This window comes from Schistocerca piceifrons, chromosome X (genome assembly GCF_021461385.2).
Source record: "Schistocerca piceifrons isolate TAMUIC-IGC-003096 chromosome X, iqSchPice1.1, whole genome shotgun sequence".
In the NCBI taxonomy this organism is placed as follows: domain Eukaryota; kingdom Metazoa; phylum Arthropoda; class Insecta; order Orthoptera; family Acrididae; genus Schistocerca; species Schistocerca piceifrons.
The window spans coordinates 380,465,608-380,609,786 of record NC_060149.1 but is presented as its reverse complement, the minus strand read 5'-3'; the positions used below and the strand labels follow the sequence as shown (position 1 = coordinate 380,609,786).

Sequence of the window (144,179 nt, the reverse complement as noted above, 5' to 3'; positions counted from 1 at the left end):
AACGGACTTACCTATAGCTAGAGCTAACATGAGTGGTACAGTATGAAATGATAATTAAATGGACACCGTAGCTGCAAACAGGCGTTGATGTACTTCATTGGGCACATGTTGAAAATGTGTGCCCCGACCAGGACTCGAACCCGGGATCACCTGCTTACATGGCAGACACTCTATCCATCTGAGCCACCGCGGGCACAGAGGATAGTGCGTCTGCAAGGACTTATCCCTTGCACGCTCCCCGTGAGATCCACATTACCAACATGTCCACACCACTACACTAAAATGATTGTCTTCCAGACTAGAGACTTAAGGGAACTAATAAGAAACGCCTGCGAATTCTAGAGCACAAATAGACATCCTACGGGCTATGGGGAGCAGGTAGTAACTTTTTTATTTGGGGTAATTGATTACGTATTAACTTAAATTTGTGGAAATTTGGCGTAAAAGTGATCAAAGTGCAGCTTACATTCATCATGACGAATTTAAACTTCTTCGTCAGTACAAAACTCCAAAACGTCTCGATCACGCTAATAAAGAATACATCAGACTCAAAACGCTTCAGTAATTTCTTTTGGAATTTTCAAACAACTGGTTGTGTCACTAAAGAGTAGATTCGACAATCATTCTGCACAATTTCTTAAGTCGTCGGTAATATTTGCTCTTCAACACCGTATAGGCGTCGATTACATTCTCCAAAAGTGTTTCCAATGGAGAGAGACCGATAAGCGATAGAGACATGTTTATTGCAACTTTTGAAGAGACAAAATGCGCAAGAAAAGAACTTGAGGAAAGTTTTGGAGTTTTTGAAAGAACATGAATTGGCAAGAGGATTAATATCGCTCAAAAGTATTTTGTAGTTGCACTAGTAAGTTTGGTAGACATGTTCATCTATACGTGGAATCAAAACAAACCGATTGCTCAAACAGAAGACTGCTGACCTCGCCGCGGTTACATGTATCGATTGCTGAGTGCTGATAAGTTTGGACTTTAACCGTAAACAATGCTTCCAATGGGTTCATAAGTATTTTGTTGAATGGGGGGACTGCAACAAAACTAACTACATAAAGCAAATCTATTCTAAATTTTTATTTACTTACAGTAATGCCTAAAACTAAAAAATATTGAACAGATTGTTGCAGTGGTAACAGCACTGAGTCAAGGCCAAACTCAGTCCTTCATTGTGAAGATGTTTGGCATCTCACAAGAGCTGGTGCATGTCTGGGGGACGATAAAGAACACGACACGAAGTGGTCAGTAGGCATAAGGGCACATGCCTTAGATAAGGTAAAAGGGTGTCATGTTATACATCTAGTGTTGGATTACACACCTGGCCCCTTGCTTCCCCACTCCTACTCACCCGGAGAACTACCGGGAACTGATCAAGGTCAACCAGGTGAACCACGCAGGCGATTGTGCTACTTACATGCCACGACATGTGACATAAAAATGGCGAATTTATCCATATTTTCTGTAGTTTCCCCAGTTTTACATATTTTCACCAATTTTCCTATTTTATAACTGAAGGCGCTCTGAAGCATAAAAGAGGTTGTGTGTATTTGTTTATAACAAATTACGTTATTCTAGAGTGACGTAATTTGTAATAAACGAATGGACACAACCTCTCCCTATACTCCAGGGTGCCTCCAGTTCTAAAATAGGTGAAAAATACGTAAAACTGGGGAAAGTAAGAAATACGTAAAAATGAGAGTACTTACATATCCGTCTGGTACTTCGAAATATTAAACAAACAGATCTCATGTGACGTAATTTGGTATTAACAAACAGACTCGGCCTACCCCTATACCACTTAGCTCCAGGGTGTACCAGTTTTAAAAGATGGGGTTGGGGAGGTGTGCCTCATTATCAGTTGTATCTAATTCTCCACTGTGATTGAGAGCGTCATGACGTCGACGCGACATCGGGAACAATCTCACTTTATTGGGCAAAATACGTAAAATTGTGGAAAACCCAGTAAGAGTACATAAAATTGGGGAAAAGGCCTAAAAATAAGTAAAACTGAGAGTACTCGCACATCAGCCTAGGTAAGCCTCTCCTGGTGCCATGTAATATTGTTATTAACGAAGAGGCCTAGCGTGACGAAATTTGTTATAAACATATACACACAACCTCTCCCTATGCTCCAGAGTGCCTCCAGTTACAAAATAGGAAAATGGGTGAAAAATATGTAAAATTCGAGAAGCTACGAAAAATATGGATAAATACGTAAAATTGAGAGTAGTTATATATTTGTCTGAGTGTGGCCTCTGCTGGTATCACGTAATATTGTTATTAACAAATAGATCTCAAGTGATGTGACTTAACAGAATTATGTCGACGAGACATTAAACTCAATCTTCCTTCCCCACTTAATGGAATTCGTTGCTAACAGGTAGACACAGCCTCATCGTCTCCCTATGCTGCCAAGCTGCAGAGTAACCTATCTCACTCAAGAAGCCCTGTTATAAAAGATGAAGGTGTGGAGGGGGTGCGTGATCCTCATTAGTCCAGAAGGGAGGGGAGGAGGTTGGCGCCATTTTTCTTTGCCATATCCTTGAATATAAGTGCCTGGGTGATTCTCCTGGGTGACCTTGATCAATTTCCTGTAGTTCCCTGGGAGAGAAGGAGTGGGGGAAACAAGGAGCCCAATTGAGAAACCCAACACCGGATGTGTAACATAACACCTTTTTATTTAAGGTATGTGCCCTTATGCTCAGTGTATCCCTACTGTGGTCGGCCCCAGAAAACCACACAAAATAGGATCATTCTAAGTCAATCGATGGCTGATCCCAAAAAATCAGTCCGGGCAATACGTGACGATCTACAGATAAAACACTGGGTGAAGGCCCATGATCTGACAGTTAAATGTCGCTTAGCAGATATAGATCCGAATGGCAGAAGACCTTCTCGAAAATCTGTGATAAGTGCGAAAAATAAGAAGGCCAGAGAACAGTTTTCTAAGAAGTACGAGTCATGGACCACTGAAGACTGGCCAAAAATTCTACGGAATAATGAAATCAAGTTTAATCTTTTCTCCTCAGACAGGATACAGTACCTTAGATGGCCGAAAATCGAGAGGAATGACCCAACATGAAGCACAGAGGATGAAATACTATGGTGTGAGGCTGTTTATCACGAAGTGGTGTACGCCCTCTCATTGAAATTCGTGGGGTAATGGATAGTCCGAAATATGGAGAAATATTAGCAGACCATATGATACCTCACGGAAGATGAAATATGCCTCGTAATTGGCAATTCCAGCATGACATTGGTCCGAAGCACGCTTATGACAGTGTGAATAAAGTTCTGAAGCAGCACAGAGGAAAGATATTCGGGTGATCGAGCCAAATTCCAGACTTAACCACATAAAACATCTAGGGGGGGGGGGGGGGGGGGCGAGCTGGATTGACGTGTTCGCTAACGAAACTGCACCAACAAGAAGGCGTTCTAAAAGAATAGTGTGAGAGGTAGAAGACGATACCTCAGGCGCGATTAAATTACACATTATAAAGGTTTGCTACTTTAGTACCACCATTAAAATTATCCCCTAAAGAATTTTTTTGCGAATTTATTATGTCTACAAAATACTTTTGAGCGATACTGTATGTTGTGGTTTAAAGTGACTGTCAAAAGAACTTTTTTCCCAAGTTTTGGAGATTCTATTTTTCTAACAATGTTAAAGGCACCAACGAGCTCATCGCAGAATTTGGATGGGGTATAAAACGCCCACCCTACAGCCCGGACTTAGCCCCAAGTGACTACCATCTCCTCCTTGACATGAAGAAACACCTGGGTGGAACGCATTTCGGCGACAGAGAACAGCTGGAAGAAGCGGTTCTCAGGTATCTGCGCGGTTAGGCGGCAGATTTTTTGACTCGGGCATTCAAAAGCTCGTACACCGCATGCAAAAATGTATTGACCTCAGTGGCGACTATGTAGAAAAATACACTCCTGGAAATTGAAATAAGAACACCGTGAATTCATTGTCCCAGGAAGGGGAAACTTTATTGACACATTCCTGGGGTCAGATACATCACATGATCACACTGACAGAACCACAGGCACATAGACACAGGCAACAGAGCATGCACAATGTCGGCACTAGTACAGTGTATATCCACCTTTCGCAGCAATGCAGGCTGCTATTCTCCCATGGAGACGATCGTAGAGATGCTGGATGTAGTCCTGTGGAACGGCTTGCCATGCCATTTCCACCTGGCGCCTCAGTTGGACCAGCGTTCGTGCTGGACGTGCAGACCGCGTGAGACGACGCTTCATCCAGTCCCAAACATGCTCAATGGGGGACAGATCCGGAGATCTTGCTGGCCAGGGTAGTTGACTTACACCTTCTAGAGCACGTTGGGTGGCACGGGATACATGCGGACGTGCATTGTCCTGTTGGAACAGCAAGTTCCCTTGCCGGTCTAGGAATGGTAGAACGATGGGTTCGATGACGGTTTGGATGTACCGTGCACTATTCAGTGTCCCCTCGACGATCACCAGTGGTGTACGGCCAGTGTAGGAGATCGCTCTCCACACCATGATGCCGGGTGTTGGCCCTGTGTGCCTCGGTCGTATGCAGTCCTGATTGTGGCGCTCACCTGCACGGCGCCAAACACGCATACGACCATCATTGGCACCAAGGCAGAAGCGACTCTCATCGCTGAAGACGACACGTCTCCATTCGTCCCTCCATTCACGCCTGTCGCGACACCACTGGAGGCGGGCTGCACGATGTTGGGGCGTGAGCGGAAGACGGCCTAACGGTGTGCGGGACCGTAGCCCAGCTTCATGGAGACGGTTGCGAATGGTCCTCGCCGATACCCCAGGAGCAACAGTGTCCCTAATTTGCTGGGAAGTGGCGGTGCGGTCCCCTACGGCACTGCGTAGGATCCTACGGTCTTGGCGTGCATCCGTGCGTCGCTGCGGTCTGGTCCCAGGTCGACGGGCACGTGCACCTTCCGCCGACCACTGGCGACAACATCGATGTACTGTGGAGACCTCACGCCCCACGTGTTGAGCAATTCGGCGGTACGTCCACCCGGCCTCCCGCATGCCCACTATACGCCCTCACTCAAAGTCCGTCAACTGCCCATACGGTTCACGTCCACGCTGTCGCGGCATGCTACCAGTGTTAAAGACTGCGATGGAGCTCCGTATGCCACGGCAAACTGGCTGACACTGACGGCGGCGGTGCACAAATGCTGCGCAGCTAGCGCCATTCGACGGCCAACACCGCGGTTCCTGGTGTGTCCGCTGTGCCGTGCGTGTGATCATTGCTTGTACAGCCCTCTCGCAGTGACCGGAGCAAGTATGGTGGGTCTGACACACCGGTGTCAATGTGTTCTTTTTTCCATTTCCAGGAGTGTAGGTTAAAGACTGAACTTTCCAGAAATGTACTCATTCATGAAATAAACTTGTTTTACACTGCGAAAAAAAATTGGGAACCTTATTTTACGGACACTCCTCGTATATTACAAGGATAAAAAAATATAACATCTTACATTTTAATTTTTACAATTTTTTCCCTAATAAAAATGTTATTTTTTCTATAATTTAGTTGATTCTGCAATAATCAGGGGTAATGTCTGATTATGTGAAGGCGTACTTAAACTTCAAACAGTGTAACAAAGTGCCTTCTGTTAAAAAGAAATTAGTGCGGTCAGTCATTTCGGATAGCACAGTGAATTTGTACAAGAAAAAAGATTTTCTTAATAGTGAAGCCTACTGTATACAACTACTTTTAACTAAAGCCTTTAAAGATCCTTGTAATATCCAAATTGACCACCTGTGGAATAGTATTAATTAATGTCTCTTTAATCGTAAAGAAGAAATCAAGGCCAGACATGAAAGAAAGTTGTTGAAGTTTAGTAACAGGACCACAAGTAAAAATATTAATGTAGCAGTCAATAGTGTCAAACATCAATTTTACGAAAGAATACTGAATAAAACCAATATCACTTTTATGCAGGCTGAGAATGACTTGTTATGTAAAGGCCTTAAATATAATTTGCCTGCTCAACTCGATAAATATCCAGTTATCTGTAATTTTATTGTAGATCTTAAAATCGGAATCCCTGAAATTAGAGAAAACCGAGCAAGTCAAATGTGCCCATGAATGTAATAACATAATAGAAAAAGAAATTAAATTACTTCCTAATGGGCAGTTGGGCGAATATACAGGGTGATTCAAAAAGAATACCACAACTTTAGGAATTTAAAACTCTGCAACGACAAAAGGCAGAGCTAAGCACTATCTGTCGGCGAATTAAGGGAGCTATAAAATTTCATTTAGTCGTACATTTGTTCGCTTGAGGCGCTGTTGACTAGGCGTCAGCGTCAGTTGATGCTAAGATGGCGACCGCTCAACAGAAAGCTTTTTGTGTTATTGAGTACGGCAGAAGTGAATCGACGACAGTTGTTCAGCGTGAATTTCGAACGAAGTATGGTGTTAAACCTCCTGATAGGTGGTGTATTAAACGTTGGTATAAACAGTTTACAGAGAATGGGTGTTTGTGCAAAGGGAAAAGTTCTGGACGGCCGAGAACGAGTGATGAAAATGTAGCACGCATCCAGCAAGCATTTGTTCGCAGCCCAGGAAAATCGACTCGCAGAGCTAGCAGAGAGCTGCAAATTCCACAATCAACTGTATGGAGAGTCCTACGAAAAAGGTTAGTTATGAAACGTCAACTACCCGAGGCGATGGATCGGCCGCCAGGCAGCCCGTGACAGAGCACTTCATCACTGGCCTCCAAGAAGCCCTGATCTTACCCCCTGCGATTTTTTCTTATGGGGGTATGCTAAGGATATGGTGTTTCGATCACCTCTCCCAGCCACCATTGATGATTTGAAACGAGAAATAACAGCAGCTATCCAAACTGTTACGCCTGATATGCTACAGAGAGTGTGGAACGAGTTGGAGTATCGGGTTGATATTGCTCGTGTGTCTGGAGGGGGCCATATTGAACATCTCTGAACTTGTTTTTGATTGGAAAAAAACCTTTTTAAATACTCTTTGTAATGATGTATAACAGAAGGTTATATTATGTTTCTTTCATTAAATACACATTTTTAAAGTTGTGGTATTCTTTTTGAATCACCCTGTATTATAGTAAAAAGCATTAATCGTAAGCTTAGAGAACACGACGCCTTAGTCACTAAGAGTGACAAATGAAACACCGCTGTCGTGGCTTATAAAAATGAATATATAGAAAAGACTAAAGTTTTTTGAGGAAAATGACATCACTGAGGTTACCGTAGATCCAACCGCGGAATTGCAAAATGAAATCCGGCGTACTTTAGCTAGTTCTGTAAGCCTGTTCAATAACTTCGAAAAGAAAAGGCTTATAAATATGAACCCGAAACCACCCGTGCTCAGAAGTCAGTTTAAACTGCACAAACAAAATCACCCGATTCGCCCTGTAGTGAATGGAATAGGTAGTCCACATCACACACTTGCTAGGCGCCTCCATTTTAAAATTAAAGATGCTTTCACATTTGAAAATAATTTTTCTGTTAAAAATAGTAAGGAATTAATTAACAATATTCAAACTGTAAGATGTAAACCTGACACTAGACTGGTTTCCTTTGACATCGTCAGTCTTTATACAAATGTCCCGGTCGATGAAACCATAGCCCTTGTAAAAAAGAATCTTCTAAAACATAAAAAACTAAGTGTAATTCAGATTGCGGAACTGATTGGTTTGCTTAAGGTCGTTTTAAAATACAATTATTTCACGTTCAATGGGAAAATGTATGTGCAACCAGATGGTTTAGCAATGGGTAGCCCCCTCGTCGGTATTTTAGCAGATGTTTTTATCAACGCCCTGGAAATAACGTTCTTCAATTCAAGTTCAGAATTACGCCACAAAACCCGCTATTATGCACGTTATGTTGACGATATTATCATTGCTTTTGATGGTACTGATCATGAGTTACAGCTTCTCTTCAATACTTTCAATGGTTTACATGAAAAGATTTCCTTCACAAAAGAACTTCAGAATGAAAAAGGTGAACTTAACTTCCTCGATTTAACAATTTCTATACAGAATAGTTCCTCCAATTTCAATATCTTCCGTAAGGAAACGTATTCAGATAATGTCATCCCAGCTGACTCAACTCATCCAAAAGCTCATAAACTGGCGTTTTTTCATTCTGCCATTCACCGTATGGTAACTACTCCTTTATCACCTGCCGATCAACAAAAGGAATTGAATGTCATCAAAGCGATTGCGGCTAATAATGGGTACAATCAGAATATGATTGATTACTTGTTCAGTAAGAAAACTTCCCAAAACTGTTCGACTTTGAGCAACAACCTCTCCACTGATAGCAAAGAAGCTAAAAAATTTATTTCCATTCCTTTCTTGGGTAATATATCGTATAGGATTAAACGTCTTCTAAAGACACTGTTATCCTACACAGAGAAGTCAAAGGGCGTAGACTAGATCTGTGGGAAGAGTTACAAATTTTTAAACATCTAGAGCTCAAGGACGGTAATATACTGCACGGCCAGTTGAACCTTGCTTGTAGACAATTTTTCGAAGGCTTTAAACCTGTACTGTTTATGGTATAACATTAATGCTGGTAACCTTAGTGGTCTATTTTCTCAGGAAGCTATGATGCACTTTCAATGCTTTAAGCTCACTACCCTTTATGTAATGTGGTTTTCTCACGATGTATGGCTGCCACTACATGTGATTTTGCCTGGCTCTAAAACGTTGGTTCCCTGCGAATGTGTATTAACTGGACTGTGGACCAGGGTTCGCAATTCTGTCTTAAGAGCTATTATTGTCAATTTTAAAGTTCTAACATATATACCGTTTGTGGACTTCACTAATATAGTAATGTAATTTTTATATTTTGGCTGTATATTCCACTGTGCGTAACTCTCTCGGCGTAAGCGCCACCTGCCTTTTTGATGTATAACTACATTAATTGTATCAAGGCTCCCATACTGTTATAACGGGAGTGTTAAACGCTTTCCTTATTTTTATTGTTACTTTATCTAAGGACGTTATTAATACTGATAATTTACACGGTGCTTTTGTACGCCAATTGGCACATGGTTCGCGCCATGAGCGCCACCTGCCCTGGTCGCAGAGTAACTACGCTGGCCGATTACACTCACAAGGGGAGGCCGCCAATTGTGAAATTCAGATTCGATTCATACTGCGCATAATAAAAGCTCATGGCCAGAGGTGTAATGTGGCAAACCACAAAGATGCACTTCTCAGCCGTTATCGAGAAAATCGACAGTTAAAAGAAACCGTTGCGGTGAAATACTCTCTACCATTCATCATGTTCTACAGCGTCGTGGCGCAGCGGTAAGCGCTCGGGTTCGTAATTTGAAGGTCGCCGGTTCGAATCTCGCGCCATGCAATTTTTTTTATTATTAGTTTTTTGTAATATATATATATATATATAAACTATTAATGACTTGCTTATGCATGTTGGTGAAGGCGGATCCCAGCTAGCACTCAAGCTTATTTCAAGGTGGATATTGAGTTTAGGTTCAGTTGAAAATTCAAGATTGAAAAATCAACCTGTTACACAGCTTATTTCAAGGTGGATATCGAGTTTAGGATCAGTTGAAAATTCAAGATTGAAAAATCAACCTGTTACACAGTTTACATCAATCTGTAAAAATTTAGCTTGAATTAAAATAATTTTCCCAAGCTTGAAATAAACTGTAATTTCTCTGGGAGACTGTACAGCAGATGCGCGCGCAGCATAGCTTCCATAGACGTCCACGGGAAGCGCCACAAGCGTTTATAAGCCTTGCAGTTGCACTGACTGCTAGTTTTACGGTCATTTTATTTTTGTGACGTGCATTAATGATTGTTGACTGTTGTGAAGTTTGTTTTATACTGGAAAATAGTTCGGAAAGTGTGTGGCGTCCCCTGCCTTACTGCTACACCGGGTCTGAAGTAGATATATAGTGTATAACAGGTATGCTGGTGCATTTTTTCTCATATTACAAATGTTAAATATTATTACGTAACGTAAAGAAATATCTTATTCTTTTACATAGAAAAATTGAACCTGGATGAAAGTGAAATGTATTACCAGCTAAGAAAACATATTACAAGTTGTTCAGCAAAAAGAGGTCATTTTAAACTAGCTCTCTAGTAAGTGGCACTAATAAATTAAAACCTAATGTTATTTTACCTTTTTAAAATCTCGCCTTTTTATATATATCGCCCTATCACATTTGTTTACTTGTAAATACTCGCGCGTGTGACACCATGAATGAATAATCGTGAAGTGTGAAAAGTTTCTTTGCCAATACAAATAGTAATGACATGGTGAACGGGAAAAGTGCATCAAGAACCAGTCACTACATAGGTGTCAGTGTTTTTTATTTACGTAGCTTTGACTGGTCTTCAATTGCTCTTAATTTTATTGTTCCCTAGGTGAAATAATACTGCAAGGCCTACTGGTACTTCTTAGTTTTATTGTTATTTGTAATGTGGCTGAAATCTAATAAAAGGCAATATTAAAATAGAACAAGGAGAACATTTTTTGTTCTTTTACATTTCAGTTCCACTGAACTGGTAATTTCTTAAATTCATTTTGACTTCATCTTTTATTTCATTTTGATTCAGTTTTACTCACCAAAATATAATTGTGGATAGAATAAACCGTCTACATTTTCTAAATGGTAGTTTCCTTATAAGCTTACAGTATGAGGTGTATATGATTTCAAGTAATTGTTTCTTTATAATTCAGATTAAATGGCCCTGAAACTGTTAGAAATAGTGATGTGTGGCTTCTTCATGAACTCATCGCAAAATTACCCAAATGTCATCTTTACTTTCAAAATTTGAAACAAAAAGTTATTTCAAATTACTTTAAAAACCCTTTGGAATGAAGTCACCAGAAGCAGCTGCTTACTCAGTGACGTTTATACTATTTAATGATTCTTACTACATCAGTGAGTTTGAAGTTATTGTGCTAATCTGGGGCATAAATTATATTTAGGTTGGTCAGTTTCAACTTTTTACATTTTTTATGTTTAGGTATGGCTAACATTTTCTTTTACCTGTTACAGGATCATTATACCAGCAGAAGTCAGCGATATTTGATCCTGCTCTTGTCTGTGTGCTGGGGCCAGAGGGGCTTCAGAATAATTAAATTTTAAAATAAAACAATTTTAAACACTTTGAAAATAAAAAGTTTTAAACATACATGTCTTGATAATTTTTTTCACACCATTTCCATTCTGATATTTATTTAATTAATTAGGTTCAATAAATTCAGATTAATAATTATATAGCTCAAAACAAGTTGTAAATACCAGGCTGTATTCCACGTGTGTAGATACAGCTGGAGCCAAACTTCATAAGTCAAGCTTGAAATATAGCTTGAACTCTGCCAACTTTGATGTTTGTTTCAAGCTTGAATCCAACTAACAGGCTTGAATATTCCAGCTTTGATCAAGCTTATATACTTGAACTTTACATCTGGAAACAAGTTTGAAACCGGCTTACTGTGCTATCTGGGATCGCTCTCCAATTGTTCCGCCTCCATTTTTCCGTTTGTTTAACAGGGTGTACCAAAGCTCTCCCGTCCGCACTGATTTTCGACGATGTTATAAGTTGCGCTAGGGACCGCATCTAACTTCTTTCGAAGTTAGCAGGCAACTACGCTGTTATGCGGCGGCTCGTTTCGGCCCATTCAACATCTGTCCTTCAAGTGTAACGAGCGAGTAACGGAGTTTATATTTCATACCTGCCACAGCAAGTTTGTGCGTGGGGTCTCTATTCTAATTCGAACGTTTGCCTTACGCTATACGTATTCGTTTCGGAATATAGTTTCTACGTCGTCCGTTAACTATACGTGGTTAACATTATGAAGATAATTAATAACATTTGTGAAATACAACTTTGTTTGCGGAAAACATAATGATGTTCGAAGTCGCCAGTTTTTCCACGACAAACGACTTTCAACTACTTATTATATGCATAATTGTTGCAACTGATTGCCGGGAATTATATATATATATTTGAATTACAAAAAAACAAATACTAAAAAAAAAGGTAGCATGGCGCGAGAATCGATCCGGCGAACTTCGGAATACGAATCCGACCGCTTACCACTGCACCACGACGGTGTAGAAAATTAGTAATCGTAGAGAGTATTTCACCGCAACGGTTTCTTTTAACTGTCGATTTTCTCGACAACGGCTGAGAAGTGCATCTTGGTGCTTTGCCACATTATACCCTTGGCCATGAGCTTTTATTATGCGCAGTATGAATCGAATCTGAATTTCACAATTGGCGGCCTCCCCTTGTCAGTCAGTTGTGAGCTCTGCAAGATCCATGTACTAATTTATATTTACGCGAAAAACCCTATTTCTAGGGCTATATTTTAATTTTGACAAATGGATCTATGCCGAGATTTGTAAAACCGGCGATGGTACATTAGTCCTTACTAATGTAAAATTGTAAGTACCAGTCGTCGTTCTCATATTTCTGGAATGCAAGAGCTCTCTAATTTATGTTAAAATCTATTCTTGACTTAAGTTTCATACCTTTCTAATGTAAGCTATGATGTTCATTGTCCTTAGGCCACCTTCTGAAGAAGACAAATTTAAATTTGTTGAAACCTAGGTAAAGAATTCTTTATCCATTGCAACTGGTCGGCTGTTTATAATTTTATTACGTGGAACCGTTGCTGTTGTACAGTTATGTTTAAAATAATGAAATATTTGTACCTGAATTCTGAACGTTGCCATCTCCCATCAAGTACAACAGCAATGTCCCTGGTTCCACTAACATTTACAGTTTCTTCTACTGTACGTTTCATGGATGCTTTAGACACAACCGTGTGCTGAACCTACTGGGAGGGGGAGGAATGTCCATAAAACCACAAATCGTTTGAGCAGCCTTTTTTCTTTTTCCTGTTGCATGCACTGCATACACTAAAATCAAATTCACATCAAATGAATTATGCAAACTGTTCGAAGACATTTTCGAGGTAGGTTTATTGGAGGATCTACACAGAACAACTAATTTTGATGCTAAGCCTTTCCTGCTACTTTGTTGTTCAGTTATTTCCAGACAACCTGCCGGCAATTAAGACCGAGCGGTTCTAGGCGCTTCAGTCCGGAACCGCGGTGCTGCTACGATCGCAGGTTCGAATCCTGCCTCGGGCATGGATGTGTGTGATGTCCTTAGGTTATTTTGGTTTAATTAGTTCTAAGTCTAGGTGACTGATGACCTCAGATGTTAAGTCCCGCAGTGCTCGGAGACATTTGAACAATTTTTGAACCAGACAGCCTACAGCCCTACACCATCACATTGTTTACATTTCGCCACTTCCTTTATCGAAGAAGATGCACATATCAACAACAACAAATCGACTACAAACAGCGTCATTGTTAACGCAAAAATTTGAATCACCAGGAGGCGTGCCATGTGGGAGTTTCTTCCCTGAAGAACTGATACATAGATTACTTTCAACAGAGTGGCTTGCTTTATTTGTGAACTGGTTACCACGAAATTTCATTTTATTGAATGTCTTGATGCGTGGCATAGTTTATATTTATTGCACACTAAAGGATATGTACTTACACAAATATATGTAGCACTTGGGCAATAAACATTCAGTAGCACGTGAACAAACTGCCTCAGCGAAATAAAATTAAATATTAGCAAAGATAATAATTTATAGACACTAGAAACATGCACTGTTGCCAATACGTATAATCGATGAAAATAGAAAGTTCACAGGTCTTTGAGAAATAATACTGGTTTCTGTAACAGAAATAAAGAGGGTGTGGTGGAATACATGACCGTAACTTTAAAATCTGGTATATATAGCTCATTTTTCATTTGAAACCCTATAATGTGTGTATCAGTGTAATCAGGAAAGTCTATAATAGAATTTAATAACATCATAAAAAATCGATTATTCCACAATTTATAAGTACCCTGTATCCTTAAAAGGGATAAGCCCTGCTTTAAGCACTATGACTCGAATGCGCGATATCACACTGATAGACTGCCATCAATTAAGATGTATTGTATTGGGTGTATAGATGAAAAGATCAATAACAATGTCTGTTCTGCAGCCAAGGAAGATGCTATTAATTTTTAATGACCTATTTCTTTATTTCATGGTTTCTACGACGATGAGCATAGACAGATCATATTTAAAGGTATGGCGTATACGAAAGATGCCAGAATAATGGAGATAATCTCAGCAATCTTTCCATCACTGAGGTCTTTCAAGGACGTGAAGTGCGCTAAAACATGGAAGAGTGCGAAGTGGTTAACATTTTTCTATCAAGGAATTCACTGGGATGATCCTGGCATCACCTGTAAAGATACGGTGATGTCGCTTCGATTACTCTACCATCATCTACGTGAAAGGCCAGGAGAAGATCTCATTGGTGCGTTGAATCTCCAAGTTTGCATCTATTCAAGACCTGGAATTCTATAGGTGTGCTGCTCTCCGCCGACTCAAGAAGTTGAAGATGAGTGAAAATGGCGTTTCTGTGTCTGCTTATGAAAATGAGATATGAATTTGAGAAATAAATGAATTTTTACCCCACAACCTCTGTGTTCTTTTTTCAACCCTGTTCCCGCTTTGACAGTGTGCAGTTTTACTCTGATACGATGTCTGTGGTTTACCTACATATAATTTTAGACATGTTTGCTATATGTCTTTGGAAGTGGACGTGGTCATGTGCCTCCTGCACCTATAACCCAATTTTTGCACGAAACCACTCCATATATTTTTTTTATTCTTGTTCTTAAACTTCACCTCCTTAATAGCACTCATCTTCAGAAAAACTAATGTCATTTGTGACCTGCACAGCCTTTATATACATACATAATGCAATAGGGGATAGGTTCTTTTCGTAAATAACAACAACAACAACAACAAAGACGTATGGTGAGGAATTCTTTCGTTTACTCAGTGCGCACAAATAAGATATAGTTCTTGAGATTACAATATAATTCTTGAGGTACAGTTTGACTGCTGTTCCAATGCAGAGATTTATTGATTCATCCTATAATTTTGACGGTTCTTGCGACATGGGGTCGAGCACTGACCTGCAAAATTACCTTTACGTGTCTACGCTGTATTGTGGCCGTTTGTGTCTCAGTGCTGGGCTCGAACGCATCAATTGCTTTCGATAATGATGTCCTGTGACTGTCTTCATGCGTTTCAGTAGCTACGAAAACGTTCTGTCTTCCAGCACCATGCCGGTCTTCGACTTCAAAATCACCGTTTTTAAGGCGTTGAAAACATTCTCTACACGTTCTTCCACTAATAGTTCCCTCGCCATTGGTCTTACCCAGCATTTTAAGAGCCACAGCCGCAGATTTCTTCACGTTAAAGCAGAAAATTTAAAGTTGCCGCAAATGGCGAGAAATAGGTACGTAAGTTGACGTACTTAATCGAGAATAACCTTACGATGCAATCACAAATCGACTAATATTTTTATGGCACTATGTTACAGATGCCTAAGCTTATTGTATTACACCTATGACCAACCACCCGAACCATACTTGACGTTATTGCCGTCTATTGCAAAACGGCGGAAGCAAAGTTGTAGACATATATTGAGATTCGTTCCAGAACCACGGCCATCAAGAGGAGACATTTCCAGCACATCGCTTGATGTCAGACTGCAGCAGCAATCCTAATGTTTAATTGTAGTTACACTGATAAATATGTGCCTGGTTCCCAATATTCTTGTGCGTCTGGAGATGGCCGTAGAAAGCATAACAGCAAGCAGGCGGATCGGGGTGGAAACAGCATCTCAGCGGACGCCTTTGTTCTGGGTGGTGGTGGTGGTGGTTAGTGTTTAACGTCCCGTCGACAACGAGGTCATTAGAGACGGCTTTGTTCTGGGCTCGGGCTTGCCCATCCTTTATACACCAGTTAAGAGAGTCTGAGAAATTTTCAGCTTATGAAGATCTGGCTCGCGGCTCCTCTTGGATCGGTGAATAGTGAACTAATACTCAGGTTGCGTTATGACGTCTTCGGGACCGCGTGTGTCGCATGTATATATTACGGAAATTTGAGAAGATTAAATATGAGTGTTGGCACTGGGTGTATTGATAGCATTCAGTTCGTCCAGGGCCGGAGAGCCTCTCTCTGGCTGTCATACACTTTACTGGCTGTGGTCATGAGCGTTGTTTACAGTGGCAGTTTCCTCCGTCGGCGTTGCGCTGCGGCACGGTGCGTGTGGGTAACCGGAAGGTGAGTATGTGGGATGTAAGAGTGTTTTCAACAATCTCAGTCATCTAGCCATGAATGGATCGTGTTTCTCAGTATATCACAGTGGTGTTTGTTGTTGTTACTATCCTATCCTTTTCCTCCCTCCTTCTTAGTCGTGGTGTAGCAGAGAGAACCAGTCAACTTAGGAAATCTACAGCGCTTTAAAAAAGAAAATACACTTAGCAGACTGTAGTGGTCAGGAAGTCTATGACTGTGATGATATAAACTGGTGTCGAAATTTGAAATCCCAATTATAATTTCATACATTACCGCCTCTAATCCTGACAACAAATAATAATAGGTCTGGCTTATTTAATGAAATTTCTCGTCGAAAACGTGACACTGGTGGTTATGTACGCAAAAAAACTGTTCACTGCCGATCTTTTCTAATTTGAGTAGTTTTAAACTGTGAGACAGAAATTGTTTAAATGCTATATTAACGATTTAATTAATATTTCCTGTGGCACGTTTTCTGAAGCAACATTTGTGACATCTTGAAGGTGTGATACTCTGAACCAAATTTAAGTACTCCTAAAGCAGTTCGTGAATTGCAGCACAAGAAAAGTGCACAGGAAGGCTGAGGCAGTTTAGAATCCATGGAGAAATCTCTCTCTCTCTGTGTGTGTGTGTGTATGTAATGATTTTTTTTTTAAGTGTATTTCGAGGCAGCCGGCTACTGGGCTACTGGCTTTGTGACATCGTCAATGTGTGTGTGTGTGTGTGTGAGATAGTTACCGCATCCACAATATATCCCCTGCATCACTATCACGTGACCTGGCATTAATTATTTATTGACTTCAGCAGTATTTATGGTCGATTCTCAGTCAGGCATTTCCCTTGGAAGGAAGAGAAAGAGCATTGTGTTTCGACAGGAATTTCAGAGATGCTTTTGTTCGAAGGTTAGTGTAACATCCGGTCTGTCAGTCGCGGGGCGCGAGCCGGCATCTGCGTGTGGCGGCCGCTTCTCAGGCTCTGACCCGTTCAATCCGACTCCACTCAGCGTTTACGGTGGCATTTTCGGTGGTCCAGTAAACAGGGGATGGCGGAGGGTGCGTGCTCCGCACTCAAAAAATTTTTAACTGTTTGATTACGTACAATGGGTATTTCATGACGGTATTCCTTGCGCGATCGGAATGAAAAAAAGTGCCGCAATTGTTTAAATATTCCACACACTGCCATCGATTTCCTTACAAGTTCTTTGAATAAACTTACACTACCTTGCAACCCATTAGTTTTTTAAATAAACAGTATTCCACACATTGCCTAAATTGTTTAAAGTTTAAACAATATTCAATACAATGCAATCTATCAATAAATACAGGGTTATTACAAATGATTGAAGCGATTTCACAGCTCTACAATAACTTTATTATTTGAGATATTTTCACAATGCTTTGCACACACATACAAAAACTCAAAAAGCTTTTTTAGGCATTCACAAATGTTCGATATGTGCCCCTTTAGTGATTCGGCAGACATCAAGCCGATAATCAAGTTACTCCCACACTCGGCGCAGCATGTCACCATCAATGAGTTCGAAAGCATCGTTGATGCGAGCTCGCAGTTCTGGCACGTTTCTTGGTAGAGGAGGTTTAAACACTGAATCTTTCACATAACCCCACAGAAAGAAATCGCATGGGGTTAAGTCGGGAGAGCGTGGAGGCCATGACATGAATTGCTGATCATGATCTCCACCATGACCGATCCATCGGTTTTCCCATCTCCTGTTTAAGAAATGCCGAACATTATGATGGAAGTGCAGTGGAGCACCACCCTGTTGAAAGACGAAGTTGGTGCTGTCAGTCTCCAGTTGTGGCATGAGCCAATTTTACAGCATGTCCAGATACACGTGTCCTGTAACGTTTTTTTTCGCAGAAGAAAAAGGGGCCGTAAACTTTAAACCATGAGATTGCACAAAACACGTTAACTTTTGGTGAATTGCGAATTTGCTGCACAAATGCATGAGGATTCTCTACCGCCCAGATTCGCACATTGTGTCTGTTCACTTCACCATTAAGAAAAAATGTTGCTTCATCACTGAAAACAAGTTTCGCACTGAACGCATCCATGAGATGTTGCAACCGCGCCAAAAATTCAAAGCGTTTGACTTCGTCATCGGGTGTCAGGGCTTGTAGCAATTGTAAACGGTAAGGCTTTTGCTTTAGCCTTTTCCGTAAGATTTTCCAAACCGTCGGCTGTGGTACGTTTAGCTCCCTGCTTGCTTCCGCGGGCTACGCGTGAAACTTGCCCGCACGCGTTCAACCGTTTCTTCGCTCACTGCAGGCCGACCCATTGATTTCCCCTTAAAGAGGCATCCAGAAGCTTTAAACTGCGCATACGATCGCCGAATGGAGTTAGCAGTTGGTGGATCTTTGTTGAACTTCGTCCTGAAGTGTCGTTGCACTGTTATGACTGACTGATGTGAGTGCATTTGAAGCACGACATACGCTTTCTCGGCTCCTGTCGCCATTTTGTCTCACTGCACTAGAGGTGGCAAAAAATAACGTAACTGATAGAAATAACCGGTTACTGTGAAGTAACGGTTACTGCGATAACCGTTCCTCTGATTCTGGCAGTTATTTCAATACCTGTTTAGTGTCAACAGTGCCTCGCGCCATCTGTTGACCGAAGATCGTACTGCGCATTTGGAAGGCGTTCTATAGACCATGGGAATAACTGTGAGACTGCGCGCCATCTGTTGATAAGAACTGTGTACTATTTCGTGGGCCTTCGTTACTTTTAGCATAAACAATTAAATAAAGTTAATGTCCGCGCCTTGGCTGATAGAAGCTGCAGTACAGGCATTAACAAGTACGGTCGTTCCCTTAAGCCACCGCCTTACGTGTTAATTTAGCATGGACGGGTAGTACAAGGAAAGTTACTAAGGAATTCGAGCGACTATGGAAATAACTGTCAGAGCCGGTATTCTCCTCTGGCAGTTATCGTTATTGGCTCGTAGTTCTAGTTCTCTGGTAGTTATCGGGCTACCACCACAGATAACATGGAAGCTGGTAACGGAATAACTGTGTGTCTAGACGTTCCTGACTCGGTGACTCCAGTTAAAGGTCGTAGTTCCAGGTGAGGTGATATTTGCAGAGAGGATAGTAACTGGAGCGAACAAATATTTTCGTACTGCTACGGAAATAGCCGCTGGCCATCGCGAATGACAAATAACATGTCAGAAAGTATAACATAATACAGTGGAATATAATAATTATTATCCTCATCATTTGTCAGGAGATTGTCAAAATACGTGAATATATCACAGTAACTGCTAATATTTACAGAATTGGTACACTGACAGAATAAAACACAGTTACGTACTTTTAATAAATTTATCATACACAGAATACCCGATCTTGACTGTTGCAACCAAGTGCTGTCAAAACTGAAATATAGCAGAATTTTTACCTAAGCTGGTCTATCAGTCTCTGTTACGATATTCATCTACAGAGTAGAAGGAGGGGTCACTGGAAGCGTCTGATTCCACCCGTCTGCTTCGACGTAAAGGTGTTGTGGTGTGTGAATGTCATTACGGCACGGTGTTTATGAGTTGGTTTTTGTGTGTGTGTGTGGGGGGGGGGGGGGGCTGTCGATCTAGGTTGCAGTGCCGGAATTTGCTGGCGGTAATTAATTTTTTTTTTCTAGCTGTGATGTTTTGTGTATTTATGAAGTGTTGAATGTGATTTAATTTATGTAGGGATGATTCATTTGTGGACTTTTGGGATTGTGGTTTTATTTTTCGCACTTGTAGGTGTTGGTTTTTTGGCATCAGTAGCTGTGGTGGACCTATATAGGTCACCGGATAATGACCGATTCCCATTTTCATAATTGTGTGTGTTGATGTTTTAGTATCGTCATCTGAGGTTGACCTATGTAGGTCAAGGGAAATGTCTGATTCCAATTTTCGTACTTTTAGTTGTGGGTATTGGTGTTTTGGTATGGTCACCTATAGTTGACCTATATTGTTCAAGGGAAGTGTCCGATTCCTGCAGATTTTTGTTGGTGTAACAGAATGCTGTATTTTTTTTCTTTTTGTTCTTCATTTTGTGTTTTGAGATCATGGTGTCTTTTTTTTACTAGCTTGTCCTCACCCTAAAACCCCCAACTTCCCGCAGTTGTCCCATTGGTTTGATTGTATTTTTGGTGGGAAATGTTATTGTATTATTTATATGTATGTTCGTGTTTGTTGCCATGTGTATGTAGTGACGTCATAGACACTTAAAATAGACATTTCCGGCATATTGATGATGGGTGGAATCAGACACTTATGTATCAAATAGTCATTCAAACACACTGTAAACCATGCCTTATCTGAAACCAAGTTTTTAATGGTTGCTGACTTGCTGGCAGCTTATTGAAAATGCATGTTCCTGAATATTGGACCCCTTTTGGACCAAGTTAAGTAATTTTAGGTCTTTATATAGATTGCTGCTCCCATTTCTAGTACTGATATTATGTATTAAGCTATTGGTTGGAAATACTTGTAACAAATTTCATTAAGGAATAAATATACTAGGAAGCAGTGGTTAGAATACAAAGTTCCTTGAACAGGTTCCTACATGATGTTCTTGAATTGATACCACAAACGATTTTTATTACACGCTTTTACAAGCGAAAAACTTTTGCTACGTTTGATGAGTTACCACAGAATATGTTCCCTTATGAAATAATAGAATGAAAAAAAGTGGTATGCCCTTCCCAACTGAATTTATTATCGAGTTGTAGTCCCAGAAATGTAACACTGTCAACCTTTTCGATCTGCATGTCTTCATATGTTATAAACATGCTGTCGCTGGAGAAAACGAGCGGTTTGCAAATCTGACATAAAACTTGGATTAGCGAACTCACACTTTCCCCTATAGGACTAGCTTTTACAGCACAGGAGTAAACGAATCTGTCACATTACGTATATTTTTTGTTGTATTACAAGGCTGTACACTTTATTCTATTATGTGAGCAGCACAAGAAATTAAGCTTCGAATTTAACCTACAGCACTCAGTTTACATATTACTTCATACTTAAAAACGCACGTTGTTAATATTTTACTTAAACAGTGCTTTGGCGAAGTTCCGCGTACTTTCTGTCGCACCTGCGAAGATAATATTTCTAATATCGACCGATAACCTACAAACATATAATATGAAACACTAATAATCGTTCTAACATCAACTAAAATGTACCCGGAGTTAATAAGCTGAGGTTCTGACACGATTCATACGACATTCCTGCTATTTCACACTACTCGCAGTTATACTGATAACTAAACTGATGGATTCCAACTATGTCGTTATTTAACTGTCGGAGTTATCGGTATTCGCTAGCGAAAAATAACTTGGCAGTTATTAATAACCGTTAACGATAACGGTTATCAAAGAATAACTGGAACTGTGATAACGGTTACTCCAGAATAACCGTTTGGCCCACCTCTACACTGCACTCTCGAGCGCTCTGGCGGCAGAAACCTGAAGTGCGGCTTCAGCCGAACAAAACTTCATGAGTTTTTCTACGTATCTGTAGTGTGTCGTGACCATATGTCAATGAATGGAGCTACAGTGAATTTATGAAATCGCTTCAATAATTTGTAATAGCCCTGTACTCGCAGAAAGGTGAGGGAGGCAAAGAAAACTGAGGGATATCGATTTAATTAATTGATTAGTTAGTCAATCAAATTGATACGATGGTAGAGGGCTGGAGGGGGCTATTCGAATAACGTGAAGCAGCTCGTGACTACCGAAAGTGACACAACTGAGCTATTTCTCACCAATCGTTTTAATAAATTTAATTAACTAGTCAATTAAATTGATATCAGAAGTGGTGCTCAGATTCCAAGGGGTGGGCGGGGTAGGGGCGACATTGAAACCTCTTGACGAAACAATAAGTTAAGGACCTGCCAACCAAAAGGGTGGATTACCCCAGGGGATCATAATCCCTTAGCAGAACAATAGATTAAAGACCTATCATCCAATGAGAACAATAGGTTTGCCCATGAACTTATACTATCCCCTGATGTAGGCAACCCACGATGTGGCATGACGCCCCTGTTTCCCTGTTACTCTTATATTCTTCCCAGGCGTAAGTATGGGGATAACTATGCTGTCTCGTCATTGCGAGGGGAAGACACCTGTGAGCCACATATGGTTGATGATCCTGAGTAAATGTTGTTTCTAGCTAATGTCCAAGTGGTGGTTCATGTGGCTGTGGATGGAATCTGGGCCTGGGACCGAGTCATGTGAAGGGATAAGAGCCTGCAAGAATTCCCATTCAGTGAAGAGTTCATTAGCCGGCCGATGTGGCCGAGCGGTTCTGGGTGCTTCAGTCTGGAACCGCGCGACCTCTACGGTCGCAGGTTCGAATCCTGCCTCGGGCATGGATGTATGTGATGTCCTTAGGTTAGTTATGTTTAAGTAGTTCTTAGTTCTAGGGGACTGATGACCGCAGATGTTAAGTCTCATAGTGCTCAGAGCCATTTGAACCATTTGAAGAGTTCATTACATGTTTCAGCTTGGCGAGGGTTGAAACAGAGGGTGTTTTGTTCTACTTGTCATTTCTGTCAGAGAAAGGTAGCAGGATAGGAAGAGGACGCCGATGCTGTCGCAAAGTGTGCTGTGAGGTATTCTGCAGCAACTGATGGATCAGTACAGAGAGCACACTGTTGAATAAGATTCTGGACAGTTAATTGTCACTGGCGGCCCAGAAGGCTATGGAGCTTGGATCAAACTTGGTATGAAGAGGCATACATCCCCAGGGACGAAACATAGCGTTTCCAGAATTCCTTTTTACTCTGCTTAGTAAGGTAGAAAGCTAGCATGGAGACACTTAAAAGGGATATGGTTAGTCTGTGAAGGCTGTTGTTTAAATCATTGCAGCGCCTGTCAGCAGTCCTGGGCAGCGACTGCTATGGCCTTGGTCCACTTTGGTACCAGTCGTCAATGAGGGGGACATGTGGATACAGTGACAGTGGCACAAAGAATAGTGTCAGAGATGTCTTGCATGACAACATCAATGCAATCCGAGAGAGAGGTGCAAAGTACACAGGAGACATATATAACAGCCAACTGGCTCTGCAGAATGCCCTACGTAGGGGCCTGTATGCCTGGTGGTGGCATGGGAACGATAGAATCATCAGAAAGTGGTCACTGTCACAAAGATCATCATGGGGTGACCAGTGTAATGAAGCCACGAGAGCAGGGCAGGAGATAATGAGTTCGATGGCAGAAAACGTGCCGTGAGCAGCATTGAAGTATTAAGGAGAACCATAATTTAGGAGACACAAATCAAAGTTTGTAATAAGTTGTTCAATTAGAACACTCCTACCTGTCGAAGTGGCTCTCCCCCACAGGGGAGCATTGAAGTCCCTGAGGAGGCGATACATGGGTGGGAGTTGCTGCAATAAAGTAGGCAGTTCTACATAAGGAAGTGGCCTTCCTGGAGGGAGGCAGACATTGCAAATGATGACTGCTGGGGTTGTTTGCACTCGTACTGCTATTGCTTCCATGTTGGTACACAGGGCGATCCAGTCACTAAAGACATCATTGCAAACCAAAGTGCAGACCCCTCCTGATGCTATCTTGGGGCTGGGTTTAGTTTGGTGATCTGATGCCCTGTTGAACATAGGATTTTTCTCTGCCATTGCACATGTTAATGAAACTGGACTGCACTTTGGTTTCCACACTAAGCTGTAGGCTATGATTCAATTCATACAATGAAGGGTTTCACGTCTGGATGTTTCAGCTGCCGAGAATTCTTCCGGGTTGTATGGCCCTGGTCCATGGAACTCTTCTACCCCTGACATTTCGTCCAAAGCTATGTTGACCAACTTCGGAGGTGCTCCTGGTTGGGCTGAGTCTTGCCGACTGACGAGTCGGACGTCGAAGAAATGCCTAAATACCGTGGAAAGTGGGCGTGGTCTAGATTTTACGTCATATCAGAGATAAACCTTGTCAAGGATAAAATATAACTATCGATCATAGTACGTCAAAGATAAAAACATCTCATCAATTCTGTAGCGCTCAATTTCCAAGTGTGAAACAGGCAAGCACATTCACTCTCAATAAAGACACACATCTAGTAAAGCACTGTCTTATTACAAACACCATTCCAGTTAAGGATATTTTTTTAAGATCTCATTATGTACTGATGTAGTTGTTCAGCATTGAACCCCATCCAATAAAAAAATATACAATCGACTCTCGATAATTTAACATTCCATAATTTGAAACTCTCTTTAATTTGGAATTTTTTCCTGGTCCCTTGAAAAATACTCGACAAACTGAAGGAAATCAATGTGTTTTGGTCTCCTCGGTGATTTGAAGTTGTGTATAATTTGAAGTCATTGCTCCCACACTCTCTATAATTTGAAGTCCCCTACTTCTGTGATTCCCACTGAAGTCCCCCTACACCTGTGATTCCCAGTACAGGCACAGATCACCTGCCGGTTGTTTCTCCGACCTACGTCCTATTCAGTCTGCAGTCTGGTTTAATTCTGTGTTGTAATCAGTCTGTGTTTCTTGAAACTGAAATGCTATGATTTCTAGAAGGTACAAGTGTCTTTCGATTAATGAAAATTGGTTGATACTGAAGCTGTGGAGAATGGCCTTTCGAAAAAAGATGTGGCAAAACAGTTCGCTGTTTTACCATCTACATTCTCGATGTTTTCAAAAATAAAGATCGTGTCACCGGAAGTGTCTCAGGGACAGGAAGAAAAAGGTCACGTCAGGGGCGAATTTCCTCGTCTTGAGGTGTGCTTGCACACGTGGAGAAATCGATGTAGAGGACAAAACATTCCCGTGGATGGTTTCATGTTGAAGGAAAAGTCACGTCTTTTGCTCAATATCGTGGGATTGAAAGATTTGCGGCAACTGAGGGGTGGCTCACAAATTAAAGAAAAACCTCACGCCATCACATTAAACAAGAGTGCCGGCGAATTGTATCGAATAGACTAATGTACATAAACTAGTTTTTAACTGGCTACGATCCATGCAGCATATTAAATACCGACGAACGCGGACCTTTATTTTTATAAATGTCTTCCTAATCGCACCCTAGCATTCAGAAAAAAATGGTTCAAATGGCTCTGAGCACTATGGGATTTAACATCTGAGGTCATCAGTCCCCTAGAATTTAGGAACTACTTAAACCTAACTAACCTACGGACATCACACACATCCATGCCCAAGGCAGGATTTGAACCTGCGACCGTTGCGGTCGCGCTATTCCAGACTGAAGCGCCTACAACAGCTCGACCACACTGGCCGGCCATTCAGAAAGGTGTGACACAGGAAAACTGAGTAAGGGCAGAATAACTCTCATTCTAGCTTGTAACATCGACGGCTCTCAGAAGATGAAATCACTCGTAGTAGGGAGAACTGCAAAACCACGCTTTTACAATGGAATAAAATCGCTTCCCACAACTTAATGCTCAAACAAAAGATCATGTATGTTGACAGAATTGTTTAATGAATGGCTGATGTCGGTTAACAGTGACATGAAGAAGGAAAAACGCAAAACTAGATCACTTAAAACTGATTTTTTTTCACCCAACAAGACATCAAGATCACAATCATTGGACTAAGGGCGTAATACACAACTTTAAAACACTCTACTGCAGAGAGATTATTTCACTTGTGCTGAATAGCAGTCAAAAGCGTAAGATGGCGAATGTAACAGTTGTCACCGCTATTACCATGACTGATACGGCCTGGAAACATGTCAGCCCTACCACTCTTTATAACTGCCTGCTTCAGAAAGTGCGGGTTTGTAAGGCAAAGAGAAAATGTGGCATACCTATCAAAAATGTGAGAATTAAGGAATTCGACCCCCCCCCCCCCCCCCCTCCATCAGACTCGGGGTGGGAACTTCTACCTAACTGTGGTGAGTTAGTCGGCTGCTGTGACCGAGCGGTTCTAGGCGCTTCAGTCCGGAACCGAGTTGCTGCTATGGTCGCAGGTTCGAATCATGCCTCGGGCATGGATGTGTGTGATGTCCGTAGGTAAGTTAGGTTTAAGTAGTTCTAAGTGTAGGGGACTGTTGACCTCAGATGTTATGTCCCATAATGCTCAGAGCCTTTTTTGTGGTGAGTTAACCTTCGAGAATTTCTTTCGTGTTGACGATGACGTCGGTGTCCCTGGTGCTTGGCCGGTCCACGATGAGCACGAGGAAGATCAGGGCATGCCATATTGGCTTCCCGCGCAGATTGCTAGCGAAACGCCGTGACGTCATTATAGTCCGATCAACGAACGATGGCGGTTCGCGCAAGTCGAGGCACGGACGGGGACTGCATTGTTGACGATTTCAAGCGACAGTTGTGGTACGCGCATATGCGTGCTTTCTGCTTGAAGAAAGCGTATGTTCTGCAATTATGTCTCTCACTTGCTTATGTAGTATGTATCACTTAACACATTCAGCGATGACAACTCGCAACAAATGGGATCGAAATTCAGTAAACAACTCGTTACGATCACGTTTAATGCTCGCATTAGCTACAGCATTTACAGCAGGGCGCTCAGAACAGTACTGAACGCTCATTGGCTGTCGTACAATACGTGACGTAGGTGCGCACCTACGTCACGTATAACAAGCCTAAATCCGGCCGCCATCGTTCGTGACTCCAACTATAGGAATACGGAAAGCGAGAAGTGGTACGCCAGCACACTATATGTGCATTGTTAATGCAAATTTCCCAATCTCTGATTCGAAATAAATACACCATGTAATCAAAAGTATATGGACACCCCCAAAAACATACGGTTTTCATATAAGGTGCACTGTGCTGCCACTTACTGCAAGGTACTCCATATCAGCGACCTCAGTAATCATTAGACATCATGAGAGCAGAATAGGGCGCTCCGCGGAACTCACGGACTTCGAACGTGGTCAGGTGATTGCGTGTCACCTATTACATACGCCTGTACGCGAGATTTCCACACTCCTAAACATCCCTAGGTCTACTGTTTCCGATGTGATAAAAAGTGGAAATGTGAAGGGACATGTACAGCACATAAGTGTACAGGCCGACCTCGTGTGTTGACTGACAGAGACCGCCGTCAATTGAAGAGGGTCGTATTGTGTAATAGGCAAACATCTATCCAGACCATCACACAGGAATTCCAAACTGCATCAGGATCCACTGCAAGTACTATGACAGTTAGGCGGGAGGTGAGGAAACTTGGATTTCATGGTCGAACGGCTGTTCATAAGTCACACATCACGCCGGTAAACGCCAAACGACGCCTCACTTGGAATAAGGAACGCCTCGCTTGGTATAAGGAGCTTAAACATAGGACGATTGAAAAACATTGTGTGAAGTGACGAATCATGGTACACAATTAGACGATCCGATGGCAAGGTGTGGGTATGGGGAACGCCCGGTGAACGTCATCTGCCAGCGTGTGTGAGTGTTAACAAAAAAATTCGGAGGAGGTGGTGTTATGGTGTGGTCGTGTTTTCAAGGAGGGGCCTGCACAGGCCTACACTGATGTTTCAAGCACCTTCTTGCTTCCCACTGTTGAAGAGAAATTCAGGGATGACGAATGCATCTTTCAACACGATCGTGCATCTGTTCACAATGCACGGCCTGTGGCGGAGTGGTTACACGACAATAACATCCCTGTAATGGACTGCCCTGCACAGAGTCCTGACTTGAATCCTATAGGACACCTTTGGGATGTTTTGGAACGCCGACTTCGTGCTAGGCCTCACCGACCGACATCGATACCTCTCCTCAGTGCAGCACTCCGTGAAGAATGGACTGCCATTCCCCAAGAAACCTTCCAGCACCTGATTGAACGTATGCCTGCGAGAGTGTAAGCTGTCATCAAGGCTAAGGGTGGGCCAACACCATATTGAGTCCCAGCATTACCGATGGAGAACGCCACGAACTTGTAAGTCATTTTCAGCCAGGTGTCCGGATACTTTTGATCACATAGTGTAGAATGCAGTAACTGCTTATTTGCTGTTCTTCTTGGTGGTCGTTTTGCAGCATTAGGAGCAAAAGTAGAACTCATTGTGCTACTGCTGAATGCTAAAATGCTTCACATAAAACTGCTTATGTCATTTACCACAGATTTCCGAAAGATAAGGGAATTACAGCGCAAATGGATGTCTCGCTGTAAAAGAACTGATCTTGTTAATGTGAGTAATGCAAGGATTTGTTGCGATAATTTGCTTTCTGAAGATCATGAACGGGACTCAAAAAATTAGCTGTTTCCTTTGAAAGAATAATTAAGGTTTGACTTTCTGCCATCACAAAAAATTTCCAAATTGTCATGGAGATGCATTCGAGGTTGTCGCAAGCACCAACAAGACAACGTACAGGTAACTGCCGGATATTAATCCTGTTTAGAAACACGTTTCTGTGTATTATCGGTTTTGGAATTATTCGCGCAATTTTTTTTATAACTGTACAATTTATTTCTAGGCCAACGATAAGGCGATTCTAGAACATTATTAATAAGTAACATGAGCAAGAGATCGCCGATATGAAAAGAGAAGCGTACTTTGTCTGCCTTAAAAGATTTATCACGGAAGACAAATTAGATCAGTCGACCTGCACAGAGGTAGTTCTTGACCTGGACATTGCTGCTAAACACGAAATAGAAATTTCTTAACTGAGTTACAACTGCTGAAGAGAGAAAACTACGCTCTGAAAAGAAGTAACAAGGCCTGCAAGCAAAGTATTCGAAGTATGTTGCGGAAGTAAAGAGATGTACTTCTTTTACATTTATATGATTGCTCTGCAATTCGCAGTTAGGTTCTTGACGGTTCATCCAACCACCTGCGCGGTATTCCTCTATCATTCCACTCCCAAACAGTGCGCAGGAAAAACAACCACGTAAATCTTTCCGTGCGAACTCTGATTTATTTTATTAAGCTGATCATTTCTCCCTATCTAAGTGGGCGCGAATGAGGAGGAGAAAGTTGGTGATGTAAATTTCATACGGTCCTGCTGCAACGAAAAAATCCCTTGTTTTAATGACTGCCACGCTCTCCCCTATTTCGCAATAATACAAAACGTGCTGCCTTTCTTTGAACTTTTTCAGTGTCCTCCGTAAATCCTATCTGATGCGGATCCCACGCTACACAGAAATACTCCAGAAGAGGGCAGATACGCGTAGTGTATGCAGTCACTTTAGTAGATCAGTTGCATTTTCTAAGTGTTCTACCAATAAATCGCAGTCTTTGGTTTGCTTTCCCCACAACACTCCCTATGTGATCGTTCCACTTTAAGTTATTCGTAACTGTAAAAATTCAAATGACTCCAAGCACTATGGGACTCAGGTCATCAGTCCCCTAGACTTAGAACTACTTAACTAACCTAAGGATAGCACACACATCCATGCCCGAGGCAGGATTCGAACCTACGACCATAGCAGCAGCGCGGTTCCGGACTGAAGCGCCCAGAACCGCTCGGCCACAACGGCCAGCATTCGTAATTGTAATCTCTAAGTATTTACTTGAATTTACAGCCTTTAGATTTGCGTGATTTATCACATAACCGGAATTTAGAGGATTTCTTTTAGTACTCATCTCGATGACTTCATATTTTCTATTATTTTGAGTCAATCGTCAGTTTTTTTTCTGCAATAAAACGACAAATTAGACAGTTTTTCACACCAGGCCGGATTCGATCTTACACTGACACTTTATTGGGTTCAATCTCAGAGGAACTTCTTCCAGATTCAGATTACATCATCGGTAATGACTGGATCTCCTTAGTCTCCAGGGTTCCCAAAATGAATCACAAACTGGTTTCTCTCTGCTAAGGCCAAGAACCTTCGTTAGAAAAAGGCATATGTACACACAAACTAAAACAGGGAACATAAAAAAAGCTCCTCGCGAAGAAAAATCTTCAATGGGTTGCTTCGTGATCTTCCTGAGTATAGTATTTATGAACGATGTAAGATGTTCTAGCTCTTAATATTAAGTCTTTGAAGGTGGCTATTATTGCAATATGCAAGTCTTTATTTATTATAATTTTAGATGCAAGCGATGCTTATTAATGTGCATCAGTACTTAACAACGTACAATTCATGAGGCTGGTGTTAAAAACTTTCACGTACTGCGGTGTAACAGTATTCCCGCCGACGTCTTCCTCATTAGCCAACAGCTGCGCGATCCCTCGGAATGGCCTACCGATTGTTTCTAGTTGCCTTGTATGAACATAACGAAGAACAACCGCCAATTCCCGTTATAGTGAGCGAGGCAAGGTCATCTGTCCATATCCTACGCCCTCAGAAACGGGAGTGATGATTTCTTCTCAGCTCTCATCATTATCGAAAATTCACGTGACAATACTCGATGGAAGTCGCTCTCTCGAAAGAAAATCACCGACTATTTTCCAAAATGACGTGTAACATCTTCAATGGTACGTTTTTCATATTCTGTAAGTATGTACCATATGCATGTATGTATTATTTTGCACATTATTAAAATAAAGGTGAATGTACCTACGAAGTAGTACAATTTACTTTTCGTCAGATTCTCGTTACTTGAATTTTTTCCTCTGTCCCTCTCGATTATTTGAACTCCTGTTATTTTGAACTCTCGATAATTTGCTTTTTTTCTCTGGTTTCAAATTATCGAGAGTTGACTGCACTAACAAACAAATCTATATAAAAGGGCAGAGTGTTAACACTAAATGTAGTATGTAGAGATAGATTTGTTAAGAACTAATTTGTGAGTGTTAAAATGCTTGCATACAAATGCATACGAAGAGACATCTGTTAATTTTTCCCAAGTAATGGTGTAATCTTTACTTCGGTAGACTGTTCGCGTCAAACTAATGTGAACATGTCTGCGAGTCTAAAGAAAGAACCTGCAAGCTCAAGTGGTGGAAACCCATTATCGGTAAAAAGAAAATACTGACAGAAAAAGCTTAGAAATTCACCCTGCACCTTCCTCAGGAAGCCATCGAATCGTGCAAGGATGGGAAAGGTAATCGGCCACTTCTTTCTTGAAGGAACCATCCCCGTATTCGAATAATCAATCTAGGTGTTTTTTTAACTATTTCCTCCCGAAAGCGTGCGAGTCCAATGAGCGTCACGTTTCACAATGTGAAGCTACCTAGCTTGTGCCGGCGAAAGATGGGTGTTTCTAATTAGTTCCGGCCGACTGGCATCAATATTAAGTGCTTGTAGAAATCGAGATTATGAGGTTCGTTGTCAACAGATTACTGATAGTGACGTGTTTACCGTTCCCACGTTTAGTCTTTGTCTTTCCGCTTCCTCGAACCCAATTAGTAAAAATCAGAATACTTGGGCAGCCAATGGTGTAGCAGCCGCCACGATGCCACTATTAAACGCTCTCTCCTGAAGGTTGTGCTAAGTAGCGAGTGTCATCTGCGCAAATCTTTCAGCAATCTAGTTCGATTACATTAAACACGTAAGCGTTTGCTAACCGTACGCTTCTGTTCGAAGCACAAGGGACAGACTTCCCGTTGGTAGCGCTAGAGTCACATATCCAGACATCCTAATATTAACTCTATTCAGTCGTCACATAATAGAACTTGCTTCTCCCGCCGGTCCAGCTTCCGCCGCACTGAAAACAAAGCTAGAGTGGGATGGAGCATCTTTACCCCTCTCCTCCCCACTGACCGCTTTGAATCCCCACCAGGCGTTGCCTCCGCTCCCCACTTCTGCCCACAACACGTGGCTGGCGGGAGAGAGAGAGAGAGAGAGAGAGAGAGAGAGAGAGAGGTGTTACAAGCAGTAATAATAGTTGTTTACTTCTTTATGTGAGTGAAAACTGTTGATATAGGGAATGCCCCCGAAGGAACAGTATTCAGTAGCCCGTAATATGAGACACATGAGTGGAATGCAATATCAAAATTTTTGACGAATAGTTGGAATATGCCGGTTGCAGACAATTTTAGCTGAAACAGGGGGAGGCACTCCTATATTTACAGTGACATAGTATATTTATGTTTTTAGCTGCTTATTGAGTCGAAGATAACGCACACAGCATTACCTGTGAATACACCTAGGTCTAAAGTAAACATGCTCAGAAATATGTTTCCGAATAATGTTGAATATTCAATGACTCAGAAAAGTGGTAAAGATTCCCTGCGTGAGATAAGAAGTGGGTCTGTGCTACTTATAGAAAAACCGTTTGCTTTCGTTCTGAAGAGTTCCTTACGAGCAGAAAGATGTGCCTTCTGTTTAAAAACGTGAGTACTGGTCCCTTCCAGACATAACCTAAACGATTCAAAGTCTTCAATTTTTTGTCATCTGATGATTGATAGCATTCGTGGAAGAAAAAGAAATTAGAATGCATAAGTAAATTGTCTGTATGTGCTTTATGATATTTTATTGAATTCAAGCTCTGACATTTTTTGTAGTATTTATTATTCAATCTACGTCAAAACTTCGGTGAAATACTCTGATGATTATGCCATAACTGAACATTTCCATTCACATGAGAACACGTAAGCACGTCGATTTTTAGATTTACAAGGATGCGTAACGTGAGCCATTACTATTAGTAATACATTTAATTTCAATGACTTGAGAGAATTATAAACTAACAAACACTTATTATGCACACAAACACTACATCATCGTTCATTCATCGCATCACTCTGTCATCTTCTGGAACACTTGTTTCAGAACATGTTTTTGACCTGTTTGTCCCCCCCCCCCCCCCTCCGTTTTCCAATCCAAACTTCCAGGTGAAAGAAATCTTTCCACTGTTTTGTTGTTTGTTGCACAGATTTTTCCTTCGTTCCTCAATACAGAAACTAATTCTAATGCCAGCTCATGCACTGAAGCCTTCAAGAGGCACTATAGATAATATAATTTATTATTTTTCTTTGTTCTCGCTAATGAGTCACATTTTATGCCCTTAACAATATCAGTGCAATTCAACAATGCTGAAGTGTGTGTGCTCCTCTTTGTGTATAGGCCCAAAATCAAATATGATTGATATGGTGCTTATGTAGGTTATGCAGTGCACCAGATCAAGAACTGTGTGACTTTAGCATCACCTTATTCGAGAAAATAACACAATGCCCTGTTGTGTTCATTACTGCAACAATGAATGATACTCGAAATGTAATATTTATATAATATTCTTGCAAAGTTGAAGAAACTTTTGTTAGGCTTCAAATATCAGCAATGGGTTGGTGAAGCTGTATGTTACAAATTCGGCAATGAAACACCTCAAATGGTAGATATGAGAACGGAAATGAGACAAAAATGAAAGCTCAAGTGAAACGGCTGTCAAATCGGCCTTTATTGTATTTGTTCTCAGCTTGTGAGTTTTTCATTTCAGCGAACATAAACTTCTTTTAAAATTCTTGAAGAGTTTTAACGAAGGAGTGTTCACATCTGTCACCCCGCTTTAGTCATGAATCCTGGCGGCTTGATTGTTTTATTGGTCCGGCATAAAATACCTATAATTCAGAACTTAAATTCCATGGAATTAATTTCGTGCTCTGTTTTGACGATTGCATTATTAATGTACGAAACTCTGTTCACGCTTACCTGGTACGTTTGAATAGTTATTCATGAAATTTTAAAATACGATACGCATAAAGGCTTTCTGCTGTTAAAATAGCCGTGACTCGCGACCCTCGCGGAGAAAGTAGGGATTTTACTGAACAGCGAACTCACGACAGCCGAAATACAAAATAAATGTTTGAGCAAAAAAATCGTCGTATGACTTATCGCATGTTTCCATTAAATTTATTTGAAGAGTTATTTGTTAACGTCTAGCAGGCATCGCTGCATAATTCATTCATGCACGTAACCATCGTCTTCCATTGCCGCCTCCTGTGTGGTAGCTATTACTACTAACCCCAAGTTGTTTTGAATATGTTGTTCCTTCCGAAAATATAACTGCTAACCAACATAAAACGTGCTATATTATCAACATACCCGTTGCGTTCATAGATTCCCGCAAGTAAAAAGATGTAACGGTATCCGTAATTTGCCGTAATGAACACTAATTAACCAAATAGTCCATAAAGTTACCGTATGTTGTTTTAGGTTGACATATTTCAGTAGGAAAACGCACATTTGTTAGATAAAGTGTTGAACACTGCCAACTAAAATTCATTACTAATCTAGCAACAGAACACATCGTTGAACAATCTGCACTAGGACATAGCAAGTATAATTTGTTTATATGTAAGTCTAGATGGAAACTTGAGCACTGTATGTAACAAACTGAAGACAGGCTAACACTTAATGTCACGTGTGGGACATGTAATTTACATATAACTACCAATTCTTCAACCATAACTAACAAATTATCTAGCACCACTATTGATCAGATATTCTTAAATACTGACATTGAGTATTAGAAGGGAAATATCAATATAAGGTATAGTGATCAATATACTCACTTCATTGTTCTACAAACCAAAATTAGGCGATACAGTTAGCAAGAACAAAAGAAGGCAGTTATTTCACCCAACAAACATGCAGCACTTATGGTACCCACTAAGGAGGAACTGTTAGGATGAAATATATGGTAAAAGTTACATATTGGTCCCCCTTTGCATTTTTCAGCATGGTGTGGATGTAAACGTGATGCTTTGCTACCAGTCAGTTTCTTACCACAGCCAAACTTTCTTCCACATTTGTTGGCTTCGCCAGCTTACAGCCAAACTGTCACTTTCCAATTTAACCTAGACCTCGAGCTGCGCTACAGATCAGCCTGTCACCGCAATCAAGATTCTGGGGTGGAAGCAGAGAGGGGGGTGGGGAGGGAGGAATCCAGTTCATAGCTTTAGCTAAATGTGCAGATACAGGGCTGATTATGAAAATTTTGTTTTCTAGAAATATTTACACCTGGTTGAAATATATCAATTCTCATCAAAAATGAAAATTGAAACCAGTGCTAGAAATCTAACTAGGCTCACCACTAACATTTAGAAATCTTCTACAGAAATATGCAGACACTGTGAGGTCTCAACAACTCATAAAGTGACAGGTGTTTTTATCAGTATATCAGAAAGTGCAAAACTACATTCAAAAAATAATGAAAGAGAGAAATATGGGAAGTAATAATTATATCACAACTGCCAATAACAATATGAAAGCTCTATGGGGCATAGTAAAACAGCAAACATATAGTGACAGTTTACAAAATTTCAATGCAAATTCAATAACAACTTGCACAGAAATTGCTAAACCAAAGGAAATTGTGTTCAACGTCAACATATGTCTTTCAAATATAATTTGACACTTGACTCAGACCATACAGTAATAGTCACATATTATCAGACACCTCAAACAATAATTCAGCTTCCATTTTCTTTTCTTTCAGCTAATTAGAGACATTTTAATAATCATTATACTTTTGAAAGTTCACTATTCTACGGCTATATACGGCATCCCAGATTACATTATCATCAATGGTAGTGACTTTATAATTAAACCATTCACCCATTTGTGGAACAGTTCCATCAGCTGGAACTGTCTCTAATTTAATTAAAGTGAAATTGAAATTGCGATTCTGTGGTTTCTCAAAAATACCAGAAAACATTTTCCAAAAGAGCCTTCAGATTTACTGTACGAACATCAAGTCCTTTCCACAGCAGAATATGATTTCAGAGGAAGCTGATGAACTGATACTGCAATTTTTGAATCTGTAAGTAAAATGCTCCATAAATTAGACAATGGGGCTCAAGTCACTGGTATATGACTTGCTCTGCCCAAGATTGTTGTTGTAATTGACCAAAACACATTAATTTTTGAGCTCGTTTAACTACATGTAACAACAAATTGTATAAATATAAGAATGTACACAAACTGACAACATCAAAAACAGTTCAAATGGCTCTGAGCACTATGGGACTTAACCTCTAAGGTCATCAGTCCCCTAGAACTTAGAACTACTTAAACCTAACTAACCTAAGGACATCACACACATCCATGCCCAAGGCAGGATTCGAACCTGCGACCGTAGCGGTCACGCTGTTCCAGACTGTAGCGTCTAGAACCGCTCGGCCACCCCGGCCGACCTGACAACATCCACACATTTTAAAATGTCCACGTATGGCAAAATAATAAATGTACAAAAATAATCTGACAAACAGCGTGAGCAGCAGTCTGCAGCTAATTGCAGATGATGCTGTGGTGTGCGGAAAGGCACCATCATCGAGTGACTGTAGGAGGATACAAGTTGGCTTAGGTAAAATTTCTAATTGGTGTGATGAATCCTCACTCTAACATAGGAAAATATAAGATAATACAGATGAGTAGGAAAAACGATCTCATAATGTTCAAATACAGTATTAGTAGTTTTCTGCTTCACACCGTCAGATCGGTTAAATATCTAGGTATAACATTGCAAATCAATCTGAAATGGAACGAGCACATAATGATGGCATTAAGGAAAGTGAATGGTCAGCATCATCTTAGGAGGATAACTTCAGGGAAGTGTGGTTCATCTGTAAAGGAGGCCATGTGTAGAACACTAATACGACACATTCTTGAGCACTATTTGCATGTTTGGGATCTCCACCAGGTTGGAATGACAGACAACATCAAATAATTCCAAAGGCAGGTTGCTAGATTTGTTACCAGTAGGTTCAGTCAACACATGAGTATTACGGCGATGCTTCATGAACTCAATGGGAATCCTTGGAGGGAAGGAAATGTTCTTTTTTGTGGAACACTTAAGAGAAAATTTAGAGATGCAGCATTTGAAGCTGACCGCAAAATGATTCTACTACTGCCAATGTACATTCCATGTAAGGACTACAAAGTAAGAGAAATTAAGGCTTGTGCAGAGCATGTAGCCACTCATTTTTCCCTTGCTGTATTTGCGAATAGAGTCGGAATGAAAATGACTAGTTGTAGTACAAGGTACTGTCTGCTGGATACTATGCGGTGGTTTGTGGAGTACTTGTTTAGATGTAGAACTACAAAACTTTTTTGGATGAAAGAAAGAAATGTAATAATAATAATGGAGTGAAGAAGAAGAAAGGGACCATTATTCAGAACTACAGGAATTCTCCATATTCCATGTGTGTATGTTTATTAGATTATTGTATTAATTAAAAATTGAAAATCCATGCCTGTCCCATGAAAGTGAAAATGTCCAAGATTATAATTTACAGCAAGAACCAAATTTCCACACGGAACAAGTAAAAAGCTGGCTTCTGTGAGAAACTAGCATTATACATCATCCACAAGGGCACTGATGCTGAAGTACTCAGTTGGCATTGGAGACCAGCATGTGGTTTTCTGAAATGACTGTAACCATGCAATTAGAGACAGGTGAACATAACTGAAATGATTGAAATGCTGGGAAGTGGGAGAGAATTTTTCGTCTTTCACAAGGCAGGGACACTTAAATGTTCTGTATTAGCTAATACAGAATTACAGGACAACATTTTTCACAGACAATTTGAGTGCTAGAATGCAGTCAACTTCTATTGATGATGAGTCACAAGCAAAGGCACATAACTTTCATTGTGAGTTGCACATGTCAATGATTAAGATAGCCATGTTGCAGATGCAAGAATATCACAATAATATGGAGTGGCCAGACTAACAGTTGTCCTGAAGTGGGGCAGCAGTCTTTACAGCAGTTGGAGGGGCAACGGATTGGACAAATGACTGATCTGGCCTTGTAGCACTAGCCAACTTACTGTGATAAGCTGAAAGCAATGGGAAACTACTGCTGTTATATATCCCAAGGACCTGCAACACTATTAAATGGTTTAATGATGATGGTATCCTGTGGGGTAAAATATTCCAGAGATAATAGCCCCTTTTCCGACCTGTGCGTTGGGACCCCTCAGGCGGATGTTGTTATCAGGAAAAACAAAATGATATTTAAAGGGTCATAGTGTGAACTGTTAATCCTTTAAGCCAGTAGGTAAGTTGGTTGGTTAGAGAATTTAAAAAGAGAAATGGATGAGTTGAAGTTAGCTATAGTGGGAATTAGTCAATTGTGGTGGCAGAGGAGAGCAGGGCTATCAACAGAACCAAATAGGGTCAATGAAGAAGTAAGTCAAATAATGAACAAGAAAATAGGAATTCTGGCAAGCAGCTGTAAGCAGCATAGTGAATCCATTATCATAGCCAAGACAGATACAAAAGCCAACCCCCACTACAGTAGACTGTGGTTATATGCCTATTAGCTCCTCAGATGAGGAAGAGACTGCAAAAATGTATGATGAGATAAAATAAATTATTCAGTTAAAGGAGGACAAAAATGTAATTGTGGTGGGTCACTGAAATTTAGTAGCATGAAAGGGAAAAGTGTAGGAGAACATGGACAGGGAGAAGGGAAGGAAATGGAAACCCACTGGTAGAATTTTGACAGAACACAAGTTAATCATTGCTAACACTTGGTTTAAGAGTCATGAATGAAGGTTGTATCCTTGGAGATCAGGATACACTGGATTTCAAATTTATTGTGTAATAGTCAAGGACAGAGATTCTGGAACCAGATTTTCAACCAAAAATCATTTCCATGTGCAGATGTTGACACTGGCCACAATTTATTGGTTACAAACTGCATATTAAAACTAAAGAAATTCTGAAAAGGTAGAAATTAAGGACATGGGATCTGTATAAGTTAAAAGAACCAGATGTCCAGAGTTTTTTCTAAGGGATCGTTAGCCAGTAGTTGACAAATGGGAGAAAGAACACTGTAGAAAATGCTTGGATAACATGTAGAGAAGGACTAATGAAGGTAGCAGTGGGTCAAGTAGACGGAATAGGATAACACATGAGATATTGGATTAAACTGAAGAAAGAGAAAATAAAAAAAATGCAGCAATGATCTAAAAATGACACTTACAGAAAGTGCAAAATAGCAAAGCAGAAATGGCCAGAGGAGAAATACAAAGCTGTAGAAGTATGCGTTACTATGGGAAAGATAGATGTCACCTACAGAAAAATTAGACACACCTTTGCAGAAAAGAGAAGTACATGTATGAATGTTAACAACACAGATGGCAAGTCAGTACTAAGCAAACGAGGCAAGGCTGAAAGGAACATATAGAAGGGTTGTACGGAGGTAACAAACTTGAAGATAATATTGTAATATTGTGGAAAGGGAAGAGGAAGTTGATGAAGATGAGATGAGAAGTATGACATTTGGAGAATAATTTGAGAGAGAAGCGAAAAACCTACGTCAGAAAAAGACATCTAGAGTGAACGACTTACCCTCATAGTTACTGAGAACTGTGGGAGTTCATGATTAAATTCTACTTGCTATGCAGGCTATCTAAAACAGGTGAAATACTCTGACTTCAAGAATAATGTAATAATTCCAAGTCCATAGAAGATGGATGCTGGTAGGTGAGAATATTACTGAACCATTAGTTTATTAATTTGTTGTTGCAAAATTCCGACACACATTCCTTACAGAAGACTAGAACATCAAAGCAATAGTGACCTTCCATTTCTGTGGAACCCAAACTGATCTTCCCTGAGATCACTTTAGAGAAAGCTTTTGACAATGTTGGCTAGAATAAGGTAAAGCTGTCATCAACTTGGAAGTTCATTTGAATGCCATAGTGCATTACTAGGCACTATATTACTGAAGAAAGTATGCTCTTTTCTTCCTCTGACATTATAACTGACTTAGCCACTCAGTTGTTGGGTGATATACTGCTTTATGTGGACTTCGAAGCACAGTGCAACTAGGCATTTTTACATTTACAAACATTAACAGACAGATAAAAATCCGAGAACTAACTGGAGCTTGTACCTGAGATCTTAGGATCTGTAGGCTGGTACTTAACTGAGTCACACATTTGACTGGAATACAGCCATCGAAATTCTGAAGGTAGCAGACATAAATTACATGAAATGAAAAACTATCTACAGACCTGTTCTTACACTGTAAGGTGCAGTGCGCAGGCTTGCAAGACAGGAAAGGGATCTAGGCCCAGATGAAATCTGCGCAGAAGATTAATAACAGTGGGTTTGTACACTGGCCAACTGGAGTGAGGTTTTTAGGCAGTTCACCAAGCTCACTTGGGCAAATGCTGGTCTGGTCCCCAAGTTCTGCTTCAGACAATGTGATACATAAACAGTTAAACTTTGATAACACACATGACAAAGTTTAGATGATTCACAGAAGAAAATGAAGAAGAAGAAGTGAAGGATTATGTAAAACTTTACAGAAACTAGAAAATAGCTGTAAGACCCCAAGGCCAGGAGAAGGCAGTACCTAGGTGAGAAGGGAATACGGACAGGGTTGTAGCCCATTGTTAATGTTGTTCAATCTGTACATTGAGCTAGCTGTAAAGGAAGCCAAGGAGAAATTTGTAAATGATATTGCAGTTCAAAAAGAAGAAATAAAAACTTTGAGATTTCCTAGTGACATTACAATTCCATCATAAATGGCAAATGACTCGGAAGATCAGTTGAATTGCATAGCTAGGATCTTGAAAAGAGGTTATAATATGAGCATCAATGATGGTAAAACAAAGGGTAATGGAATTTAGTCAAATTAAAATTAAGTGATGCTGAAGCCGGTAAAATTAGTAAATGAAACATTAAAAGTGGTTAGATGAGTTTTACTATTTGGGGAGCATAATAAATGATGATAGCCGAAATAGAGAGGATGTGAAATGTAGAGTGGCAATAGTAACAAAAGTACACTTGAAAAAATATATGAAATATAAATTTAACTGTTAATGCTGTAGGAAAGAAAAAAATTAAGTGTTAGGAAGCTGTTTATAAGGAGTAGAACTTTGTACAAAAGTGAAACTTGTATTATAAATAGTTTGGACAGGTAGACAATATAAGCTTTACAAATGTGCTGCAGAAGAATGCCAAATATTAGATGGGTAGACTGAATAAGTAATGAGGAGGTACAGAATCAAACTGGAGAGAGAAGAAATTCTTGACACAACTTGACTAAAAGAAAGGATTGGTTAATAGGACACATCATGAGACATCAAGGAATCATCAGTTTGGCGAGAAAAGGAGGAGGGGGGGATTAAAAATCACCGAGGGAGACAACTGCTCAACTACACTAACAGATTCAAATTGTTGTCAGTTGCAGTAATTATGAAGAGACAAAGAGGCTTTCACACAACAGACTAGCATGAAGAGCTGTATCAAACCAGTCTTCAGACTGAAAACTACAGCACCAAAATGACTTTTCACACCATAGATGTGTTAAATAGAAGTGACTGAGTGGGACCATTTGTGTTTCATTCCTGATAAAGATACAAATACCCTTATGTCAAACTTGATTTTTTCATGTGACTGACTTAGTACAACAATAGACCAGCAAGTATTTAATGCGGCATGTTATGCAGTTGTATACTTCTGCATTAGGAGGAAGAAACAGATTGAAGCTTACTTTTACAGGTTAATATAGTCACCTGTATTCTTAACAATTCTGAAAATACAGTATTCTACAAAATATAAGCTTATTTCCATGACCACTACTACTTATTAATAGTTTGGATTTGGGGATTGTTCACCAGTTGACAAAGCTGTTTATTTCTTCTTACAGAGGCTCTTTGCTGCTGAAAGTCACAGCAATGTTGTGTAAGGTAAAATCTACAGTTGGTTCTACTCTCATGTAAGAAATTGGAGCTAGAAATTAGCTTTATTTTAACATGTGACACGAATTGGGCCTTTATTTGGCTTGGGCATTGTATATTCAGGTGTCCTTTGGGGTTCTATACTTCTACCACTTTTTAATCAGTGACTCATGCAAGGGGAGAACTTTTTCGCTTGAAAGTGAGAAACTGTGGTTTTTTTCCCCCCTCAAGGGAAAAAAAAAATTCTTTTGCCATAGACACTTTGTAGATCAATGTGCTTTGTCCAGCCTTTTACACCATCTAGATTCTATCCTTAAAATGAAATTCAAGAAGAACTGCAAATCATCCACCTGTGACTGCCATAATCTCTGCATTAGATTAAAGAATTTTCTAGCCATAAATTTGTTTATATGTGAGAATAGGTGGAAATTGGATGGTTCCAAATCTGGAGGCTAATGCCATTACATGCCAGTACATTTACTTTATGAATGATTTCCCCCCTCCCCTTTGCAATCCAAGCTTCTTTTCATATTTTTTTTTCAGTCAGTCTGTCCAAAAGACTTGGATTGTATTTATGAGTTTTACCCCTTCCAAGATAACTGAGGAGGATGATTCCATTTGCATCCAAGCCCTTTGTGGCAGGTAAAATCTACTTTTATCTTTTTGGATGCACAGCCTCTGGCTCCCATCTATTGGTTTATTGCTGTTGCGCTTCTTACACGAATAGCAGCCTTAATCCCATTCATAGTAACAAATTGATGTACAACATCTGTTGACTTATTTTTAAAATACTCCAAACATTACTAAGACAGTCATTTTCACATTTGCTTTTGGTCCGTATCTGCCAAATATGGTATCCATCTCACACAGGGGCTTCTTGTTGGTGATTATTCAAATAAAATGTACTGTGCTCCTTCATCTTATGTCTTTGGAATCAGCTGTTTCATACACCTTTAACTGTTGATAATCCAATACCATGTTGTGCATTATTTCAATGTTTACATGTATGGTTGCAGTTTTGGCATGCCCATCACATTGGTAATCTTCAGGTGAATTACTCCTGCATTTGAATTCAGCTACTTATTTTATAACTCTAGAAAAGGTAGAGGCAGGCTCCTTATAGACCTTCACCAAATTTGGATCAATTTCCAGTGGCAGTAAACCCTATGAGACAAAGAATTTTATGAGGGCACAAATGCCAAGTTATCCATCTGACAGTACATTACATGCCTATTTTCAAAAGCCATAAAAACACAGTTATACAGCAGATTTAGTTGATACTTCACTTAAGGTACTGCACAACATGTACCATACCTATACAACTAAAATAAAATTCCACCGATATTAGTGCCAGATAGAGATTTTCTTCTTCCTCTACTTTTTGATACATATTTATAACAGGCACTAAATAATAGAGGGCATCATATATTAGGGGAATCAGTTGTTGGTTTAAGCTAATAGGTTGATTCAGAATCTTGCTGATAATTGTGCTAGGTGTGATATTCTACACCCATCAAATAATGACATAATCAGTGAAGTAGTGGGAATCAGGTAGCTGAGGTTGAGTATTGACAAGCTGGACTTGAGGGGAGTCTCCCATAGACTGCACATCATGTGTAATTGTGCTTCTAGCAGAAGCTGAATGATATTACTTTTACTGTCAGAATACTGTCAGTGGTCATAATCTGTTTTGAACTGGTTTACCCTCTGATTCTCAAACAAAAGTTGAAGACTTTTCACTCTGTAAACTTCTGTTTGTGACTTCCTTCACAGTGATAATGTAAATTACTCCACAGCTGTAGTTTAAAAGTGAAGGATAAAATATTTCTTAATATAAATAGTTTGTTTCATGACACATGAAGAGTTTCAGCTTTCAGTGAATCCATTTGGAAGCGGTAATAGAACATGGCTCAGCACAGAGATCTCCCTCAACATGGATTGCAACTGATGGTAGATTATTAAACAAACAAACTACTTACAGGTTGTGCTACTTTGTTCGTCATTGAACTTCCTGTTCTCTGCATGAGCCTTAAAGGTCATTTAGTAATGCCTATTGTGACTGCAAAAAACTGAAGGCAGTACCATGGTACTATTTTGAGAATTCATGCTTGTTACATGATGCAGCCATCCTGAATTTCCTTTTTAATATTGTTTTCCTAGATCATTTGTTGTGATTGCACCAGGATGGTTTTTAATTATAGAGTCTAACTGATTTTCACCCACTCACCCTCCCTCCCTCACTGCACCTTCCCCAGTCCCTGTGCAGTATATAAGTAATTTGAAAGTGACATATTATACAGTCAAATTGTTGGTGTCATTTATATTATTATGTTAAATATTGTTTCCTTTTCTTAATCATATTCTACCATATTCAATTAGCATTTCAAAGAAGATTGTTTACTGTCATATGTTATATGAACATGTGGCAGTGATTCAGTGGAACCCAAAATAAATGTGCTGTTGTTGCAGTCAATGAAACTATCAATAAATGAGCAGTTAGATGAAGCAGTGCCATAGTTTATAACCAGGTTTATGTTCCTACAGCTCGTATGGCAGACGATGGACTTTGTCTATAAACTACAATGACAGTTTTTGAAACAAGTGGCATGAATGGTATAGCAGATGGAATCAGAGGGGTAAAAAAAATTTTTTTTGTTTGATGATAAAAGATTTAGGTGATGACTCTTATTACAGCTTCTCCAGGGAAACATTCATTGTACTTTAGCCAATTTGTGTCTTGTACGAAGTTTGAACTTTCTCAAGGTAAAAATTGACTTATAACAGTACAGAAGCAGAAACAGAATTTGCCCCAAAGCCCAATAAATCTGTTTCAGCCTTGCAGCTAATGAACTGAGTCATGTGACTAAGTATTGTTCCAAGGTGAAAGTAGGCACTCAAAACCCACTTTGTATGAGGAGGATGGGAGCCAAATTTGAAGAAAAGTCATCAGAGAGTGTAAGGTGTCAAAGACAGAACATTAGTAAGAGGTGTTCTTGTTTAAGTTCAGACATTTGATTTTCACAAGTTTCCTTTTTACCATTAAAACATAAATTTGTAAGACTCGTGATACCAGCCCAAACCGGTGAGTTAACTGTTGGTACAGTAAAAAGGTTGTGAGTTCATCACACCCAAACAAAAGTTGAAGCTCAGCAAAAATGAACTTGTGCCAGTTGTGGCTGAAATGTTGATGCTGCAAACCAGAACTGACAGAGATTACAACAGAACATAAGTGGCTAGTTGTTTAGTTGTAAAGTAAAAACACTTTTGGTGTGACTGTGTTATGGGGTGCATTGGTTATGTCCATTGAACTGTATGTGGAAGCAAGTGGAATTCACATCTCATCTGAATATTAAGAATGTATGAACTTTTCCTGTATCACTTTGTGTAAAAGCTGCAGTGGTCCCTTTAGGTTGCAACACATCCATGTCCCACGGGCTTCGTCTTATTGCTAGAGTTTCATATGCAATGACCCTAATATCAAGAGAAGAAAGAGAGGAGGGAAAGGCTAGTTCATAAGTTTATGCTGATCTTGACAAATGCACAAATTTTGCTTACTATTTAGTTTTGTCTGTTTGACATCAATAGATTAATTTCTCATTCCAGTGGTAAACTATCAAGATGTTCTGGTTGTCAATTCTGTTATTACTGTGGCCGTGAGTGTCAAAAATCTGCTTGGCTTGACCACAAGTATGAATGCCACTTGCTAAAAAAAATTTCACCCCGTGTTGTGCCAGATGCTGCCATGCTTGTTGCAAGAATTATATTTAAATTACAGGTTAGTACTAATGGTATTATTTCAATGAAAACCTTTTCTGTCCACTGTTATTTTGTAACTCTGGGTTTGCAAATTTTCAGAGAGGAGCGGATCAGGAAATGGGATTTTACTCAGACAATACGTACCGTAAATTCAGAGATTTGATGTCACGTGAGTAGAATATTCTGTAAAATCTTCTATGCCTAAAATTAAACATAAATGTTTCCTGGTTTGGGTACTTTATTTAAAAAAATGAAAGTGTGGTATATAGTGTGTAATTTTGGATACTAAGGCAAAAGCCAGTTAATTGAAAGTGTAATAAAATTCTCTCTATGCTAATTTACAGCCAGTACTTCTGAATTATTTCCCTCACTTGAGAAACCAGCTGTCTTCTGAGTGGAGTGTGTTTTCACAATGCTTATTTATTATTTTGTGTCTTTGCCAAAATATCATTTATTTCCTCACAGTTCAGATAAGTTCAAGACACACACACATAATTAACCCATTGACTTACTAATATTTTTCTCCATAGTTGACCCTATATCTACTATTTAAATTTATGAAAATCAGCATATTTTGTCGTACACACTTTCCTCAAAATTATAATTTTTTTGATAGTAATTCTTTATAAATCTGTCCTTACTATTTATTGAAGTGATGATGGGTAGAGATAATACAGTTTCAGAAATTTTTATTGATATGGTATACCTGTAAAAATACAGGCATGTGCAATGCCAATAGACATTTCTCACACTCATACCGTGTATCACTTTTCTTCTTCCTTGCTTTACATGCTACACAATTTCTGGAGTGCATTTTCTTAATGGGATTGGTGGGGATAAACCTAACAAATCCTGAAAACAATTTCTTATAACTCGCAAAATATCAGAAGAAATCTAGTTTATATACACCATTAAATAGATCAATTTCTCAGCTTCCCAATGGTATATAACAAATCATGCCATCTATTAACAGAGAAAAATAAATGCTGAGAAGAAGCTACAGCTGCTTAGCTTGTCTCACAGCCTGCAATATAACAACAGCCTTGAAACCTGCAACTGGCTGTGAGCCTGCTGATAAGCCAATTGGTTAGGAATACTGAGAACAAAGTAGAGCCAGGTCATTGTTAGTGAGAAATATGAAAGTTCCAAAATCATACCCAACTCAAATTAAGGGATGTAGCACACAGTCACAGTGAAAAAAAAAGCATTATAAGAACCAGCAAGAGAATAATCAACGCAAATTGTGGGTTCCAGTACAAGTGGACATCGTGGTAGGCATCTGACATTTGGTGGGAAGAGACTGGTGGCAAACAGCAGTGCTGAATTTAAGTGTGAGTGTTGGTCACAGAATTTCTCCATATAACTTTCTCCATCATGGGTGGCATGACACATAAGAAGGTTGTCTCCATATTTTGTGATAGACTTTCCAGACTGATTTCAGGATGAGACTCAAGACAGCATATTAATATATAAACTTGTCTTTTCTCCATGGCTTTGCCCGTGTAAGTGTTCAACACATATATTGAATACATCTCCCCCTTTGTACATCCACCTCGTCCTGCCTTTCTGTCCACCTCATCCTCCCACCTGACTCTTCGTTCCCACTCTCTCTGTTCATTCCTCCAACCCCTCTCTCTGAACATATCTTCCTCCCCCTCTGTCTGACTGTATCTTCCTTCCCCTCTCTCTTTTCATCTCCACCTTCCACTCTTCTTTTTCCACCTGCCTACCATTCCTCTACACCTTCTGCCTGCCTCATGCATCTCCCCTTTCTTCCCATTCTCTTTCCACTTCCTCTTTCCCCTCATTCTGTCCATCGCCTCTATCCATCTCAACCTATTCCCAGCCACACTCATCAGCACCTGTAGCCCCTGCAATACGGTTCAGTAAAGCAGGCCAACACTACTTCCAGAACACACCTCTTATTCAGGGCAGCCTATACGTCAGGGCCCAGAAAACCATTTCTTGCCCCTAACATGTACGTTGCCTTGCAAAGCAGGTTGATTTGGCAGGCCAATACTGTTCCCACACAACATGCCTGTTGTGCAGGGCAACCTGTATGCCAAAGGATGGAAAAAACACATTTTTCCTTGCATCTCCACTCCAATTGGAACTAGGTGGCTATAAATCCCACAGTGCTGATACGAGGCCTTCTGTTTCTGTGCCAAATTTGGTTGAAATTGATCCAGGGGTTTGGGAGGAGATCTCTCTCTCTCTCTCTCTCTCTCTCTCTCTCTCTCTCTCTCTCTCTCACTCACACACACACACACACACACACACACACACACACACACACACACACACACACACATTGCTTTATATGGTGGAGGTTCTAGAAAACCACTAGATATTGTATTGTTATCTGTGCAACAAGATTTATTGTCTGCACCAAAACAGAGGAATAAGCTTTTTTCATCAGCAAAGTAATACACACGTGATACATTTCTTGGCAACAAAAATTTTACATGACAATTTTTTTGCAATATATGTACACACATTCATTTAGACTAACGTATTGTTATACAAAAACAACGAAAATTGCACTTCCTTGCTTGTTTCTTCACCCTCCAACAACCCAAAATCAGATATTAGTATACTTCAGCAGAAAGCTTATCATATCAACATTCAGGTTAAAATCAGCAGTCGAGATCACAATAATATTTGTTTATTTGCTGGTTTCAGATTATGTTAAAGCCATCCTCAGTATGATCATGGTATCACAAGAAAACCGAGGAGCTGCCAGCACCAGTGATATGGGGCTGAAAATTCTGAAGATGGCTTTAACATAAGCCAAAACTGGTAAATAAACAAATATTATTGCAATCTCAACTGTTGATTTTAAGCTAAATATAGCACCAGGTCGCTGTACTCCATGGACAATGTTGTCTAAATTTATATCAACATTCAGTGTACCACTTTGTATATGTACGTCGTCATGAAATGCTAGACATCAGTACCTGAAGCTACCTGACTGCCTTTGTGCAATGATGAGGGTAAGCTACCATGAACAGCATAGTGAACACATTATTGTAGCCAAGATGGACATGAAGCCAACACCCACCACATTAGTACAAGTTAATATGGCAACTAGTTATGTAGATGATGAAGAGTTTGAAAACAATGTGTGTTGAGATAAAAGAAACGAGTCAGGTGATTAGGGGAGAGGAAAATTTAATTGTAATGGGATTCTGATAGTATGAAGAGGAGTAGATGGAAAGATCATAGGTAAATGTGGACTGGGGGAAAGGAATGAAAGAGGAAGCCGTCTGGTAGAATTTTGTTCAGAGCATAATTTAATCATGACTAACACTTGGTTTAAGACTCATGAAAGTTGTCTGCGTGAAAGAGACATGGAGGTACCAGATGGTTCCATATTGATTATGTAATGGTAAGACAGAGATTTCAGAACCAGATTTTAAACTGTAAGGTGTTTCCAGGGACAGATGTTGACTGTGACCACAATTTATTGGTTATTATTGTAGCACACAATACAAAAGAATGCTCGGCAGTTACTTGATTATGGAGCCAAACTCAAGACTGCACAGAATATAAAAACAGGAAAGCAAGAGCCATAGGTAATACCAAGGCAGTAGATGTGTTCTAGCCCAGCACAGCATAACATACCTGGTGCGTAAACAAGCAAAGTCCAAACAATGTAGCACATCCAGATTTTGGTTATGGCCTGGTATGATGGCAGTGAAAGCCAGACGAATAAACATCGATTTGATAATCACTGTAGCACCATACACAGCAGCACTGAGTGGCCCAGAAGATGTCTGGTAGTGTTATGTGACTCACAAACACAATCTAGTCCCTAATAGCAGCTTTTATGTAGTTGCTGCACTCACTGCCTGTGAAGAGGATGGTGGCACCTGCTAGCATGAAGCTTGTAAACATAATATTTGTAATCAGCACTGAGTTGAAACACACAATACACTGGCAAGGGCCATAAACAATCTCTGAAGCAGGAGTGTTAGCAAGCCAAGGGCCAGCAACCAACAGGATGCAGACACAGTGTCAGAAAAGGTGTGATCAAGTACACAGGGGCCCAGCACACATATACTACAGTTATGCACTGTAGATAGCTCTAAGAGATGAAATAGTGAAGGTGGCAAAGGATCAAATACATAAAAAAGACAAGGCCCAGTAGAAATCCTTGGATATCATATCACATAATGAATTTAATTGATGAAAGGAGAAGATATAAAAATGCATCAAATGAAGCAAGCAAAAGGGAATACAAACCTCGAAAAAATGAGATTGGAAGGAAATGCAAAATTCCTAAGCAGGAATGGCTAGAGTACAGATGTAAATGTATGGAAGCATGCAGAGTGTTTCCATAAGAGTGTGAAAAATGTAACAGGATGTAGTGAATGCTCGACTGAACAATTTGAGGTAGGGAACCTGGATTCAGAAAAGCCAGCTTAAGGAAATGCGGAAGTAAACTGGGTACAAGTTTACATGTACTGTGCTGTTTATTTACATGGACAATCTTTATTTCCTGCAAGGAAACGATGAAGATGAACCTGATTAGTAGGAAGTATTTCCTGATCGCTGGGTTGGAAGGGGAGGTCCTATTCCATGGCCTGCGAGGTCACCTGAGCTGAATACCCTTCATTATTGCCTGTGATGATATCTAAAGTCACTTGTGTATGAGACCCCAGTGGATACAGAGATGGAATTAGTCACCAGAGTTGTAGCTGCCTGTGATGTGATTTGAAACACAGCAGGAATATTTGTCAGGGTGTGTCAGAATCTTGTTTGCTGATGTCGTGCTTGCATTGAGGTTTATGACCACCAGTTTCAGCACATTTTGTAAGATACAGTACAAATGCTATGCTCATTGTGTCAGTGATGGTATTTGCTGTTAACTGTGACTACTGGAAATAAAAAAGTACACTGTACTGTGATATTATTCCTATTATGTCCCTAAGCTGGCTTCTATGACCCCAGGTTCCCAACCTCAAATTGTTCAGTGGAGCATCCTCTGAGTCCTGTTACATTTTTGCACGTTCTTATGGAAACGACCCTGTATATAACTATGGGAAAAATAGGCATTAGCTATAGGAAAATTACATAGGCCTTTTTAGAAAAGAAAAGCAGCTGTATGAATATCAAGAGCTCAGATGGGAAACCAGTACTAAGCAAAGAAGGGAAAACTGAAAGTCGGACATAGTATATAGAGGGGCTATACAAAGGAAATTAACTTGAAGGCAGTATTGTAGAAAGGTAAGAGGAAGTAGATGAAGATTTAAGAGAAGATATGATACTGTGAGAAGAATTTGATGGAGCGCCGAAACACCAAAGTTGGAATGAGGCCCCTGAAGTTGATGAAATTATGCCAGAACTACTGACAGCCTTGGAAGAGCCAGCCATGATAAAACTATTGTACCTGGTCCACAAGATATATGAGCAGGCAAAATAGCCTCAGACTTCAAGAAGAATGCATTACTTCAAATTCCAAAGAAAGCAGGTTCTGACAAGTGTGAATATTACTGAACTACCAGTTTAAGAACCCATGATTGTAAAATACTAACACAAATGGTTTATAGAAGAATGGAGAAACTGGTAGGAGCTGATCTCGGGGAGGATCAGTTTGGATTGGACAATGTTGGAACACATGAGGCAATACTAACCCTATGACTTATCTTAGAAGGTAGGCTAAGGAAATGTAAAACGACGTTTACTGTTTTTGTAGATTTAGAGAAAGCTTTTGACAGTTATTATTGGAATGCACTCTTTGGAATTATGAAGATAGCAGGGGTAAAATACAGAGAGTGAAAGGTTATTTGCAACTTGTACAGAAACCAGACACTAGTTATAAGAGTCAAGGGACATGAAAGGGAAGCATTGGTTGAGAGGGAATGAGGCAGGGTTGTAGCTTATGCCCAATGTTATTCAATCTGTACATTAAAAACAGTAAAGGAAACCAAAGAAAAATTTGGTGAAGGAATTAAAGTTTAGGAAGAAGAAATAAAAGCTTAAGAGTTTTTCCAATGACATTGTAATTCTGTCAGAGACAGCAAAGAGCAGTTGAATGGAATGGACTATGTCTGGAAAGGAGGACATAAGATAAACCTCAACAAAAGCAAAACAAGTGTAATGGAATGCAGAGGGAATTGGATTCGGAAACGAAATGCTATAAGTAGTAGATGAGTTTTGCTATTTGAGCAACAAAATAACTGATGTTGACCAAAATAGAGAGGATGTAAAATGTAGACTGGCAATGCCAATAAAAGTGTTTAAGAAGAAGAGAAATTTGTTAATATTGAATATAGATTTAAGTGTTGGGAATTCTTTTATGAAGATATTTCCCTGGAGTGTAGGCCTATATGGAAGTGAAATGTGGATGATAAACAGTTGAGACAAGAAGAGAATAGAAGCATTTGAAATGTGGTCCTACAGAAAAATGCTAAAGATTAGATGGGTAGATCACATAACTAATGAGGTACTGAACAGAATTGGGGAGAAAAGAAATTTGTAGCAAAGCCTGACTAGAAGAAGGGATCAGTTGATAGGACACATTCTGAGACATCAAGGGATCACAAATTTAGCACTGGAGGGAAGTGTGGGGCTTAAAAATTGTAGAGGAAGGCCAAGATATGAATACAGTAAGCAGCTTCAAAAGGATGTAGGTTGCAGTAGTTATTTGGAAATTAATAGACTTGCACAGGACAGAGTAACATGGAGAGCTGCATCAAACCAGTCTTTGGACTGAAGACCACAACGACACAATAAGACTACTTTCAAGTTGTACAAAGTGTATCAGGGAGTTTTGCCATTTGAATCTGTAGGTAATCAAGTCATAACTTGCAATTGTGCACGTTTGGACCCCTTTACTAAAGGTGAGTGATCCACTCCTGAACTGATTCTACAGAGTGAGCAGTTGATGACTTAAAAAAAAAAAAAAAAGAAAGAGTAGCTCTTTAGATCAGAAATGTCTCTACAGCATGATGCGTACTGACCATATTTGGGCATATTTGCATGAGCCTGAGGGGTGTATTGCAGCAGCACTGCTGGCAGGCTGGTGTGGGATCTCATCACTCTAAATTCAACAAGGCCAATCCAATGTTGCGAGGTGGATTAGCTTCCTGAAACAGCAAACTCAGCGGTACAGTACATACTAGTGCAGCAACAACAAGGCAGATTTCTGTACTGACAATGCCTATGAGGGTTTAGCATACATGACTGGTAGTGGCACATAAATGCTGCTGACTGTAAGTATGGACATTTTTGTAACAAAATTATTGTTAGTCTCACAGCCCTATCAGCACAATGGGACTGTGCTGGACAAGGTTGCCACATGGACATTGCATTAGAAGTCAGCGTTTCAAGGCCATAGCAGTGAAATAACTCTACGCTCTTAAGTCCCCCCTCCCTCCACCCCCCGCCACCTGACTTAGTGCCATGGTGCTGCTGGTCATCTCAGATCAACTACAGCAGTATGGTTTACTCTTGCGCAGGATGCAGTGGGTTACTCCCCATGCATACGAGCAGTCTTTTGCCAACACAGGATGGGCATCTCATTGTTACGGGCATCCGGTGCCATGATGCAGCTGGGTATATCCCATGGCCATAGCAAATACAGCAGTGTCAAGTGTACACTTTGTTGGTGTAGAAATCACATGGCTGGCTTACTATGTAACGAGGGCACTGGCGCTTGGTAGAGACTCTGTGCCAGCATCGTGGCGTGTGCAAGCAGCCAGCCCAGCAGAATTCAGTGGCCAGCCACCCACTGACACAGTATCAAACAGTGCAGATGCTTCAATAAGGAACTCTTTTTACATTTGCATCTGCCTTCCTGTGGAGCCACCTTGTCTCCCACCATGCTTCCACCACCTGGTCACACCATCTTGGCACTTGGCCATCCTATGCTGCACTGGGGGCACTACAAATGGAATGAAAATTCTAAGGCCACTACCACAGCATCCCACGCAACATGCTAGATTAGTTAGTATGGCACAGACCAGTGCAGTGAGAAATGTCTACTAAACTGCAGAAAAATACAATGGTGGTTTGAAATGTTCTCGGAATAGCATAGAAAAAAATACTTACATCACTGAAACTTTTTTTAATCTTTCAATGTAGTCTCCTTGTGGATTAATGCACTTGGTCCAACAATGTTCCAGTGCCTTGATCCCACCTCGAAAATTAGTTTCCTTCAGGCCTGCAAAATAGTTGTCAACTCTGGCTATCAATTCTTTGTTTGAAGTGAATCTTCATCCATCAAGAAAAATTTTCAGTTTTGGGAAGAGGTGGAAGTCTGATGGAGCCACGTCAGGTCAATAAGGTGGCTGTGGTAACAAGTCATACCTCAGTTCATGTAATTTTGCCATGCTGACGGCACATGTGTGCAGGCGCGCATTGTCTTGATGGAAGATGACTTTCTTCCTTGCTAAACTTGGCCTTTTTTTGCTTACCTTTTGTTGCAATTTGTCCAGGAGGTTAGCATAGTATTCTCCAGTAATTTTTTGCCCAGTGGGGAGATAATCTACAAACAGAATCCCCTTCACATACCAGAATCCTGATACCATGACCTTTCCCACCAAAGGAATTGTCTTTGCTTTCTTTGGTGGTGGAGAATCAGCATGTTTCCATTGCTTTGACTGTTGTTTTTTCTCTGGGGTATAGTCGTGCAACCGAGTTTCATCTGTGGTCACAATGGTCACAAACCAGTGCAAAAAATCTTGTTTGTTTCTCCTAAAACGGGCCAAGCATTGTTCCGATATGTCCATTCTCATGTGTTTTGGATCCAGCATGAAAGGTCATGGCACCCATCCTGCAGATAATTTTTTCATTTAAAATGTGATATACCCTTTCAGGTGACATCTGGCAATCCTCCTTGACCATTTTGTGCACTTTTGCAATGATTTCTGGAGTAGTGACACTTCTTGGCAGACCACTGCGCAGATCATCATCTAAGCTCTCCCAACCAAATTTAAATTCATTTGTCAACTTGGCAACAGTTGAATATGAAGGAGCAGAGTCCCCAGTGTATTCTGGAAATTGGCATGAATGTTCTTTGCTTTCATACCTTTCTTTACGAAGTACTTCATCACTGCTCGAATCTCGATTTTTTTTTTTTTTTTTTTTTTTTTTTTTTTTTTTTTTTTTTTTTTTTTTTGCCATCTTCGCAAATCACTATGCAGGAACAACAACAGAGCCACGTCACTGCCACAGCTCTCTTCCAAGAGCACTGATATGGCACGTGTTTACAGGCAACAGTCCAATGAATATCACGTGAGCAACTCGTTGTGCCAGCACTGACCTCTTGTGGTGATTCCAAGAACTTTTCAAACCACCCTCGTATATTACAGAGAGAGAGAGAGAGAGAGAGAGAGAGAGAGAGAGAGAGAGAGAGAGAGAGAGTGTGTGTGTGTGTGTTTATATATACCATACTCCTATGGGAGCTATTGGCAGCCATAAAAAGAAAGACAAGGATGATAGATAAGTTCTTCAGAACGCTGTGTTAATGAAAAAATACTTCCTCAACATTGCTCGTGCCCTTGAATTTTAAAAGACAACTTGAAAGGAGCAGTCATACCATACCATTTGCCTCTTAATTGCAAAAGAAGGTGCTCTGCAGACCAGGAGCACTCCACAGCTCACTTGGGAGTGAGTGAACTGCAAAGAACTGACTCATAAGAGCTGGTGATCTAGCTCTCCATTCACTGCTTACCACTCCCCTACTGCTCTGATCTCCACACGGGGCAGATTACTTAATGACTCAGGATTCACCCCACTCTTAGCACTCTTGACTCATTCACTGATTCAGCTTTCAGTACTCCTGGGCATTTACTTATCTTCTTGACTCTGCGCTCTTCATTCGAGTTTGACTCATCATAGATATTGTTCATTATAATACGAGGAGTGTTCAATAAGTAATGCAACACATTTTTTTATCAGCCAATTTCAGTTGATGAATGTGGAATTTGTTGTGGGACTTTGTGTAATATTTCCACTTCAGCCCCTATAGTTTCATTAAGTTCCAATAGGTGGCAGTGCTATATGTAGCCTACAAAATGGCGTCTGTAACTTAGGTGCATTCCATGTGGAGAGCTGTGACTGAGTTTATTTTTGTGGAAAGCCAGAATATTGCAGATATTCATAGGTACTTGCAGAATGTCTACAGAGGCCTGCCAGTGAACAAAAGCACAGAGAGTAGTTGTGTGAGGCATCTTATCATCATCACAACTATGTGGCACAAACCTGTCCAATCTCTTGCATGCTGTCCAGCTGCACACGTCTGTGACTCCTGCAATGTTGGAACGTGCAGACACTCTCATTTGAGGTAATCGATGGATTACAATCAAACACTTTGCTGCTGAACTGGACATCTGTGTTGGTAGTGCTGACACACTCGTCCACCAGTTAGGGTACTCAAAGGTGAGTGCCCAATGGAATCATCACAGCCTAACAATAGGCAATAGACAATAAAGAGCAATGAAGAATCGTATGTGCAGAATTGCTTGAGTGTTACAAGGCTGATCGTGACAATTTTTTGTCAAATATCGTCACAGGTGATGAGACATGGGTTTATTACTTCGAACTGGAAACAAAAGGGCAATTCATGCAGTGACTTCAAAGCGCTTCTCCTCCAAAGAAAAAGTTCAAAGCTGCACCCTAAGCCAGTAAAATCATGGTTATAGTCATCTGGAACTCTGAAGGGATTGTTGTGTTGGATTTTCTCCCTTACGGTACAACAATCAACACGGAAATGTGTTGCCCTCATGAAATTGAAGAAATGACTTCACTATGTTTGTATCCACAAAAATGCAAATGAACTACTCTTCCTCCTTGACAACGCAAGGCCCCACTCAATTCTGGACACCTGAGAGAACCTCACAATACTTCAGTGAACTGTTCATCCTCATCCACCCTGCAGTACGGATCTCCATCTTCTGACTTCCATCTGTTTGGAAGGATGCACTCTACAGGAAGCCTTACGATGATGGGGAGGTTATTGATGCCGCAAGGCATTACCTCTGACGTTGACCAGCGGAGTGGAACCATGCATAAGGCCATCACATTGAACATAGATTATGTTGAGAAATAGGGTTTTGTAGCCAAAAGAGTGGGGAATAATATGTTTTGCTGTCTCCATTTTGTTCTATTGTGACCGTGTCTGGATGAAGATTTACAGCCTTCGGGTCACTGTGCAAAGTGTCTACCCATCATTGTCTAGGTCATTCCTTGGGTCTCTTTCCCACGACTTCCAATGTGTATACTGCCTTTGAAATGGTATCATCCTTTGAATGCAGCACATGTCCAGATCATAGCAGATGGCTTTCTCACATTTTCTTCTTGATCGATGTGACCCAAGAACGTTTATTGATAGTATCATTCAAGACATTATCTAGTTGGACATGATCTAATGGAGTGATGCCACCTGCTCATCTAAGCATCTTAGTCTCCATGACCTCCAGTTGTCCTTCTGCCTTTTCTGTAACTGGCCAACATTCAGTGCCATAGAGAGCAACAGGACAGATGACAGTCTGGTAGACCTTTGACTTCAGAAGCCACTAGCCGAAATCTGGATTTGCGTAATAAAATCTAAAAAAAGGACGACTGATTGTTGCACTCTATAATTTATAAGCCACATAACAGTCACTGAGTGCATCCACTTCCCGAATGGAAGCCAATTCATCCAGGCTGCCTGAATCCTTGCATTGACCTTGTCTGTAAGTTGCCCATTGTTAGAGACTGTAGAACCGAGATACATAAATTTTGTTACTATTGGTAGATCCTCTCCATCAACACTCATAGTCCCATCTTCTCACAGATCTTATGTCATGTTATCAGTTTTCTTTTAGCTTGGCCACAGGCCATATTGTACAAGTTCGTCATTCCACTCTTTTATTTAGTGCTGGAGATCAAACATGTTCTCTGCAGCCAACATAACATCATCAGCATAGATAAGTGACCATGATAGTGGCATGTGCAGGTCTGATGTGACAGTGTCCATCACAAGGATAAACTATGGTGGTGATAAGGCCAAGCCTTTGTTGACTCCTACTGTGGTGTGAAAGTTGATTTGAGATATTCTGCATATCTTTTTGTTTAGAATATGTCCAAGGATTTTCATCATGTGGCTCAGTAATTTGATCAGGTGATAATTAGAACACTCAGCAGGATTTCCTTTCCTTTTGAAGACTGGTGCAGTGATACTCCACTGCCAATCTGTTGGTATTGACCTTCTTTGATGATCCAGTTGAAAAGATCCATTAGCCAACCTGCCTGTTGAGAACACCAGAACTCTGCTGGGAGGTCATTGGGGCCAGTGGATTTCCCTCTCTTAATCTCCTTCAAAGCAGCCACAACTTCAGCAGTAATAGTGTCCTTGTCTGGTCCTTAACAGCTGACATGGTTGGTATTGGTGTATGGGGAAATTCGTCAGCAGAAATTCTCTCAAAATAGTTCTGGCAGCGTTCCCTCGCTTTCTTCCTGTCAACCAGCAGCTCACTTATTTTGTTGTTGATGCCAAAAATGTGTTGGATACCTTCCATTTTACGATGTTTTGATTTGACTAGTCAATAAATGTCATGTTCTCCTTCATGTGTGTCTAGTTTCATGTAGAGATTGGAGTGCTTGTCTACTTTAGTGAGTGCAATGCCCTTCTTCGCCTTTCTGCAGGCTTGTTTGTAAGCATTCCAAAGGGATAGTATTTTGTCTGCAAGAAACTCATGGTACAGTTTTTTTCTTCTTGCCTGCAGCATCCTTAACATTGTCATTCCGGAGCCACATATCTTAGCTGATTCTTAGTCGTATTGGTTTCATTGTTCTGAGATTAGAGCATGCAGCTATATGAACGAAAGTTTTCAATGTAGTCCAGATATCTTCAACCGTGGTAATAGGTAGCACCATAATTTCTGTCATAATGTCAGCCTGCTTCTCTTTGAAGCACCACCATTTGTTTTTTGATGTTCAGTTTCTGGCAGAGTACCCTGATATTGGTTTGTTTATTCTAAGCTTACAGATGACTGGTTGGTGCTGCATTGTGACAGTTTCATTGTGACAGTTTCATATGGAACAACTCTCATGTCTTAACACATTTTTGAGGTTCTGATGTCTTACTAGGACATAGTCAATCTGAGTTGTGTTTGATCCACTATAGTATGTGATTAGGTGAGTTTGACATTTTTGGAACCAAGTGTTTGTGATGACCAGGTCATGTGTTTCTGCATAACCGAGGATTTGTTGGCCGTCATCGTTCTTCCCTCTATATCCATGTCCACCATGGGCACCATGATCTTCTTTCCTTTGTCAACATGTCCATTCAGGTCACCAGTGATAATGATGTAGTCTTCTACTGGAACTTGAGCAGTCTTCTCATCAAGCAGTCCACAGCAGGTGTCTTTGGTTTCTGCACTCAGGCCGGTTTGTGGGGCAAAGGCATTGAAGAAGTGGACTTTTTGTCTGTATGCGATCTAGACAATTTTCATTAGGTGATTGTTGTAACACTGCACATCAGAGACAGAACCACTGAATTTTGCTGTTATAACAATGCCGACACCATTAGTTGGTCTGCGGGTACCATTGTATATCATTTTGCAACCACAACCATTGTCATATGACTTTTGCCCACTCCACATTATTTCTTGAATTGCATAGATGTTCATAGACTTCTTTTCAAGTACCATAGCATTCACTGCATCGTCCAGTCACAGTCCCGACATCCAGTGTTGCGAGACAGAATCTGTGGGCACGCTTGTTTAGCTGTCGCTGCCCTTGCAACGGTAACCCTTGCCACACTTATCGGGCCCTGCCGGCGCACATCACTTTCGGGGAATCCCCTAACCAGCCTTTCCATAAGAATGTGACAGTGGTTTTACAGCTGGCTTGTCACAAAACCCGTTGCCTGGCATAAGTGAGTAGAAGCAATACCAGAATGAATCGGGACCCCATTATCACCATCCACTTACTCAGTAGATGTGAGTCCCTGAGAAATCTTAATAGTATTTTACTTTTTCGATGTGACATATTTTTCAGTGCTACAGGACATAAGTCAACTATTGCCTAAAAGAGCTTCAAGTGATGTATGGTATCCATTTTACACAACATTTAAAAAAGTCAATAAATATGATCTGTCCAAATTATAATTTACAGATTCACAAAACATTGTCAGACACTCAAATTTCTAGTTATTTGACGAAATTAAAAATGATGTAGTCAGTGGGATGGTAACAATAGGTAGACAGTTACAAATCATATTAGTTTCTATGCACTTATGAAATTGGTTAAATGCTGTTATCACCAACAATAATATCAAGTTTAAAATTGCTTGGTTGGCCCAATGGTGGATATCAAGAAATAGGTGGGTGCTGAGACAAAGAGGGAAAATAATGACAAACACATATAACACGTACATCGTTCGGTTTACTTAACTTGTTCAGCAAGTTCCACGAGACAGCAGGTTTGTCATATACAACAACAACAACAGAGGCTAACTAGAAACACTTTGAATGCACAGATAGAACTCCCCGAACAGACTAGCTGACATTGGTGCAATGTCTCATGTTGGATCTGTGGTGGTGCTAGATGCATGTGCTGCAGAGCATGTATCATGGAGCCAGCCACAGGTTAGGAAGGCAGTCACATGAGTTACTACCAACTGCCCAATGTGGACTGCCTAGTACGGTATTGATAATGTACGACACCATATTCCTCGCCCCAAAACTCCTTGCCACCATTGTGTACTGCTACTACCGGAAAAGACGTTGGGGTTGTGGGCACAGGTGCCACTGAGAAGGCAGGAGCTGAAACTGCAGCCTATGATAAGCTTCTGCCCACAAACCAACATTTGTGTTGCGAATGGCCAGAAACATTGGCTGATAAACCAGCCGTAGGGACATTATTTCCATTGGCAGAGGTACTGAAGTGTTGTGACACTTTGCGATGGCCCACTGGAAGGTGGGAAGGCAAAGGGAGTCCATCGCTCACAGCTGGGGCTGCTAGCACTGAGGAGATAGCACTGCATCGATGTCCATCAGCTCTGCAGCATGCATGGTGTAGAACCCAAGGGATCAGAATGTGGCTGAGGCTGTGGGGTCCTGGGCACCAGATATGCAAATGAAGAACCCTCAATAGGATAATGCAGCCTGCAAAAACAAAGCTGATGTTACTTCTGCAGCCCATTGGGACCCTGTAAGACATACAAAGAGTGACCCTAAACTTATGTGATAACACCTCGTTACCAGTGCCTGGGTCCGCAAGAAAAACGTTAAAAAGACTATATCATTCACAATCAACTTAGTGTGTTATGGAGGATGTGCCGATTGTTACAAGTTATGCAGCAACTGAAGCAGTGTTCTATGTTGCATCCATACAAAAATTCTGCTGATGATTTGGCATCACATGGCTGGGAATGCTATGAAGTTAGGAAGAGCACTAATGGTTGATTCTGCATTTGGGAAGCACATAACGTGTTCATCTGTTGCTTGAATGTTTGGATGAAGTGTTTCGCTTCACCATTGGATTCATGAGGATAAAATGATGCTGTTGTCACATGCTTGATGCCATTGGCATCACAAAACTGCTGAAATCCTGCCAATGTGAACTGGTTCCCTTTGTCTGAAACCAACACTTCTGGTAATATTCAATGCAAAAAATCAACGTTGGAGGCTTGATGGTACTAGCTATTGTGGTGGACTGTCTGGTCACCACAAACAGAAACTTTGTAAAGGCATAATAAGCCAAGGGGAATTCCAGTAGGTACCGACAAAGTTTAGATGCAGACACTGCCTAGTGTCACTGGGCTTGGGCCAATTGGACAATTTCTGCAGCAGAGCAGCCTGTGTTCTGCACATGCTAGACATTGCAAAGCCAACTGTTCTATTTGTGTTTTCATGCAAACCCATGTGCAATGGTGTCAGGTGAGCTGTCTAGTGCATACAATGCCCCAATGCCCTTCGGAAGCAAATATGGCATGAACACACAGGATTGGTCATTGTCTGCATGTAATAAGGTAACACCCAGCTGGACAGATGAGTTGTGCCAAAGTGGAACATAATGGCTTACCACCAAATCACTAATTGAATTTGACCAACCAGTGCAGAGGTCGTGCAACATAATCTTGAGACTTGGATCCACAGCCATTGCCTGAGCAATCCATCAGTGGTAGATGGGAAAACCATAAAGTGTTTCATTGTGAACATCAATGTGAAAACAATAATCTTCTGATGTGTTGAACTCTGAATCAGTGCTGACTGGTAGATGAGAAAGTGTGTCCACATTTGATCGCTTAGCTATTGGCCTGTACACAATTTCACATTGATAATTTGAGAGGAGCAGAGACCAACGCTGTAGCTTTTGCACCATTTGCAGAGAGACTGTCTTTGAAGGGCTGAACAATGAGGTGAGAGGCTTGCCATCTGCCACCAAGTAGAATTTTGAACCATATAAGTATTGACAGAATTTGGTCAGCATTTGGAATGAACCAAATGTAAAAAGTTAATTTACCGAATACACCTTGGAGTTCGCTCATGTTCCTAGGAGCTGGGAGGTCCCGTCGTATGGCAGTAAAGTGTGACTGAAAGAGTGGATGCCCTGATTGTTGATCATGTGTCCTAAATATTCAGTCTATGTCTGGAAGAAGGAGCACTTGTCTTTATTGCACTTTAACCCAGCATTTGAGAGCACTTATAACAATTGCCTGGGATTTGACAGATGTTTGTTGGAGGTATGACCTGAAATGAACATGTCATCCAAATAGTTCAAACAAAAAGAACTGCAGCAGACAGCTGTGACAAATAACATTGAAAAATTTCATGTGCGGACACACTGCCAAAGGCACCTAAAAAACTTAAATGAAACTATGTGGGGCATTGAGCACAAAAAACTGTTGTGACTGTTCATCCAAGGGAAGCTGCAAATAAGCATCACAAAGATCAATCTGGAAAAGAAGAGATCTGGACCAAATTTGTCCAAGAGTTCTTCAGCCCATGGCAAAAGAAGAGTGTCAGTCTGTCTGTGAATTTACCCTTACCTTGAAATCTCACCTATTCGGAACCTGCATGGAGTTTTCTCTGCAATCACTAAAGGGGATGCTCAATGACTGGCTGCTACTAGGAAAAATCATGCCACTGTCCTGCCAAGATAAGAATTCCTGCACCACCTGATCTGTGATAGCATGAGGGATGGGCTGTGCACAGCAAAATAATTTTTGTGCATAGTCTTTCATGGTAATGTGAGCCTCAAAATTACTAGCTTAACCCAGGCCATCTTGAAAAATGTCACTTAATTCATCACACATTCAGCTACCCCGTCCGTATGCACAGAAGAGTTCAGAGAGAGAACATTGTCTTGAATCTACAAACCAAACAGATCAAAAGAGTCCATGCCAAAAATATTTTCACTGTCACATGAGCTGTGAATGAAACTGTTTTTCTAATGTTACAGAAAGTGGCAGGTAGCCTGCAAAAGCCTAACACAGAATATCATGACAACCATAACCAGAAAAAATTGCCTATGACTTTCATAGCTTGGGTTTGCCTAACACTTCGGAAGGGCTTCTGTTCAACAAAGTCATTGATGCACTAGTGTCAAACAGCATGTGTATTTTGCGATGGCAATCTACAGCGTGACAGTCAACTTATTGGTCTGGTGCTGAATGGAAGAAGTTTGTCACTTCTTCACTGTTGCACTTGGCTTGCACTGTGTAATGCAAGAATCACTATTGGGCTTGAAAAAAATTGCATTAATGTCCATTGGCTGAGACTTCTCAGAACTTGCAAAGTGTATGTTGGACGTGCATTTCTGCAAACAGACTGAATGTGACCAAGCTTGCCAAAATAACACTTAGCATCGCAGCACACGCCTGACATTTGTGTACTGTGAAACACAGAGGGCAAGATTTAGCACTGCTAGTCTACTGCCTAGCACACTGGTTCTGTTTGCATCACTGCCTTGGCCGAGACTTGACATGCTGCAGTATACAAACTACAGGTATGACTTCTTTGCTACTACTCTGTATTGTCCAAATAGGAGTGGAATCTAAGTCTATGCTGTACTGTCGTACAAGTTCTGATGCTCCACTATTTGCAAAACCTGTTGCAAACCAGGATCAGGATACTTAAGAATCCCTTCGTGTATGTGTCAATCTGATACATTCTGAATAATGTCATCCATGATCACAGCATCACTATAATAACGTCCACCCTCACACTTGAATTTGCAACTGCGTGTAAGTCCTTTTGAGTCTGCTACCCACTGCATAGCAGTCTGATTAGGTCACTTACACAACCAAAAGAATGTGTAATGCACAGCTGCCACATTAACCTGTTCATCTGTATTTATTTAGTGCAGCAGTTAGTTCTTTATGAAGAACACTCTCAGGGTGGACAGTGGGGGAAAGTTTGTAGGCTAGCCTGTGCTCAAACACTCCACCCATTGCAAGAAAAATTTGCCTGTCCCTGCAGGGGCACTTGCAGGTTTTTGTCTCAGTAGGGGCAAAATTTTTTAACTATATATAGATATATTCCCAGATTAAATGTTTCTGAACCGTATTCTGCCAATAAATTGTTTCCTTACCACTAACAATTGTTTAAGCGCTTAAAAACACTGCTCATGCAGTGAACGCAGTTGGATTCAAATTAACAGTCCGGAAAAAAATGGTTCTCTACACTCAACTGTGTAAACCTGGTCAAATTCACTTACATTACTGTGAAAGCTTCTTTACTGAATTACTATTGTTCTCTGAAGAGCATTTGTCGTTTCATGGTAAGCCAGATGTTTTCCCCTTATATGCAATTTAGAAATACTGATGCACTTTTAGTACCATGCCAGAGTTATGAACATAAAAACTAACATTATAACTATAGTAAAACCTGTGTTTACATTAGCATACTGTACATTTTGACGCCATTTTCGTTTGGTCCTGTCCTAAGCTTTTTCTCTCTGAACTACTTGTTTTCCTGCTATTAAAAATCGACATTCGGAAGTAACTGAAGGATATCTTGTCATCCTTTCATTCAAACAACGTTTAGAAAGCTCCATCCTCTCTTCTTCTTAAATTAATTGGCTGATGATCCCAAATTATTCGGTTTTCCATCTTTTCATTCGTCGACACAATAAAAACACTTAAGATTTTACTGTCTGTTCATTTCAAACAAAACTGTACGTTCAAAAACAATGAATAATTTACGTAACACATTAAAATTAAATGAATGGGTTTGATGATGAAAGTACATTGCCTTTAATCTGCTGACTCGTGCGGTGGCGACGGTGATTTTACCGCCGTGTGTGTAAACACTGGACTTCTGACAATGGCGACGGTCAATTGACCTGCGGCCTAGCGGTCCGACCTGTGGCCTTGAACAGCAACGGCAACTGCTAGGCCGCATCGTTGTTGTATATAGGAATCGGTCACACAGAGCGCGACTCTGACCGGCTCGCCGCACCGGCTGACGTCGAGTTTCAACAGATTCGCCCGGAGCGGCTGTTAGCATTTGCTGGCGCATTTGACAGCAACGGCGCGAGGCAGATCTTTGATACCACGCTACACGTGCAGGCTGCTATGTGGTGAGTTTCCGTCCGTTCCCACGGTGTGACAGCTGACGCAGCAGCAACCGCTTTTCCCTGCGCGGCGTTCCTTGCCTCGGTCTTTCGCCGTGCCTGACCCGCACGGGCAGACTGTGGCGTTGTGTCTGACCAGACCTTCAAGACGCTGAAAATCAGTTTTTATCTTTCCTGTATGTTTGGAAACTGGCACATCCTGGATGTATCATAGGAACGAAGCCTAAAAACACAGGTGGCCCTTGTGACTCCTAAGGGATTGAGACCACTCATTTCTAAGTCATTATCAAACTATCACAAACAAGCCATCATTGCCTCATTAATCATCAGTCACTTATTAGTTACCATCTCTCTACAATATGCCGTATCGATCAAATGCCTGGATGGTTAATGGCGTACCCTCGCTTGCAATACTGAAGTAAATGGCAACTGGCAAATGTGTCAAACTTGGTCCCAGTGTGGCGACTCCACATGGTCATAGAGAGGAGACAAATAAAACTGGAAACGCATTTCCGAATAAAATTTGGCAGCTCTGCAAAGTTTAGATTTGTGTGCCCTGCTGTATTCTTACAGGCAGACGCCCTAGTGTCAGCCACATCGGTTTTGGATGAATTCGCTGTTTCTCACACATTTGCTGTTAAGGTGTCTCTTTTTAAGAGTTAATGTTGTGGGAATATTCTGAATTGCTCTCGTAAATGCAAATTTTGAGGCACAACGCCATGTCAGTAAGTGCACCACTGCTGAGGGATGTTAATAGGTGCTTAAAATAAATAATAACAATTTCAGATTGTTAAATAGGTAAAAATAAATTATTTTCTCTTTTTAAGTAAGAATATGTCGTTCATTTTCGCCTGCCTCAATACATTTTCTTGCTATTTACACTTTTCTCTGTTAGTCCCCTGAAAAGTGAAAAAAAAACCAGGGCTTTACCTTCTATTTTGTAAAGTAAAAACTAAATGTAAACAATTTCCACAACCCATAACAGATTCATGTCTTCACAAATTTTGTGAACTTTGGTTGTGAGGATGATGTGACTGTTTTATTGTTACAAACATATTAATGTAGTTTGAAATACTGTTGTAAATTTAATATTAAGAACAAAAGAAGGCATACGATTGTGGAAATCGGTTCTGTTACTAATAATGTGCAAAACTTGACTACTCACATACCTGCATTACTTAAACAGAAATTGAATTCGTCTCGGGTCCTTCCCATAACTATCTACCACTTTTTCAATAAAGGTCTCCTCCTCCGATTTTATCTTATCACGATGAACTGACACCATACACAAACAACTGAGTCGATTATCTGCCATGGTAGTTCTTAGCCACGTTTTCACGCGCCTGAGAATGCATGTTTCCGTAATCTTTCGCCACCTGATTGTAGGATATTGGTGACAGGTTCTAGTTGGCTGAATATTTTGCTATGACTTTTAATGTAATAATAAATGTTGGAGAAGTAAGTGTGCAGTAAAGTTGCCAGGCTTTCTGCCCAGTTTCACGATCTCCGTCTTTATGTAAAATTGCTAATGTTTCAACAATTTCTAAAAACTTATCATTAAATTTCCTTATAGCCTTATGCTTCTCAGACCAGCGTGTCTCACACAGTTTTTGAAGGTTCCCAACTAGGACTTTCCTTTGCGTGCTCCCCCGGAAAAAAGAAATTCCTTCTTTGATAGTACCAATGGCATTTCTAACCTCTGGTACGGTGTTCAAATCATTCACAACTAAATTATGTCTATGGCTAGCACAATGATAGAAGCGAGCCTTGGGATATTTCTCAGCAATTATCTTCTGTACTCCGCCAATTTTACCGGCCATCGTACTGCACCCGTCATAGCCTTGTCCTACCATTTTATCTAGATTTAAACCGCAGGCAGATAAAGTAGATATTATTGTGTTGGAGATATGTTTTGCATCTAACCTTGCTAATGGTGTAAATCCAAGGAAGTCTTCTCTGACAACATTAGTTGCAAGGTCAAAATAACGTGCAGAAAGAGAAAGTTGTTCTGTGCCTGCAATATCCACTGTTTTATCTGCCAAAACTGAAAATGATTCGCTGTTATTGATGGTATTAATCAAATCATTTCTTAGTTCCTCGGCGCATACATCAATTAAATCATTTTGGGTTCTATGAGAAACATAGGTAGCATTTTTAGGCGCACCCTCAAAATGTTTCCGTAATCTTTCGTCACCTGACTGTACTCTAAATTGTAACAAATCATTAAATACAGCATTTGAATTTGTTTTTCCTCTTAAAGGTAAGTCATGTAATGCACAAAACAATACACAAGAAACAAGTGATTTTAACTTTGCACGATTAGTTTGTACTAATTTCGCAAGATTCTCGTTGGCGAGTTCTTCCACACTTTTAGTTTTGCTTGTCACAACACTAATGAAATTATTTGACTTTTCTATTACATCTTTATGCCACTCGGAATTCATATGCGTTTTTGCACATTCAAGGAACTTTTTGAAATTTGTGAATGGGCGGCTTATGAATGCGCCATGATGACTGCCATGCGTTATGCGTGGGCGGAAAAGCACACAAAACTTGCAGAGGGCACCTTTAACTGCTTTAGAATAGACCAGCCACGGATATAATGACAGCCAGTCTGGTCGAAATGTTCTTTTTGTGCTGTCTATGTCATTCTTAAAATTATATCTTTTTTCAGGTTGCCATGGATTCAATAAAGTCTTATACTTTAGGCAATTGTCAATATCCTTTTTTCAATGTAATTTCCGACATCGGGAATACTGGCCAGGATACTACTACCCTTTTCATCAAGGCACTTGAAGCCAGCAGAGGTACTGGCTTCGTCTTTATTTTCTCCATCAGCACAACTACTGGAATTTTTAATAGTGATGGTTGCGTTTGACTCACCCTTTTCCTGTGACACCTCATCATAGACAGTATCTTCTTCGACACCTCCACTTTCATTTGTAGTTTTCATTCGCTTATGAGGTACAAAAAACTTACGTATATCGGTCATTTTGCCACTGTATACACAGCGCTTTTACATTCACAACGCACAAACGTCTATGCAAACCACAATCATCCAACACTATCCACTTACAAGTCACAATGAATTTACACAACCCTTAACGCGATGCGATGCCGAACCGAGCTGAGCGATGACTAAAGAATAGAAGCTGAAATCGTATCACAGTGCTGGGAGGGAGGGAGGCGTTTTGGTTCAACAATGCAACAGCGCGGTGTCTATTAGACTGCAAGCCAGCGACTTTTGAGTTTCGCGCGATCGTTTGGAGCGGTTTCTTGTGATGGATGTGGAAATATTTATGCGATACGCCCCTATTAGAACATACCAAGACTCATCTAGAACGTTCCGGAAATGAAGGTAGCTCACGCCACACCCTGCTAGATCACGTTCGTTGACAGTAGTTCCAATGACGAATATTGCCTACTTCTACACACAAGTAGCGATATTAGTGGCCACACAGTACCCTCTAACACTTCTTCAGCAAGCGAAAAGGAACATAATACAATACGCTAATTTAAAATAGAGTCTGACAATTATTTGAAATTTGAAAGAATAAAATTTTGTCGAGTGTGTTTTGTTGTGCAAATGTATTGTGTTGCCAGTTGAGGTCTGTGAAGAGGTTAATTGTACCCAGTGAGGTGGGAACAGAGAGGGTGACATTTTAGTACCCTATAAGTCAACGTTTTCGAGATGGAACTCTCACCATTCTTAATGGGACCACGTACACATGTAGTAGTTTGTCGATCGGCAGATTTGCTTTATTTTATTATAGCTTATTAGTAATGCCCAGAGTTTGTTAACATGTAAAAGGTCTTTCCTTATCAGATATGCATTGTTTACAGTTACTAAAATCTCGAATATTCCGGCTATAGATATCTATCTTTAATTTTGTATTTTTCGTCATATAGATACTGTATCGTAGATTATTTTTCAAGGAAGATATCATTTTTTTACGTTTGTGTTTAACGTCCCTTTATGACACAACTGATTCTTTTAATATGTAAAGAACTAACAATGGGCGTGCCTTCAGGAAAAACGCTTAAATGTTGTAAAAGTTAACAATAAACTGCTGGTTCATCTGATTAATCCCATTGTTACCTCACTTGCTGCTGTAAATTTCTACCACGTGTGGGTGTAGAAATAAAAATAAAGATACTTCGTAGGCAATAGCTGTAAGACGGATACATAACAATTTTGCACATCTTCAACGAACGAGATTTCGTAAAGGAAAACACACCATTTTTAAATTTATCATAATTTTTTAATTTTAGTTCGACTCTCCCTTAACGTTTTTCATTGCTCTAGTTCATCCTGTAATACTGTTTACATATGTTTTATATCATTTTTACGTCATTTTATCGATATTTTCCGTTTATTTTAGTGGTAATTTTACAGGTATTTTAAATCACACATAACTGAGCTCTAAAGTTACAGGTATTTTTTATATTCGTAAACTGAATGAATTCTCACTGGGGTCAACTGCCCCTGCCCACCACCGCCTGCGGGTGCCCCTGTGTCCCTGCCTTCATTCAGTGTCACGAGTATATGCAGATTAAAATGCACAGAATGGCGGTACGGACACTGACAATGCTAGTTGTGGTGGTGCTGTGGGTGGCGGCAGTGTGTTTGCTTGTTCAGTGAGCAATGTGGTCATCATTTTCATAAACTGCTGCATTTGCTGCCCCTGAAACTGAACAGTGTGTGTTACTGAAAGTTCATGACTGGCCATGATCAATACATACAAAAATTATGAGAAACAAGAAAAAGAATGCCCAACCATTGAAAAAAAACTAGAAATGTTATCCTCTGAAAAATGCAAAAAAATACAGCCAAGCGCAGGGCACATGTTGTGAAACAATGACACAAATGCAAATCAGGGCAGGCACGGTGAGGAGGCAGTGTTTTTCAAACAAAGAAGAAGAAGAAGAAGAAGAAGGCAATTTAAGTCAATGTCAGGTGGTATTATGGTGAACGAAAAGACGTAGTTGAGCACCCATTGGAACAGCCTCATCGCCAGTTGGTGGGCCAGCTCAGATGTGGGTGTCAAACAATAGGTGGGTGCAGAGACAGAGAGCTAAAATAGTGAGAAACACGTGTAATATGTATGCCACTGTGGTTTACTTAACTTTTTCAGCAAGTCCAAATATAGTCGAACAGGTCCATGAGACGAGCAGGTTCATCATATATAGTAGCAACAGAGGCAAACTAGTAATGCTTCAAATGCACCAATAGAACTCCACAAGCAGACTATCTGGCAGCGCCTCCTTATGCGGCCTCCACGGCACCACTAGTCACACGTGCTACAGAGGGTGTGTGTTGCGTGACTGGCATGGTATTGATAGCATATGACAGCACAAAAATCACTGTTATAATAATAGACAGTGCTTCAAACATGAAATCAGCTGCCATGCTTTTGAACCTTCCACATGTTCCGTGCTTTGCACATTCTTTATATCTCGTTCAACATGCACCACAAAAGACAATACAGGAAACTGTTGGTGAGGGCAAACAAACATCTCTGCTTTGTTTCTAAAAAAAAAAAAAGAGTTGATTTGTCTAGTGCAAGATTGCTGAAATACAAGAATTTTTTTAAAGACCAGTCATCTACTGGCTACTACCATAACAGGTGTGAATTCTTCTATGTGGGATGAGTTTGAGGATACCATCAGCCAGACGCAAGGAAACTATAATCCAGGACCTGTAGCAATTGTCAAACCAGACAAATATTGATCTGCAGCATATTTCCAAGAAGCTGTGATTCCTTAAACTTGTGGAAATCCAGAAAACTACTGTACATAATGTTTCCCCAGGCTCTTCTGAAAAGAAGTAAGAAAGAATAATATGTGTACCCTGTGAGCATATCTTTTCAAAAGAAGACAAACATGCACCAAGAATACAAACCAACTCACTTTGAATAAAATTGGTCAAATTTTTTCATATATATAAATCATAACATCAATTCGTTCCAACTTCTTAGAAACTTTTATTTTGATGTTGATTGTAAACAACAGTAGATAATTTCAAGAGGTAGAAAATTAATTTCAACTATGTTGTAGTTTTTATTTTATTTTATTTTAATAAAATTATGTAAAAGTTGCAGGATTGAGTTTAATTTTTATAATTTTCTAAGTTGACAAAAATATTCAGAATTTTGTTATGGTATCTTTAATTTCTACTGAAAATAATGTGTAGGACTTGTTGGAAATCTTAAATCTACAAGGGATGTAATGGAAACTTATTAATCTTCTTTCAGCATCCTTTCAAAACAGTTTAAAGTAAAGTAAAAATGACTTAATAAGACAAGGCACATTCGTTTAACTTATTTTAGTAAGTGATTGGTGAGTCATGAAAAAGAGCTAGTTCATTCCAGTGATTGAGTGATTCGGATCCAATCCCTGAAAAGAGTGGTTATGCCCATCTCAACTCCATGTGTATACTAACTGAAGCTGTTTCCACGGAGCGACATTGTACAGCAGTTATCCTATTGGACTCGCATTTGGAAGGACAACGGTTCAAATCAACATCTGACCATTCAGATTAATGTTTTCCATTACTTTTGCAAATCCCTCCAGACAAATGGTGGTATGGTTCCTTTGAAAAGGACGCAGTCATTTTTCTTCTTCATCCTTTCATAATCTGAGCTTGTGTGCCATTTCTAAAAACTGTGCTGTCAGTTGGACATTAAACTCTAATCTTGCCCCCTTCCATCAAGCTGTTTCCTAATGGTTTTTCTATTGCAATTGATGAGTTGACATTTAAGGATGTCATAATTGGAGAAGAAAGTACTGATAGTGGATTTGTACTTCAGGGAGACTGTATTCTGATTGGTTTTTTGAGGGGGTTATTGTCTTAAAATATGAAGACACTTAAGTTGATCTTAACTAGTCACTGAACTTATTGTTTCCTCTACAGGAAAACAAGTGTAAGAAGAATAGTCTGTTGTAAAAAAAGACAAATAAATCATTATGTTTGCATGTGTAAAGTCATTTAATAGAGACAGGACCCTGAATCGGGGCAAATTGTACAGTGTTGCAACACTTTTGAGAAGAGAATTGTAATATTTCTTCCCTTTTGCAATGGCAATATTGAAACATGTTTTGATTTTGCTCTTGGGAAACAGTTGTGATGGAGTAGTATGTGAGACAATACAATCTCAAATTATAGAGATGTTTAAAATATGTACATCAAAATTTAATTCTTCATGGTGACAATAATGTGTTACTTTCATGGTAGGTTTAAAAGTATTTCAGAGTCCTTTGTACAGGCTTGATCATTTGTCATTTGACTATAACTTGTTTTCACATTATATATTGCATGAAAGGTTTATAAAATGTGGCAGTCATGTTCTGCATGTACAATCAAACTCTCATCTTGACCACAAAATATTTTTGTTCTGTTTCTTCCTTTTGCATTTTGGCATTTTGCCATTGTCAAAGGAACTGAACTAAAAGGAGAATCAAGCAATGAGAAATGCCTCTACATCACAAACTGAATGCAATAGTACAGACAGCAGAACTTGAATATGCGAAAAGAGGGAGGTGTTACATTCAAGGTGTCCATAATTAAAGTTCGAGTTTCAAAACACTGTAGAAAGAGAACTACTACTCAGAATGATGTCAAATTTGAACAGCATGTTATTGATGCAGGGGGAAATGTCATGGAATGAAAAAATAAATAAAAATTTAATGAAAAATTGATCAATAGCACTGTAAGTATTAGAATATACAGACCAACAGATGTGTGACACGCAGTTGCGTCTGAGACTCCTAACATGATTGTCTCCATTGAGGACTGCACACTGCTGGTAAAGCTCTTCTACAAGAACAATGACAGTAGCCCTGCAGTAGTTCCAGACATTCCAGGTTATGTGAAAAGGCATTAGTACAATGTCTGCTAAGGGTCTGCAGAAAATATTATAAAATTTAAAAAGACAGGTTCTTTTGAAGTGCAATGTGGCAGAGGGAGAAAAGCAGTTGATCTGACATCTCTCGAAGATGTGGCTGCAGCATTACAGGAGGGGTCGAACAGTGGTGTGAAAATGTGCAGTGCATGGGTAATTGCCCGAACATTGGACATGCCTGCAAACACAGTGCATAAAATCCTATAATACATCCTGCACTGCTATTCATACAGAATAACCAGCAAGACAAACATTCACTCTGAAGTTTCTTCCTCGCAAGATATTGCACAGTGAATGGCAATGGAACATTCTGTGGACAGATGAAGCCCAGTTCCATCTCTAAGGACTTGTCAATACATAGAATGGCAGAACATGGGCAACGGTTAATCCACTCATACATCAACTGGTACCACTTCATTCTGCAAAGGCGACTGTGTGGTGTGAGTTGACGGCATCATTTATCATAATGCCAAATTTTTTTGAGCAGATGAGTCTTGCAGGTCCTGTTATCTGTACTGTCACAGGCAAACACTTTGAGAGAGTTTTGCGCACCAATGTTATTGCAACCCTTCAACAGCATGGCTGCATGGGTAGAATTGTTTTTATGCAAGATGGCACTCCTTCTCGCATTGTACGGCCACTGAAGTGGCTGCTGCAGATGCATTTTGGAAATGTCAGAATTATCAGCCATCATTTCCGTACAGCCTGGCTTTCTGAATCACCTGATCTTAATCCATGTGACTTCTGGCTGTGGAGTCATCTGAGAGATGATATGGTTTTTTTTGTGAATTGTGGTTTATTTGTCTTGTAACATACATAATCTAAGTCATTTGATTTATTATACATTCATACAATAAAATCTTACACTTTCGTTTGCTCAGATCATCATTTCATCCTCTATGAATTCTTGTATTGAATAGTAGCATTTCTCACACAGAATCTGCTGTAACATCATTTTTAAAATTTCTGGCTTCATATTAAATATGTTTTTGCCCATTAACATGTTATACACACATAAAAAAAGGTTTTGCATCACCTCAGTTCTGAGAGTTCTGGAACCTATACAGAAAATTGGAATGGAGGTCAACATAAACATCATTTCCACCCATTTTATTACTCACGGAAACCACACAATGCATGTTGTATCACCACACAGCGAGACCTTCGAAGGTGGTGGTCCAGATTGTTGTATGCTTGTATTCATTATGGCATACTATCCACAAGTTCATCAAGGTAATGTTGGTCCAGATTGTCCCACTCCTCAACGACGATTTGGCGTAGATCGCTCAGAGTGATTGGTGTGTCACGTCGTCCATAAATAGCCCTTTTCAATCTATCCCAGGCATGTTCGATATGGTTTATGTCTGGAGAACATGCTGGCCACTCTTGTCCTGAAGGAAGTCATTCACAAGATGTGCACGATGGGGCCACGAATTGTCGTCCATGAAGATGAATGCCTTGCCAATATGCTGCTGATATGGTTGCGCTATTGGTCAGAGGATGGCGTTCATGTATCGTACACCGTTACAGCACCTTCTGTGGCCACCAGTGGTGCACATCGGCCCCACATAAAGCCACTCTAAAGCAGCAGGGAACCTCCACCTTGCTGCACTTACTGGTCAGTGTGTCTAAGACATTCAGCCAGACCAGGTTGCGTCCAAACACGTCTCCGACGATTGTCTGGTTGAAGGCTTATTTACACTCATTGGTGAAGAGAATGTGATGCCAATCCTGAGTGGTCCAATCGGCATGTTGTTGGGCCCATCTGTATTGCACTGCTTGGTGTCATGGTTGCAAGGATGGACCTAGCCATGGACGTCAGCCTATTGCGCACAGTTTGAGTTGTAACACGACGTCCTGTGGCTGCACAGAAAACATTATTCAACATGGTGGAATTGCTGTCTGGGTTCCTCTGAGCCATAATCCATAGGTAGCGCTCCCTTGGGAGGCCTGAGCAAGGCATGTCATAGACAGTTCCTCTCTCTCTCTGTATCTGCTCCATGTCCAAAGAACATCGCTTTGGTTCACTCCGAGACGCCTGGACACTTCTCTTGTTGGGAGCCCTTCCTGGCACAAAGTAACAATGTGGGCATGATTAAACTGTGGTATTGACCATCTAAGCGTGGGTGAACTACAGACAACATGAGCCGTGTACCTTCTTCCTGGTGGAGTGACTGGAACTGATCGGCTGTCTGACCCCCTCCTCCTAATAGGCACTGCTCATGTATGGTTGTTTACATTTTTGGGCGGTTTTAGTGACATCTCTGAACAATCAAAGGGACTGGGTCTGTGATATGACATCCACAGTCAATGTCTATCTTCAGGAGTTCTGGGAACCGGGGTGATGCAAAACATTTTTTGATGTGTGCATATTGTCATCCGCATATACTATGGAGTCTGTGCATATAATTTCAACTGGTGTTTGGGTAGCATAAAATTAGCTGAATTGAAGGCATGCATTGCACAACACACTCTGAACATGACCCCCCAAGCATTCTGATCTGTTGTGGAACATGCTGTTTCTTGATTTCAATTTGTGGCAGGAAACGGTGGACAGCATATTGAACTTGTCTTGTGCCAGTCTCTCAACAATTAGAAACAAATGCCATTTTGCTTTGTATGTGGTTTTTTGGCCTCAGGGCAATTACAAACTGATGTCAATTTGGTTTTTATGCAGTTTTTGGCCCCAGGACAATTAAAAACTGTGTCATTTTGCTTTTCATGCGATTTTGGACCTCAGGACAATTAAAAGCAAATTTTTCCCATCCATTGTGGAATGATGTTCTCATGCTGGATGGGCTTACCTAACTAAGAATGTCACAATTGTTGGCTGCTGAACTCATGCAGTCAACCACATTGAACAGCACAGATGGTGCAATGCAAACCGTACCAGTTGTATTGCACGTCATCTGTGATTTGTAGCTGACCGCATTTACGTCAAAACAGTAATATATCGATTGGTAAAATTTTTGTTAAATGATTTGTTCTGTGATGTTCCCCCCTCATCAATAATATGTGGTTCTAATTTGGCACCATTCTGAGCAGTGGTTTTCTTTCTACACCATTTTTAAACTGGAACTTTAATTATGGACATGCTGTGTATCAAGACAGAACACAAGTTCAAAAGCATTAAGGCAAGTACGTTTTGTAGTGATCAACACATACAAGTATGTGGCTGTGAATTAATACTCAAAAATATTTCACTTTTAATTGTAACTGTATATAAATCACCACTGGGAAATTTTGAACTGTTTATGAGCAATTTAGATTCCTTACTGCACTATCTGTCAGGTAGTAGCAAATAGTCAATAGCCTCTGGCGACTTCAGTGTAGATTTTGTAAAGGATTCTGGTAGGAAAAATTCCCTGAAAATGTTATTTGGATTCTGCAATTTGATCTCAGTTATCGACTTTCAAGCACTGGTTCATAAAGATAGTAGGACCTGAATTGTTTATGTTTTCTTTGATGAAGCCCAAACTAAGAAAATATCTGTACACCCAGTAACAAATGCTGTTTCTGACTAATGCAGAGTTAGTTAGGATAAATAACATAGTGCATTACAGTGGAGACTTTCCTCAGTGAAAATCAGTTGGAATAATTAATGACTCCAGAACAAATGTTTGTAAAGATAGTTCACAAGATATGATAACTGGGGATCACTAGAGAGGTTAAAGTATCATATGAAAGGAAAAGGGAAATGTATATGTTGGCAAGAACAAATAAAGCCCTGCAGTTGTTGTACATTACAAAAACTACTCAAAGTTACAAACAAAAGATATTAAAAAACAAGGAGCTTGCACATTGTCAGAAATCAGTAATTATGACAACATACTTAAGGCTATATGGAATGTTGTGAAAGGAGAGGCAGGATAACAGGCCACAGAGCAGAATAACATCACTATTTAATTAAATGGAAGGGCTATAAATGATCAGGCACAGATAACAGACATGTTTAATACTCGTTTCTTAGTGATATATTCTTGTCTTGGTCCCAAATTCTTTTTATTATACTCCTTAGTATGGATTTTTCTTTAACAGCACACTCATCCGACCTGACTAATTTTCACGTTCTAGCAGCCACAGACCCACAATTACTCGAAATTGTGGTTCCACATTAATTGAATTACATCCCTTATGGATACATGGTATCTAGTTAAAGTTATCATCTTGCACATCAGAGGCCAAACTGGCTCTCGTTCCGTGGTACGTTATAAGGTAAACTTGTTCAATCACCACGAGGGTGAAATGAAAGGCATACACTGAATATGGTTTCCCATCTTATCTTAATGTGAAACAATTATGCCCACCATAAATTTTAAAATTACAGCCTATGCATACTGCATTATAAAATGCATTATTACATCACAGTAAACATTATTGTGCCTCGAGAATGTTCAGATAGAATCACATGTTCCTACATTTACAGTACAATTTTTAAAAATAAACAAAATTGCAATGAATGAATGTGCAGTAAAAACATATTATTGCAGCATTAATAATATAAACCATAATTAACTGTGTTACATATATAGAGGAGAAGGAAACTTTATTTTGAGTTTAGGAGGCTAAAGGAACCCTTTATATGGTGTCCTAAATAGAGAATCATATAAATAATTGTAATGACAGTAATAGTAGCAATTATATTGAACAGTGTTGATAATGACAAAATTCCATCTGGCTTCCAGGTGCATCAGGTGGTGTAAAATCAATGAGCTTTTGGCTGATGCTTCTCAGTCATATAGTCACGTTGCCTTCTGTGATGTCACTGGTGGTCGCACCAGCACCATATGTGGTGATGCTTTTGTTGAGCGCCAACCGTGTTCGCTTCATCCTTTCAATGGACAGATTCCAAGCTGTGCTTAGTTGCAAGCCACCATCTTTATTGAGGCTGTTGTCACAAATTTGTATCTCTGTTGCTTCTTTTATGATGTTATCACAGAAACTATTAGTCCCTCTAATAACAGATATATCATAAAATACAATACAGTGTCTGCATGTTCTGCTATCACTTATTTCTCAGGATTCTGCAGGTGAAAAGATCTCTCATGTTCTATACGGCACTGTTTAAAAGTATGCAGTCTGTCAGACAGAAAACTGTCTACGCCCACAGGGTATTTTATATACTCCTGGCATTTTGAGGTCTACATTGTCTGTCACTGGCCTCAGGAGCTGTCAAAGTTTCACTTGAGCCTTGAAGATGTAATTGATTTTATGCCTCTTTAGGAGCCAGCTAATCTTTCCTGTTACTGAGCCACAGAACAGCAAAAATGCAAACTTCTTTGTGTCTTCATCAGGGATGTTCTAGTTATGGTAAACACTGGCCGAGTCACCCATATGCTGTAACGCAGTTGAGGGGATCAAGGAACAACAAGGCACCAGCTGTCTCTACATCCATTGTGAACTTGATGTCATCATGAACATTGTTGATGTCACCCAAGAATTATCCCAGCTTTTTTCATGCATGAGACCAGACAGTGAACTTGTTGCGGTGGGGCGGGGTCGGTTATCTGTGTTCTCTCTAACACTTATCAAAAGTCCACCTATGTTGATATGCTTCTTTCCGATGTCTCTTCACTCTGCAGTAGCAGATATGTGCTAGGCAGTGTAAAGCAGCGTTGATGAAACCACTACCTAATACCTACCACACAGAGGCCGCTTAACTCGAGTTGAAAGTCAGTTCCTGAAAGTTCATATTTAAAAAATCGGGCATTTGTAGGTTGGATTCTGCTTGCAGAAGGCATTTAAAATTAGATTGAATCTGCTTTTTATTAATATGGAAACACATGAAATGGCTATCAAGTCCGTATTTAATATGGTAATGCTCTATCGTTCAAAGTTCACTGTCTGTACAACGTAGTTTCACTTGAAAAGCAGCCAGAATTTTTGCAAGTCTGACCTGACTAATTTTCATGTTCAAACAGTCACAGACTCACAACTATTCACAAGTTAAACATTCACTCATTTCAGTGGTCTTCTTAGTAAGAAGTGCTCGTCAAAGTAGTCCGTACAGAGCACGAAATATGCCACGCAGAATTGTTACTACAACCAGAAAGTTCACACACTCATAGCTATCTAATTATTTAATTTAGAAACACCAAACTTTCATTAAAATGTTTGTAACTCCAGTCAATTCAGTCACGAGGTATTCGAACCACAATTAACACACTATTTCTTCATTTTTCAGAGCATTTTTATGGAGCTATTTAACATGGTGTTATCCATAGACTGGTTAGCAAGCGGCTGTCTCAAACTACTTTACTCACTGCCCACTCCACTATATTTGTGTGGGAATATCTTAATTCTGATTGGCTGTTGGTCTAAACGACTGATCAGAATGTTCCTTCCAGATCATTCTCATGGCAAAACTTGCCTTATCCAATCAATAATATGATACTAATTAACATCATTAAAACTTAAATTTCTAGTATATTGTTTAACCAAAATAATTGAAGTATGAATTATTCTCCAAATTGATAAACTTTCATTCTGGCTGTTACAAAAGCAAGCTCACACCGACATATGTCATCTGAATCATGGTTGTACCATAACTTTCCCATAGTCTATTTGTACAAGGTTTTATGAAAAATGACATATTAAGTTTTAACATATGTCCCACATACACTCTCTTAGTCATTCTCACGCACTCACTTAACAAAATATAATCGAACAATAATTTTGACCTATTTTTGTATTACGTTACGCACAGTGACTAAAGTGTTAAAACACGCATTGGTTTGAGGACTTTTAGGTAATTATCTTTATCTCCGGCACTATAATAAATAAAAGTCTCAAATTTTGACAGCATCATTCCATTAATAACAAAATGCTGTGTACTAGATTTGAACAAAATCAAATGATAACTAATATGGATTATTTAGATTCATAGAGGGTCTGAATCTTCAGATCGACTGAATGTTACTCTATGCAGTTGTCATGGCAGGCAGCGTCAGCTGCACTGTGAGCAAAGCGACAAAAAAACATAGCCTTCCTGCAGCCACTGTACCAAACAGCTGCGTGCCTTACTGCAATGAATATGATCTTGTAATAACTTGCTATGTTACAATGTCATCAATGTAATGATAAAAGCAACTATGCTTTAAGATATTCTCTACAGCAACATAAAATACAATGACAGCAGACTTTGCTTAAATAAATCCACAACAGTGACATCAAAACACTGGGAGAGCAGATGCATAGAACTTTTTATGGGAACACATGTGAGTAATGACACAACATCAGAGCTGAACATCATATCTCATTCTTCAAGATGCAAGAATTTAATTTGACTGATGAAGGTAGTTGTTTTCTTGATATGGTGCACACAATGACCAACGTGCTGAGTAAGGGTGCTGGTCAGATGTTTTTTGAGTTTGTAAGCCAGCTATCCAACGGTGCTCTTGATTAGATTTGGGCGTGTGTTCGTCTTATGAACTTTTGGAAGACCATTCAATGCAGGTGGTCGAGGTATCTGCAGGAGGAGATTTTTAATGACATTGTCTTCCAATGAAAACTGCTTGAGAAACTGAGACATATTCCTCATTATTCTGGATGGTGAGTCGCTAAATAATTTTTTATATGTCTGCCCCACCAGCATCAACCGAATCTATGCAGCATAGTTGTTCCATAATGATGGCTGTATTGCCCTTGTCAGCTGTCAGGACTACAATGAGAAAATCGTGGATCATGTGAAGATCATTACGTTCAGCACATCATGTTCAAGGTCAGCAGCTTGGATTTTGAAAGAATGCAGCTCATTTGTAGATAAATTTCTTGTGCAATTTCACTGGGACTTGCAAATTTCTTTTACCTCACCACTCTCTGTGTCAGCAAGACAGATACTTTATGGTAATGGTGCCAACTTAAGTCCCTTCTTAGAAACCAACATTGCACCCCCTGTCAATGTTTCTTTTTGTCATGTCAATAAATGTGTGTCCTGCTGTTTTACATTCTACCCCATGCTGTTGTTGTGAAAGCCAGCTGAATTTTCCTTTCTACCTTTTTGTTGTTTTCCTCTGTGATGACATCTCTTGTGCTACTGTGGCTGCATCAATCCAGTCCGAATGCAAAGCTGAGACTGGCTCTGTCAGATGCATGTGGACAGCCATTAGCCCATGACTGTTTATATCCAACTACTAACAAAGAGATAGAGGGGCTGGCCAGTACTTACCTCAGCACAGTACAGCCGATAGATACACATAAAACAGAACCGAAAATTTACGGTCCTAGCTTTCGGAACAAATGTTCCTTCATCGGGGAGGAGAGAGGGAAAAGAAAGGGAAGAAGGGAAAGGAGGTTCAGTTACTCACAACGCAGGTTATGAAGCAACAGGGAAAGGAAAATAGGGAGGGTAGCAAGGATGGAGGCATGGTTGCCAGAGGGAAGCCAAAGATATTAGAATATCTTTGGCTTCCCTCTGGCAACCATGCCTCCATCCTTGCTACCCTCCCTCTTTTCCTTTCCCTGTTGCTTCATAACCTGGGTTGTGAGTAACTGAATCTCCTTTCCCTTCTTCCCTTTCTTTTCCCTCTCTCCTCCCCGATGAAGGAACATTTGTTCCGAAAGCTAGGACCGTAAATTTTTGGTTCTGTTTTATGTGTATCTATCGGCTGTACTGAGCTGAGGTAAGTACTGGCCAGCACCTCTATCTCTTTGTTAGTATTTGTTTCACATCTTTATATGAGATTTTCCATTAATCATTTATATCCAACTACTTTCTGGCATGATGTATCCTCTCTTGCAGCAAGATGAAGCTGTCACAACGAAATACTCTCCTGGCCACAGCAAAGTTGATATGGTGGCTCACAACAGCAGAATGTAGAATCACCTTTTCTTCACACGAGTGTAGTAGGAAGGCTAGAGAGGTTAATAAATTAGCCTTCTTAACATGCAGCTTCCCAGGCATGCTGGGTGTCTCAGCCACTGGGACTGGTTTTCTGTGAATGTCCTCACTCTTAGTTTCAAAAAGACCCATTGTATCCTGTTCTGTACATCTAGAGATTCTACACCAATGGTAAGCATAAAACAAGGTGAGGGAATAATAAATAAGGTGGAAACTTCAGAAGTTTTAGGTGTCCATATTGATGAGAAATTAAAATGAAAAAAGTACATTTTGAAACCAGTAATTTTTGAGAACATTTCTCATGGAGAAACAACGGTCTGGCTAAAAGTATTTTAAAGATGGATTACAAATAGTTGCGAGTACAAAAACTTTTATTTTGATGGTAACCAATTTTTCTCAGTATTTGACCATTCTCAGACCCTCATACCATGATTGTAGGCAGTGGCAGTGAATGGAGCAGGAGCTGTGGCTCCATGAATATCAGTAGCGTTTTTGTGAAAAGAAAACATGTTTTTCTGCACTTACAATTTTATTGTCACATCAAACACACAATCAAATCCCATTTCAAAGGTAGGATTGTCAATGAAGTTCAACACTTGTTATTTAAAGAATATTTATTACTGACATCGAAGTGCAGCAATATAGAACTGATTCCCTGGATGGAGAGTGCAGCCATTTATAGAATGTTCCAGAATGCTGATATTTATACAAACATTGAATATTCCTGAATATACACACATTACAAACATAAGACTTTTCAAGAAACTTTGGGAACTTATAAATACTAAATAACAAATAATTGCTGGCGGTCATATTTGACCTCGTGACCCATTGTGCCCCATCCAATGACACTAGTCACTACGCCATGCTGCATGCACCACAGCTTGTGGCATTACTCTCTACCCTGCAGAACCAGTGACCCACTGGTTCAGAAATTCTTGTTGGACTCATCTGCAGCACCATTGATCTAGATCTTGTCAGTGGTCCTCTGTATGGCAGTGCTGGTGGGTCCTTGTGTTCTGGCCATGTCATGACATTCTCTTCACTATGATGAGCATTGGAAAAAGCCTCTCTCATCAAAGAACCTCCCACCATTGAATCTGTACCTATGGACTGTAGGTAGGGCTCCATATGTTTTGTTTTCTTGACTTCATATGCCATGCCCAGCAAGCGCTAAAGGATACGCTACAGTCCAGAGTAGTGCTATAGTAACTTTCCCAGTATTCCCACTTTCCGCAAGACATAAAAATCCATACCGAGCTCCCCAGGCTGTGTCATTTGGGCCGGTGCTTGCCATTAGAGTCTCTTAGGTCCATAGGTGAGCTAGCTGTCTTGCTTCTTCGGTTCAGATGAGGTGTTTCACATAATTATCCCGAGTATCACCAGACTGAATTGGGAGTAGTGTGTCCACTGTTGTTTCGGCCTCGCAACCATGCAGCAGAAAGAATTAAGTGAAGCCTTCAGTATCTTGCTTCTCTGTGTTATATGTGAATATCATAATGGGCAGTATTGTATCCCAGTCTCTCAGTTCGACATCTGTATACATCAAGAGCATATCTGTCAATGTGTTATTAAATGTCCTGTGAGGCCTTTCATCTTTGGATTGTAGGCAGTTGTCATCCTATGGGTGATGTCACAATGTGAATTTACCTCTGACACTATTCTCGACTCAAGAACTTTTCAACACTCAGTTATCACATGGAGTGCTCCATGCTTCAAAATGAAATATTCTGTAAGGAACTTCACAATTTATGGACCGATGGAAATGTGCACATCTTTGGTGACAGCATAGCAGATGTGGTAGTCAGTGCAGACTGTTATCCATCAGTTTGTGTTTGTCAACTTCAGGAACCTCCCCAAGAGGTTGATTCCAATTCAGTGGAATGACACTGCTGCAGGTGGGATTGGTACCAGATTCCCTGGAGGTAATTGAGGCACATGCTTCTGTCTTTGACATTCCTTACAGTGACTCACATAATGTCTAATGGAACTCTAGAACCATGGCCAGTGATATGTGCCTCCAATACTGTCTAGTGTGTTCACAAATCCAGTTGCTGTAATGTCATGGAAATACTTCAGGATAGCTGGCTATAGTTGAGCTGGAATGATGAGCAACCATTTCTGTCCTCTTGGATCATGGTTCCTCTCATAGAAAGCTTCATTTATTAACTGGAAATCTCCTTTTGTTGGTTGCTCCTCCTTCAAGGCTTCTATGGTTTACAGCAGTGCTGGATCTTACTGCTGATCAGCGGCAGTGTCATTTAATGCAATGATGACTGACATTCTATCTGCACTGCTGTGTTTCATCAGAGAATTCCTTGAAAGGCGGTCAGTGTCCTTGGGTTTGCATCTACTTTTATATACCACTGAGACAGCATACTCCTGAAGCCTTGGTGTCCGCCCAGTCTACCTAATGGATCTTTTAGGTTAGTCAGCCAGCATAGAGAATGCTGGGCCATCAAAACGGTGAATAGTTTGCCAAATAAATATGGCTGGAACAAACAACTGCAACTGCATATTGATAATGTTGTGGGGGAAGGCAAACCAAAGACTGCATTTTATTGGTGAAACATTTAGAAGATGCAATAGGTCTTCTAAAGAGACTACCTACACTTGTCCAGCCTCTTCTAGAGTATTGCTGTGTGGTGTAGTACCCACATTAGATACAACTGATGGAGGACATCAAAAAAATTAAAAGAAGGAAAGCTGGTTGTTTGTTATTGTGAAGCAGGGGAGAGAACATAATGGTTACATATGCAAGTCAGGGTGACAGTCATTAAAACATAGGCCTTTTTCACAGTGTCAGGATTCTTTCATGCAATTGCAATCTTCAGCTTTCTCTTAATGCAAAAATATTTTGTTGGTGTCCACCTACATAGAGAGAAATAATCATTATTATAAAATAAGAGAAATCAGAGCTCGCACAGAAAGATTTAATTGTTCACTTTTCCATGCACTGTTCTGGAGTGTAATGGTAGAGAAGTAGCTTGAAGGTAGTTCAATGAATCCCCTGCTGGGCACTTTATCATGAATTGCAGAGTGGTAGACGTAAGTGTAAATGTAAATGGAGAAGGCACTCTTTCTCGGTTATAGACTAATTCATCTCGGACTTACTCTGGAAGCATAAGCTATCACGTTTTCGACACCTTTCTGAACCTGCTCTACAACTGTCCCTATTCCAAAACCAATAGTGTCAGTGTGAAGTTCTATCTTTGCATTCTCAGCATACAATGCTAGAATTGGAGATCATGTTAGCACCTCCTTAAGGACAAGGCAATATCTCTCTTGTGCCTTGTTCCAGGAAAATTTGGCACCTCCCTGTAATAGTTCTTGCAAGGGATGTGCCTTTGTACAGAAATTATTTATGAACTGCTGGTAGTATGAGCACATTCTGAGAAAAAGAAAATGTATGTATCACAAATGTGCCGAGGGATCGGAAAATCTGTCACTGCTCTAATTTTCCCTATTTCTGGATGGCTTTATTGCCATTCACTAGTGATCCATCATTTTTATTTCTTGGGCAATAAAAAGGCACTTTTTTGGAAGGAGGCTGAGACTAACAGACAGAAAACACTTCAACACGGTTGTCTGGCAGTTTAGATGTTCTTCAAATTTCTCGGAAAAATAATCAGTCATGTGGTCTACAAGCTAAGCTGCAACCATTGTGCTGCATTCTATGTAGGCATGACAGCCAACAAGCTGTCTGTCCGCATGAGTGGCCACCGACAAACTGTGGCCAAGAAGCAAGTGGACCACCATGTTGCTGAACATGCTGCCAAACATGACATCCTTCCCACCAACACCAGCTTTTCTGAATTGGACAGGTGGGAACTTTCCCTCCAATACATCCTACATTCCTGTAACCCTCCTGGCCTCAACCTTTGTTAGTTGCTGTCCTCACCCATCCAGCCCCTTCCCTGCTCCCATTCCAGTGTTACACAGCTGTCAGTCCACCACCACACCCAGTCTTTCTCTTTATTTTATTTATTTCTCTCTATTTATTTCCTTTTCTGCTACTTCCCCAAACCCCCTCCCCCCCCCCCCCCCAACCTCTTCCCTGCCTGCCGTCCAACCTCCAGCACTTCACTGTCTGCCATCCCCACCATACTATCCCTTCCTCTCCCCACCCCAGCCTCCTCCTTTCCCCCACCCAGTCGCCACTCCCATCATGCACTGGTGCTGCTGCTTGCAGTGTGGTTTCAGTTGCCTGAGACTCCAGTCATGTGTGTGAGTTGTGTTTGCATGAGTGTGTGTGTACATATGTGTGTGTATTGTTGACAAAGGCCATTAGCCAAAAGCTTTAAGTATGAAAATCTTTTTGTTGTGCCTATCTGCGACTCAGCATCTCCGCTATATAGTGAGTAGCAACTTTCCTTCTCATAATATTGTTACATTCCATCCTGGATTTTCCATTCTTAAAATTTTAATTTATTTTGGGACTGAGGCAGGGTTAAAAATTGTATAGTGATGAACATTAAGTAGTTAAGGGTTCTGATGGAAGTTTTCCTTGTCTTTGTGAGCTAGGTGTACTATTTCAGGTCCTTACACATCTGGTCATCTGAGAGGTGTGAGAACTTATATGAATTTCAGAAATAAATGAGAGGGACATAGAAAATGACTTAATAAACCCAACATAATCATGAAATTATTGCTTGTAGCTTCTGGTGTCACTTTGCAGTTTAAAGATACCAAGAATTAGCAGTTTCTGTGCTATGAAGACACTTTAGTTCAAGAAATTAATAGCTCCTAAATTGGTAGTAAGATGTAATATACTCATTGGCATTTGTCAACCATAAAGTATTGCTGAGAAACTTAAAAAGATTTGGTGCGATATGTAAAGAGGTATCCTGACAAGATGTTTCGCCTAACTCTGAAACTTAATTGTTGGTGGAAATAGCCGCAGAAATTTATTAAAAAAATGATATTTGAAGTAATTATAGCATGTGTCTATGTGGTGATAAAAAATATGAATATCACAAATACTATACGAATTCAGTTTCATAGACCATAGCTGTAAGGGGCAGAGCTATTTCTGTGACGCTGAAGTTAACTGAAAATACTCTTACAAAGTATTTCCAAGGAACTGCAGCTATATTGGTATGTAAAGGCAGTCTTTTCATTCTTTCCTTTTCTCTGATTTTAGATTATCCTGACATAAAGAAGGATGACCAGAGAATGCAGCATTTTGCATCTATCTGTGGTGTTCTTCTTGACTATATAGGAGCAGCCAACTTGCCAAATCATGCCGAACTCATGGGAATATATGGAAGGGTGAGATGAAGCTGTGTTACACATTAGGTCAGGTCGATTAGTTCTAGTTAGAATTTTTCTTTCTCGTTAGCTGTTTAAAAGGCTGTATAGAATAAAGAACTTTATAGAGTGGTATGGGTTTAATGAAAGGTAATAGCCTTAAAATTATTCAGTGATATTGTTAATTGATGTTGTTATTGCATCTCCACTGCTTGAATATAATAGAGTTGAATTAATGTACCGCTTTCATGGCCATTTTAGCTTTCTTTAAAATTAAGAATTTGTTGCTAATATTCAAACTATATGCAGTTTTTTGCAAGCCTTAATTATAGGTATGGTACAGATTTGTAAACTAAACTACACTCATGCTCATAAATTAAGAATAATGCTGATACATGGTGAAACAATGCTGTAGTGGGCGGTTTGCTGGTTTAAATCACCTAGGGGTATGACCATGCGGTGCATCTGACCTGCGGTCATGACACAGTGGCGCTGGCAGCAGTCCACATATGCAGAGGTGTGTTGGTGCATGTCAGAGTACGGTGCAGCAAGTAAATGTGCAGACGTTTTCAGATGTGCTAATGGTGGCTGTGTGTTGAAAATGGCTCAAAGAACACATATTGATGACGTTATGAGTGGTAGAATACTAGGGCGACTGTAGGCTGGTCAAACACAGCAGGTCATAGCACAGGCCCTCTGTGTGCCACAAAGTGTGATCTCAAGATTATGGCAACAATTCCAGCAGACAGGAAATGTGTCCAGGCACTACAGTACAGGACGTCCACGGTGTACAATACCACAAGAAGACCAATATCTCACCATCAGTGCCCGCAGATGGCCACGGAGTACTGCAGATTCTACAGACGAATGAACAGACATGGTTTATTTGCCTGGGGACCTGCAAGGTGCATTCCACTGACCGCTGGTCACAGGAGAGCCCGTAAAGCCTGGTGTCAAGAACATGGTCATTGGAACAGTGGTCCCAGCTTATGTTCACAGATGAGTCCAGATATAGTCTGAACAGTGATTCTTGTCAGGTTTTCATCTGGCGTGAACCAGGAACCAGATACCAACCCCTTAATGTCCTTGAAAGGGGCCTGTATGGAGGTCGTGGTTTGATGGTGTGGAGTAGGATTATAATTGGTGCACGTACACCCCTGCATGTCTTTGACAGAGGAACTGTAACAGGTCAGGTGTATCGGGACGTCATTTTGCACCAGTATGTCCGAATTTTCAGGGGTGCAATGGGTCCCACCTTCGTCCTGATGGATGATGATGCACGGCCCCACTGAGCTGCCATCATGGAGGAGTACCTTGAAACGGAAGATATCAGGCGAATGGAGTGGCCTGCCTGTTCTCCAGACCTAAACCCTATTGAGCACGTCTGGGATGCTCTTGGTCGCCATATCGCTGCATGTCTTCAAACACCTACGACACTTCAGGAGCTCCGACAGGCACTGGCGCAAGAATGGGTGTCTATACCCCAGCAGCTAGTCGACCACCTGATCCAGAGTATCAGAGTATGCCAACCCATTGTGCGGCATGTGTACACGTGCGTGGTGATCATATCCCATATTGATGTCGGGGTACATGTGCAGGAAACAGTGGCGTTTTGTAGCACATGTGTTTCGTGACAGTTTCCTCAACTTATCACCAATACCATGGACTTATAGATCTGTATCGTGTGTGTTTCCTATGCGCCTATGCTATTAGCGCTAGTTTTGTATAGTGCCACATTCTGCAGTTATCCTTGATTTATGAGCATGAGTGTAGTTTAATGAGTATATATTTTCTTGCCAATTATAGATATCTTTCACATTAGTCTGTGTAGACCTCAGCTGTACTAATCTGATTGTTTGGTAACATCATGTAAGCAAGCAGACTGACATCTAATGACATGTAACATATTTTATTGTAATTACTTTTAGCATTGTGTTATGTAGAAAAACATTTAGTATTTGTTCCATTAAATAATGGCATCATAAGAGCACCATTCACTCTATAACTGAGGCAATGAGTAGCCAAGAGGCACATAAAGATGTTAATTACTATACTTCATCTAGCGAGAGTACAGGGCTGTGGAACGGGGTCAGCAAAGGCAAATCATTACCTACCACTACCAAGAAGGATCAGTCTTATTTCACTTTTCTTGCACTCGGGGATGCTGACCTCTCAGCCACAAAAACATACTGTCTTTCACCGTGTCGTTGTCTGTATTATATCCAGGCATTTCCATCATTGTATTAATTTATTCCACTAATTTAGAGCTCAGATAAACAGTATGAATTGTCAGAAAGTTGTGATTTAAATAATATATTAAAGACTTGATTTAAGTTGTATTTGTCAAGAGAGATGGCACATCCACTGAGTTTCTTAAGAAAAACTGTGTTGCATACATATCCAGGAACTAATTCTGATAAGGAAAACATTGAAAAATATTATTTACAATTATGAAGGCCTGTAACTCATCTCTGCCTCTCCACACTCTCATTTTCAATGCCATTGTATAAATATAATTGTTCATGTTATTTATATGATGTATTAAAGGTATAGCAGTTTATTTTAAAATTAGTAAAAATGTGTGTTCGTGAATATTAGTGGAACATAATGTCTTTTTTTTCTTTGTAGATGTGTATAAATGGTTTCAGTATTTTAGATCCTGAAATGCATGGCATTGGAACTGGTATTTACCTGGGTGCATCTGTTATTGACCACTCATGTTGTCCAAATGCAGTAGCGGTTTTTGATGGAACAAAAATATACATTAGAGCAGTGGAGGATATTCCTTCTCCAGATTGGAATAAAGTAAGTATTCCAAATAAGTGTACGAATTTCTGCCCAGACTCCCTTTCAGTAAAATATTTTTAGCCATGTGATTGAATCATGATGCCAATATTTCTGTTACTATTACAGCCAACTTTCATCAAGGTGATTACTTGTAGGATGTTGCATTTGTATATGTACTATTGGCTCTCCATACCTCCAGTTGTCCTATGACAGAGTCATCGTGGCATCCCATGTGTTGAGTTGGTGATAGGATCAAAAGGGGAGGCACTTTAAGTCCTTTTTTCTCAGAGCTTTTGATTTCAGTTTTTATCGTATATTTTAGTGGAAGTTGCCATCACAGTGTAGTGTTACTTACTCATTTTCCAGGGACTTCCAAGAGTCTGTCAGTGCTTTATGCCCATTTTAGTGTAAAGTAAATAATGTTATAACTCTTCAAGAATAATTGCCTGATTGGCTGCTGATCACTAGCAACACATCCTTACAGATTTTGGTAGTCAGTTATTTTGTTATCTCATGACCTCCTTGGTGGTAAGAGGCTGCATGGCTAAAACATGGGAGTATCTAAACTGTATGAAACTGCTACACTTGTTTAAATATTTCATCAGTTTTGATACATTGCTCTATATCAGCTATATGTAATGACCATACTGCAGAGTGTATCAGTAAAGACTAGTTCCCATTTTCAAGTGAGCTTGTAGACTCGTAACATATAAAGTTTATTGGTTGCGTCCTTACTAGTATGTAGAAAATTTCTGTTTTTGCTGCTGTTAAATCTTTCTCACTCTTTCACTTATGCCTTGCTTGTATGATAAATCAGAAATTTCCTGTTGTCCTTCCCCAGTGTTTTCACCTTGTTTCTGGTTGTCACGGTGACAGTTTGTCCAGAAAATTGTTATTTTGTGCTGGTATGTTGGTGACGACAAGAACGAGTTATTAAAGCACACTTTGAAATGTGTGGGTGATATGAATTTAAGAGATTATTTAAGAACTCAACAAATGCATGAAGTTTTGAACATGTCTGTGTCTGGCACATTAATGTCTCATCTATTGGTTAGATATTACACCTGCAAGTGTGTTGGCGAATTAATTCTATAAACTACGGATCTTAATGAGTATGCTTCCTTGGGTACCTTGGGCACCTCTATGACATTGATGCAGGTGAATCTGGGAGAATGATCCTCTTGGCTGTGTGGCATTGTATTCAAGGCTCCTTAAGTAGAGCCCATATGTCTCATTATCATGGCCTTGTATCATCTCTGAGTTATTTATACATGGGGTCTCTGAGAAGATGCCTGTCACAGTGCACATTGCACTGTCCTAACACACACACACACACACACACACACACACACAACACACACACACACACACACACACACACACACACACTTATTCTCTCTCTCCTGCTGTTCCTAATATATGTGAATGACTTGTTCTGTCAAAAAGAACATTGTTGCTTTGTTGCTGATGGCACAAGCATCGTGGTACATAATACATCAGTTATTGAAGTGGGATTTGATGTTAAGGACATACTTGAGGAAGTTCTGGCATGGTTCACCATCAGCTTCCTTTCAGTTTATCTTACAAATAATCATTCCATTCATTTCCACACAAATCAGAAGTGTAATGACCAGTTAATAAATCAAGTGCACTTTTCTAAATTTCTTGGTTTTCAAGTAGATATTAGGCTGAACTGAGAATATCATGTTCTCCAGACTCTAAAACTGTTGTCATCAGCAACACTTACTATAAAAGTGATCTCCCACGTTGGTGGCTGCATTATCTCATACAGCATATCTGGGCTATTTTCATTCAGTAATCTGTTACAGCATAATATTCAGGAGAAACGTGCCAGCATAATTTTTTAAAAAAGATCATAATGCAGAAAAGTGCATTTCAAATTATGTGGGGCATCCCAGTTCAAAATAAATTGCCAACATCATGACCATAACCCTACAAGGAAGGACAATCTCAACTCTGAGCTGAAACAAACTGGGTCAAGTATTCTGGTCTCAAAATTTTCAGTTGACTCCCAAAGCACAAGAGATGGTATATATTTGTTTATTAATAATTTAAAGAAGTGCCTGCTTGATACCCCATTTAATACTTTGGAACAATTCTTTAGCAGTAGCAAATGAAACCTTTTATAAGACACTTTATGCACAGAATTGAACAAATCTGGTAATAGTCCATGGCAATAAGTTTTTTAATCTAAGGTGGCAAAGAAAAACTACTGCAGAACACACCACAGTTTATAAACTTGATTACTGCTGATGCATAGTTATTGTTGTTCTGTACATCTGTCTTATTCTTCTTTTTTTCTGGCCCTTATCCCATATCTACACAGGGTCAGCCTATTAAATCTTGATTTGACTTGTTGTTGTACACATTAGTATTTATATTCTGTGTATTGATATTTACATTCAATATATTATATTTTATGGATTGACATTTATATTCCATGCATTGAGTCGTTCCACATCCAAGTGCCTTGCTTGCATATATGGATCAATGGAACACACACACCATAAATAAATAAATAAATAAAAATAAATATATTGCCTTTTTTATCTCGATGTTCAATTAATATATATTATCAAATAGTCTCTGAAAACTGGGGAATAGGGACCCAGTAGCACAAACACACCTGCACTGACACATCAGAAATGGTTCCTTCTAAGGCTGCCTGTGGTATTTTTACTTATTTCAAAATACAGTCATAGGCCCACAAAAACTGAAATAAGTGTCCCACCTTTGGCGTTTTTAACTGTGCAGCTTTTTTGTAATCTGTCTCATGCAGTTTTAATACAATTTTTTTGCTATAACCATAGCTAATTTTTAGAAAGTGCAATAAATAAGTAATATCAATAAGTTAAATCATCTATTAAAGTCATTGTTTCAGCAAAGTATGGCATATTTTGTGTCCTGAGAGCAACATACACTCATCAGGCTTAACTGAAAACAGTTTGGTTTCTTAGTCCTCTATTATCTGCCGCAGGCAAAAAATAGCTGTGTGTTATTGATGGTACTGATAATGTGATAAACTGATGTCAGTAAGTGATAACTGTGAGTCACTGAAAATCCCTTAACTGAAAACAGTGCAGGTCTTGAAATTCCCCAACAGATGAGGATATGGCATATCAGTAAGCAGCTGCCAAAGCATTCACTAATAAGTGCTAGAGTTTGTAACATTCCTGAAAATAAGTAGACATTGTCTTAATACTGAGAACCCAATGTCAGTTAAAGCCTTATGCTGACAGAAACCTAATCTGTGAGACAAACTTAAGTGTTAAGGAAATGTTTAATTGCCTAGAATGGGAAATTCAGTAGTTAGAAAAATTAAACGGAATGACAATGAAATTGCATCCGGACTCAAGGATTGTCTATCAAGACTGTGTGGCTTGGAGGCTCAGTGGGGAAGTGCCAGGCTACAAACCAAAAGGTCCAGAATTCAGTCCCTATTCAGTCCTTGGATTTTTCCCATCATTAATTTCACCTTGCACAGTGATTTGTAAATATGAAAAATACCAAATTGTACTGTGGTTCAGAATCCATATTAAACTGCAGCTTCACCCTTACGTTTCTGTGTAAGCCAGTTCAAAGTTAAATGACAAACACTGCAAAGCACTTTTAAAAGTATTATTTGAAAACTAAATGTAAGAAAGAGTTTAGGAATGCATGAATGTTGAAAATATCTATTAAACTTGTTGGTAACAAACACACTTGACACTTTTAGGATGTTCAGAAAGAGAATGGGCTCACAAACTCAAATTATCAGTAAACTGACAGGCAGAAGGATTCAGTGACCCAGTTGTCAAAAAGTGCCACTGATCTTCAGAATAATGACAGGCAGTGGAGCTTCCATCTGGAATTACCACAAAAAAAAAAAAATTTAATAGTTATAACATATGTTTAGATCGATTCATGAGCACATTATCAGCCTGAAGAATATTTGTGAGGAGGAAATGCCTTGCAACAACAGCTTAAATAATACATTGCATCAAGAAAGCTCTTAACTAATTGCCTTTTTAAAAAAAAAATGCATCCCTATAGATACACCCATGACTTCCACCGTCTGCTGCTGTGATGTTTTCTGTTGGCATTGCTAATGTTCCGCCTTTATACAGTATGAGATATTTTACAACAGGTTTTCATAACTGAAGGAATATGAACTAACCAGCCCATTGTGAAATATTATTATACTACCTCAGGAACTAACAAAAATTGCAACAATACGCAAGAAAGATTAAGTAAATTAAGAAGATCCAGATTCTTTCTTAAACTGCTAGCAAACTGTGAGCATTATTTTAAAGAACTTTCAAAAAATCAGAAGACAGTATAATTTGAATTTTGGTGCTGAGTGTTTTAGTATGTTGCAAATATGTCCGGTAACATGGGATCTGAAAATAAGCCAAATGTTCTCATGGTGCATAGTGAAGTAATGACATCTGACTGTCTTTCATATGACTGCACAGCTGAATGTGTAGTCCTGATTGAAGGACAGTCTGATTGAGCACAGCATTTGGGTCCTTACCACTACAAAACATCATAGCTATTGATTTCTTCCACTGTGGAGTATGTGAAACACAAAGCTTATGATATATTTTCTTCACCAATAAAATCTGATATTGTCAAACTAGAATAAGCAATCTATTTGAAATACGCTATTTTATCTACAAATGTCTTGACCACATCTCCATTAAAAAAAAAAAAAAAATCTGTGCTCTGTAATTATTGTAATCCAAAAGTATTTTCATTTCATCTTATCAAATGTGTGATTCCTATTTATCTATGTTTCTTTCAATACTCTAAACTGTGGTTGATTCTAATTAAAAAATTATTATGCTATTTTTTTAACATAAATAATTTTTCACTTTGCTCTTCTTGTGCCTGTAAGCCAGTATGTTCATGCGTCATCTATGAAAATAACTGTTCCAGTTTTAAGGTATTATGCATGAGCAGGCATGACAGTTGATTTCAAGTGACCACAATGAATGCTTTATGACAATATGGCATGTTATTTTCATACTGAGTATATTTTTATTTTGCTCTATAGCTTGCACTTTTCAGTATTTTTATAACTGTTTATACTTTATTCTCTTCAGTCCTTGCATCCAGCTAGCTGGATGTTACTTCTCTATTTTGCTTTAAGTGAAATTACAGTTTTTTCAACACTGTAACCATGTGTCCAGTACATTGGACATTTTAGCTGTCTCCAGAATTTTTTTGTCAGTGATATTTGGTTTCTGCTGTTGGCTACACTGAGATGTTCGACTCACTGTGTCATGGCAGCCACTTTTGGTGATCTCTTTGCAATGACTCCGAGAAAGGAATGTAAACACAAATGTCATACCCAGTTACTCTTTATTGTTGTTGTAAATAGATCATCAAATTATGTTACAGTCTATGGAGTAACCTAATGCCATTACTTCTTCATTATTTACAAGAGTAAACAATGAAGTCCAGATAACTGGATAGAGATGGTCACAGCTTTGTTCATTTTCGATCACTGACTTATTTCTCTGACCACAGTACCTACTATAAAATATGTCTGTGATTCTTATTACTTTGTGAGATTATGAAATTAACTTTTCATTGGGAATCACAGTAAGTCTCCCATAAATATTAATTTTTAATTAGGTTTAGAAGTTCACAACATTTTTTTCTTCCGAATTAACACAGGCATGAATGAACCACTCACAGAATCTGAAATCGAAAGAGAACTGCTAATAGTAGTAGAAGAGGGCAGTGATGTGAGTGACATAGGGGACTTTTCAGATGAGGAAGATCTTGACAGTACTGCAAATACAGCTTGTGTACACCTGAAGTTCATCTGAACTGGTAAACTTAAACTTTACACCATTCTTTTATTTGCTACAATAGATACCTTCTGAGATACATATTCAAAAAGTACTGAAGATAGGAAAAGATATTGAATTTGTAATGTTTCATGAATAAATCAAGATTTTTAACTTCAACTTTCTTCTTCCAAGATGAAACTGAAGAGAGGAATCTGTGTCCAAGCACATCAGCTATGAGAAAAGGGGCTGTTGGTAAATCAAAGGTCATACCTAGACAAATGCTGCAGAAAAAAGGATCTGTTATTGATCGAACAGCCAATATTGCCGAGAAGGAGTGATCAGTGGGTGGCAGGGAACTGTGGACATCACTAAGATATTTTGAACAATATTTTGGAAGTTACATGTGGCATATCATTGCTGAACTGACAAACATAAAGGTCCTTCAGAGTAACCAACTTCCTCTAAATGTAACAACTACTGAAATTAATAAGCCTGTGGGTGCACCCATAATACCAGGTTGTATGAAACTACCAATATTGAGAATGTATTTTTGCGGCAGATTGAGGGTCCCTGCTGTAACTGTAATTACAAGGAATTTTATGTTCAGATTGAGGAACTACTTGCACTCTGTAAATTATCTGAGAGTTTCAGATGAAATCAAGGCAAATAATAAATTATGAAAAGTGCAACCAGTCATTGACAGTGTTAGGAGAAAATGATTGTCATTGTCAGCTTGTACATACCTTTCAATAAATGAGTAAATGATTCCTTTCCGTGGCAAAACATCTCTTAGACAGTATGTAAAGAATAAGTCAAATGCAGTCAGTTTGAAGAATTTTGTGCTGACAACTGCTGACTCAATGATACTTGACTTCTTTGTTTACCACTTGGCCATCTGGGCAACCGGAGCCAGAGCTCGGTTTGGGAGGTTCTGTGGTGAAGAAGCGGGTAGAGAGCATGGTTCACAGTGAGCATGTTTTGTAGTTTGATCACTACTTCACATCCATTCCTCTACTATAATACATACTGGAAAGGCAAATATATACAGTAGGAACTATTTTTGCTAGCCATATTCCATCTGGTCTCAGATCAGAACTCACTGGAGACAAGGAACTGATGAAGAGAGTTAGAGGTTCCTTAGATGAGTTTGTCAAAGAAGATGAGAACATTTCCGTTTTGAAGTGGATTGATAATTGTTCAGTTATGGTAGTATCTACTGTCTCTGGTGCGTCTCCCACTATTATAGTAAAAAGGTGGACAGAAAAGCAAAAGAATTCATTGGAGCACCTCAACCCAAATGTATCTGTGATTACAACAAATCAATGGGAGGTGTGGATCTACATGACAGAATGATTTCTTACTCTAGAATATCCACACGCACAAAGAAGTGGCCTGTAAGAGTCTTCTTCCATGCCATTGACTTGGTGATTGTGATCTCGTTGATTGAGTACAGAAAGGATCAGCTGGCACTAGGTGCTAGCAGGAAATCAGTCATGGATTCAAGGATTTTAAGATTTATATTGGTGAATCCATGAGTTCAGCTGCAACTGCAGCATGACAGGACATTTACTCTTCAGACTCTGAATCCGAACCTCATGAAGTAGTTCCTAGGAAATGCACAAAGGTCATTCAATTGCCATACAGAGATGTTAGAAAAAGTGAGAGTAGACATTTGCCTTTGTGCCCAATTATAGACAAAAATAAATGGATGAGATGCTGTAACAAGGGCCGCTAAACTAAAACCAAGTTCATATGCTCTGAATGCCAAGTATATCTGTGTATCACCAATTAGAGAAAATGTTTCTTTGACTTCCACAACTGAAAACTGATTGTGATATGCTACAACAATTTCAGGATTACTGATAGCTGTAACTGCTTTTCTTGTGTTTATTTTTTAATACTCTGTAAATAATGTATGTTAAATAACAATTAAAAACACAATTTTGTGTTATCAGTTTCATGACCATATATCATGAATAGTCACATTGAGACCCAGTGTCCAGACAGCTGGACATAGGTAAATCTCGACCCAGATGAGATATAACAAAAAACTACCATTACAATGTTCATTTATGACATCCATATGCTATACCCTAATCAAAAAGTATTTTAAATAATAGACAAATTTTGCTTGGGTTTGAAGAGGTTATAATAATTTTTCATTTTCATTTTTTATAAATTTCTACTTCTGACGAAGACACATTAGAATCGAAACTGGTTAACTGTAACATACCTACCAAATGCGGTCAAGACATTTGTGAATAAAATAGTATAGTTTCTTCTGATAACAAGGATTCTGAAATCACTTTTATGTATGTAAAATGACGTGTATCTTCATATTCTTATGTAAGTTTAAAATTGCCTGAGATGGTTAATACTTTCATGTGCTTCTGGATGCACAGTACCAGTATTCAAATTTCAGACATTATACTTAAAATAAGGGAAAGGCATGTCATACGTTGTATGCTATTCTTCTTTTACAGGTGTTTATTGCTTACATTGATACGTTAAATTATGCAACTGACAGACAAGCAGAACTGCAGCAAACGTATTACTTTACATGCTCATGCTTAAAGTGTAAAGACATTGAAGAAGCATGTCTTATGGACAGTATGTTATGTCCTAATTCAAAATGTGGTGCTCCAGTCACACATACTTATGTAAGTATGCTCTTTGTTTGTTGGTGTTAAAAAAAAGCATCATATCTCTCTTCTTTAGTAAAAGCCAATTATCTTAGAAGACCATCACTGTTAACTTTGGTTCCATTGTTCTTCACTAACATTCTGGATGAACAATACCAGTATTCAGATTTCTGTTCTTATACATGAAATAAAGGAAAAGCAAGTTCTCACCTATAGCAGACCGACATGTAGCACAGACACACATGTAACTGAAAACCGTATTCACTAACTTTCAAGCTTTGGTTCTCTTTTTAGTAGAAAGTACACACATTCAAATACAAAAACACTCAAATGCACACTACCTCAGCTGCACAAACACAGATTATTTATTGATTGCCATTTATTGAGAGCAGTTACCTGGACTGATGGACATGGGGAGTGGGTAGGAAGGATGCTAAGGCAGTGGGAAGGTAGCAGAGTAGTGCAAGGCAGGTGTGGGAAAGGCAGATGACTCAGCAGCTGCACAACATGACAGAAGGAGTTTTGATGGGGTAGAGCTTATAAGAAATATAGAAAAGGGGGAAGAGAGGAAGGTGAAGACCAAGAGGGAGAGGGGAGAGAAGGGATGAGGGGTAAAAAGGGGGGGAAAGAGAGAGAGAGAGAGAGAGAGAGAGAGAGAGAGAGAGAGAGAGAACACACAGGAAATACCGGAGAGCCAAAAACAGAAACGTGCTGGGAGGGAGTATTCAAATGGAACACATGTGAAGTAACTGCTGAAGTAATTTATGTTGCTGTATTCCACATGTATGGCAACTGAATGGTCAAGTTTCAAGTTAGCTACATTTTGGCAGTGGCCATTCATGGCAGTAGACAATTGGTTACTTGCCTTGGCTACAAAAAAATGCTGCACAGTAATTGTAGCATGGCTACTTCCATAAGTGGCCCTTCCTTTTATAGAGTAAGAAATGTCTGTGAGAAGACTGTGGTAGAAGATGGTGATCGATTGTGAGGGATAGGTTTTGCACGTGGGTCATCCACAAGGGAATGACCCATGGATTGCAGGATTGGCAGCAGGATTGGATTGGGATGGATAAGGATATTCTGTATGTTGGGTGGGTGGTGGAACAATAGTTTGGTGATATAGGTAGGATGTGGGGTAGGATATCCTTCATCTCGGGGCATGATAAGAGGTAGTCAAAGGCCTGGTGAAGGATGTGGTTGAGTTTTTCAAGGCTAAGGTGATACTGAGTGAAGAGAGTAATGCTGGTAAGATGCTAGTTAACTGCTTTACTGGTGTTAGAGAAGGAAATACCCCAGTTTGTGTTTGTGAATGAGCTTGATACAAACCATTCACCCATGGCCCAATCCCAGAAGTCTGCCAGTAAAGGCTGTGGTAAGGTTATTGGTATATTTTGACAACTCATGCTTTCAACTGCAGATGCGGTGTCCACAGGTTGTGAGTCTGTAAGGAAGAGATTTTTTAACATGGAACAGGTGATAGCTGTCAAAAAGGTGGTACTTTTGGTGGTTGGTGCGCTTGATATGAACACACACATTTATAGAGCCATCTGAGACATGGAGACAGAAATCTATGGAGGAGACTTGTTGAGTAGAGGAGGACCAGGTGAAGTGGATTTGTGAGTAGGTGTAGACATTATGGAAGAAAGAGCAAAGGTTGTTGCCATGAGACCAGGTCCTGAAAATGACACCAATGAATCTGAACCAGCCAAGGGGTTTTAGCTGTTGACTGGATAGGAAGGATTCCTCCAGACGGCCTATAAATAAATTGGCATAGGATGGTATGATGCAAGTACCCATGGCAGTACCATGGATTTGTTTATAGATTTGGCCTTCAAAAGTGAAATAATTACCGATCAGCATATGGTTGACCAAGAGGATTAGGAAAGAGGTGGTGGGCTTGGTGTCAAGAGGAGAATGGGAAAGGTAATGTTTCATGGTCACATGGGGAGGGTTGTGTACAAGGATGTCACTTCCACAGTGACCAACAAGGAGTCTGATGGTAACAGGACATGAACACAGAAAGGTGGTGAAGGAAGTGAGCAGTGTTTTGGATGTAGAATGGGATGTACTGTCAGTCAGTATAGGCATTTGTTCCTAATCATCAATACTGTATACTATCCAGCTCACCCATACACACATCGCCTGTGCGATCTCCTCCTCTGACACTATTGAAGCCATTAACCAGCCCCAGACCAGCACTACTTGGATCACCCAGTGTCATCTTGGCTTTGGAAACTCAACCACATCTTTCACCAGATCTTTGACTACCTCTTACCACACCCTGAGATGAGCGATATCCTACCCACATAGCCCAAAGTAGTGTTCCACTGCCCACCCAACTTACAGAATATCCTTGTCTATCCCTACTCCAATTCTGATCCTAATGCTGCACCCACATCTGCACCCCATGGGTCATTCCCCTGTGGATGAACCAGGTGCAAAACCTGTAGTATACACCCACCCATCCCCTACCTCAGTCCTGTCACAGGCATTACCTACGCTATAAAAGGAACAGCCATGTGTGAAAGCAGCCATGTTGCAATTACTGTTCAGCAATCTGTGTGTGTGTGTGTGTGTGTGTGTGTGTGTGTGTGTGTGACAGGTAACCAACCATCTAGTCACATGAATGGCCACCACCAAACTGTGACCAACCTCAAATGTGACCATCCAGTTGCCAAACATGCTACAAAACACAACACAAAAGACTTAACATCTAATGCAGAATGTGTGTCAGTTGAATACTCCCTTCCATCACAAGTTCCTGTGAACTGCAGAGGTGGCAGTGGTCTCTCCAGCATATCCTGTGTTGCCTAAACTTCTGCTAACATGTCTGCCACTGCCTCACCTTACTTTCTCCCTTTTCTCTTTTGTCATCCACATGACTCATTCTCCATCTAGCTTATGTACTGTTTTCTTCTACCCTTTCTTCCCCTCCTCGTCCCCCACATGCAAGCATTCTCCCCCTCCCTCTCCCCATCACCTCTCCCTCCCTCCCTCCCCCCTTTCAAACCCTCTCCCCTTCTTCCCCTCTCCCTTTATATCTCTCCCCTCCCTGTCTCTCTCTCCATCTCCATCTTCCTCCATTTTCTGCCTCTGCCCTGTCTTTTTGCAGCTCTTATAACCCGTATTGCCTCAGTGTTCTCATCTTGTTGTAGAGCTGCCAAGTTATCTGTCCTTTCGCTCCTGACTCATACTACACAACTATCCATTCATTGCCTCCTGCATCTTTCCCTTTCTCCTTCCCACATCCAGGTGCCCATGTGACTGCTCTCAATAATCAGTGTTGGTGCAATGGCAGTGGTGTGTGTTTGGGTGGTTATTTATGTGATTGTGTGTACTTTCTGATTTCTACTAGAAAAAGAACCAGAGCTCGAAAGTTAGAGGATACTGTTTTCTGTTAAGTGTGTCAATTAGAGATCAGAATTGGGCTCTGTACACTCGATTTAAACTTGCCTGATGGTCCTATGACATCATCTCTGAGCTCACTGTGTCTGTACACTCAGAGACTCAACTAGCAAGTCTCTTCCACTGCCCAACTGAGTTTTGGCAGGTACAAATGAAGTCTGCCAGCATAGAAAGGAGACTGAGTACATAAGTTCACAAGTAAAACTGAAGACTGGCAGCATTGCCACTACAGGAGCAACCATTGGGCACATCGATTATTATATAGCAGTATAATGGCTGACTTGTTAGCAATGAATATTGTTCTGTTTATATATTATTATTATTATTATTATTATTATTATTATTATTAGGTGTGATTGTTGGACCCTGTTGGATCATGCAAAGTTATTGTGTATCAGTCTTCAGAGTTTCCAGGCAATCCTCTGATTTTTTCACCATGGATTCTTTTTCTTTCTGGCTTCATTCTCTGGCAGTACTTTCTGTTTGCTAATTTTTTTAGATTCATGTGTGACTGTCAAAAATGTTTGATGGACTTACACGGCCCTTTTCTAAATCTTTATTGGCCTGGTGGATGTAGGGTATTCTAGTTGTGTACCTGGTGTGTATTTATTCCAATCTTCTATTAGTTCATCTCCTCATTCCTTTTCCCTGACCATCTCCTCCTCTCCCCTCTGTCTGTCCACATCCTCCACCCCATAATCTGTATCCGTGTCTTTCTGCCTACCTCTCTCTTGCCATCTGCTCCTCCCTGTCTCTCTGACCATATCCTCTTCTCTCCTTTCTCTGTCTATTCCCTCTTCCTTCCCCATTCCCTCTCTCTCTGTTCATCTGGTTCTCCCTCCTCTCTTTCCAGCTCCCATTTTTCTGTGTTCATCTGGTTCTCCCTCCTCTCTTTCCAGCTTCCCTCTGTCTCTGTTCATCTACTCCTTCACCTTCTCTCTGTCCATCTGCTCCTCCCCCTTCTCTCTGTCCATCTATATGCTCCTCCCTCCTTTCCCTGTTCACCTTGTCTTCCCCCACCCGCAGTACAACTCCTCCTTCCCACTCTGTCTGTATGTCTCCTCATCCACTCTCTGTCCATCTGCTGCTCTTCCCTCTATGTGTCCATCTGTTCCTCCCCCTTATCTGAGCCCATCTCCTCCTGTCCTCTTTGTGTTTGCCCATCTCTTCCTCCCCCTTCTTTCTCCATCACCACGTTATTTAATTGGTGATTCTCTCCTCCACAGTATTTCACCTATATTAAACATATTTCACACATGTTTGTGCACACATTTCACTTGTATCTTTAATGAATTTCGCCCTGCAGTTTTGTTTTCACATAGCTCAATGTTTGACGTCATAGCTCCTGAACTATATGTTGTACAATGATACAATTTGGCAGATACATTCATTGGTAGATGTGTATATTGTCTGCAGAATGTGTTGCTAATAGAGTTGGTAGTGGAAATGGGAATCAAGTCCCATGCTTCTTGACAGAGCATAGGGGAATGATGCGGGAGACCCTCACTGCTGTACTAGGCAAGGTCCTAATCAAGGTGGTTTTCTGTTGCCTTCCTCTGACCATAATGGGGATGAATGATGATGATGATGATGATGAAGATGACACAACAACACCCAGTCATCTTGGGGCAGGTGAAAACCCCTGACCCTGCCGGGAATCGAAACCGGGACCCCATGCTTGGGAAGCGAGAACACTACTGCAAGACCACGAGCAGCGGGGAGAGTTGGTAGTTAAGAAGTAATAAATTGAGACGTTATGGCTGATGCGGCAGTTTTACCATGAGAACAGCGATGAACTTCTTCCTTTCATCATTTTGTCAGGGATGTCAATGAGAAATTTCTTGTAAAGTTTTGAAATTACATGTTAAGTTTGTTGCAAGTCACTGAGTGCTCTCATTCTCAGATACTATATGAATATAGTTTGGCTATGTACACATCATGAGGTATGCTTCTTTTCCCCACCACCATCACCTTTTTGAGAGGTACATGTTTCTTACCCCCAAAATGGTTCTTTCCAGACAGTAAGTGATATGTCCCTCCCCCCTCCCCACACACACACACACACGCACACGCGCACACACACACACACACACACACACACACACACACACACACACACACACACACACACACACACAGGGTGTCTCAAACGTTTTGGGTCAAATTGAAACATCTGATAGTGGGTCCACAACCAACTTCTTTGAGATAGGGAACCAGTAGTTGGAAATGCACATTTATTGTGTTGTGGACATACACAGCTTACATCACATAACAACAGTCCAGCTCATAGCAGTTGTCCAAAACGATGACCACCAGTCTCAGTGTATGTATTGCAACAGTGCATTCAATTCTGTCATATTCTCACAAAGATCCCGGATATCTGTTGTACACTGCAAGAGGCAGTGGGTGATATTCAGCATCCACTCCTGATCACAAACAAGACATACTGTACACAACTTAGCTCACAGGATGTGTGTCATGTGACAACTGAATGCATTTCAGTGGTGCATTAATCTGTGCTGCACGCACACCACTATTTCTGGTGTCAGTTGTCCATTGCATCAGACAGATTGTGACATGTCCATGGTGAGGTATGTTACTGTGTATTGTGCATGACACACAGTCAGAGATGGAATGTTACTTGTCACGAGAGTTGGCAGACATGCATTTAATGTATGGTCTTGCAGGATGTATTGCATCAAAGCAGGACAAACGAACAGAAAACACTTTCCCAACAGTCGTCATCCTAACTGAAAGGAGTTTGCCTCCATGGATACTAACTAATGAGATATGAGGTCATTCACTCCCCAGAGAGCTGGCCACAGTCTCCACCAAAGACATGTCTGAACACCACACTGTGGATTGTGTGGCCAACCACCTAGCAATAAGCATGTGTCAACTTTCCTGTGGAACACACACTTCAAAGGATACAGTGTGGAAAGCACTGGTGGAACATGTATTACATGCCTGTCACAAAGAATATGCGCAAGCACTGGGACCAGTGGATTCTGAGCCCTGCCTTCTCTCCTGTTGATGGATTATCCAACACAGTACTTTAGTGTCAAACTTCATACAGTTTGTATTGTTCATGAACGTGGCTTCATTCACCCATGATGGTGTTTTTCAACAGCCATGTCTGGAGTGAGGACGATCCCCATGCCATGCACTTTGGTGGCCACCAGCAATGATTCTCTGTCAACATGTGGGCAGGCATTGTCCAAGATAATCTATTAGGACCTTACTTGCTGCCTCCCCATTTGACTGTACCATGTTACATGGTGTTCCTGTGAGATGTGCTGCAACAGTTCTTTGAGAATGTGCCCCTTGTTGTCCATGAAAGGGTGTGGTTTCCACTTGACAGTGCACCAGCCGCCTTTGATATTAATGTCTGCGAGCACCTGAATGACACAAACCCTCATCATTGGATTGAGATCTGGTGACTATGGTGACCAGGGTCAGACTCTGTGAAAATTCATTCTTGTGCTCACAAAACTAATCCTGGATGATGCAAGTCGTGTGAACAGGAGTTCTTTTGTCTTGGAACACAGCATTTCACTCTTGACAGCAAGCAGTCTGCGTCGTAGGCTTGGGAGGACATACATCAGATGTGAAGTCAGTCAGAAGTTGGATATAGTGTGCCACAAGACTCATCCAACCAAATGACTTTCTTTAATTGCTCCATAGTCCAGGTTTTATGGCTTCGGCACTGTGTTTTCCTGTTATGAGCATTTGTATCATTGATGTGGTGTTATGGAATTTCATTTTGCCCTGCAATTCCCATCTTACGGAGCTCCCTTCATGTTGTTTTGGTGCTGGTAAGGTTCGTGAGTGCAATATTCAGTTCTGCAGTGACTTTTTCAGCAGTTATCCTCTTATTTTTCATCACAGTCCTCTTCAGTGACCATCTGTCATGATAACTTAACACACACATTCATCCTTATTGTGACTTAGAAGAGGATGTTTTTCCACTTTATCTATGTAGGCTATAAATATTGGATACAGTGCCTCTTGACACACCAAGCACTTTGGTTATCTTGGTAATGGAAGCACCCACCATATGAGCACCAATAATTTGCCCATGTTTGAATTCACTGAGCTCTGACATAATGCACTCACAACTACACAGAGCACTGTTCTGACTGTATCTCACACTTGCCATGTATTGAGGAAATTGTACAGGTGCCGTTCATGGTTAAATACAACAGCATCACCTGCAGCTTGTGGCTAGCATCTGCATTTATGTTCAAGCATGCATTTCTCTCAGTGTTTCCATATTTTTGTCCAACCCACCCCTGTGTGTGTGTGTGTGTGTGTGTGTGTGTGTGTGTGTGTGTGCAAAAAATGCTGTAAATTTGCTTTAATATTTAATCTCTATTCAGAGAATGTCTAACAATTATGTTGTTGTTTACACCCACTGTTGACTCGTTACTGACCCTGTGGCAACAGTATAAGAAAATAGGACATAAGGATGAAGTGTGTTTCTAAATGGTGATTAATTATTAAAATAAAGTTACAGCAGTCTTCAAAAAAGTTACAGAAGTGAATGATAAGCTGCAAACTTGCTATTAGCCAATAAACACGAGTTGTCATGGCTAAAAGAATACAAAAATAGTGCATTTTTTAACTACAGGGACAAAACTGTAAAGTTGTTCTGTACTCTGTCTTTGTTTGCAGGAGCACATATATTTCTTTTTCTCGTGGTAGAATAAACAAGACTACAACCATTTTGTTTGCATTGCAGGAACTGTGTATGTTTTTCATTTGAAGGGTGGACTACAGTATTGAATTTTTTCCAGACATCACTCATCCTGTGACGGAGCACGTTTGTAATTTTATACACTGCATTACTTAATTTTCATCTGTCACCCTCCACAGACTCACAAAAAACAGCTTTGTTTGATGTTATCAGTTCCAGCAATTGGGCATTTTGCCCATTCAGTCCTAAATTATAACAGTAAGATTGTGCACTCAACTTCTGTACTAAGTCATGACTTGTCTCACAATGATGGAAGTCTCAATAAAGGGAACGATTTGATGAGTAGAGAGAGATTGCAGTGTCACCATTCTCAGACTGATCATACTCACAGAACTACAGTGGCAAGGAAGGGAGCCAGTATAGATAGCACTGACTTTTAACAGTGGTGCCTTGGTTTCTAAAGAATGCAACTCTCAACATTAGGCTCATACTCGCTCAGTTTCTGATATCTAGTGTCTATGTGCTACACATCAATCTGCTATAGTTGAGTGGTTGACTTTTCCTTATTTTATGCATTGTTCCATCTGGGAATTTCAGTTATTAAATAAGCCAATGGCCTTGCTGCAGTGGTAACACTGCTTCCCATCAGTTCACTGAAGTTAAGCACTGTCAGGCTGGGCTAGCACTTGGATGGGTCACAATCCGGTCTGCTGAGCACTGTTGGCAAGAGGGGTGCACTCAACCCCTGTGAGGCAAACTGGGGAGCTACGTGATTGAGAAGTAGCGACTCCAGACTCGTAAACTGACATACAGCCAGGAGAGCTGTGTGCTGACAACATGCCCCTCCATATCCTCATCCAGTGACACCTGTGGGCTGAGGATGACATGGCGGCTGGTTGGTACCATTGGGCCTTCATGGCTTGTTTGGGCAGAGTTTAGTTTTTTTATATACAGTGCTAAAGCACTGACACTTAAAAGTATGCACCCTAATTTACACAAAGTTTTAGTTAAGAAAAATATGGCAGAATAAAGAGTGATTCTGAAAAATACAGAAATAGTACATTTTTGTGTGATGGAGGGGGGAAAACTGTCTGCCACGTGCCATGTCCATTAGCTTCTAGTAGCAATGGTAGACCCTCAGCATCTGGTATACATTGTCGAAGCTTCTTATAAAAATGTCAATTCTAATGATGATTAGGTGCATCATGCTTTCCACAAAAATTTTAGCTTTTGCCACAGTGTTTGACTGTACAATTAAAAACATTCTGAAGAGGCTTCATCAACAATAAGAACTAAGTCTGAGAGACATGAAACAGTGCATACACATAAAAACATTTAACATGTTTGAATTGAGACTAGAATTAAGTATGATCTGGCTTTGTTGGCAGGAAAATCCCACGGAGTGGGTTCAGCCGCCTATTGGAAAGGGAATTTTTCTTCCATCCACAGTGGCCCCTTGCCTTGCAAATACATGAGAGTTGTGTCGTACCTGTATTTATAGAGTGTAGGTGAGTGTAATGGATGCGTGTATAGTGTCGCATTATGTTTGTTGGACTGGAAGAAACTTGCAACACTCAGATCACCAGCATAGGACTGTGCTTAGGGTTAAAAACAGATTGATTAGCCTCTTCCACACTTCAGTCCATTCTAAATGCAAATGGTTCAGGCTCTTACAGAAATAGAGCATATGATTTGAAGCTTCTGCAAATAACTTTTTAATTTAACTAATCAAGATGAGGGAACTAAAAACCAGTTTCTGGGTGAGTGAGAGAGCATTTTTCCATTGCCCCGTTAAACCAAGTAGAGTCAGATTTTGGAGTGACCTGAATTGTAGTCAATTACATCAGCAACCCCCTCCACACCATGAAAGTTAGTGTGCAGTGCGCAATGTGCTTATCTGAGATCATGGGACACTACTTTTTAAAAGAAGCTTTGGCAGTGGGAGTGAGGTGCCAAAGTAGTAAGTAGCTGGACGTGCGTTAAGGAGGACAGGGACTTAGCTCTTCCCTGGCGTCACAGATTTAAGTTTTCTGTGGTTCCCCTAAATCGTTTAACGCTACTGCCAGGATGGTCTTTTGAAAAGGACATGGCTAATTTCCCTCCCAATGCTTCTAAAATAATCCAAGCTTTTGCTCTGCCTCAAATTGAGGTTTTTTTTAAAAGTAGTTACTGTTCCAAATTCATGCTTGATTTTCTTGTGATTTTTATTTTGTTTTAAGTGGCAAAAATAAAATTCTGGAAAAATATCATTTCCTTTTTTATCGCATTTTCTAAATCGTGCTTTGTTCTGCTCCTTTTCCCCCACTTTAGTGTAATTAAATGTGAAGAAATTATATTAAATGTGACATGGATTCCTTAATGCTTCCAATGTAGGAGAAACTGTGACAATTTCTAATGCTCCAGAAAACCTCTTTAGAGCTCACCATAGTTCGTTAGAAGATAAATCCATATGATAATTGCTACATCAGATACACTGGCAGTGTGTAGTGTTGATACAGTGGTACTTCAAGGTGTGTAGACGGTGACTGTTCTGTCAACTGTTTTACTGGCAGTATGGTTCTACATACATAGAATAATTGAAAAACTTTATCTCATACTTTTTACAGCAAATCCAAAAAATTACGATTTTTTTTTTTTTTTTTTTGCTACCAAAAATTAATTGGAAAATTCCTCTTAAATGTTTTGAATTATTGTTCTACTCGCCCTAGAAGTGGTGTTATTACCATTTTCCCCCACCCCTGCAGAGGAAATGGGCGGCTGCTGAATGCATCTAACACCCTCTCATGACTTCCTGGTGAACTGCTTGGGATTTTCTCGACCTGTTACGCATACAGCGTCTTATGTTATGCATACAGCGAGTGTGCAAGGGTTGGCTACATTGTTTTCTGTGGCAAATGAAGTGCTAAGAGCGCGGAACATCGTCTCTTTGCTGTTTACCGTTTCGAATTAGTTCAGTGTTCCGCCTGTTGTTGGTAGTATTATACTTCTTGTGTAAAGCATTGTTTTGGTTACGATGCCACGTTTTAGTAACTGTGTATATAAGACAAGGAAGAACGTAGGGAAAAGAAAATTAACACTAATACCAAGTTGCGATACTACAATTACTGAAACAGTGCGTTCTTCTGCTAAGCAACACATGGCCGGCCATAGCCCTGTGACATCTTCTAGCAAGAAGCTGACTGGTGGAAGTAACAGATTTCGTGAATATGTTAGTGACAGTGATGATATTAACAAAGTATTGAATATTGGATTATTATCTTCTGTGCTGAAAGAAAGTGTTCTGTGCAAAATGTGTTCAAGTGTAGGAGTGGGACTAGAGATAACAAAGCACTTTGGTTTAGCTTGTGGGATGAAGATAATCTGTGCATGTTGCAAGTATCAAGTGACTTTCTACAATACACATGCCAGTCTCTTTGGTGAAAATGGACGATCTAGAGTGTTTGATGTGAATGTTCGACTTGTGTATGGTCTTCGATCCATTGGAAAAGGGTCTGCTGCTGGTAAACTGTTTTGTGGTATTATGAACTTGCCATCACCTCCAAGCAAATTTGCGTACTACTGTGAACTGGGAGGATCCTCTGTTGAAGATGTGGCTTTGAAAACCATGAAGGAAGCAGTGGAGGAATCTGTAGAAATGAACGGTGGTTCTAGGGATTTGGTAGTGGCATTAGATGGTTCCTGGCAAAAGAGGGGTCATAAATCCCTGAATGGGGTTGTAACTGCTACTTGTGATGATAGTGCAAAAGTGATAGATGTTGCAATATTATCAAAACATTGTAGGTGCAAAAATAAAGTCAAAGGAGAGCACAGTGGAATCTGTGAGGCAAATTTTAGTGGATCAAGTGGAGCAATGGAAGTGGATGGAGTGAAACAAATTTTTGAACGTTCTGTTCCCAGATACAATGTTAGGTACAAACACTACCTTGGGGATGGTGACTCCAAAGGTTTCAAGACTATAGAGGAACTGAAACCATATAGAAATGAATTTGTAGTTGAAAAGTTGGAATGCATTGGGCATGTGCAAAAGCGTATGGGTGCACGGCTTCGAAGGCTCAAACAAACTTTGGGTTCAAGTAAGCTCAGTGATGGAAAGACAATAGGAGGGAGAGGCAGGCTTACTGATGAGGTGATTGAACGTCTACAGAGATACTATGGGTATGCTGTAAGGCAAAATACTAGTAATGTTAGTGACATGCGAAAAGCAGTGTGGGCATTGTTCCTTCATACTGCCTCTTCCAATGAATACCCTCAACACAGCCTGTGCCCAAAAGATTCCTGGTGCAAATATAATGCAAAAAAGGACTATGATCACAAACATGGTTTGCCGGAAGCTGTGATAAATGCAATAAAACCAATTTTTCATGACTTAGCACAGCCAGAATTGTTACACAAATGTCTACACGGAAAGACGCAGAATCCTAATGAGAGCGTAAACAATTTGATTTGGAAAGTGATTCGCGACTGCTATGGTCGCAGGTTCGAATCCTGCCTCGGGCATGGATGTGTGTGATGTCCTTAGGTTAGTTAGGTTTAAGTAGTTCTAAGTTCTAGGGGACTGATGACCATAGATGTTAAGTTCCATAGTGGTCAGAGCCATTTGAACCATTTTTTGGAAAGTGATTCCTAAAAGGGTGTTTGTAAGCATAAAAACACTGCACTTTGGCATTTATGATGCAATAGCATCCTACAACCAAGGGAACAGTGTGAAGTGTGAAGTTCTGAAGGCATTAGGATTTACATCTGGGGTGAACACTGTACGAGCACTAAGAAATATTGACAGAGAAAAGATAAGAGGAGCAGAAAGAAAAGAAAGGCATATGAAGTATGATGGAACAACAGGCCAGAAAAGAAGACAGAAGAGGAAGCTTTTGGAGGATGAAGAAGAAGACCCTGATAATCCATCCTATAGTGCAGGAATGCATTGAGAAACTTTGATAACCATTTCCCATAAATTAGAATTTTTCGAATATAAGGAACATTTTCTCAAAATCCACTCAAGCTAGAGAGATGAAATTTTTATACAGCACTCCTAGTGGTCAAACTTACATTGTAACACAGCCATTTGGCAATATATTCAGTAGTTTAATTTCAGTTTAATTATAAAGCAATTATTTGTAAAAAAAATTTGGTCATTAATAAAAAAAATAATTGGAAGGAAACTAGAAAAGATACTCCAAAATCTCTCTGTCATAACTGCAATACTAAACCACTCTATATGTAAAAAAAAAAAAAAAAAATTCAAAATTTTCTATTTGGTAGTTTATTCATAAATGTTCCTCAATCTTAGTGATTTTAACATGGGCAGCATAGGCACCTCCGGCTCCCCTTAATGATTATAGTAGCAATTTATTTTGTGTTAGAAAATAAAGTTCAGAAATTAACTGTTCATACTTTTTTTTTAAATTAAATCAATCCATTACTATAGCAAAAAGAAACAAAGTAAGTACTCCTTTCTGTGACAAGTACTATTAATACTTCCTTGTATAAGCCTTTGCTGCTGTTACAGCATTGTGTCTTAAAGGCATAGGTTCAATTACATTATCTATTGTGTCCTTCAGGAATCATTTTCCATTCAGACTGCAGATTTTCATAGAAATGTGCTTTATTCTAGTGCCCTCTTCATCTAACAAATCTGCCAAGTACCTCCTACATATGCTCTATCAGATCTAAGCCCGTACTTTGACACCATGTCAAAACTTTTATCTTCTTCTTCCTAAGATATTTTTGGACATACGCTCCTTTGGTGGGGAGTCATCCCTATACAATACTGTTTCCTCCATGCCTTGTGGTTGGAACCTGGTGGTGAGGATTATATCTTTCCCCTCTGTGATCACAAATATACCAAATCTCATTGGAAGATATCAAATTAAATTTACTTTCATTGCTCCATAACACCTTGGACCATTCTTGCTGTCCACCTGCAGTGTTCTTCATCAAAGGAAATTCTCTTGTTCCTGTTTTTTGAACTAATGAAAGGTTTCTTGCAAGACAGCTTTACTGTAAAAACATGAACTTCTGCTCCATAATGCTTGTTTAGATCATCAGCAATTTGTTATGTAGTTTTCTGAGGGTCTGCTGCACATTGTCTTCTAATAACTCTGTCAGCTTTGACAACAGTTTTTTTGTTGTCAGCCTCATCATCATTTGTTGCTCATATATCCATGTATACTGCAAATTTTATTTGAAAAAGCTTTCTAGATACTCCAAATTATGACTGACCTCAGCCTGCATTTTACCTCCTTTCAAAGTGGGCCTCCTTCCAATACGTGGAATACTTTTACATTTTGGTGGTGGCGTTTTTGTATATTAAAGACTAGATTTGTCTGAAAAAGATAACCACTTACAATTAAGAAAAAGAGATATAAGAATGTAATATCGAAACAGTTCTACAAGCAGCTTTTATGTTTTTTCCTTGTACTGCATTTAATTATCTACCTCTGTTGACTCTGTTGTGCCGTGAAAACAAACACTGAATCTCATCTGCTTTTATGCTATATCCAGCAGTAAGTGTGGTAGAATGGACCTCGCGACATTGTGTATAATTTGGGGCCGCGTGCCCCTATATGGGGCCTCTTTATAATGTTTAAAAACGAAAGGTTATTCTTCTGATTTAGATTTAATTTGATGTAGATATACATAGAAACCACACCAAAGGTTAGTGTTATAACTTCAAGTTGAACAAATATATTTCAAGGAAGACGCAATACATGAAAGTCACAGATCAAGTAGACAGAGTAAGACGTGTGTACACTTTAACAGTCAAATCGTAACTGAGTCCAAGTCTAGCGGCCGCTGGCTGGCTGGCCGCTTAGGTGGCGCTGCTGCTGCATGGCTGGCAGACAGCGCCACATGTAGAGGATGTGCACTTTGAAACATTGGCGAGTCACAACACTTCTCCCCCCTTTGAATTTTTTGCACACGTCTTGATGGAGGTGGCCTGTAGATTGCTAACGTCCATAGGTGTTGTTTGACTGGCCTTAAAGTCTCGAGGAGGAGGCTTCCCGTACGGACGGAAGTGTCCCCGATGATAACGGATCGATATGACAGGAGACGTCGAATCTGCTGGGGCCCCATGCACCAATCTGCCCGTTGCGGCAAGTCCAGTTGTTATAACAGGAGACATGGGCGATGTGTCTGCGTCTGTAGGAGAAGGAGGCGAGTAGACTTGCTTCGACAGATGATGGTCATCTGGTTCCTGCAGGGGCACGTCTCCTGGTGGCGTCAGTTCTTGTGCTGGCACCGATATGACGGTGACAGGGCTGCGTTGTGAGTAATGAGAGATTCCAGTATCCCGAGCATCAGGTAGAGCCGAAGGTGGTGTAGCAGCATCCGGAACAGGCGTTGCCGGCACACGAGCCCGAAGCTGGTCTGATGACGCACTGCAACACCCGTGTCCGTCTGGATTTCATACAGGCGTTGGCCACGGTGTCGTAAGATGCAGCCAGGACTCCATTTTGGCCGCCTGCCATATCCCCGTACCCATACAAGGTCGTCGGCGGTGAACCGGCCAAGTGAATGCACCCGCGGCCATGAGGTGGAAGGCTGCAGAAGATGAAATAGCGTGCGGGGCTGTTGGCCATGTAAGAGCTCAGCCGGGCTGTGGTCACCCATGGGGGTGAAATGGTAAGAAGCCAGAAATTGGAGAAGCGCATCATCAGCAGAAGAAGAAGTCAGGAGTTTCCTCATCTGAGCCTTAAATGTGCGGAGCAGTCGTTCAGCCTCACCGTTTGACTGTGGATGGAATGGAGGGTCCGTGACATGCATTACACTGTGACAGGCACGAAAATCTGCAAAATCAGAAGAGGCAAATTGCGGACCATTATCAGTAACAAGAGGAGAGGGAAGGCCTTCCAAAGGTAAAATGCAAACTAGACTATTGGTGGTTGCCGCGGTGGTAGGCGACGTGCAATGGACAATGAAAGGAAAGTTAGAGTAGGTGTCAATAACGAGAAGCCAATAAGTACCTAAAAAGGTCCCACAAAGTCAGCATGAATACGCTCCCAGGGCTTCTCAGGTAAAGGCCACGGTGACAAAGATGACTTCAGGGCGGCGGCCTGTGACACACAAAGGCCGCAGGCAGCAACCATGTGTGTGATTTCAGAGTCGATGCCAGGCCAGTACGCATGACAGCGCACCAGAGATTTTGTGCAAGAGACACCCCAGTGCCCTTGGTGAAGGAGGCACAAGACCGAAGCACGCAAAGACGCAGGTACCACAACACGTGGTGAAGCATTTTCGGTGGAAAGGAGGATAACACCATCCCTAGCCGTGAGGCAGTAACGCAAAGTGTAGTAGTTCTGCAACGGATCAGAAGTCTTAGCGGACGGACGATCTGGCCAACCCTTTTGAATACAGCGTAAAACTCGGGAGAGGGTAGGGTCAGAACCCGTAGCAGCCACCAGCCGGTCCCTGGTGATGGGGAACTCGTCCACAACCCGATGCTCGGCAACATCCAGTTGGAAACACAAAAGTTCATCCCTATCGAATGCCAGATCAGGACCCATGGGAAGGCGAGACAGTGCATCAGCATTCGCATGTTGAGCTGTCGGCTGGAAATGAATCTCATAATTGAAACGAGACAAGTAAAGACCCCAACGCTGGAGGTGGTGTGCAGCCTTGTCGGGAAGTGACGTTGATAGATGAAACAAGGAAACAAGTGGTTTGTGATCCGTAACAAGATGAAATTTAGATCCATAGAGAAAAACACCAAACTTATGAAGAGCATAAATAATGGCCAAAGCTTCTTTTTCAATTTGAGAATACTTTTGTTGGGCATCCGTGAGCGTTTTGGAGGCATAAGCAATGGGTTGTTCAGAATCATCATAAAAACAGTGCGCAAGGACTGTACCGACACTGTAGTGAGAGGCGTCCGTGGCAAGAACAAGATGTTGGCCAGGTCGATAAGTAGCCAGGCATGGGGCCTGTTTCACCATAGTCTTCAATTTCTGGAAAGCCGCATCGCATGACGCGGACCAGTGAAAAAGCATGTCTTTATGCAACAGGCGATGCAATGGCTGAGCCACCGAAGCAGCAGACGGTAAAAACTTGTGATAGTATGCTATTTTCCCCAAGAAGGCCTGTAGTTCCTTAACAGATGTAGGGCGAGGAAGGGCATCGATCGCAGCGACAGTTTGCTGAAGCAGACGAATACCATCCCGAGAGAGTTGAAACCCCAAGTACGTGATAAATTCCTGAAAAAATTGTGATTTCTGAAGATTACACTTAAGACCGGCAGTCTGTAAGACATGAAAAAGTGTGCAGAGATTTTGAAGATGTTCATCAGTGGTGGAGCCAGTGACAACAATGTCATCCTGGTAATTTATACACCCAGGGACAGTGAGCAATAATTGTTCCAAGAATCGCTGAAAGAGAGCAGAGGCACTGGCAACCCCGAATGGCAATCGTTGGTATTGATAGAGGCCGAAAGGCATGTTAAGGACCAGAAACTGCCGGGAAGCAGCGTCGAGAGGAAGTTGATGATAAGCTTCAGACAGGTCAAGTTTAGAAAAATACTGGCCTCCAGCAAGTTTAGCGAACAATTCTTCAGGTCAAGGCATAGGGTAAGTGTCGATAAGGCATTGAGCAGTTACAGTGGCTTTGAAATCGCCACAGAGATGAATATCACCATTTGGCTTAGCAACGACAGTGAGATGATCCAGCTCCCATTTGACCTGATCACAAAGGGCCACAGGAATGGGCCGAGCCCGAAAAAACTTAGGCCGAGCAGTGGGTTTGAGCGTAATATGAGCTTCAAAGTCATTTGCACGGCCTAATCCAGGAGAAAAAAGGGACAAAAATGTCATCGACAAGGAATCCAATTGAGCATAAGGAATAGCATCAGAGACGATATTGACAGTGTCCTCTATGGAGAACCCAAAAACACGAAAAGCATCAAAACCAAAAAGATTCTCCGCGTTACTATGGTCGATCACAAATATGGGAACAGTGCGAACGACGGATTTGTAAGATACCCCAGCATCAAATTGTCCCAAGAGAGAAATCTTCCGTTTGTTGTAAGTCTGTAACTGCCTAGTGACAGGTGATAGGATTGGAGAACCCAACTGAAGATACGTCTGAGAATTGATGATAGTGGTAGCAGAACCAGTATCCACCTGCATGTGAACATCTCGACCAAGTATTTGGACAGTGAGGAATAACTTCCCAGAAAGGTAAGAAATACAATTGACAGACAACACAGAATCAGAATCAGAGTCATGTTCATGAACATCATGCTTGCGGTCGGATTTGCAAACAGATGACACATGACCCTTTTTTTTTTTGCATTTGTGACACACGGCCCAGCGTTGTGGACAATCTTCTCGTGAATGTTTCGTAAAACACCGTGGACATGAAAGAGTGTTGCCATGGGTTTTGCTGCAGTTTCTTAGAGGTTTGTTTATGGTTAGGCTGAGGCTCCACTTGGGAGTGTACTGCAGCCACGTCGGCCGGCGGGGACACGCCACACACTTTGTCAACATCGCACAGTGGTTGTATTTCCCCAACGTCGCCCCATTCCTTTATTTGCGCCCCAGTGGCGCGACAAATTTCAAAAGACTGAGCGATGGATAGGACTTCATCTAGAGTCGGATTTGCCAACTGAAGGACACGTTGCCTAACTTCTTTGTCTGGCACCGATCGGATAATAGCATCCCGTACCATGGAATCGGCACAGGATTCTCTGTGAAGTTCAGTAACAAACTGACACTTTCTACTGAGGCCGTGAAGTTCAGCAGCCCAAGCGCGATAGGATTGATTCGGTTGTTTTTGACAACGATAAAAGGCAACACGAGAGGCTACCACATGCATTTGCTTTTGAAAATAGACTGACAGAAGTGAGCACATTTGAGCAAAGGACAAAGACGCAGGATCTTTCAAAGGAGCCAATTGCGACAACAACCGATACATTTGAGGTGAAATCCATGAAAGGAACAGAGACTAACATGTTTGTTCGTCCGTGACATGAAATGCCAAGAAGTGCTGTCGAAGACGTTTTTCGTAATCAGACCAGTCTTCCGCCATCTCGTCATAAGGAGGGAAAGTAAGTAGAGACAACAACGACAGATGCCCCGCATTTGATGCTGCGACAAAATCACGAATCGCATTTGTGAGCAGCGTTTGCTGTTCTATGAGACCTTGCAATAGTTGCTCTAAAGTAGACGTGGAAACATGTGGGTCAACGATGGAAAAGAAAAATCACTACCTCATTGCCAATTGTTATAACTTCAAGTTGAACAAATATATTTCAAGGACGACGCAATACAGGAAAGTCACAGATCAAGTAAACAGAGTAAGACGTGTGTACACTTTAACAGTCAAATCACAACTGAGTCCAAGTCTAGCGGCCGCTGACTGGCTGACCGCTTAGGTGCCGCTGCTGCTGCATGGCTGGCAGACAGCGTCGCATGTAGAGGACACGCATAACTGCATGGTGGCACTTTGAAAGATCGGCGAATCACAATTAGACCTCTTCATGTTGTCAGATTGTGATGTTTTCCTGTGGGGCGATACAATCACTGGAAAATCTCTACATAACAATGGCTACTTAAGTTCACATAAAGTCTTGAAGTGGTATACATCAACTGATTAATTTCATGATTGAGTGTTTTTGATTTGTTGGATATTTGCTTCATTTAGTGTTAAGGATAGTCTCATTAATTGTTTGTGGAAACTAACTATTTGGATTTTCCTCAATATCAATGTGATAAGACACACTACAATACCTTGGGCAGTTATGTTGACAACACATTTTCCTAATGCTATGCCTGTGACTGAAGTGCCACAAAATATTAAATGCCCTATATTATGTTTTACCCCTCAGTTTACAAACTGACCTTAAGATAAGTGTATTGTACTGTGTTACTGACATAAGTAGGGCTTTGTATTCTATGACCTTTTGATATTCAAATATTATTATTTCCGCTACCACTGCTAAATTCCTGACCTCAGATTAGTCTTGGATGTGTATATCACAGCACAAGTTACAAGATAAATGGAATGCACACTGGGCTTCATTTTGCCATTTGCATAAAAATATAATTTAAAACTTGGTATCGCGTAACATATGTTTTGTTTCTTCCTCTTAAATCATATTCTGCAGAGTAGCAGCCAATTGTGGCACTCGCTGTGCTAATGCTTTCTGAATATTGAACTGGTGTTGGACAATACTGCAAATAGATCCACAACATGGAACAGCTATAACCAACATGCTTTAAATCACTATATTCCTGTTTCCACTTTGCATCTCCCCCACTTTGTGGCACAGCAGCACGTACTGTGAAACAAGATCTCTTTTGTGTATAAAAATTAAGCTGCTTATGTATCGAGTTTGGCTTTGGCATTGACATTTGACTGAAGTCCCATATATCCTGCCTCAAGTACACCTTTCTAATTTTGTCAGAAGTACAGGAACCTGGTGCAATCCTTGTCTCATTTTTATCAGTGTCACATCTTTTCGTATTTATATGAAAACAAGTAAAGAAATGAATATCCATAGAAATCAACATGTTTGCACTCCAAAATGGAAAAAAATCCAGCTATTATATAGTACAGTTAATTTGCTTCTGCCTGACTGACTTCTTGACACTCCAAAGTTCTCAAATCACCTTTCTTATAAGGGCTCTGTTGATTTTATGTATACTGGAGTACAGGAATAGTACTCATTACAATTTAGTAAAAAAAATTAGTGCCTTGTTATAAATGTCAATTTACCGAACTCTGTGGGTAGGTTGATTGTTTTGAAGTAAGTAGCAGGTTTGATCATATGGTTATTTTCTCTGGTCATATATTCAGACTTCCCATTATATATGTGATATGGGAGCTTAGCATTGGCACAAAATGGTATGTGTCCAAGTAGTAGACATGTGTGCAAAATACAGTTCTGTTCAGAAAGGTGTATCAAAACTTACGCGTAAATCAAACATGGAATGAATAAAGAAACATCACTGAAATTAGATATATTGTAAATATTCAACCTATACACTGAAGATCTGCATGTGGTGTGATACAAAGTCCTTTGCCTGCTGGTGGTGTTGACATGCACAATTGTAAGTCTGTGTACAATAGTTCTGTTGTGCCTTACTGAAGTCAAAGTTCCACAATGCTAAATGTCTTAGCCATGAGCTGATGTCTCTGAGGCGAGGTAAACTACTGGGACTAGACTGGCTGGGCCCCTGAAGAGTAATGGGGCCTGCCGCTGCAGATGGCATTTCTATATATGGTCGAGTCTTGTGCCCTGGTGGCACTACTGCACAGGGGGTGTGAACCTGACACTGCTCAAGGTTGGACGGTGCTCATTGTAGTAATGACAACTGGTGGATGGCCACTGGACTTGTGCTGCCAACTTCAATGATGGTCTCCTGTGTGGTATTGGTTGTGCATTGATACTGCAATATGAATCTTCTGTTCCCATTGTAAAGCATCTTTCATTGCCAAAGTCACTTGGTACTTAGAATATCTGGATCACTGAGAAGCTTCATATATTCATTTTGTTGAGTTGAATTCAATCTGCCCTGATTGGAACAAAGTCTTATATCATGTTGCTGTCCTGCTCACAAGTAGTTCACCGATGAGGACATTTACCTCATATCAGGTAGGGAGGAAATTATATGTAGTGAAAGTAACTATATTACAGCTAATTAGATTGGACATTGCTCCTTGCATACACTTAAATTGCATTTAGTTACTGTATTTCCCCTGCAGATGAGATATTGTTCCCTGATGTAGGAAATTATCCACTGCTATGATGGTCCATTAGTATGTTGTGGGTGCTTTGTCAAAGACTTTAATTAATGTTGTGATTAGAGGCCTAGTTTCAAATTATTTTGTAGAATAGCCTGTAGTGTGGATGATGATAAGTATAAGTGAAAGAGTTGTGAAATTTCATGACGCTGAGTGGGTTTTTCCCAGGAATTAGCTACAGTAGAAGCACTTTGTTAATATTTACAGAAAATGACACAAAGATAGTGTATCGTTTTAGGTTGCAGTTTAGTTACGTAATTTGAATTAATGCCTTCCACAAGTAGGAGAATCATCCTATTTCTAACACTTATTTGATGTTTTATTTTTGTAAGTGTCACTAATGACATTGTTATTTGTCAAGAAACAAATAAAATTACATATATAAGTGAGACAGTAAGGATTTTCCTTTGTTACAGGGCATCAAAAGCAAATGTCCAGAATGTGGGACTGACATTTCACAAGAGCTGATAGATGAATATCAAAATGCTTCATCTTTCACCGAACGTCATCTGAATGACATGAAAGAATATTGCTGTATCCTTTTCTGAAGGGGCAGAGTGAGTGAGAAAGGGAGAGAGAGGAGGAGGACTGTATAAGTAACATCAAAACATCTTAACTAAAACCATTTATTACACATATCTTATCTTCAAAATTTAAGTTCACTTTAAATATAAAGAAATCAGTCACTGTGGACATGTGCATTGGCATTAATTGATAATACTGTGTATTGATTCTTATGCTGATTTATTCAATTTCAACTACTTAATAAGTTCATGATCTCATCCGTATAGAAGGTCTGAGTATTTGACTATAATCCCTTAAAAAAAAATGTTTCAATGTAAACAAGCAGCTTCATTATGATATTCAAAATGCAATTTTTTTCAAATTGTAGTGGTGGTGGCCAATTACTTTGTCCACATTCATTTGACATTAAATCCGTCATTGAACCAACCTACAAAAACATAAATCTATTTTGTTAAATGATAAATATGCATCTTTATTCATTGTTGATCATTTACAATAAAATAGGCTTTGTTATATACATCATAATAATAATGTAGGCAATAGCATAGATACAGTCTTCAAAACTAAAATCTATATTGTGCAGATCATAGAGTTATTTTACTTTCCTAACACCCAGTTATACAGCTTCATTTTTTAAAATAAAGTTAAATATTCTAGACTGAGCAATGAGTAGTGGATTTCTAGATCTTCTCAGCCTATGCCTCAGTATATTATAATATGACATAGCTCTGGACTCCTGGTGGTGATTATTTTCCACCATCAACATATTCAGCTTTATTGTTCCCAATACTGTACACCAACTGCTGGTATTGTTTAACCTTTACACAGAGCACTAAAGTGCTCCTCCAGACAAGTTTTGCATGTTAGATGGGAGATATTCTTTATTTTTGTCTTAAAAATATTATCGAGATAGGGAGAATATTTCCATATGAGTAATCCATACAAAATAAGTGAGTGGGAAATTTTAATGTAGTCGATAATGTTCTGTTGCACAGAGATGTCTGATCATTTACATTATTTCTTTTCCCTGTTGTATGTGAAGCTCTTCCATTGTCTTTTTTAGGTAGATGCTGTTGGTATCTTTCATAATTTTGGAAGTCTCTGCATTTATCAGATATCAATAAGTTGCAATCAGACATGGAATATGAGCTACTGTTTCTTTTAGCACACCATGGAAATTCTAGAAACTTGCTTGGATATTTTTACTAGGTGTACAGATTGTCATGAACTAAACATTGGTAGAGACAAGTATACCAGAATTTTCATTTTTCCAGTGTTTGTATGGACAGGTCTAAGTATCTCTTGTAGTGTATTGTCATTCAGTTCACTATCTGTTTCTACTGTGTATAAACTATTTTCATCATCATCATCTTCTTCTTCTTTTTCTCCTCCTCCTCCTCATCATTGTCCTATTGCAGCCTACCTGATTTACGTGTCTGTCGAAAAGGGGCTGAATTTTTTTTTATGGTGAAAGTAAGTTCAGTCACATTAATACTATTTCAATTTTGTGAACCATTGTTTATTGCTAGTTTTATGCAGATAAACAGGTAGACACATACTACACTTGACTGATGTCATATAGTATTTACTGTCCAAGTGCAGTAACCTAACACCAACACTGTAGTTTCCTGCTGTCGCAAAAAATTTATCAGCAGAAGATGCAAAACAAATCACTGTCTACAGTAGCTCCATGGTTTAGCCAAGCTATCACATTGTTCTTCAACTCACAGGAACATTAGTTACAAGTGCACAGTAAGATTTTATTGTCATTAAACAATACTGTCACTACAGGTCAGAGTTAGAGATTGACATCGTTATGGGTATCGCATAAGTTCACATTAAAAGTAACTATCAAAAATTGTCACTGAATTATTGAGCAATATGGCAGGACACAAAATGTGTTGCAAACACTACATTTTTTTGTTTTGTTTTAACATATCCACCAGACAGACTGTGGTACATTTTCCATACAGGTGGACATACACTATGTGATCAAAAGTATCTGAACACCCCCAAAAACATACATTTTTCATATTAAGTGCATTGTTCTGCCGTCTACTGCCAGGTGCTCCATATCAGCAACCTGAGTAGTCATTAGACATCGTGAGAGAGCAGAATGGGGCACTCAGCGGAACTCATGGACTTCAAATGTGTCACTTGTGTCATATGTCTGTATGAGAGATTTCCACACTTTTAAACATCCCTAGGTCCACTGTTTCTGAGGTGATAGTGAAGTGGAAATGTGAAGGAACAAGTACAGCACAAAAGCATAGAGGCCAACCTCGTCTATTGACCAACAGAGACCGCTGACAGTTGAAGAGGGTTGTAAAGTGTAATAGGCAGACATCTATCCAGATCATCACACAGGAATTACAAACTGCATCAGGATCCACTGCAAGTACTATGACAGTTAGGCAGGAGGTGAGAAAACTTGGATTTCATCGTCAAGCGGCTGCTCGTAAGCCACACATCATGCCGGTAAATGCCAAAGGACGCCTCACATGGTGTAACGAGCGTAAACATTGGATGATTGAACAGTGGAAAAAGATTGTGAGGAGTGATGAATCATGGTACACAATGTGGCAATCCAATGGCAGGGTATGGGTACAGCGAATGTTATGGTGTGGTTGTGTTTTTCATGGAGGGACTTGCACGCCTTGTTTTGCATGGCACTATCACAGCACGGTCCTACATTGATGTTTTAAGCACCTTCTTGCTTCCCACTGTTGAAGAGAAATTCAGGGATGGCGATTGCATCTTTCAACATGCACGAGCACCTGTTCATAATGCACGGCCTGTGGCAGAGTGGTTACATGACAATAACATCCCTGTAATGGACTGGCCTGCATCCTGAATCCTACAGAACACCTTTGGCATGTTTTGGAACACTGACTTCATGCCAGGCCTCATCGACCAACATTGATACCTCTCCTCAGTGCAGCACTCCATGAAAAATGGGCAACGATTCCCCAAGAAACCTTCCAGCACCTGATTGAATGTATGCGTACATTCTACATTCTACATTTATACTCCGCAAGCCACCCAACGGTGTGTGGCGGAGGGCGAGAGTGGAAGCTGTCATCAACGCTAAGGGTGGGGCAAACACCTTACTGAATTTCAGCATTACCAGTGGAGGGCGCCACGAACTTGTAAGTCATCTTCAGCCAGGTTTACGGATACTTTTGATCACATAGTGTAGATGTTGTTACTACATTACAGAATCACCACAGACTGACTCTTGCATGGTGGAGGTGACTCTTATAAAATGCAGCGTAAGAATAAATTGTTAATTTGAAACTACATTTTTAAATTAATGAAGTAATTAATTAGTGCTATATGTAAGATTATTCAGAAAAATTCAGACAACAAAAGTATGTAATCAAAGTCCAGAATCCCACAGTGGATCTGATGAAATCTACAATGAAAAATGAGGCTGTGTATGAACTTTAAGTGTAGTAGAAGACAATCAGTTTTAGGTAATTTAAAATACTTCTCAGGAAAGTGGGAATGCTTAACTTTGGGATGGTTTAGGTCACTTTATGGAACTATACTGATAAGCTCACCAGTTTTTGCATATATGAGGATCAGTTAATTATAACCTGCAAAGTAGCTATAAAATTTTATTGTAATAAAATGGGAAACTTACAAGAACATCATTTGTCAGCACATCTCCTTGCATTTCGAGGCACTTGGTCCATTGTTGTACAAGCTTCCTGATGCCCTCATAAAAGAAGGTTCTCGGTTGAGCTGTGAGCCCGGAATGCACCGCTTCTTTCACTGCTTCGTCCGAGGCAAATCGACGGCCCCTTAATGCCTGTTTGAATGAACCAAACTAGTGGTAGTCAGAAGAGGCAAGATCAGGACTATATGGAGGATGATCCAGTTCTTAAAATTTGAGTTTCTGGAGTGTTTCAGCAGTGTGGGCAGCAATATACAGACGGGCATTGTCGCGCAACAACACAACACCTTTTGACAGCAATCCTTGGTGTTTGCTTCGAATTGCAGGCTTTAGCCTGGCAATAAGCATCCCACTGTTGTTGTGCCCCTTTCCCCACAATGCTCCAGTACTGGACCATGTGCGTCCCAAAAAACCACAAGCATCAGTTTTCGTGCTGACAGTTGGATCTTGAACTTTTTCTTGCATGGCGAATTTGGATGTTTCCATTCCAAATTCTGCCGTTCACTCTCCAGCTCGTAATGATGGATCCATGTTTCGTCACCAGTAATGATTCTGTCTAAGTAATTGACCCATTCATTACCATAGTGATCCAAATGCTTTTTGCAGATGTCCAAGCATGCTTGTTTATGCAACTTTGTGAGATGTTTTGAGACCCATCTGGCACATACTTTATGAAACCCAAGTCTGTTGCGGATGATTTCGTAGGCGGAACTGTGACTAATTTTCAGACAATGTGCCACTTCGTCAATAGTTAATCGTCTGTCTAAGAGACTAATTTCATGTGAACGTTCAAAGGTTTCTTCACTTGTGGCGGTAAACGGTCGTCCGGCTTCTTCATCGTACGTAACACTTGTATGACCATTTCGGAATTTTTCAATCCATTCGTAGACTCTGTTGTCGCAAAACATTGTACCGAAAGTCTTTGATGAATTTTGGCCCCTGATACATCTTCCAACCACAAAAAACGGATCACTGAATGTTGCTCTTCTTTGATGCAAATAGACAGCGGAGCAGCCATGATTAACAGTACTGCAGTGGTAACGAAACTAACCTAGCAGCTATAAAATTGCAAAGATATAACAACAAATAGACAAAGTATGTGTCATCAACGTAAAATGACAATACTGCCAAGATAAACAAAACTATAACTAAATTGCGGGTAATAATTGACTTACTCTCATAGCAAATGATTGTGGAAACTTTAATTGATTGTAACTTTTAATTTACAGTGCCATAATGAACACTCATTACATAAATGAAATCAGAACACTTGGCATGAGGATCTGAACAATAAATTTAAGTGGAATTAAATCTAAGTAGAATCTTGAGATTTTCATATAAGTATTACATGCCAATAGGTAGATGTATTGAAAAGAAGATAAAAATTAATAAGAAAAGTTACTTATGGGAGAAGAAGAATCCAACAGATGGAAAGAATCCACACCTGCAATGTCACACCATGGTCATGGGGAGCACTGTAATGTTCTGTTTCATGTTTTTGTAATTTATTTAAATACAACTTAATAGCGGGATGCTTTTGTACTCACCTTAGTCACCATTTAACCAAAATCAGAAATATCATGTGCATAATCTGCTTATGGACCCCACAAACATATTTCTGAATGTTATCATGTTTTAACTGTGTGCATTTTATTTTCTAAGGCAGAATTTGTTGAGCAGTCCAACATTTTCTGTAACAGAAGTAGTAAACTGCTTAAAACTATAGTCAGGCTGGCCTGTGTAACAGACCAGTGATCGTCAATTTAAGATGAATTCACAGATTTTTCATTGTAGACTAGTATGTGCCATTTAATTGTTTTGTTAATTGTTTTCTGTTCTTCAGCAAAGCTGAATTTTTATTTACATCTTTTACAATTTTTCAGAATTGGCACTCCGTATTCTCTCTTTCTCTATTTAGTGCATCATTGGCAGGGTCTTGCAATCCTTTAGCTGCACGTGTATACTTGTACCGCTTATTCCTTGTTCTTTATCTTCTTCCAGGAACTTCTGTATTTTTAATGGGCATCTTATATCCTTTATTTTGATGAGGTGTCTACACTGTCATTCTTTCCCTATTTTTGCCGGCCGGGATGGCCGAGCAGTTCTAGGAACCACGCAACCGCTACAGTCCCAGGTTCGAATCCTGCCTCGGGCATGGATGTGTGTGATGTCCTTAGGTTAGTTAGGTTTAAGTAGTTTTAAGTTCTAGGGGACTGATGGCCTTATAAGTTAAGTCCCATAGTGCTCAGAGCCATTTGAACCTTTCCCTATTTTCATCATAACTAATTTTCCCCAGTTTTTACTCATATTTCTGAATTACATGAAACAGCTTCCTCAATAATATGTGATTTTAGTTTTTAATGGAAATTCTGATTGGTTTACTTTACCAAACAGTGGTCATTGTTGTTGTGTGCACATTGTCCGAGATTACCATCACCATTTTTGTGCAATTTTTAAGCATATTGTGTGGAAAAATTGGAACAGTATTATGACATCTACTGAGAAATAATATAATACAGAAGTGGGATGACATAGAATAACTTAAGTTTCATTATTATCATTAAAAGATAATTTGTAGATGAAATTCATGTGATATATACACACGGCTGCAAAAATCTGTGAAGTTCTGTTATGTTCCTGACTTATTAAAAGATCTGGATGTCTGCATTAGTTGTTTAAAAAAACAAGAAGGACTTTTCCACCCTTACAATCTGCAGCATGTAAAAACATTGGATATGGCATTTGAAACTGCTATTCAGATGGGCTTATTTACGCAGGCAAGAAAATATGGTGAGGAGCTAATTCCAGGCCTCAGGTAATATTTCCAATCATTATTAAAGTATATTTTAAGTAAATACTGATGTTACAGAGAGAGCTCAAAGCCTTGCAACTTGGAACAATTGGGAATCACGTGTTGAAGATTCTTTATGAGGTTTCCAGTTAAGCTCTCCCAATGATTTTCCTTTCAGTTTTAATTAATTACAGCAACATATTTCCATCTTTAAATTAGTTTGCATGAACTGTGAAGATGAGGTTATGTTTGTACATTGTGTTGGGACTTAACTTCACATTTACATCTGTATCGGAGCATGACAAGAAAGTTAAGGGGACATTGTATGTCCTATACTGCCAGTGTTAAATTATCGAATTTTGTGACCCATTATCTTGGAAACTTTTTAAGACACCAACTTACAACTTTCCATAATTATTGAATGCACCTTTCTGGATACACTGAACTAGAATTATTACTAAAATTGTATTGTGGGGCATGTTATCTTTTTTTTCCAAAAACTCAATTTTTTTTACAGAATTTCGTAAATAAATAAACATAAAAACAAAACAACTCAGGATATTTTAATTATTCTAGTTCCATATGTGTTGAATCTTACACTTGGCATGCTGTGAAAATTTCATGTCTCTACCATCAGTCCTTTTGTAGAAAATGGACCATTTATTGCAAAAAATGTAGTTAAGAGATATTGAGGCTTAGAACTTTTTTATTACAAATTCTTATACAGACTTACATTTCTGCATATTTTATCCACTAGAATTGCCCTGGCCCATAGTCTGTGTCTTCTTCAGTGTCACAACAGCCTCCTCCTTTTCTTTCTTGCTTCTTTTGTCATTTGCTGAGCATCTAACTCTGCTTCACATACACAAAGCTCATCCAGTTCCCGCAGTCCTTTAGCTGTGTTCTGTCCAAATCTTACCCCTAACTTCTCCAGAACCTTAAGTCTTTCATAGTTCCCACCATTAAAAGTTATTACAGCATCAGACACTGCTAACTTTAGAGTCATAAGGCCAACAAATACATTTTTAGGCACACGAAACCACACAACATTATTGAAGGACTCATTCACATTCTGGGTCTTCCCATGTAAACACTTGTTTCGTATCTCAGGATTTGCCAAATCTCTGTAAATAAGTTTGATTGCCTCCATTACTGTCAAAGGAAGAGAATGTTTAAGTGTAAATTCATGCAAGCTGCCAGAAAATTCAGAAGTGACCATGCTCCCTAGTGCATCACTTCAGGAACATTATCGTGGTTTCCTTCACTGCTAGCACATGTGTTTTAAAGTACTTCAGAAGAATATTCAGGTCTCACATATCTGTTACCCGCAAATTTGTGTTTCTTGAAGTTACTTTTATGCTTAGTTATTTTATTTATGTATAAAAAGCAATATTAGTTAGCTTATTACAAAAGTAGCCGATAAGCACACCACTTTCAATGAAAACTAGTATCAGAAAAAAAGACTGATTTGTTTATTTGTAATGCCAACTTCTGAGACATAGCAGTAGGCACAAAACAAAGCAATTCACAGCCTTCTAGACTGTGTAGTTCCAAAGATATGACTGCTCAACTGTGGCAGTATATGCGTAGCCACAAAATTTGACAGTCACATGTTAACATTCAAAATATTATTTGAAGGTCTCACAATTGTCTGATTGTAATGTATTATATACCAAAATGTTCAGGAAACTCCAAAGTACATTATGGTGTAGAAAACATAAAATGTCAAATTTCAACGAATTTCACGTACAGTGTCCCCGTAAGTGATTATAATAATTTAATTGCAGCAATTAAAAGTGGTATTTAGATACTGTCAAATAATTAGAATAAAAATTCAAGTTACTTCGTGAAGGAAACAAGTACAAAGAAATCTTAATTTTGAAACAGAAGACTGATATACCAAGTCTTTATCCAATCTCCCCCACAAACTATTTCTTGAGATAATTAACATATTGGAGTAAGAGGAAGTATTGACTGTGTACAGAGGAGCATGCCAAAGATGAGAAGCAATTTAATCAACTAAATTATAACTGCTGCAGAAAAAATAATCAACTGTATATGCAAATTCTTATAGGTAGTGATGGTCCCATAAAAATATTAAGAATTGATCATGTAGTCAAAGTGTAAATAAGATAATCAGTTGTAGTGTGTACAGCACATCAGTCCTTATCGCTTTTTATTCACAGAAAAATGAGTAATATTATTACAATGATATATAACCCCTGTATGGACTAAACATTTATTAACCAAGTAAATATTAAATGTAAATATTTTTGTTTAAAACCAAGGCTGTACCAATACTCTGACATTTCAAGGAAGAGTTTAAGTAATAAATAAATTCATTAAATTAAATAATAAACAAATACTAAATTTCAGTAACTTGTTATAAAGTGATATTTATTCCTGTTGTGATCCCGTAGTAAAGATATTTATTCCTAGTTAACATTTTTTGTAGCAGTCTGTAGTTTGAAGAAGTAGTTAACACTTAACTGAGGAAGCAGCTTGTCCAAACATGTTTATGTGTAATGTGTGTGTAAGTATTATCTGCAAGTTGGTCATTTACTGGAACTACACATTTTTGTAAATGTAATAATTTCCCAGTTTCTGGGTTTGCAATATAGTAAATGTTGTCATTTTCCTTTCAGAAAATTTTTAAAACATTCCTAGTTGTCATCATTTGATGTTGAGCAAATGTTTTATTGGTTGCTGTATGGACTCCAAGCAAATTGTGAACAAAACACACTGTATGTGATCCTATTGAGTGTGTCCTGGCATCGTCAAAGAATAAAACACTCTCACAGAATCTTTAAGACCAACCCAAAGGCTGTGCCAAACCATAAAATAGTTAAATATAAGGGAATGTCAAATATAATATCATTTACCAAAAAATACGTTGCTAGAGGCTTATCTTTGACTAAAGACAGAACTTTGATATTTTTTCCAATATGATTTGAGTAAACAGAGCATCCAAGTTGACATTTTATGTAAACGAAAGCCTCTGTCTTTGATAGTTAAATTATCTGCCACTCTAATATTAATTAATTTTTAATTACATTGTCCAAAAGATTGAAATCTTCAGTACCAAGAAAGTTGCCAATCCACATGCACCTCTACCCGATTCCCCATGCCTGAAATTTGTCCTATTAGTCTACTCTTGCACTGTCCTCTCCACAGACTCCCTCTTCTTCTGTTCTGTCTCCATCTCCCATTTCACTCCTGTTTGTCATTGTGTGCATATTCAGCTCCTTGCGCCTGCACCAGAGTGAGCTCACTAGTGCCACGTTCTTATCCCACTCCCTTGCTCCCTCTTTCTTCTAGCTCTCAGCTATCCTCCCCTCTACATTTCCCACCCACTTCCCACCTCCTTCTCCTTTCATCCATTCCAAATAACACAATGCCCCACACCATTGAAGCTGCTGAGCTGGAATGTGTTGTACTAGTTAGCTCTGAAGGAAGACATTCTCTAAATGTTCAGGAATGTTTTCAATCTTAGTTTAGGTGCGTGCTGACCACTCCACAACCACACATCGAGTGGTTACATGTACTACTATAATTTTTTGTACACCACACAGAATTTTCAATTACCATAATTATTCATAGACATCTAGCACAAGTTGAACCATACTTTGATCAAATCCATAGACCAGAACAGCAACTATTCATTTTTTAAACTTGACAGTCTTCATGTAGAGATGACACCACCATTCTGTTGAAAAGGGGAAATGAGGAAGACTTACAGTAGTCAGTAAGAACTGTCATGAAATAACTTAGTAACTGGGTATAGAATAATCAGCTTGTAATAAACAGTCAAAAATACTAATGCAGTGATCCAAATAAGGATATGTACACTTGCTAGTAGCACAGAAGCCAAATTCATAGAATTATAGCTGCAAAACAAATGGAAGTGGATAATTTGTAATTTAAAATGTGTAACCATAGAAATTACTTTTATGTGTACCTATATGTTTAAATTGATTTGACCAGAGTTTTATCTGCTGTATCTGCTGTACCAAGGGTTTCCAAAACTCCAGCCTGCTAAGGACACCACCTCTGGAGAGCAACAAAAACTATTTGGTATCAACACAAACACATTGAGTTGTTTTCATAATTAAACCTCCAGCAGCTGCTATGATACTGCGTGGTACCAGTATCACCACTAGTGGCATCAGCACTGCCGCAAACTACCCTGCCACTGTCGCACTACCGCGCTTTCACAACTCACGTGCTTCTGCCGATGTCCTTTTGCCGGGCGAGTATCTGGGTCACTGCCCAACCACTCTGCAGCGAGTTCACACTCCGTACTTAAGACGGCTGCACCTAGCAACTCGTCAATCGGAGTTCAGATCACCAAGCTAACGAGGAGTCTGTCACTGCGTCATCCACAGACTTCAACCATCCTGTACTACTGTACTGTTCACTTCTGACCTCAACCTCATGGAATTTGTACTTCATCCATCCTCGACCACCGTATGTCTCACCGCTGACCTCAGCCTCCAGACTTCAGATTTCATCCATCCTCGAGCAAACTACTGCTTACCAATAACCACAATCTCACAGACTTCATCAGTGTAAGAACATTCCAGTGCAAAGTCAGTGACTGACTTTCAGCCTGAACCAAGAAGTGCAGACACATGTCCCAAGGAACTGTGTTCATGTATTCTGTTCATTAGATTTAATAAAAATACAGTTGTTCCTTGCTACATGGGCACTTCATTTCATAGCATGTTCCATCCCCTGAATCACAAATGCTGCAACAATGAGGATCAAAGTTGTAAAGTTTAGCCACAGTATGCAGCACCAAAGATTGAAGATTAAATGTCCACATCCCATTGACTGTAATGACTAGAGTAATTGGCTTTGGCATCCTGTCCCAATAGTGACTACCATTCAGCCCATCAGATTTTTGTGCTTCTGTGCTTGCACAAAATAGTCTTTTCATACTCCTGCACAGCTTAGAACAGTTACTATTTTTTCCTTCTGAAGCACCTCATCAATGCCAGATGCTCATACTCCTGTGCACACTCACTGTTCTTGCCACCTCCATCGATTCCACAGGACTCGTTCCTCATCCTGCCTCCTCCACTTTTCTGCACTCGTGCACACAATACACAATCCACCTCCTCTGCCACTCTGCTTCTTGGTTCCTATCTGGTCTTTAATTCTTATGCGTGCACTGGTGTCACTGGCACCTCTACCATCAGGGTATCTGCCTCAGACACATCTGCTAGCAGCCAGCCTGCAGCCGACCCACCAGCAGTTGACCCACCTGCCAGCATCCTGCCCTCCCACCAGCAGCCTGCCGTCCCGACAGCAGCTGCCCTTCCGCCAGCAGCCTGTACGCCCCTCCCCCCCCCCCCCCCCGGCAGCCTGCACGCCCCTCCTCCCCCCCCTGCTCCCCCCCCCCTGGCAGCCTGCACGCCCCCCCCCTGCTCCCCCCCCTGGCAGCCTGCACGCCCCCCCCTGCTCCCCCCCCTGGCAGCCTGCACGCCCCTCCTCCCTCCCCCCCCCCCCCGGCAGCCTGCACGCCCCTCCTCCCTCCCCCCCCCCCCCCGGCAGCCTGCGCATCCCCCCTCCCTCCCCCTGGCAGCCTGCACGCCCACCCACATCAGCATCCTGCACGCCTGCCGGCATCCTGCACGCCTGCTGGCATTATGCCTTGCTGCCGGCATTGTGCCTTCCTGCTGGCATCGTGCCTTTCAGCCAGCAGCCTGCTCCCCCATCAGTGGCTTGCACAATCACCCGTCTGCAGCTAGCCCACACACAGATGGCCTGTTGGCAGTTGGCCCAGTGGGCCATCCCACACTCCCCCCAGGCTGCGAATTGAACTTCCCTCAGTCTCCATTTACGCACTCCTGTAAATTTCAACACAAACCCAGACAGCGCCAGGTTTCATCCCAATTGCCACCATCAGTGGCTGGATCTGTGCTCCACGACAATGAAATGGCATCTCTATTGCTACCCTTGGTGGCCAGGTTGACCTACCCAGAAAATGGCACAGTACATTTCTCTTTTTCAGATTTGTTCCTACCATTCCTTTTCAATGGCAGACTCATTTACCACAGTTGCAACCAATACATCTACCTTTGGGCAACACTCCCTGTGTCCAGACCTCCACTGTTATGAACACCAAACTCACGGATCATTTCCTCCAGCCTGGGGCATCTCCTACCTTGTCTCCGAGATGGTTCTGTCTTATCTGGCAGAGGGGAGGAGGGATGCTGTATACCCAGGGTACCACCTGTGACACAGCCACCAAGCATGCAGCTGTATGCCATGGGTTACCAAAACTCCAGCCCACTAATGACACTACTTCTGGTGATCTAAAGAAAACAGTTCGACATCAACGCAAACACGCCAGGTTGTTTTTATAACCGAATCTCCAGCAACCACCATGGGACTGTATTTATCCAGCCTTAGTGCTAGAGGTGTAAGCAATGCCACAAATGGCACTGCCATTGTGACTCTATGTCACTTCTGCGTGTCAAATGCCTCTGCCGGCAACCGCCTGCTGGGCGAGCATTTAAGTTGCCACCCATCCATTCTACAGTGAGTTCACACTTCAGGCTTATGCTAGATGAACCTAGCAGCTAATCAGAGTTCACATCGTCAAGCCGACAAAGAGTATCTTGCCACAGGATCCACAGACTTCAACCGGCCTCGAGTACCCTATCAGTCGCTGCCGACCTTGGCCTTACGGACTTCGGACTTAGCCCACTGCTCTCCATCAACCAACCTCATGGACTTGCATCAGTGTAAAAACAGTCCAGTGCAATGTCAGTGACTGACTTACTGCCTGATCCAAGTAGTGCTAACTCACATCCAAAGAAACTTATGTTCTTGTGTTCTGGTCATTCGACTTAATAATCATACAATTTTTCCTTGCTATTTGGGCACTTCATTTTGTAGTTTGTTGCCTCCCTCAGTCACTAACACTACATTATGCATAAGCTCCTTTTGTAGGTGAGAAGTCCAATGGAAGTAGAATACAACACAATACAATGTGGCAGTAACTACCAAATTAAATGTGGACTAAGAGTTCTGAAATAATGTTGGAACAGAAATTAAATAATTAAAAGACATTTGAGATTTTTGTGGATTTTTTTTCCCCCTATGGTGTGATGTGCTCGACCAAATGCTAGGCTGCAAAGTTAAAAATGTGTTCAGTAACTGTACTTGATGCTAACCTATTTTCTGTGTGTCATCCCTGTGTCCCATCCTCTCCCACCCAACTTCTTTCCCATCCTCCAACACCCTGTACAGGAGCCTCTCATCCATGTCTCGCATTAACTGACCCCCCCCCCCCCCCCTCCCTCCTCCCCCCCCCCCCCCCACGCACACACTCACCCATTCCTTCCACTTTCTTCTCCATCCTACCCTCTCACCCCCCTGTGGCCATTTCATGGTCTTATTACCATATATTGTCTTTCAAAACTATGCTTCACTTCATTCTGTTCATCTTTTAAGATAGTTGTTAGACTTTTAAAATTCAATATGATTTCAACAGCACAACATGATAATTTCCTTCGTGAAGTAATTTGAAGCTTCAGGAGCTTAAAATATTTGGGCCTTTCCTACTGTGCATCAGTGACAGTACGTATGTATCAACCATTTTGAAGTAATATAAAACCTAAATGAGGTGTTATACTCCCTCCGTCAGAAAAGTTCCAAGATATGGTCTTCTTCTATTTTTTTTTTTTAAAATAGAAAATTGCACTTACCAAATGATGATCCCAGCTCCAATTGAATTAGTCCCTCTGGCTATCTGTACACAGTTGCCAACGTTTCTGGAAGTCTTGGAAGCAAGCAGGGAAATTTTCCACTGGGACGATGCTTATAAGGTCATTTGTCATGGCCTGTTGGATGTCTACAATATCTTGATGAAGGTTTCCTTTCAGTCACCTTTTCACTCATGGAAACAAGAAAAAATCACAAGGAGTGAGGTCAGGTTAATGTGGGGGATGGTGGATGGCAATATCAGAATGTCTGGCCAGATACTCAGTAGCAGGTAAAACAGTATGGGGTCGGTCATTGTCATGCAGGTAGAACCAGTCCTAAGAGTGCCACAAATCAGGACAGTGACATCAAATAGCTTGTTGCAAATGCTTCAAGACTTTGATGTAAAGAGCCTGGTTAACTGTTTAGACTTGGAGGAATGTACTCATGGTGAGCTAATCCTTTACTATCAAAGAAAGCAATCAACATTGCCTTTGTTCTCATAGGTTGTCACTTGTCTTTTTTTGAGGCTGATGATTCAGGACTCTGCCGTTGAGCACTTTGATGCTTCATGTGAGGGTTGTACTTTTAGCACCAACTTTCATCTTGAGCAATACTTTTCGACAGAAATGTGGGATCACATGTGGCTCTGTCCAGTAGTTCAGCAGAAATTCTTTGTCTTTCCTCTTTATGTTTGACTGTTAGTGTGTGAGGTACAAGCTTTGCATTAAGTTTCCATTTCCCTAAATCGTCGCCTAAAATCTTATGACACACAACAGGATTCAAATTAAGTTCTTATGATATCACACGCACAGTTACATGACTGTCTTCTTGCAACAACTGCCTTATGTGTTCCATGTTTGCATTGGTATGTGAAGTAGACTTGTGACCAGCTCTGGGCTCGTCCATCTCGCATTGAATCTCTGCCTTCTTGAAACTTTTTGTGCCACCCGAAAACATGACATCTTGAAAGTGCCTCGCCTGCATATGCTTGCTTAATTGCTGTCCAAAATTCACATTTGGGTTCTCCTGAGCTTAATGCAGAACTTAATGTTCTCTCTTTGCTCACAATCAGCATCCATTGTGTCACCGTAACTAATGTGCCAAGAACCAAGTGTGTTGCTAAGCACAGCCCTGCCACCTATTGAGCTTGCCAGGAAATATGGCCAAGGTCATTTCAAGGACATACACATACTAGGTAACATAAAAATAACATTTGTTCCATTTTAGTATTGCAAACTTAAAAAAAACTCTATCCTGGAACCTTTCTGACAAAGGGAGTATATACCCAGAGACGATACTTCAAGATTTCATTATCTTCCTCCTCCTATTCCTCCTCATGCTCTGCAATATTTTCCTGTTCCTCTTGTGAAAGAAAATAAGCTCTTCTTTCTACCATATCCATTGTATATTTCTGTTACAGGAAATATTATGGAGAACGACATCCTCTGCTTGGGATTTCACTCATGAAGTGTGGTAAGATATGTGTTTATCTTGGAGACTTCTCAGCAGCACGTGATAAACTGGAAGAAGCAGAACATGTTATAAAATTAACTCATGGTGTGAATCATATTTTATATAAATCAGAGCTTGAACCACTGTTGTTAACATGCCACGTTGAACTAAAGAGTTAGGCTTTTTTTCCTGTTTATATAATAAGCTGTTTCCACACCTCCTTTTTTTTAAGGAACTGGCTATGTGAGGTAAAATAAACCATATTATTGCTATGAGTGGATGGATGTGGTGTTTGGTTGTTAACAGCTGGATTTATGACTTGATGTAGGATTGACACCTGTTGTTGCTGGTGAGAGTAAAATGATAGTCTGAAGATTTACAAAAATGAGGAAAGGCATCTTCTCAATTGCAGCTGACTGATATGTTATACACACATGCATTACACTAGCTTTTGAGTTCTTTTTTCCAAAAAGAAGTGCTAGCTCGTTTAAAGGTTAATGTCATTTCATATACTGTCAGATACATCTTTGTGCAATGCTTCTGTCAGCTGTAGGTGATGCTTACCTTTCCTCGTTTGTGTTTGTTCTTTTCATCCTAAAGTTTCCCTTATAATAATAGTCTACAAATTCTGTAGAGGCTACTATTTTGCTGCAGTGCTGAAGCAATGAAATTGTTGTTGTTCTGCTGTAGTTGGGAGCATTGACATTATTGCTCGCAAAAAATTCAGTTATGATTTTCTGTGCGATTTGGGTGAAAAGGAAACAAGTGGTACAATAGAGTGCTTAGCAGCAGGTGGTATGTGCAGCACTAACATCAAGAAATATGAAGAAAAGGCACTCAAAAAATTACTGTAAGTTTTCAAGGTATTATAGTCATCATCTTCTGGAAGGATAAAGAACTGTTTTGAAATTGTGAAAAAAAATTATACCAAAATTTAATCCTTTGATATTGAGTATGTGGGAGTTTGGGTCCTTATTGTTATAAATAACAACCCGTTGATCCACTTGTTAAAACAATGAGAACATTTATTGCCACACTTCAGATATACGTCATTACACATCGAAAGTATCACATAGACTGAACATAATGGCCGCCTTGGCCCAAAGAGTTTTTTGTGTGCCAGAGATGTGGCACGTCAGTGTTGCCACAGAGGCCTCCCCACTGCAGTGTGGAGCACGAGGCTCTGGCTGTTGTGGGGGGAGGGTGTAGGTGTCGCGCCGTTTTCGTCCGGAGGGGGAAATGGGCGGGGCGGGGTGGGGGTTCAAGCCCTTTTGGATGGAAAAATGTAATCATGGTGCCACACCGGTGGGAGTATGCAGCGACTGGTTTGTGAGGTGACAGACGGGGTGGGAGGAATAGACGGAGACACGGGGTACAACACATACAGTGTCCCCGTGGCATCAATGAAAGGTTGAATGAGGGAAGGATCTAAGGAATTGGGGATCAGTGAGGAGTGGAGAACGGAAGGGTGGAAGCTGTCATCATCGTCGGTGGAGCAGGGGGGGGGGGGGGGTGCATGGATGACTAAGAGAGAATCATTTGTCATTTGTGGTAGCTATACAGATGTCAGACGGTGAAAAGTGTGAGACGTCGATGGAGACGGTAGTGGGTTGTTGAATGTCAGATGAAAAGGGTGTGGTGGGCGTAGCAGGAGAGGGTGGGGTGAAGGGCGTGGACCCCGTACTCTGCGCAGTGAGGGTTCCCGGCATTGAGAAAGGGGGCGTGCTCGACGTATCGTCCCTTGAGGAGGCGGCGGTGTGGAGGTCGTCGTCCGTCGTGGTCTGTGGCGTCGGGTCGCTGGAGGTGTTGTCGTCTGCAGTGACCCACGCCGGCTTGAGTCGAGACACTGACACTGTCGAGGGTTTGCCCTTGATACAGATGTCGAATGTATTTGACGAGTGCCTAAGTACCCTTTAAGGGCCTGTGTTGCATGGCGGCGCACACTGTATCATCCCTAAGCATCATAGCTTCACACGTGGCTAACCGCTGGTGCACGAATGTTTTAGGCGGAGTGTGTGCTTTTGGAGTGGGTGCTCTCTGTGCTCGTATTGTCTGTTGTATGTTCTCGATTAGCACGGGGTATTTGATGGTATCTTGGAGCGGTGAAGGCTCGACAAACTCAGCTGTTAGGGTCACCGAGCACTGCAGGTCATCTTTATATACCGAACAGAGGCCTAGCAGTACCCACGGAAGGGCATGTAACCACCGTTTCTCGTGGCACATTAGTGCTGTCTTTAATGTGCGGTGCCATCGCTCCACTAAGCCGTTTGATTGGGGGTGGTAGGCTGTCATGCGAATGCGGCCGACGGCGAAGAGCTCGCACATTTTTGTGAAGAGGATATCCTCGAATTGATGGCCTTGGTCTGTATTAATGGTTTCGGGGCAGTCGAAACATGCGACCCATGTGGAGATGACAGCGTTGGTGACTGTTTTGGCCGAAATATCGGCTAGAGGGGTTGCCTCGATCCATCTAGTTGTTCTGTCAATAAAAGTAAGCAAGTATCAGTAACCATCCACCTGGGGAAGGGGGCCAACAATGTAAATGTGGATGTGGCGGAGTCTGCCAGAAGGAGAGTGGAAGACACCTGAAGGGGGCGTGCAGTGGCGTCCAACTTTGGACCGCTGGCACAAAATACAAGTGCGACACCAGTCGCGGCAGTCTTTGCGAAGCAAAGGCTATACGAAATGCTTGGCGATGATGTGCCTAGTTGCGCGAATGCTTGGGTGGGCAAGACTGTGCAGTGCGTCATAACACCAAGCAACGCAAAGAGGAGGGGACGATGGGGACATGGCACGCCAGTGGGAGTGTCACACCATAGCTCCAAACATTTGCCGGGGATCATCTTGCGCACCAGGCGCAGAAAGTGATTATTGTCAGATAAAAGGCTCACCAAGGAGTCATCATTTGTTTGTGCTCGAGCAAGAGCGTCAACGTCGATTGAGGAAGATATGCCCGAGATCCAGGAGAAATAATCAGTGGCTATGTTGTTGGATCCCCGAACGTATTGTACATTAGTTGTGTATTGTGAAATGAGGTCAAAATAATGGAACCTCGTAGGAGGTGGGTTGGCTGGAGGGTTTGTGAGTGCTTGGGCGAGAGGTTTGTGGTCTGTAAAGATCGTGAGGGGGCGTCCCTTGACGTCTTCGCGGAAATATCTAATGGCTTCGTAGACAGCTAAGAGCTCTCTGTCGAAAGCGGACCATTTGCACTGAGAGGGAGAAAGTTTATTTGAATAGAATTTAAGAGGTTGCGCTACCTCTCCTCTGTGTTGTTGAAGTACTGCGCCGATAGATATTTTGCTAGCATCCATGGTGAGCGAAAGTGTTGCATCCGGGTGTGGATGGGCAAGCGTGATGGCTTCCGGGAGTGCAGTTTTGAGTTTTTTGAAAGACGCACGCATGACCTCTGTCCACGGCACGCGCCTGTCACCTGACGTTTGTGGCCCACGCAGTGTGTCTGTGAGGGGGACCTGTAGTTTGGCAGCTCTTGGAATGTGGCGGCGGAAAAAATTGATCATTCCTAAGAACCAGCGGAGTTCATGGTATGATTCTGGTATCAGCAGCTGTTTGATAATGTCTATTTTCTCTTGTGTGGGCCGGATACCATCAGCTGAAACTATGTGTCCCAGAAAAACAACAGAATCCTGTCTCAGTTTGCATTTGTCTTTGTTGACGATCACACCATGGGATTGTAATGAGTCAAACAGTACCTGGATGTGAAGCTCGTGTTCCTCCCAAGAGGAATAAAAGATCAAAATGTCATCCAGGTATGCGTAGCAGAAAGGTAGGGGTTGTAACACTCTATCTAAGATATCCGTAAGGCATGTAAACATATTCAAAGAGGCCAAAGGGTGTGGTGATGGCCGTTTTAGGGATATCTTGTTTGTACATTGGTATTTGGTGATTCGCTTTCTCACAGTCTACCACACTGAAAATTTTAGCGCCTGCCAACTGAGAAGCGAAGTCCTGAATGATTGGTACTGGATAATTGTCCATGATTGTGCAGTCATTGAGATGTCTATAGTTGCCACAGAGTCTGTAGGAACCATCCTTCTTCGGTGTGAGATAAATCATTGACGACCAGTCACTGGAGGATGGGCGTACAATGCCTGCTTTTAATAGGTCTGAGATGATTGCTTTTGCCACTTTGAGTTTGTGTGGATTCAGACGTCGTGGTCGGTGTCTGACCGGAGGGCCCTCAGTCATATTGAGTTTGTGACATGCACCGCTCGTGATTGATAACATGCTACGCGCGCGGGGTGTGTCAGCGTTCGAACACTCATGCAATGAGTCAGTGATTTGAGCACACACCAGTTTGAGCGAATACCTCGATGTGAGGCGAGTTCGGATTTCGTGCTCTGTAATGTCTGTTCGGTACGCTCGATAAGGGAGGTGAGCATGGCCTGCGTTTGATTGAGTTCACTGATTTCTTGTTGTTGTAGTAGCACGTCACAACTTTTACTAGTTAACTTGGCTGCAGGAAGAGCACATTCGGTATGCAATAGTGAAAAGTCAATGTTTGTTGACCGAATGGGTGATACAGACGCAGTGGCCGTAAGGGCGATAGTCTTTTGCGAAGGTTGGTGGACTAATGTACTTCGCGGTATGTCTAGCAAAAATTTGTGGTGTTGCAGAAAGTCAATGCCTAAGACCGGACAAGTCACCTGTATCACATGAAAAGTCCACAAAAACTTCAAGTCTTTTGACAGTTTGAGCATTAAAGGCGCCATACCTAACACTTTGATATGAGAGTCATTAGCCGCGCGGAACAGTCTGGGCGAGGAAGTTAACACAGTAGGTGCGAGAGCTTGGGGTATTACACTCATATCAGCACCACTGTCAACGAGGAATTTAGTTCCTGAGACTAGGTCAAGAGCGAATAGACAACCGTCGGTGCTTACCGTGTTAGATGCTGTTGCTGCTGTAAGGTGTCTTTCTTCCTGTGCGCAAGACGCTGCACCTATGGCACCTCGTGAGCTGCATTTCCCGCCGCGTAAGGGCTGTGACATTTCCTGGCCGCGTCGCCGAAGTTGGCGTGGAACCAACACAGTGGCCAGGCTGCATTAGGCGGGGGTGATGTAAAGCTCCTGGTGTCCATTGTGGAGCACTGCAGTGCGGTGTCGGTCATCATGGCGAATGTCGTGGAGGCTGTATCTGGTTCCCCGCAACGGTGGGCAGATGTCACCACTGTCGTAGCGTGAGCACTGAGGAATCAAGCTCGCCCAAATCCTGGAGGGGGAAGGGGGGGTTACGTGCTGTTGAGATCGCTACCCCCACTCTTCATGCTGTGCGCTCACCTGTTAATAATCCTGAAAGCTCAATCTGTGACAGAAAGCTTCTCGTCCAAGGTGCTGTTGGTGAGTCACAGGAGCTGTAGTTGTAATGCTTCTGGCATTTTGATGAGCCACATCGACCATAACGCTGTATCGGGTAGCAAATCCAAAGGTGCGAGGGCGCGGAGTCGTCACCATAGTCCCGAAGGGATGAGGTCATGCAGGTGTTCCTCGTGAATGATATGATGAATAATCTTGTCCGGAGCTCGAGAAAGTCTTTCACAAATGAGTCTTTCTGCGTTCGTATATTTCGTTGAAGGCGGCGGGCTGATCACAATGTTGCTAATCAAATCCAAATGGTCATGCAAATGTCTCATCAAACACACGAAGCGTGATTCTTCCGAGTCAATGCCTGTGGTGGCAACAATAGAGTTGACTAATGTGAACTATGTGTTGGGCTGCGTTTTTGCAAAAGTCGGTTAGTTTAGGTAACTTAGTTGGTTTGGAATCCGTGACCACTGGGTGTGTAAGATCCACAGGTGTGGGAGCAGTCAATATCAATATGGTGTCTGCCGGGGGGGTGGGAGGGGGGGGTTAGGCCCAGGGGCCTGTAAACTGTTACACCCCTCAGATCAGTCGTTATTGCTGTCTGATGTCTAGCAAAAATGGACGAAGTACTAGGAGAGGTCACATTCACTATACAGTGTTCAGTTCAGTTCAATCAGAAAATTGAGGCTGTGCGTAGCCAGGTGCGGAACTGATTTGCGGCACGGATGATGTAGCAGCCGTGTAGTGGCACTGCTCTGAAAGTTGGTGCAAACTTCTGAGGGGGGTTGTGCACCCCTGAGCGTGCAGCGTTAGCAGTGGAATGTCCGGATCTCTTATCACACTTTGTCCTGTATGTTCGAAAGAACTATCTTGAGGCAAGATGGTGGGCGGTACATACGCGTTGTCTGTGAGTGTTGTGGTACTACAATCCACTCGCAGGTCGGAGGGCCTCGAAGTGTTCGATGTATAGAGTCCATGCGTAGTGCAGTTGGGTGGCATGGTCGGATTCTGACCGTAGAAATCATATGGCAATACACCTCGTTGTGTAGGCCACATGACGATACAGGCGGTTCACTCATACACACATGATTGTTATTGTTATTGAACTCAGGTAGAACACGCGAAGAGCGTCACAAACTGTCATTGGGGTCACCATTGTGGGAGTTTGGGTCCTTATCGTTATAAATAACAACCCGTTGATCCACTTGTTAAAACAATGAGAACATTTATTGTCACACTTCAGAGATACGTCATTACACATCAAAAGTATCACATAGACAGAACATAATGGCCGCCTTGGCCCAAAGAGTTTTTTGCACGCCAGAGATGTTATGGCACGTCAGTGTTGCCGCAAGTACTATACAGTATAAACTGACTGAGACAGCAAGTAAGGATCTAAATCTAAAACTGGCTCTGTGTGACAATATTTGCCCCATCATCCATGTTTCTGTTGTCTGCAGTCCAAAGATTAGTTTGATGTGGCTGCCTACACTGATCTATCCAGTGCAAGTCTCTTTGTAACTACTGCAAACTGCATTGATTTGAATCTTCATACTATATGTAAATCTTGGTCTTTCTCCACAATTTTTACATATTGCACATGGTTCTTATTAGCAAGTTCATTGATGCCTCAGGATTTGTCATATCATGTTACTCTTTTCAATCATGTTATGCCACAGAGTGTTATTCTTCTCAGTTCATTTCAGTGCCTCTTGATTAGTTACCTGATCTGCTCATCTGACCGTCGTGTTGTTCTGTAACACCATTCTATTCTTGACACACTAAAAATAAGATGGATCATCTGCAAGAATAAAACAGTACAAATAATAATGAATAATAATAATAATAATAATAATAATAATAATAATAATAATAATAATAATAATAATAATAATAATTTCTTTGTGATACTTTCGATGTGTAATGACATATATCTGAAGTGTGACAATAAATGTTCTCATTGTTTTAACAAGTGGATCAACGGGTTGTTATTTATAACGATAAGGACCCAAACTCCCACAATGGTGACCCTGATGACAGTTTGTGACGCTCTTCGCGTGTTCTACCTGAGTTCAATAACAATAACAATCGTGTGTACGAGTGAACTGCCTGTATTGTCATGTGGCCTACACAACGAGGTGTATCGCCATATGATTTCTATGGTCAGAATCCGACCATGCCACCCACCTGCACTACGCATGGACAGTATACAAGATCTGAATTTGTACTTTACAAGCCCTAGTAATATACAGTTATTAAGTACTGCCACCACCTGGTGTACACATATATAGGAAGGACAACACAAGACATCTCAAATTAGTGCTAACTTATAAACTGGCATGTAGTTGGAATGTAGGAAAACCTAGTGGTGCAGAAGATGGTGAAAGAACAAGAAAAATTTGGGGCTGTTAGATGTGTGTCTTACAATTAGTTCTGTATGTATCTATGCAGAATTATTCTTCTTAGACTCGTGGCAACAAACAAAAAGAATACGTGAATTGTCCCTGTCTCTCTCTTTCTTGAATGTAATGAAAAATATTGATTCCTGATAACATTACGTAATCAGTTTCGGGTCATATGTATTTGCTGAAACTTGAATTTCTATCACTGAAATAAAAGTTATGAACTGAAACACAGTTTGTGGTATAATTAACCATAATG

The 144,179-nt window shown here is 40.6% G+C and overlaps 1 protein-coding gene across 2 annotated transcripts; it reads left to right on the top strand.

Moving 5' to 3' along the window:
• The first annotated feature begins 31,907 nt into the window (after positions 1-31,907).
• LOC124723064 (histone-lysine N-methyltransferase SMYD3) lies at positions 31,908-136,570 on the top strand. 2 transcript variants are annotated; one of them, XM_047248241.1, is made up of 9 exons: positions 31,908-32,402; positions 45,312-45,483; positions 45,564-45,633; positions 86,860-86,987; positions 89,595-89,771; positions 98,038-98,214; positions 120,451-120,568; positions 126,891-127,053; positions 136,166-136,570. In XM_047248241.1, exons 1-9 carry the CDS (start codon positions 32,233-32,235, stop codon positions 136,374-136,376), a joined length of 1,386 nt encoding a protein of 461 aa, XP_047104197.1. In that variant the 5' UTR covers positions 31,908-32,232; the 3' UTR covers positions 136,377-136,570. The 2 variants fall into 2 exon arrangements, with proteins under 2 accessions (XP_047104197.1, XP_047104198.1); XM_047248242.1 differs by lacking the exon at positions 31,908-32,402 and adding an exon at positions 35,685-35,830.
• Positions 136,571-144,179: the final 7,609 nt, after the last annotated feature.

Bases quoted from the DNA above. Each gene is read 5' to 3' on its own strand.
- LOC124723064 (XM_047248241.1), top strand. From the start codon at position 32,233: ATGCTCAGAAATATGTTTCCGAATAATGTTGAATATTCAATGACTCAG. The intron at 45,484-45,563 runs GTTAGTACTAAT...GCAAATTTTCAG, and splicing joins GAATTATATTTAAATTACAG to AGAGGAGCGGATCAGGAAAT. The intron at 89,772-98,037 runs GTAAGTATTCCA...CTTCTTTTACAG, and splicing joins CTTCTCCAGATTGGAATAAA to GTGTTTATTGCTTACATTGA.